Raw genomic sequence first — 121,896 nt, 5'->3', positions numbered from 1 at the left:
TCTCTGCCATCAGGTATTTAGTTATACAATTGACCCTTGAACAAGGAAGGAGTTAGGGACAACCAACTCCTGCACAATTGAAAATCCGTGTGTAACTTCACTTGGCCCTCCTTGTCCAAGGTTCTGCAGCCTTGGATTCAACCAACCTTGTGTTGTGTAATACTGGAGTATGCATATATATATATATATATATAATATTTGGCTGCATTGGGTCTCCATTGCTGCACGCAGGCTTTCTCTAGTTGTGGCGAGTGGGGGATACTCTTCGTTGTGGTGCGTGGACTTCTCATTGTGGTGGCTTCTCTTGTTGTGGAGCATGGGCTCTAGGCGTGTGGGCTTCAGTAGTCGTGGCTCACAGGCTTCAGTAGTTGTGGCTCGCGGGCTCTAGAGCACAGGCTCAGTAGTTGTGGTGCATGGGCTTAGTTGCTCTGTGGCATTTGGGATCTTCCCAGACCAGGGCTCGAACCCATGTCCCCTGCTTTGGGAGGTGGATTCTTAACCACTGCGCCACCAGGGAAGCCCTGTGGTACATATATATTTTTAAAAAATCCGCATGGACCCATGCAGCTCAAACCCATGTTATTCAAGGGTCAACTGTAATCATTTGTGTAAACTCATAACCCAACCAGACCTTAAACATTCTGAGGGTAGGGTGGCTGTTGCATCCAAATCCCCTTGCAGTCTGAATTTTGCCTGAGATTCTCCTGGCCCAGAAAATGGATCAAGGTTTCTGTAAACCAATCACAATAATCTCATTCTTTTGCCAGTGATTGGGCAAGGGGTGAGCATGTGACCCTGATCTAGCCGAGGAGATAGGAGGATGTGTGCTGGGTGCTTATGGGAAATTTTTCCTTCCCTGATAATATAGAGACACAGGATGTCAAAACAGCCTTTTTTGCTCTTTTTCTGTTGGGTTAAGGACATGGTACCTGGAGGTGTGGCAGCCATTTTGCAATTGTGAGTCAATAAGCCCAAGTATGAAAAGCCAACATGCTGAATCAGGCCAGAGAGGAAAGATGAAATCGATGTGCTTGTGCCCCTGAATCAACCCTACAACTGCTGACTTCTGGACTTCTTAGTTATAAACAAGATATGCTGTAAGGTCAGGCCACTCAAGATGGCTGTTCTCTTGCTCTCTGTACATCCCCTGGCGGACCAGGGCCTGCTGCACCTATACCCTACTCACATGACTGACCTTCCTCCGTACTTGTCCTAGGCCCCAGCTAATCATGGCTTATCAAAGGGGTGGTGAGGGGCATGCCCCTCTGCTGGTTTCCCCAGTAACTAATGAGCCCACCTGACATCAATTCCCCTATAACTGGTAATTCCCCCCCCCACCCCCCAGCAAAGACTGCCACTATGTCCTGCCTGCCGTGAACTGCACACGGGTGGGGTGTCACTCCAGGACCTTGCTTCAGGCATGTAAGCTCCCCCATCCATCAAACTATTGATGTCTCTGTTGCTGATTCCAGGTTCTTTCTTCGGTCTTGAAGCTGGGCAAGCACAGGCCTTGTAGGCCTGTGGGGTGCAGCCCAACAAATGCCACTGTGCCTTAAACCACCATTTAGATTGTTCTTTTTCAGTTGCTTGAGGCTGAATATATTCTAAGTGGTATACCAGACAAGTACACCTGAGGCAAGTTGTATTTTCCCTAAATGGCTGAAACAGTATTTCCAGTTCTCCATGCTCCTCCAAAACCTTGCCACTCCCCTATCAAGAGATGGAATCATATGTCCACTCTCCTTGAAACTGGGTGGGTCTTTGGGGGCCCCTTCAACAGGGGAAATGACATTATGTACCTTCCAAAGCTATGCCATTGAAAGGCATTACAGCTTCCTCCTGGCTCTTTCCAGAAATATACTTTAGAAGCCAGCCTTTATTCTGTGAGGAGGCTCAAGAAAAATGGAGTTGGACCCCCCATCCCTGATCACCAAGTGGGCTTCCAGCCAACACTAACACCAATTTGTCAGCCATGTGAGTGAGCCATTTTGGACAGGGATTCATCCAAATTCTGACTGCCGCTGACTGACACAATGGAGCAGAGGAATTATGGGTATAATTCTTACTTCATAGGGTTTTTTGAGGCTTAAGTGGTAGCTTAGAATTGTGCCTGGCACATAGTAGATTCTCAGTAAATGTTTTCCTCCTGTCAGGAGAAAGGCTCCATTACTCCGCTTTTAACATATGGGGTCCCATACCTGGGTGACCCTGAAAGGTGGGTGATCAGGTGTTAGGTTTTGTAGATGGCATATCTTTGAGAAAAGCAGGACAATTAAAACCAGTGAGAGGCTGCTCTGGGTAACTTTCTCTGTGAGTAAATTAGATGGAATCTTCCACTTTCTTAAACACTTGCTGATGGTGGTGGCAACTGAGGATTTATGAACTTCCACAGCTGTAACTGGATCTCTGAGTGGAGAGGAAGCTCTGTCTCTCATGCCCAACCAGAGGGTCCAAGTGGTTGTCCAGTTTGGTGGTGCAGGCTCTGGAATCAGATCCATCTGGATTTAAATCCCCAAACCTATACTTTTAGCTATGGGAGCTTCACCTCTCTGGCCTTACGAGAATAATATTACCTAACTTACAGTGTTTAAGAATATTAAATGAGTTAATAGTAGTGGAGTACCGCAAACGTGATAAGCAGTGTCAAATAATTAATAGATAAGATTGGAGATAACGTTACAGGCTTGATATAAGGATTAAATGAGATAATATATGAAAGCAAGTACATGGTAAGAGCTTAATAAACATTAGCTATTTTTATGTCCTCAAACTGACTGAAAGGTAAGGCTCTTAAAAGGATGCGACAATTTGCAAGCTGATGCTATGTGACATCCAATGAGAGGTCATGCACGTTCCAGCCTCCACCTGGAACAAGAATTCAACCAGAAAGGAACGGTAGGAAACCACAAATACCTCCCGCGTAGAATTTGGCTTGTTAAGAATCCACAGTTCTTATCAAGGCGGTGCTTCGCAAGAAGCCTCAGTATCTCCGTCTGAGAAATGAGCGGCCGGGCCGGAGGCACAGATGGGTTCTTGGTTTCGAGACCGAGTGTGTTGGGCGAACAATGTCGCAAGAGACAAGGACGCCGTCCCGAGCTTGATTGAGGAGGCCTCCCCCGGGAAGAGGCTCCAGTGCTCCGCAGTTCCGGGTCCGCGCCTCGGCGCTCCACGTGACTCGGGTCCACACCACGTGGTCCAGGCCCGGACCCCGTGGCCCCGCCCCGCTCCCGCCCCGCGCGCCGCTTCCGGTAGGGGCGGAAAGCGGAAGTGTGGGAGGGTCTGCGGGGCGGGATCCAGGAGGTCCCGGGGGAGGATGGATCTGTGAGCGGGTCTGGGCGGCTGCCGGCAGCGCCATGGAGACGGTGCAGCTCAGGAACCCGCCGCGCCGGTGAGGGGCTGCTGGCCAAGAGGAAGGGGGTGGGGGGAGAGGGAAAGGCGGGAACTGGCAGAGGGGAGACACTGGCGTGCGAGACCCCGGAGGGGACGGACCTGCGGGGTGATCCGGCTGATGGGGCACCTGCTGAATCAGGGACCTCTGGCTGGTGGGGGTCCGGCCGAGGGGGATAAATGTGGGGCTGGTTAGAGAGATCGCTTGCTGGGGTAACATACTGGCGGAAGTGGGGGACAGGTGGGGGGAGCAGCTGCTGAGGAACGTGGGGACAAGTTAAGGAGAGCACCTGCTGAGGGCGGGGGCCACTGGGTGGGTACTGTCCTAGAAGGGACTCACTGAGGTAGGGAGCATGCTGAAGCCAGATGAGAACCTACGAGGGGTCTGGCTAAGGGATGGGTCGGGAACTAGCAGAGAGGAGAGCTGGGCAGACTTTCTAAGGGAGGGAGTCCCACCCGAGGGGTGCAGTGGAGAGGATCTGCTGAGGGGAAAAGCTTTGCGCCTGAGGCTGAAGATGTGCCAAGGCAGGTGGACGGTCTGGCAAGGGAGGCTTCGTGGAGGAGAGCATGTAAGAAGATGGTTTTGGTCCCTACTCTAGATGATGGCGCCTTTCATCCCTGATATGCAGGGTCCTCCAAATTTTCCTCATATCCAGCACTGGGAGGTAGAGAGGGAAATAAGAGACCATTTTCTGGACGGGCAAATTGAGGCTCAGAAGAGTTGAGACACAGTCCTGTATGTTGACTTCTTTGCTCTAGGTCTGGGTCACTGGACGTGGCCAGACTGTGCCCTTTTCAGGTCTGTATTGTTTTATATCAGCTCCAAATCCTCTTGCTCCCTGGAAATTGTTTTAAGTCAAGATCTGGGGGGTGGCTGATCCTGAAAAGTCTAATCCCCTGAGTTGGTTGCAGTTGTATCAGTGATTTGCTCTGTGGACACCAGGGTCTTCTCTCACTCTGCCACATCTGGAGAAAAATCGAGAGTAGAGACTGAGGTGCCAGTGCAGTTCGCTTCAGTTTCACAGAGACCTCTGACTTCCTGCAGCAGAATGAACTCTAAAGTAGGAAGTGTTCAGTGTGTGGGAATTCGGGGCAGTGGAGAGGTGAAGGGAAGGGATCGACAGCCTGGGCTGCGCCCTTGGCTTTGTTTGAAGGGCACAAACACTTGCAGAAGGCAAATAGCTGGTTGGGATGGACTCAGCTCACCCTACTGTAGTGCGCTGAGTCTGAAATAAAATCATCATTGCACTCATCTAGCGCTTACTGGGCGCCAGACACTATTCTCAGTGCTTTCCATGTCTCTTATTGAACCATATGAATTTGCTGATATTTGACCATTTTTGATCTATAAAAATAGAAGTTTCATATGGTTCAACTTATCGTTGACTCATTTGACCCTCACATCAATCCCATCACCTGTATCTCTATTTTACAGGTGAGGAAACTGAGGCCCAGAGAGGTTAGTGATCAGCCAAAAGTCCCACAGTTACTAAGTGACAGAGCTGAGATTTCTTTTAAAATTAATTAATTAATTAATTTTTGGCTGAGTTGGGTCTTTGTTGCTGCGCACTGGCTTTCTCTAGTTGCGGCGAGCGGGGGCTACTCTTTGTTGCGGTGCGTGGGCTTCTCGTTGCGGTAGCTTCTCTTGTTGTGGAGCATGGGCTCTAGGCGCGCGGGCTTCAGTAGTTGTGGCACACAGGCTCTAGAGCGCAGGCTCAGTAGTTGTGGCGCACGGGCTTAGTTGCTCCGCGGCATGTGGGATCTTCCTGGACCAGGGCTCGAACCCGTGTCCCCTGCATTGGCAGGTTGATTCTTAACCACTGCACCACCAGGGAAGCCCCAGAGCTGGGATTTTTTTTTTTTTTTTTTTTTTTTTTTTGTGGTATGCGGGCCTCTCACTGTTGTGGCCTCTCCCATTGCAGAGCACAGGCTCCGGACACGCAGGCTCAGCGGCCATGGCTCACAGGCCCAGCCGCTCTGTGGCATGTGGGATCTTCCCGGACAGGGGCACGAACCCGTGTCCCCTGCACCGGCAGGCGGACTCTCAACCACTGCGCCACCAGGGAAGCCCCAGAGCTGGGATTTTAATCCAAGCAGTCTGGTCCAGAGTCCATGCTCTTGGCTGCCTCAGTCTGATGCCTTTCTGGAAGTATCCCTGTTTCACAGGACCTTGTGTATGTTAGCAGATATATGCTATAGCACCATAGATCCAATTATAAATGGACACTGGTTATAAATCCTTCTGAAACGTGTTCGTTCTCTCCCTGAGGCCCTGGTTTAATTGAAAAGAGAATTAGGAACCTGCGTTTTGTTTCTGCTTTTGCCTTGTGCTGTATAATCTTGGGCAAAAGAGTAAACCTTTTTGGTTTTGACACACTCATTTCCTGGGCCTTTTGGATTTTAAAAATTTTATTGACTGTGCAAGAGAAAAGCATTGCAGGGCTGAATTCTTTTTTTTTGTTTGTTTTCAAATTATGTATAATTTTTGATCAACGTACAGGAGTACAACTCCTCTCATGAAGAGGGCAAGTACTCTGTAACACCTATAAGGTTGCTCCAAGCTTTTCTAACCTTACAGTGTGATTCTCAACCATCTTCAAGATCACTGAGATTAAATAAGTGGAGTATTAGTAAACTCTTGCTGGTCAGTATTTCAAAAAAAATTGTCCAGGAGGGCTGAATACTTAAATGACTGGTGCTTTCCTGCTCACCATAGCTGGTGAACTGCCGGGACTTGCAGCCAGTTAACTTTATTATCATTTGTATCAGTTTGTTAGGCCTGCTGTGTCAGTTTCACAGACTGGGCGACTTAACAGAAATTTATTTCCTCACAGTTCTGGAGGCTAGAAGTCTGAGATCAAGCCATCAGCAGGGTTGTTTTCTGTTGAGGCCTCTCTTCACATGGTCTTCCCTCTGTAACTGTCTGTGTCCTTATCTTATGAGGACACCAGTCATGTTGGATTAGGGCCCACCCATTGACCTCATTTTTACCTTAATTACCTCTTTAAAGGCCCTGTCTCTAAATACAGTCACATTCTGAGGTACTGGGGGTTAGGACTTTAACATGAATTTGAGGGGGTTGGGAGAGGGAAACACATTAATTTTATTTTCATTAAAAAATTTCATCCATTTATCTTATATATGAGTTGTAACCCACAAGAACTTCTGTGTGGAAAGAGGAATAGGTATATATAAACAAAATGGACCTGACAAGAGTTCTAAGGTGGGAGAAAGAAATTTGGGAATTAGCAAACCGGTGAGTAACTACTTCATAAACACCCTTATTGTGTTTGGAAGATACAGGTGTCTTTTCAGAGATTCAGATGGCATGTGTTTCCAACAAGGGAAAGCAGTCCCAATGCAGGAAGTGTTCTTTGTGTCCTTGAGTTTGACATTTGTGTGTGACTAAGTGAATGATGATAGATTAAAGTTGACGGTTTATGTAGGAGTTTATGATTTTAAAAAGTGAGTTGCCATTAGATACAAATAGTGTGGTGGAATGTGTAAGTACATTTCTGGGATGCTGGCCGTCCATGTGGCCACCTGACTTAGGAGCGGAGCATCCCCCTGTGTTGGATCCATGGAGGCTGTGTTGGCCAGGCCTGTTAAGTTATGAGCAAGCAGTGAAACTACCTAGGACCCGGGGAAGTACAGCTGAGAGGGCTGAATCATCAGAGTTGGGCTGTTTGGTTATAGTGCTTCTTCCATGAAGACTCATGTAAAAAATAGCATTGAGTCCCTTATCAAAAGATTTTCCATAGAGATCTTATTTGTCGATAACACAGTAATACTTTTTCAGGGTGATATTCTTTTAGTTTTGAAACCTCACAAGGATTGCTGAGAAAGGTTTATGATTCTCATCATTGCATTCATTAATCCATTTAACAAATGTTCTTATTGACCACCTCTGGATTCAGGCACCAGAGATAAAAAGATCCCTTAAGACCAGACCAAAACCAAACAAAAACCCCACTTAGATTGTTTTAAAGAAGTATCTAGCACTCATATAAAGTTTGTCTGTCACAGTATTATCAGAGGCCTGCAGCTGTCTCTCATGGCAGTGGCCGTTTCCTTTGTTATGCTGTGTTCTCTGTAATAGTTGAAATAGTGAGTTTTGCTTTTTGTAAACCACGAAGTCACCACTTCAAAGGAACACATTTGATCTTCCTTTATATGAACTGTTTATAAAACTGTAATTATACTTGAGAAATGAGGTATTGTCCATTGTTTAAACAGTTATAAATTCAATGCTTCACCCCCCCTCCCCCGGGTTATGGGATGTTCATTCTAATTTCTGAGTTCATAGAAATTTCACTTCTGACATTGAAGAGGAATTTCACTTCAGTCCTTCTTGTTTTGAAACTGGGAGTTTTTGTGATGTCATTGGAATTTAATTCTTAGAACCTTTTGATTTTCAAAGGTCGGTGTGGTCGTGTTTGTTAATTTTCAAGTTATGGAAGTTACTGACTTGGAGCAGTTCTCCATTTCTCTAGTCTTTGACATTTATAAAATCCTGTTAAGATTGTCTTTTTGAGATCAGCGTTTATTGGTGGATACACTTGATGTGTTGAGGTGTGTGGGTTTTTTTTTTTTTCTTTTGTCTCTTTTTTGGCTTCTTTCATGGTTTTGCCACTTTATCTAGGAAGGTACACATTTATGTGTATGTGTATTTTTTGTTGTTCAAGTCTTTTCTTGTAAAAATTGGTATTGTCCAGCTAGTTTAAACATTTTTCTTTTCAAAGAAATTTTCAGTGGACTACTTCCATATTTCACCATTTCCTGAGCTCTCCTTTCTTTGTTGTCCTTTGTAGTTTCAGGAAACCATTGTGTAGAACCCACACACGCAAATAGTCATTAGCAAACTCCTCCTTTAAGCCTGTTAATAATTTTCAGAGGTCTCAGAGTTTTTTTTTTAAAAAACCCTACTCTTAATTTATAACCTCCCATGTTTGTCATAGTCAGAAAAATCCCAATTATCTGGAAGTTGTGAGCAGCACCTATCTGATTTCGGGAAATAGTCAGGTATACAACTGCCCATCAGAGAGTCTTGGTGAGACTATTTGAAACTCCCAGCTGCCTGGTTAGTTTTTACTTTTGGTCACGTCTGAGTGTATACTCTCCACTTTCTGTTTCTGTGATACCTACAGAATCCACGTATTTCGACAGAAGTACCAAAGTCTTGCTAATGGAGGGCAAGACTCTTCTATGTCTTCCTTGGCCTCTAGTCTAAGACCATGTTTCAGTTCATAGCTAAGCTTGCATTAAACATCTTTTCTGAACAGAGAGTTATGCCATCTTAATTCATGGAATCTCAAGATTTAAATGGATTCTGAAGGTTATAGCTAATGCTTAAATCCACTCTATAACATTTCAGCCACACGAGGACTCATTTTCTGTTTAGATGCTCCAGTGATGGGAATCTAGGGACTTCTTAAGGCAGTCTAAACCATTTCATAACAACTTTTATTGTTAGAAAATTCTTGCTCCTGTGGAACTGAAGTCAGCCTCTTGGTAGCTCTTCACCCTCTGGTCCTGATTCTGCTGATCAGGGTGACCAAGGACATGTGTAACATGTCCATAGACCAGCCCTTCAGCTTCCCTTAAAGTTCTCTTAGCTTGCCTTTATGGTCATTTACCAGTGAAGACTGTGTAAAGAAATCCCTAAGATGCTAATTGTAAAATAAATAATGCATTTTGTATTCTAGTTGCTAGCAAGTAAAATGTATTTTATGTTTAAATTCTTCGTCCACAGGCAGCTGAAAAAGTTAGATGAAGATAGTTTAACTAAACAACCAGAAGAAGTGTTTGATGTCTTAGAGAAACTTGGAGAAGGGTGAGTACACAGAAAATGTAGGTGGACTAAGTAGGTCCCAGTCTTTTTCCTGCCCCAACACCAGAAGGATGTGAACCTTTCTCGTGGCAATAATTTGGAAAACTAAGGAAAAGAAAGGGGAATGTTGCATATCACCACTGCTCTGGGTAGTGTAGGAGGTAAATTTAATACTTGAAATGCCCTTTCCCTCTTCCCCCAATTAGTTCTATAGACAGATTTAGTGATTCCTGATCTTTTCAACACCATGGACATCTATTGTTTTCTCTCTTGTAAAATCTGTGGTTTGCATGATTTTATCTGTTTAAGAGATAACACTAATTAGTTTTTACTTCATTTAAATTTTTTTTATTAATCAGACATATTTTAATTTTCTGTTCATAGCTTCTGAGAGATATGCAATAACTTGTTTCATGAAAAAAACACTGGAGGGACTTCCCTGGCGGTCCAGTGGTTAAGGCTCCACACTTCCACTGAAGGGGGCACGAGTTCCACCCCTGGTCAGGGAACTAAGATCCTGCATGCCACACAGAGCAGCGAAAAAAAAAAGGAATTCAGCATTTTATCAATAGTTAATGTAGCGTTGGGAAATACAGTAAATAAGTCAAGGACTGTCACTACCTTTACATCTTTCCTAAGAGATCCAGAATTACAGATTGGGAACCAGAGGACTTCTTGAAACACAGATTGTGAATGAGTTTATAAAATACTGGTGAAATGATATTTGGTAGTAGATAGTGGCCATCATTGGCTTTCCTGATACAATAAACGTTATATCATAAGTTTTTATACTTTTACATATATTGATACTTTTAATCTTCGTATGTGTATTTCTTTATCTTAAGGACCAAGACATTAAAATATTAGAGACACCCTTTCTTAAGTTTTTGTTGTTCATTTTTGAATAGGTAATCAAGTCACATGATCCAGAATTTTAAAAGTGTAAAAGTGTTAAAATGAAAAAAATTTGCCTCCTGCCTCTCTCTCTCAGCCACCCAGAAGCAACCAGTATAGCAGTTTTTTGTGTGTTCTTCAGAGGTAGTTTATGCATATATAAGCAAATAAACATGTGGGTGTGTGTTTGTGTAATTTTGTAAAATCTCTTGGGAGTACTTCTGGTTCAAGAGAAGACCTGAAATGTTAACTTATAAAAATGTCAAATTAATGTCTGTTCTTTAAAATCAGCTTTTTTACGTCATTAGATTATTTTGGAGTTTAGTGTTATTTATGCCTAATATAGATATGCAATGTTAAACCCAATCCTGGATTACATGGAAAAGGTTTCCATGGATTACCTCCTTGTGAAAAACATTAGTCATCATCTTTTTGTAAGTTGGAAAAATACTCTTTGGAATCAAGCAAGAAGTCAAGCAGAGAAGGGAAGTAAAAGATGACACCACCTGAGCTGCTAAAAGACAAGTACACGATGAATCTGAAACCACAAGTTGACTTGGCATTGTTAAAGGTATGCGGGGGGGAAAAAACCCAGTCCTTCTATGTCTCTTGCTTGCCATTTTCAGCTCTAACTTGATATCCTTGGTATTTCCTCAAGGCAGTGAGTCAAAGGCCCTTAATCTAACCATGCTCACAGGTTATACTTAGAATAAGATCAAGAGTGGTAGGCATAGTTGACTATGTATATAACTAACTTGTTTCTTTCATTTTTAATGAAGGTATATTACAGTTGTAAGAACATAGACTCTGAAGTCAGACATATCTGGGTTAAAACTTGCTCTACTGTTTATTAGTCATAATAAACAAGTGAGCTCGAGCAAATTGCTGAATATTTTGAAGCTTTGCAAACCTCAACTATAAAGTGGGGATATTTGCATCTCCCTCATAGGGTTATGTTGAGTGTTTCATGAGATGGGACTAAAGTACTTAGTACAGTGCTTATCACCTAATAAGACCTCGTTAAATGGCAACTATTATTATTTTATTTTTAAATATATCAATTGAAGCATTTTTTCAGACCTTATCATGACAAATCAAAGTTAAGTCTTAAAGTATGTTTAGGTGTTTTTGAAGGGAGCTCTGTTTGGGTTGTTTGGTTTTGAGGAATGTCAAAAGAATACTGTAGACAGAGAGTGATCAGGAATGTAAAATAAGGAGAAACTAAGCTAATTATGATTATTTTAAATTATGTTTTAGATCTATGGATGTCTTCATTAAGGACCTTGGAAATTTCCCTGTAAAGACATCACCAGAGAGAAAACAATTAAAACTTCAGATCTTCCCATGTTATCCTCATATTGTCTTTTTAAATGATACCACAAGTGCTTGGATTTCTGTCATCCCGACTGAATGAGCCTGAACCAGCTTCATTTAGTGAGCAAAATCCCAAAGGAAAACCCAAACTGTGCTTCCTTCCTAAACACAAATGGCCATGCCATCCCTAAGTAGTTCTGGAAAGTGAATGGATTGTGAACTCTCACTGACATGGGCCTTGTGAAATGAGCTCTGGCTAAAAGATTGGATCGGATTCCCAAGGCTGCAGCTATTCTGCATTTTGAGGAAATCATGTGGATCTGTGGCAGAGCAGAGCCAAAGCTCCAGACCAGGATGGATGGACAGCACTTGGAAAGTGTTTTGAATTAGAGCCTAGTGCCTTTTTTTTTCCTCTTATACTTAAAGTTTTACACATTGACTCATTTAAGTTTTTAATCCTAGGATAATAACAAAAACATCTTGCCCATGGTTTCATAGCTAGTGAGTGGTATTAAGACTTATGCCTGGTTAATTTGGCCTCAAATACTGTATAATTTCTATGTTTCTGCATTGACCTTTGCCTTGCATAACTTGTGGGAAGCACTTCCATCCCCACCATCTTTGTTCTCTGCCAGTTAAAATTCATTGAATCACTGTAGTTTTTGTTGTAGGGAATTAGGTCTTAAGGGACTTGCCTATAAGGAAGCATGACTGCTAAAGCCTTCTAAATCCTCTGTACTGTAAGTGTGATCTGTGGAATCATGAATCTTAATCGTACCTATGAGCTCTTGGAGTTTTCTTGGCTGTCCAGATAGCATAGTGAGGCGTGGAGGGTGTTCTGGTCAAGACTGCTGAGTAAGTGCACGTAGGAACCTCTCCATTTCAAATATATAAGAATAATAAATGAAAAAAATTTTTTTAATATAAGGATACATAGCCAGCTATAGACCAGGGGTAGAAAAGATAGCTGTCATCGTAAGAGGAGAGTAAAGCATGCCTTGTCCTTGTCGGGAGATTGTGGATGGGCTTCCTGTATGGAGTTGTGGTATCATTTGCCTGTGGCCTGGGGGAAAAGCAGAGGGACTGGCCTGACTATAGGAACTGGGCCTGGACTGTATTCAGGTATGGTGTCTTGAGGGGCAAAACCCCTAAATCCTAGTGCAAGACCTGGTTTAAATTGTACAGCCTAGATGACTGAGCTAGGGGAACCATGAAACCATCCTGACATCATTGAAACACTCATGACAGTGAGCACTGTGTAGAGAAGAATCATTCAAAATAAAAGGAAACCCATACAAGGAAATCCAGTGCCGTGAGATAATCAACAGACCTAACAAGTGGGAGAACTCCCACCCGAGGAAATAGAAATAATGGAGCCATCTGAAACAGGATTTAACGTTTGTTTACGATTTTCAAAAAGGTAAAAGGAGGGAATAACATCCTTAAAAGGAGAACACGAAATTATTAACATGAACAACCCCATGAAAAAGAAAAAGTTGGGAATCTTGACAATGAAAACTACAATAATTGAAGTTCTAGAGCCCAATAAATTGGATAAACAGTCAACTAGACAAGCTGAAGAGAGAATTTGTGAATTGAAAGCTAGAAGTGAGACTGATCACCAAATGCAGGACAAAAATATAGTGTTGGAAACTAGGAAGACAGCATGGATTGAGGAGGTCCAATATAGGTCCAATAGGAGCTCTAGAAGGAGATTAGAAGTAATAGAGAGGAAATAAAGAGATAATACTAAGAATTTTCCAGACTTGAATAAAGCCTTCAGATTGAAGAAGCTTATGGAGTGCCAAATAAATCAACTTCTAGTTATAGTAAAATTACAGAATGTTAAGGATAAAGAGAAATCTGAAAAGCTACAGAAAGAGAGATTACCCATGAAAAATGATAACCTGATGACAACTGACTTCTTTACAGCAATAGAAGATGAAAAACTACAGTAAACGAGCTGAGGGAAAGCTATTGTCAAAGAATTCTATATCCAGAAAAACTCGTTCCAGAATGAGGGTGAAATAAAGACCTTTTCACATGTATGGGACCTAGGGTATCAAGAATAACTTTGGATGAAGTTACAGAATACCCAACTAACAGTGGCTAACCAATAAGAGCATTTAATAACTAAGTAGCAAAAAATCGGGGTGAAAGATTCCAGAATGGCTAACTGGCTTGATAATGGTTTAGCATTTGTGTAATTCTCATAGTCTCAAGATGGCCATGTTAGTTTCAAGCATCATGCCTCACATGACAGTAACCAAAGCAGGAAAGGAAGTGGCAGGTGAAAATGGGCCACCTTGTTTGCTTCTCTCTTACCAGGGAGGAAAGTTTTTCCTAGAGACCCTTCAGAAGAATTCCCCTTAAATTTCATTGGCTGGAACTAGGTCATATGCTTACTACTAGTTCAGTCACTGGCCAAAGGGGATAGAAATCCTGCAACTGTCTTGTACCACCATGCTTTAGCCCCAGGGACCAAGCATTTGCCACCCTCACAAGTCAGGGCGTTATCGTATCAAGGAAGAAGGGTCAGTGGTTGGATCTTCCACACATGGTCAGCAGTTGCCTTTCCCTGGCAAAAAAAAATGTTTTAGGTAACACTTAAGTATCATTATACTAGCTTTGCCAATATAAGGGATTCTGATGGAATGGAAATTTTTTGTGTGTGCTCTACATAGATTTTTTTAAAAAGTTTTCTGTGACTTTCACATTGAAACAATCCTTGAACGTCATTTTGTTAGCTAGAGCACTCAGCTACTTTGATGTATTAGGTGGCACTGTTATGATCTTTTTTTTCACGAAGACAGTATGAAGAAACAGGTGTGTTTGGGAAATATGAAAGACAATTTACTCATTATTTCCCTGACAGCCATCCAGAATTGCAGTGAAAATGTAATCTATGCAAGATGATATCTCATTTAACCATCACAATTGTCTCGTAGTAGTATTGTCATTTTATAGATGAGAAAATTGAGGCACAAGGTTAATAATATGTCTGTAAATGAGAGCTGATATCTAGTGGAGGTAGGACTCCAATCCTGGGTCTTTAGATTCTAAATCTACTGTTCTTTTAGCCCCCAAATTGAATAGCTACATAACCTTTTATTTATCTTGATAATAAACTAGTAAGGGAAGATAGAGCAAAAGGCAAAAAGAATTTGTATGTGCTCTGTTCACCTGATACTAGCATTTAAGAGGCTTACATTTTTAGTTTCCTTAATGTTTTAAGTATTATTGCAAATAGGAGGAGAAAGGACTAAAAGACCTCATGGTACTAGAATGAGCGCAAGAAAACCAAGACCCCCATTTTTGTACCCCAGTACAGATGTGGAAAGAATCTAGGCTTTGTATTCTGACAGACCTGGATTCATATCCTGGAATGACCACCTATTTATCACTTATGTGACCTTGGGCAAGTCACGTAACCTCTCTGAGCCTTTTCACATTTGCCTGTAAAATAGGGATGATGACCCCTTCATGACCCCCTTTTTTGTAAGGATGAACCTCAGATGATGCAATTTCTAGCAGACATCAGACATGGTAGCTACTCTATCACTGTTATTTCCTACTAATACATTCAGTAAAATTTAAATGTGAAGTTTCTAAGATGCCATTTTGTGGTAAGTTCTCTTAAGGACAGTTTTTCCCTGAAGTACTTTAGCTGTCTCAATTTTGCAGGTGTAGCTAAGTATATATGTCTTGGGCATGTAGGGATATAAATCAGAATGGGGAGTTGCTTGTGTTTTACCACTTTTTATCTCTTGGCTTGCTTTGACTTTGTAAATGTTCTCCTTCCCCCAATTATAGGTCCTATGGCAGCGTGTACAAAGCTATTCATAAAGAGACAGGTCAGATTGTTGCTATTAAGCAAGTTCCTGTGGAGTCAGACCTGCAGGAGATAATCAAAGAAATCTCTATAATGCAGCAATGTGACAGGTAAAGGCATCTGGTGTTATTTTGGAGATAACATGGTTTCGAATATACTGTGATTATATTTAGAGTTTGACGCCTAGAATTGCATTTACTTAGATATTTTGCAAACGGAAGAGTTTAGTGGAATCACTACGAATGTTCTTTTCAGAAAAAAAAATGATGAAAAAGTTTCTGTGTTTCAGCAGCTAAACTTTCAGAGTTTCTGTTTTTGCATTGTTTTGTTTTGTTTCAGTTTAGCCCTTTTCAAAACTAGGAAGAAGAGGCAAAGAGGCAGAAGGTGGTGGTGGCTAGCCTTTTTTTTTTTTTGATAATGATCTCTCTTACTTCCTATTGAGAAAACATTTCTACAGAGACAGCTAAGAAGAGAGAATTCAAATGGTTTTCGCTCCAGAAACCTTAGAATAGCAAATGGACCTATAAAAAGAGAATACTTATTTATGTATTACTGTTCTGTTCCTTCCTTCACAATTTTAAGAAATGGTTCCAGCTGAGAGTAGTTAAGTATTTTATTTTTGAGGAACTAAGATTTGTCAAATGCTGCAAGCAGGAAGTTGGGCCAGCAGGTGACCGCAGAAAAGCACATGGTTTGCCCTGAAGCTCCATGACAACATGGGAGGTCACTGTGGTGGAGCAGGCTTCCTCAGTTTCGATTGGCGAGAAACACAAACTGAAGGGCAGTGGCAGCTCTAGGGAGTTGAAAGGAGAATGAGAAAGTCTTGCAGCTCGAGGCTGCCTTCATCTTTCCGAAGCTCTTTTGGTCCGCAGATCAACTCAGTACCTCCTGTTTGTAAAGCTTGTACCTTAAGGCAGGTGGGGCTACCTGCTAGGCATTTTGCCCAGGAGCCCTTAAGTCTTGTAGACTTGTGAATGCAATCACTTCTCTTCTCCCTCCCTCCCTTTCTTTTTTTCTTTATACTTTTGTGGTTACTTTGTACTGGCTAAAACCCTCCTATTTCTTGATTGGAGGGACCAGAGTAAGGTAGCAGTTTTTCTTTGCCTCTTGCATAAGATATATTACAGGAGCTCTTTCCAGTGGGCAAATTGGAACTTTGCCACTTTTGATAGATTGTGTAAGAGCTGTGTTCCAAACAGGGTGTGCAAATGTGTCTAATTAAAGATGAGGGATTTCAAAGAGCCTACTCTGTGCTAAGAAATACAAAGAGATACAGGGCAGAGTGCTGACCCTCTTAGAGTTTATAGACTTTAATTGGACAGGACAGGCTTATAGATGAACAGGAGAATCTAGTCGACAATACAAGATTGTATAGGACATACTCCAGCAGTGTACCTGACAGTAATTGCCTTGTAGAGGCATTAACTACTATAGAAATTCAGGGAAGGGAGAGCAGGTGTAGTGATCTGTATCTTAAGAGGTTTATTCATCCATTTCTTCATTAATATTCATTTTGTGTATGTGTATATTTTTTTCCCTGCTGTCCTTGTCATTGGCATGTTTCCCAAGGATGAAGGGGCGTTTGAAATTTTGAGAGTTAATGCAGCTGAGTTGGTTTTAGCATCTTCCGTTACTATGTTATGCAATATTATTTAGCCCTGATAATGATCTAGCTAAAGCTGGTAGCTTCAGAGGACAGATTATTTCATTTTAAAGGGATTTTGACATTTTTCTGAAATCTGTCTTCAAGACCCAAACTTTCAAGTCTGATTCTGAATATTTTTCCTTTACAATAGATTGTAGTATGATTTTATTTTTTTCCTTGTTACAAAGTATATGTGACTTCTTGGAAAAATGCAAATAAAAAAAGAAAGGAAACCACTTTTCTCTTTGGAGAGAGAATTGTTGTTAAATACTACTTGGTATACATATCCTTCCATATCTCTTTTTGGAGTTTCACCGTGCTTGCTATTATGTAACCTGCGTTTTTGTTTGTTTGTTTTTTGGTAAACAGAGTGTCGTCTCGTATTATCAAGTATTCTTCTATAACGTTTTCCATGGATTCATGGTTGTTGCATTAAACGGATATATCATTATTTCTTAGAGAAACTCCCTAATGTCAGACATTTAGATGGTATCTGAATTTTCACTTTTATAGCCAGTACTGTGATGTTACCTATTTCTTTTTGAACATCTGTAATTTTCTTAGGATGAATTGCAGACTTACAACTGCTGGGTTGAGACCCACACAATTTTTGCACTATTATTGCCCTCCAGAAATCTGTACTGTTTTACATTCTCATCAAGAAGGTGCGTGTTTTAACCTTAAATATGAATAATTGACCTCTTGAGCTGAGAAATTAATTTTCATGTATTTAACATCATGAATTCATAGTGATGTTTGAAGGCTGCTCCACTAACTCATTGTCTCTCTCTAGCCCTCACGTAGTCAAATACTATGGCAGTTACTTTAAGAACACAGACTTGTGGATTGTGATGGAGTACTGTGGGGCTGGTTCTGTGTCTGATATCATTCGATTACGAAATAAAACGGTAAGTTCACCTTCTGGAATAGTAGGTATTTCCCCCTTTCCATGGTTCTTTCCCCCTCTGCTTTTTTTTTTGTTTGTTTTTGTTTTTGTTTTTGTTTTGCGGTACGCGGGCCTCTCACTGTTGTGGCCTCTCCCGTTGCGGAGCGCAGGCTCAGCGGCCATGGCTCACGGGCCCAGCCGCTCCGCGGCATGTGGGATCTTCCCGGACCGGGGCACAAACCCGTGTCCCCTACATCGGCAGGCGGACTCTCAACCACTGTGCCACCAGGGAAGCCCCCGCCTCTGCTTTTTGATGTCGCTTAAATGTGGCAATTTTGATACCAACCAACCCAGTCCAGTGAAGTGCTTTGCTTATTTCTAACTGGGGACAAAAATGACAATCAAATCTTGGTTAAGCAATGAGTTCTGAGTGTTTAAATTTGGTTGGGTTTTCTCCTTCTACCCAGCGTGTTCACAGATTAGCTTCCTAATCAGAGAAAACTCTCTGTGAAAGATGATTTGCTGTTACTGTGATTGCTGAGAGAAAAGCTAGGAGCCATGGGTTCTAGTTTGGGTTCAGTTGCTTAAACTCTTTGTTTATTCGTTCAGTAAGTATTTCTAGAACACTGGTCTAGGCCTTCGGGATCCAGTAGTAAATAAGACAAGGACCGTGCTCTCGTGGTAGTGCATTTTCTAGTAAGGCAACAAAAAGCAAATTAGTGGTAACCAGAGAATAAATACCAGATAGAGAGAACTGCTGTGAAGACAGGGAGTGACAATAAAGTGATAGTGGGTGCTTGGTGGGCTACTTGCGAGGAGATGGTTGAGAAACGTTTAATTGTCACTCAGGGAGGCGACATTTGAAGTAAAACGTGAATGACAAGAAGGAGCCATGAATTCTAAAAGAACATTCTAGGTAGAATGAATTTGGCACGTTTGAGTGCTGGAGAGAAGGCCACTACATGACTAGAGAGGAATAGGTAAGGGGGAAGCTGTGGGAGGTGAGGTGAGGCCGGGGGGCAGGGCTAGATTATGTTGGGTATTATTGGCGGTGATAATGAGTTTGATTTTTTTTCCATGTACAATAGGAAACAGTTGCTGGGTTCTAAGCAAGTGAGTGAGCCATCTGATATAAAAGATAACTTCTGTAAACAACAAGGTCCTACTGGGTTGGCCAAAAAGTTAGGTTGGGTGTTTTTGTTTTTTTAATTTAATTTAATTTATTTTTTATACAGCAGGTTCTTATTAGTTATCTATTTTATACATATTAGTGTGTACATGTCAATCCCAATCTCCCCATTCATCACACCACCACCACTTTCCCCCCTTGGTGTCCATACGTTTGTTCTCTACATCTGAGTATCTATTTCTGCCCTGCAGACTGGTTTATCTGTACCATTTTTCTAGGTTCCACATATATGCCTTGGTATACGACTCACGTTATATTTCTGTTGGGCAGTGCTACCTCAACTGATTAACTCAGTTGGTTAGAATAAAGAGTTAGTAAGTCATGAACTTTGTTCTTTGGCCACAGAAAGTACCCCAAACTCTTGCTTGCCACTGTGCCAATAGTGTTTGCTTGGATTGTAATGAAACCTCTGTCATTTATGAGCTCTGTGACCTTTGGCACAAATTACTTGTCTGTGCTTCACCTTCCTTATCTGTGAAACGGTGATGATAATAATAGTACCTACCTCATTCGATTTTTTTTTTTAATTTGTATTTATTTATTTATTTTTGGCTGTGTTGGGTCTTCATTGCTGCACGTGGGCTTTCTCTAGTTGCGGCGAGCGGGGGCTACTCTTCGTTGCGGTGCACAGGCTTCTCATTGCAGTGGCTTCTCTCATTGTGGAGCACGGACTCTAGGTGCGTGGGCTTCAGTAGTTGCAGCACACGGGCTCAGTAGTTGTGGCTCACGGGCTGTAGAGCACAGGCTCAGTAGTTGTGGCATACGAGCTTAGTTGCTCCGCGGCATGTGGGATCTTCCCGGACCAGGGATCGAACCCGTGTCCCCTGCATTGGCAGGCGGATTCTCAACCACTGCACCACCGGGGAAGCCCCTCATTCGATTTTTATAAGGATTAAGTGAGATTATAAAAGTAGTGCGTAGCATAGATGAAATGCTTAATATTTTTTAGTTATTTTTAATATTATTAGCATAGTGCCTGGCTCATAATAGATGCTTATTAAATATTTGGTGATTGTCTGATTGATTCTGTAATAGTTAATAAACAACATGGTTTCTTACATGCCTTACTATATCATTTGATTTTCATGACGATCTTGAAGAAAGGTGATTCGCCTGTTTTATAGGTGGAGCAACTGAGACTAAGAGACATTAGATAACTTGCTGAAGTCACACAACTAGAAAGTAGAGCCAAGAGTAAAAACTAGGTCTTTCTAATCCCAAATTGCATACTTTTTGCACCACAGCATATTCCCTTCTAAATATGAGTTGTTCATCAGAAGGGGACTGATTGAGAGTCTGTTGATTGAGTTTGTTTAGGACTGGGGTTGGATCAGCACAAAGTCAGCATTGCACTGATCAGATATTCTGTTAGTCTCCCGCATTCTTGCTTACGTTTACTCATCATCATTCAGCAAATATTTTTTCAGGACCTACGGTGTGCTAGGTGGCTTTCTTGGTGCTAGGGATTCAATAGTAAGCAAATCAAAGACATTTTAAAATGGAGCTTATGTTTCTAATAGGGAGGAAAGATGTCACATAAATAGGTATACAGATAATGTATAGTATGTCAGGTGGTGATAATGCTGCAACGACCAATAAGTAGGATAAGGGGATAGAGAACGGTCTAGGAATGGACAGAGCTAGCAAAGGCCTCTCTGATTTTCTGATGAGGTGACATTTGGGCAGAGACAGTGAAGTAAGGGACCAACTCATCCAGAAATCTAGTTGAAGGGCACTGAAGGCAGAGAGAACAGATAAAAAGGCCCAGAAGTGGTAGTGTATTTAGAGTGTTCAAGGAATAGCAGGGTAGCCTATGTGGCTGAAACAGGATGAGCAAGGTAGAAGGTGATAGAAGATGAAGGTAGCTGGGAGCCAGATAAGGTAAGACCTTGGTGAGGACTGGCTTTAATTCTGAGTGACTTAGAAAGGCACTGGACGATTTTGAGCAGATATGGCTTATTTTAAACGGTTCATCATGGCTGCTGTGTGGAAAATACAATGTAAAGGGTCAAGGGCAGAAGCAACGAGACCAGTTAGGAGATTATTAGAATAGTTCTGGCAGGGCATTATGGTGGCTTGGATCTGGGTGATTACAGAGGATATAGTTGCATATATTTTGAAGATAGAGAAGAGCCAAGGATGACCTCAAGGTTTTTGGCCAGAGCAACTGGAAGAATGAAATTGCCTTTTACTGAGAGAGAGATGACCATGGGAAGAGTAGAGTAGGTGAGTGGGTGGTAAAGAAAGGGATAGGGTGGTGGTAAAAATAAAGAATTTGATTTTGACATGTTATGCTTGTGATGCTTGTTAGGTATTCATTTGGAGGTGTAGTGTGGGCAAATATATGAATCTGATATTTGGGGAGAGATTTGGGCTGGAAATAAAACTTTGGGAGTGGTCAGCATAGCGATGGTATTATAAGCTATCAAATGCTGTTCACACGTTGAATAAGATTGTATATTCTAGGAAAGGAGTTTGGGTCTTATTTATTTTTTTCCTTTTTCAAATGTGCTGATGTAAACTAATAGCATTTTAACTTCTCATTCTTTTTTCAGTTAACAGAAGATGAAATAGCTACAATATTACAGTCAACACTTAAGGGACTGGAATACCTTCATTTTATGAGAAAAATACACCGAGATATCAAGGCAGGAAATATTTTGCTAAATACAGAAGGTCATGCCAAACTTGCAGATTTTGGGGTAGCAGGTCAGCTTACAGTAAGTAAAAATGTTACTTGTGTAGGTAACTTCCAGGTTTTTCTTGAGAAGCAGTTCCTTTTATTTATTTATTTAAAAATATAATATTTGATGTAATTGAATTGTAAAAAATTTTAAAATGTACCAGTAGGTTACAAAGGAGCTGGTAGGTTATTTTAGATCCTTTCCTGGACTTCAGGTCCGTAGTTTAACTTTGTTTAGCTTTGATAAAGATAAAAACAAAAACAGGAAATAATGGAGTAGAAGTTTAAATTCTACTGGGCTACATCATCATATTTATAAAAGGAAGAAGAATTAAATCTAAATGGCTTTCCTTGAATAAGACAGAATGTCATCTCATTCAGCCTCCAGGTAGCAGTTGGCTTTACTGAAAACACTCTCCTCATTTGGTTCCAAAATACAGACTCTTGATTTTCCTCCTACCTCAGTAGTGCATGGCAATGAAATAAACCTTGCTTTAAAACAGGAAGTCTAAAATTATCTGATTTTAGATAATATATTAAAATCAGATAATATATGTAAAATATGTGTAGAAAAATAGAAGGAGTTCTGGACAGATATATACTAAAATTTGCAACAATGTTATCTGTCATTTTTCTTGGGTAGTAGAAAAATATATACATATATAGTTCATTTGTTTATAGCTGGTACTATATACAGGTTTTATTTTTAAAAATTTTAAATCTGCCTGGAACATGTTAGGGACTTTCATAGGTATTGCAACAGCACAAAAATTGCTTTGATATTTAAAAAAAACTCAGGAACTTATTCTATACTGTGATTTGTGGGCCCTTCCAAAGATTTTGTTGTTAGTACATAAGTAAACAGTACTAAACAGTATTATCTAAATTACAATCTTAATAAGGAAACCAAATTGAAAAAAAAATCTCCTGGTGCTGTGTAAAAGATACTACAATTTAAAATATCAATTGCATTTAGTAACTGAGACTTTTTCCACAGAAATAGAAAATAACAATTTAAAATTCATATGGAACCACAAAAGGCCCCAAATAGCCAAAGCAGTCCTGAGAAAGGAGAACAAAGCTGGAGGTTTCACACTTTTTGATTGCAAACTCTATTACAAAGCTAAAGTAATCAAAACAGTATGGTATTGGAATAAAAATAGACACATAGACCAATGAAAGAGAATCGAGAGCCCAGAAATAAACTCATGTTTATACGGTCAACTAATATTTGACAACGGAGCCAAGAATGCTCAGTGGGAAAAGACGGTCTCTCCAATAAATGATCTTGGGAAAACTAGATATTCATATGCAAAAGAATGAAACTGGACCCCTTTCTTACACCACTCACAAAAATTAACTCAAAATGGATTAAAAACCCGAAATATGAGGCCTGAAACCCAAAAACTCCTAGAAGAAAGCATAAGGAAAATGCTCCTCGGCATTGGTCTTGGCAGTGATTTTTTGGATATGAGAGTAAAAGCACAAACAGTGGGACGTCATTGAGATTTTGGTTGGGATTGAATTGAATTGTGTTGAGGTTGTGTTGAATCGTAAATCAATTTGGAAAATATTGCCATCTTCATGATGTTATGCTTTAAAAGTCCTTTTCTGCTTCAACATTGTATAGCTATTCATCTATACTTTCCTTTAGTACTTTTTGGATTTTGTTCTTTGTATTTAAATTTTCATCCTATTTGAACTTACTTTGGTGAAAGCATAAGGTAGGAATTTAAGTGTAGAATCTTACAAATGAATAGACAGTTGCCCAGTGCTTTTTTCCCCCCATAATCTATCCTTTGCTTGCTGATTTAAAAATGACGTTTTAATCATATCTTCAAATTATACATTTATATACATATAGGGGTGTGTGTGTGTTTCTATACCATAATCTGTTTCTGGACTTAATATTTTCCATTGCTATGCTGCTATACTAATATAACTTTGTAATACAGATCTAGTTAGGTTAGTATCTACTTATTACTCTTAATGTTCAAAAAACGTTTAGTTATCCAGATATCCATTTCTAACTGGAAATAAACCTTGACAACAACATTGACTGTCACCACTTGAATGGTGCAAATTTGAAGTTTCAGAGCAAAGGAAATGACTTAAGCAGTAAGTTAGTTCCTCTGTTAAATTTTTACATAGGACTGACAAAGTGAGATCAATTTAAAAATATTACCTGTTGTTTGCTCCTGACTGGCATGACCTAACTTAAGTGATAGACATTTTAGAAGGAACATGGGTGATGATGATGGGAAGTCCTGTTGTCTATTTAGTTCTGTTTAAAATCCTTCTCTTCCTAAAACACAGGAATTCTAGAAAGGTTCTCTTTCATTAGGGCCATGCTATTCTGGGAAAGTATGCAAGTAGTTATTTGCCCATGTGTACTATATTCATATATTATTTAAGCCCCAAAGTAAGACTATATATATATACAGTATAATATTATATAAAATATATATATATTATAAAAAAGAAAATCATATTTGTACTATATGTACACACATATTTTCTCTTTTTTAAATTTTCTCTTTTTAAAATTTCCTGATTGCACATGTAATATACACTCACATAATCCAGCTGAGTGTTACAAAAGTATACGGGATGGAAAGTAAAAGTCTTTTGTAATTCTGTCTCCTAGATATGACTCTTGTTAATAGTTTGGTGTATATTACTTGGAGATTTTTTTTTCTATCCATATAACAGCAATGTTTATTATTATTGGTTGTTGTTTTATTGTTGTTTTGATCATTGTTTTTCTTTTACAAAGACAAGGCTGTATTATATATAATTTTGAACATAAGTTTTTTGCTTCACAATGTGTCTTGTACATTTTTTCCATGTCAGAAAAGTGTATCTGGGTCCTTTTTTTCCATTGTATGGATATGTATTATATTTAACTTACTTCCTTTAGTTGGAAGTAAGTTGTGTTGTTTCCTTTTCTTTTTTCTCCCCCTTCTATTACAAATATTTCTACAGTACTTGTGCATGTATCTTACATATAGGATACATTTCTAGAAATAGATTTGAATCAAAGGATATGGACATATAAAGTTAATAAATATTGCCAAGTTGCATACTAAAACATTGTATCAGTTTATGCTCCTATAACATTGTATTTTAGTGCCTGTATTTTAATCTATGCTATTATCAGCAATAGTTAATAGTAATCAATCTCATTTTAGTGTTTCATTAATTGATTGATTATTATTTTTTTAATTAATTAATTAATTTTTGGCTGTGTTGGGTCTTCGTTTCTGTGCAAGGGCTTTCTCTAGTTGTGGCAAGTAGGGGCCACTCTTCATCGCGGCGTGCGGGCCTCTCACTATCGCGGCCTCTCTTGTTGCGGAGCACAGGCTCCAGACACGCAGGCTCAGTAGTTGTGGCTCACGGGCCTAGTTGCTCTGCGGCATGTGGGATCTTCCCAGACCAGGGCTCAAACCTGTGTCCCCTGCATTAGCAGGCAGATTCTCAACCACTGCACCACCAGGGAAGCTCGACTGATTATTTTTTGTGTTTTAATAATTGATTGAGAATCTTTTATGTTTCTATGTCATTTGAATTTCTTTTGTGACTTGATCAATCATGCTTGAGTATGGTTTGTGTATGTATTTCAAGTCTAAGACATTTCTTATTGCTGGAAGGGACTCTTTTTCTCAACAGTTTTATTGCTTAGTGTTGATCTCTCTCCTTTCTATTTTAGGATACCATGGCCAAGCGAAATACAGTGATAGGAACACCATTTTGGATGGCTCCAGAAGTGATTCAGGAAATTGGGTACAACTGTGTGGCAGACATCTGGTCGTTGGGAATAACAGCCATAGAAATGGCTGAAGGAAAGCCCCCATATGCCGATATCCATCCTATGAGGGTAAGGAAATGGACAGAAAACCAGTGGGGTGGTTAGTTACCGGTGATCATTAGAAACTTAGTTAAATGACTTACTTGGTTGGGTACCAAACAATAAATGAATTAATTGTAAATAATTGATAAGTGTCAGTCTAGACTCCAGGTGATGATACAATTCCACTAGTTGTAGTCACTAATGAAGTCAAGTGTAATCCACCCCTCTCCATTCTAGAGGTTGTGTATTAGTAGCCCTCTGGTAGGACGTGGGCCAGGAAATGCGTGGTTGACTTGTGCAGTGTATATGTTTTTAATAGTTCAGGTGCTCACAGTTTAACATAACAACACTAACTGGAGCTGAGCAGCAGTCCTCTCCTTTATACGGGGCATGGTCTTTCCACTTTATCAGTCTCCACGATTCCCTATTCACCAAGTATCACTTACTGCAGTGTTTTCTCTAATGTTTTTTATAGTAGTATTAAGAGGAAAGTGGACTATTTTTTTAAACTTATGTCCCTGACACCCAGTCTGATTCATTTGTTGTCTTTTTCCTGCCTGGCCCTTATAGGTATTTACATGTGTAAGTTCTGGAGGCTCTGTACTCTCCAACTTCCATCCACTTGTACAGTATGAAGGGCCCGTAGGTTCAGTCTCCACTGAAACTCCTTCAGTGTAGCTACGCTAAGCAGTTTCCAGGCTTTCCCCACCCCTAGAACCCCTCATGATAGCACTGTTACAATACTTTGACCCTACCTTCTTCAGCGGCTCCGTAGTTTTCTCCATACCGTCCAACTCAGCCCCTCCTCTCTTCTGATTAAATAGTCCTTCTATTAATAGACTTAACAGTTATTTATTTATTAAAATTTATTTTATTTATTTATTTATTTTTGGCTGCGTTGGGTCTTTGTTGCTGCGCACGGGCTTTCTCTAGTTGCAGCGAGTGGGGGCTACTCTTTGTTGTGGTGCGCGGGCTTCTCATTGCAGTGGCTTCTCTTGTTGTGGAGCACAGGCTCTAGGCACGTGGGCTTCAGTAGTTGTGGCACGTGTGCTCATTAGTTGTGGCTCGCGGGCTGTAGAGCACAGGCTCAGTAGTTGTGGCACGTGGGCTTAGTTGCTCCATGGCATGTGGGCTCTTCCTGGACCAGGGCTCGAACCCGTGTCCCCTGCATTGGCAGGTGGATTCTTAACCACGGCACTACCAGGGAAGCCCCCAGTTTTTAAAAAAGTATTCATGTGCCCAAAGATAAGCTCCTGTCTTTTTGGGGGGGCAGAAGTGGAGAAGGGTGGGAAGATTTACTCGTTATATTTTTAGATTTAAAGAATATAATTTAAGCTGATTATTGCAAAGAGTTTTATGGGTTTTTGTTTGTTTTTAATTAATTAATTTATTTATTTTTGGCTGTGTTGGGTCTTCGTTTCTGTGCGAGGGCTTTCTCTAATTGCGGCGAGCGGGAGCCACTCTTCATCGCGGTGTGCGGGCCTCTCACTATCGTGGCCTCTCTTGTTGCGGAGCACAGGCCCCTAGAGCGCAGGCTCAGTAGTTGTGGCGCATGGGCTTAGTTGCTCTGTGGTATGTGGGATCCTCCCAGACCAGGGCTCGAACCCGTGTCCCCTGCATTGGCAGGCAAACTCTCAACCACTGCGCCGCCAGGGAAGCCCCAAGAGTTTTATGTTTTTAAAAAACTGTACCTCTTTTATTGGAAACTCAATAAATAATACAGACATACCTCATTTAATTGTGCTTCACTGTATTGAGTTTTTGACAAATTGAAGGTTTGTGGCAACCCTGTTTTAAGAAAGTCTATCAGTGCCATTTTTCTTTTTCTTTTTTTTTAAAGACTGTTTTTAAAAATTAATTAATTTGTTTGGCTGAGTTGGGTCTTAGTTGCGGCATGTGAGCCCTTTGTTGCAGCGTGCGGGCTTCTCTCTAGTTGTGACACGCAGCCCTAGAGCATACGGGCTCAGTAGTTGCGGCGTGTGGGCTTAGTTGCCCCACAGCATGTGGGATCTTAATTCCCTGACGAGGGACCGAATCCACGTCCCCTGCATTGGAAGGCGGATCCTTAACCACCGGACCACCAGGGAAGTCCCTATCAGCGCCATTTTTCCAACAGCATTTGCTCACTTTGTGTCTCTGTGTCACATTTTGGTAATTCTCACAATATTTCAAACATTTTCACTATTATTATATTTGTTATAGTGATCTACTTTGAGATACCTGGATTTTTGTTGTAATTTGGATGTGCTTTAGTGGAGAAGAGAAAAATATTTTATCAAACTCCAAATGTATTTCCAGTCATATTTTTATTGGAGCATCACTTTTATTTTGCCAATTTTTTTTTTTTTTAAACTAGGCAATCTTCATGATTCCTACCAACCCACCTCCCACATTCCGAAAGCCAGAATTGTGGTCAGATAGCTTCATGGATTTTGTGAAGCAGTGTCTCATAAAGAGCCCTGAGCAGAGAGCCACGGCCACTCAACTCCTACAGGTATGAATCACCCTGGGGTGCTGCCTCTTCCTGTTTCATTCACAGGCTGACCAAAAGATGCTGTTAACCCACCTACATGGAGATGGTAAAGAGGTATAAAATATTCCCTTTGAATGTAACTGCTTAACCCACCTACATGGAGATGGTAAAGAGGTATAAAATATTCCCTTTGAATGTAACTGCTTAGAAAAGACATAGAGGATAAAGTTAAATCATTGAACAAGATAATAAGAAAATACAGGGCTCTATGGGATTAGAGAACAGGAACTGACATTTATTGAGCACCTACTGTGTGCTAGATACTTTGCATGTTGTGCCATTTAATCATCACATACACCCTGTGAGAGAGGGGTATTAATTTACTTTTATAGGTGAGAAAATGAAGATTTAGAGAGTTAACTCATTTAGAGCCACTTAGCTGGTAAACAGCGAAGCCAGGATTAGAACCTAAGTCTTTTTGATCCCAAAGCAGGAGTTCCATTAAAGATACCCAGTTCTGACAGAGAACTGGGATCAATGGTAGGTGCTGTTGTAGCTCAGCGTGGAAAGAGGCCACTTTGGACTAAAGATACCAGGACTGCTTTCCTGGAGGAGGTAACCTGTGTGCTTGGGCCTTGAAGGATGGGTGGGGTTTGGCAGGCAGTGTGCTTAATAGTTAGGAGCTTGGATTCTGGAGCCTGTCCTGGGGTTTGAATCATAGCTCCCTGTTTGCCAGCTCTATGACCTTGGGCAAGCAACATAACCTCTCTGTTACTTTAGTTTTCTTATCTATACAGTGGAGATCAAGTACCTGCCCCATAGTTGGTTCTGAGGATTAAGTGATATAATGTGTATGACTTTGAACAATGCTTTACACATATTAAAGGTAGTATATAATGGATTTGACAAATACCTGCTATTATTACTGAGCTAGGCCAATGGTTTTCAGTCATGTCAGATCCAATGCCCCCTTTTTATAACCAATGCATATTTTTTTTAACATTTATATAACATTTATAATCCTTTTGGAATGAAACTCATGGATGCTAAAGTCTGTTTATGCCCAAAGTTTAAAAAGAATCAGGGTAATGTTGGTGCTATGATGGAGAAATATGAGAATAATAATTTATAATAATACAAATGTCAATATAGAAATGCTCCAGCTTTTCAAGTTATAGACATAATGAAGTAATGAGACAACTGTATCTAGCATCATGAATGAGTTTAGATTTAAGAGCAGTAAGAAGAACAGAAACCATTCCATTCAAGAAACACAGGAAAATGAGTGTATGGACACTAACAGAAATCTAATGTTAAGTAATAACAGGGCAGACTCATTTATATATAAGAGGAGGGAAATGATCTTATAGACTTGCCCAGTGGAGAGAACAAGGAAATACGATATTCTTGCAAATAAGCTGGGTCTTATTTCCAAGAGCAGTGGCAAATTCTTTTCCTGCCTGGATGGGGTACTGATGCAGTTTTATGGACAAGATATCTTCTGTATTTCGATCGTACCACACGTTGAGGTATACTGTCTGCTTCTAGGGTCCTTGCAAAGACCTTGGAGCCCATATCCTCTGGTGGGTGCTGGGGAACAGAGAATGGATTACAGATAAACACTGAGGGCAATGTCAGAATAAGTTTGGAAAACAATAGGCAATGCTCCCCCCCGCAAAAAGAAAGAATTTCCACATGTAACTTTCACAGTATAGATTTCTTACTGTGTTACAAAGGCAGACAACAAAAATATAAGATGGTATTAACATTAAAAACTTTAAACTATTTCTATGAAGGAAAGTCAGCAATATCCCTGTGTTTCAAGTATCTTTGCAGATTGAATAATATTGGGGCCTACATCTGTTACATATTAGTGACCAGTTTTAGTATTTCTGTAGTAACTACACTTCGGCACTAGTTGGAAATGCTATAGGACATTGAATAGAAAGAACAAGCAGGAGGAGTAAACTATTCAGTGATTTCTGAACAATGTCTTTATTCCGCTTAAGCCCCCTGTCCAGAATCACCTCCCAAATTACTAGACTTTTCGCTTCTCTCTTAAAGAAGTTCGTAGGCATTATTTATCAAAGTGTATATGTACTCTGAGACATTTTAAAGATATGGAGAATTTGCTGTGGTTCGTTGTTGTATAAGACTGTTCCACATGTTACGGGATTACTTGTGTCTCTGCCCCCTTTCCTATGTCCCATGTAGTTTGTGTTCTCCAAACATTGTAGCAACAAGCTCCCAAGATGTTTACAGAACTTCCTCTAGGGGGCAATGCCAGCCTGTTGAGAATCTCCAGAGTTGGTAGAGAGAAATGGAGGAAACATTCCAGCCAAGCCAGAAAAGGTGGGCCAAGCCTGCATGCACCTGCTCACCGTTATAAAGCAAGTGTGGGTTAGCTGTAGTCCAAAGCATAAAGAGAAAGATTAGATTCACTGATTGATTCAACAAAGATTGTCAAGTGCCTACTGTGTGCCAGGCAGTGTTTTGGCACTGGTGCCATATAAACCGTCTTCAACTTTCTTGCTAAGCACCCATTTGTCAAGAGTGCCAAAGGAGTGTCCATACTGCGGGATTTAATTAATGAAGCCATGGACGTGAAGCTGAAACGCCAGGAAGCCCAGCAGCGGGAGGTGGACCAGGACGATGAAGAAAACTCAGTGAGTGGCAGTGGCAGGCGTTGTGGTGGGCCTCGGGCGTCAGTGCTTGTTATTTCATGATTGCCAGCCAGGTAAGATGAGTTGGAGATGTGGGTTCCACCTGGAACTGGAGGCTCTTCTTGCTGACCGTGTCCTGCCTGGGACCAGGGCTTGCTAGAGGCTTGCTGGGTCTGTGTCTGTTCGTCTCCCAGTGCTTCCTCAGACACTTCCACATTTTATTCTCTTGCCTCCTTATCTTTTCTTCAGTTTAACTTTTTATTCGGGAAAGAGAATGCTCAGGTCTGAGACTGGATTTTCCCAGGCCCTTTTGGGGAGTCTAGGATCCATACTAAATATGTAGACTTTACATGTGTGTGATCTTCTTTGGTTGAATAAGAGCACTGTCAATGGAGTATAACCTTTAAAAATCGTGACCCAATGTCTTTTACACCTGTAACATATATAATATTGTACATCAATTATAGTTCAATTAAAAAAGAGTGCTCTTGGTTCTAGAGAGTTGGGTTTAGAACCCAGGTAAGCATCAAATCCAGAAATATTTGCACCAAGATAGTAAGAGTAATTCAGAAAACTCAATCTTTTTTTTTTTTTTATTGGAGTATGATTGCTTCAAACGGTGTGTCAGCTTCCACTCCACAACAAAGTGAATCAGCTATGCATACAGAAAACTCAATCTTTTGATCAAATTCGCCCTCATTTGAGATTTCGTCCTTTTCCAGGAGGAGGATGAAATGGATTCTGGCACGATGGTCCGAGCAGCGGGGGACGAGATGGGCACCGTCCGAGTAGCCAGCACCATGAGTGACGGGGCCAATACTATGATCGAACATGATGACACGTTGCCATCTCAGCTGGGCACCATGGTGATCAACTCAGAGGAGGAGGAAGAGGAAGGCACTATGAAAAGTAAGGCTCTGATTAAACAGACTAACTTTGCAGGCAGACCACGCACATTTCCAGAGAGAGCAGATTCTCATGGTCCACGTGGACTCAGTCTTGAAGCTCCCGTCTGTTGTCACAGTCAAAGGAGTAAGAGTGTTGGAGGGTTGGGGCAGCAGTGGAGGGTTCGGGGAGGGAGGAAGCTGGCATGTGGAATCAGAGGCAGGAAAGCATAAACAACAAGAAGGGATTGACTTTCAAACCTGAACGGCCATTCTCTCGTTGAATGTTGTCACTTTTTCCTTCTTTTCCTTGATCTGTGGAGGTGAGCACATACATTTGTTTTTTGTTTCTTTTTTCCAAAGTGATTGTTTATTTTATTTTTGTTTAATTTATACTGATTGTTACTGATTTAGGTGATTACGTGACTGTTTAATTTATATTGCCCAGATCAATGTATGATGGTTCCAATGGTTCTACATCTGGGCCAGCACTTGGTATGGGCAGGCTTTGTAAATGTAGACGACCTAGTAGGTGTGTAGTGGTATTTCATAGTGGTTTTAACTTACATTTTCCTAATGACTAATGCTTTTGAGCATATTTTCATGTATTTCTTGGTCATTTGCATATCTTCTTTTGCTTCTCCCTCCTCTCCTTTGTGCTTTCATTATTATACATTTTACTTCTACGTAGCACATACGTTGTTTTAATGCATAATTCAAAGTGTAGTGAAATTCTGAGCTATTTATCATACATATTATCTTCAGTCTGTTTTCACGGTACTCTGTGTGTCTAAACCAGACTTACCAATTCTCAGTTAGTCTGTTAAGGATGAATGTACAAATTGAAGAGTCCTATCCAGTCCCTTCTAGTGTAAGCCCATCTCTGCTGCTTTTCTTATGCTGCTGATCATTTTTACTTGGCCTATGACTGAGGCCTAACACCTGTGCTCAGTTCCTGTTGAAGAGGGCCATCCTTTCCTCTCCCTTCAGTTGTTTCCTTTCCCTTTACTCTGTGCATTACAGACCAAGCCATGGAGAAAAGGAATTTGGGAGTACAAAGTGGTAATAATAATTGAGTTCTAAACGTACAATTTAGCCTGAGCTTTGCGTAGGTTTAAAGCATTAAGTCTCTATGATCTTCTCATCATCTTTTTTTTCTTTCCTTTTTTCTTTTACTTTATTTTAAATTAATTTTTATTGGCATATAGTTGATTTACAATGTTGTGTTAATTTCTGCTGTGAATCAGTTATACATATACTATAACCACGCTTTTTTAGATTCTTTTCCTGTATAGGTCATTACAGAGTATTGAGAAGAGTTCCCTGGGCTATACAGTAGATCCTTATTAGTTATCTATTTTACATATTGTAGTATGTATATGTCAATCCCAATCTCCCAATTTATCCCTCCCCTCTCCTTTCCCCCTTGGTAACCAGAAGTTTGTTTTCTATATCTGTGACTATTTCTGTTTGGTAAATAAGTTCATTTGTACCACTTTTTTAGATTCCACATATAAGCAACATTTTCCTTCCTTTTTTTTAAAATTTAGAGTTTCTTCCTCGAAACCAGGGACTGATTGGCAAACTACGGTCCACAGGCCAAATCTGGCCTGACACCTGGTTTTAGCAATAAAGTTTTATTGGAACACAGCCATGTCCATTCATTTGCTATTGTCTATGACTGCTTTTGCACTACAAAGGCAGAGCTGAGCAGTCGTGACTGAGACCATGTGGCCCCCAAAGCCTGAAAAGTTTACTGTCTGATCCTTTACAGACAGAAAAAGTTCTCTAACCACTGCCTTAGACCAACTGCTTTGTGACTGATTAATTCAGTCAATAAATTTCTCTTCAGTATCCCAGGTACTTTGCTAGAGGCTGAGGATACAGCAGGGAATGAAGAAACAGTCCTTGCCCTGAAGGAAGTCACTGTCTAGTCTGTGGGACAGACCATTTAATTACACTTCAGCATATGAAATGGGCTTTAAAACAGAGGTAATCTGAGGGTGTTGGCGAAGCAGAGTGGAAGAGTATTTAATTTAGGCTGGGGATTACTGACAAATTTCTGGAGGAAAAAGGCAGGAAGGTTGGCAGTGAGTAGGGTGGGTGGAGATGTTCCAGCAGAGGGAGCCGTGTCCACAAAGTCCAAGTGGCAGTGAGTTCAGGGCAACTGCAGCTGGTTTATTGCGGCTAGAACACACGGTTCCAGGGCTTTAGATCTCAGGCAGCCCTCTTGAATTTTCACCTTCCAGGTCTGTGTATTTATAACCAACCCTTTGTTTTTGAAGGGAAAAGGTTTTCTTGTTTTCTTTTTTCTATTTTGGGGCCAAGGCTCATCATCTGTGTTTGGCTTCAGGTCAGAATTATACAAATGGTGAAAGAGTAGTAATACTGCTGATGGATGTGTAAATAGATCTAACTTTTCCAGAAGGTAGTGCATATCAAGAATTTAAAAAATTCAAGCCTTTCACTCAGTAAATTCCACTTCTAGGAATTTGGCCCAAGAAAATAATTGAAGATATAGAGAAATTATATTCTAGCTTTACAAAAGTAAAAAGATACATTAACATGTTAATATGTACATAGAAAAAAGACTGAAAAAACCAATCAAAAGGCCAGAGGAAAATAAACCAAATATTAAAAGTAGATAATGGGATTATAGGTATTTTAAATTTTATTTATTTTCCAAATTATTTTCTAGAGTTATTATCAGAAAAAAATCCCACCAGAAATACTGCCGATATCATAGTGTATTCTGTAAATTAGGACTTTGAATTCTGCATTGCCTTAAGAATCCTTTTTTTCTCCCTTCTTCCTCCTTGCACTGTTTTTTATGGCCTTAAAAATGGATATTTACAAAGAGTTTATTAAAACATTGTCACTGCCTGTTAGTGTCTCTTTAAATCCTTATCGAAAATGTGTTCTTACAGTATGTTTCAGTCCCTGGACTCAAGATTTGGTGTTACGTAAATTATCGAGTGAATGATACGTACTAAATTTATTTTTTCTTTTGCTCTTTTAAGTAGCTAGCCCGTGTGATTTGTTAGGAAGGTTTGTTTTGCAGCAGTGAGCTGCTGACTTCTTTTTGTTGACTCGGAATGCTATATCTTCTGCTTGTTTTAAGGGCTTTAATTATGCAGATGATTATAATCCCTGTGTAACATAACTAGACTGACCCATTAACATGTGTTGTGCATGTACGTGTTATGGGAAATCCACCTTTTTAAATTTAAAGAATTAATTTTGTTCCAAATGTAATTTTCGTATTTTAAGTGCTCATTAATTCAGTGGGTTGTTTGTTCAGTTTCTGAGCTTGGATAGTTTTAGCATGTCTAATGAGAAACATGAATCTTTTATTATAGTCATGAGGGAAAAACCCATTTAAAAACCTCAACAGTCACAGCTAAGTGACGTTAAGTAAACTTAGTTCACAATCTGTTTCAGGTCTTGTAATTCAGTTTTGAGTCACAAGTTAGATAGATTCGCCACTTAATTCTGAGATCTTTACTCATTATTTTAGGAGCTATTGAAGCTTTTCATTATGGAAAATGAAAATATATACAGTTACACAGAATAATATCATGACCCCTATTGACATGTAACCAGTTTCAAAAATAACTCACTGCCCATCATATTTCAGCTCTCCACCAAAGAGAATAACAAACTGAATTAATTTAAAGCAGATCTCAGACATTAGACCACTTCTTCATATCGATTTCTAAACATTTAAAGGAGACTATCTGACCAAGCTTGGCTTAGATAATAACTATCTGTGTTACATTGGACAATTCTCTTTCCTTATATGGGCCTCAGTGCCTTAATCAATAAAAATAAAGAGTTATTAATCTTCTCTATTTTCCTTGTCCCTTGTAGCTCTAATTGTTTATAAAAATGATATAACTCATGACTAATATAGAACTGAAGTTTCTACAGGTTAAAATTTGTGAAAATGAATAGAGTTTCACCTAGTACCTTAGAAAAGTTAGATATTTCAAATGCCTCTGTTCTCATTTACTGTATTAAAAATTATTTATACCAACAGTATTACAACAGTATTAATGCACTGTTACAAAAGAAAGTAGTTCACCCCTAAGTCCTCTCACTCCAGCAAAGAACTCCTTTTCTTGACCATATGCCTGTATAGTTCCTATATGGTAATAATTTGCTTAGATATTCTAATTTCTGATTAATTTCTCCTGAATAAGCATATACATTTTTCATGTTGTTGCATAGTCCTTTTTATATTTATCACACTTAACAGTGTTTTTTGATCATTTACCCATTGCTGGGCATTTTGGTTGTTTCCAGTTTTTCACTAGTACAAATAACTCTGCAGGGAACATCCTACATACAAATTTTGCCTTCCTTTTAATGTTTCCTAGGAAAAATTTCCAGAAGTGTTTGAACAATTTAACGTGCAGGTATTGCTATATTGTCCTCCAGAAGGTTTGTACCAGTTTACCTTCCACAAGGATTAGTAGCAGCTATCAGTATCCTTAGTTTCTTCCCTTTACAGCCATTTCTCCATTATATTTTCCATTTTTTAAAATCTCTCTGTGCCATTTTCTGGGTGTTAGCCCTGGATTCATCTTCTAATTCCATAATTCCTTTTTGAGCCATGTCTAATCAGCTGTTTGACCCAGACATGGCGATTTTTCCGGTGGCTAACATTTGCTATGGTCACATGGCTAGTAAACGCGGGAGCTGGGAATTCGAAGAACTCCGAAGTCTATGGTCTTTTCATTCTACTGAACTTCTGATTTGTTCTGGAAGCCTACCCTTATGTTAATGGGCATTAGATCCATAATATAAAACCCATGAAAATTCATGGTAAGACTGGTGCTGGCTTTTGAGGGGATTCTAAAGATACCTTTTTTTTCTTTTTAAGAAACAGTTGTTTTTTTTTCTTTTTTTTTAACGTATATATATATCTATTCTTTTTCGAATTCTCTTCCCATTTAGGTTGTTACATAATATTGAGTGGAGTTCCCTGTGCTATACAGTAGGTCCTTGTTGGTTATCCATTTTAAATATAGCAGTGTGTACATGTCAAACAATTGTTTTTTATATATAAATTATTTATTATACCCAAGAAGATAGACATTATAACTGTTAATAATAATCATTAATGATTAGGCACTTAATATCTACCAGGTACAGTGCTTAATCCTTTATAAGCATTTCATATATTTTAATCATTACAACCGTGATGTGTGGTGTTTTCATAGCCCGCCCCTGGCCTTTTACAGAAGCAGAAACTGAATTGCAAAGAGACTAAGTAACTTGCTCATGATTACATAGTGAGTAACAGAAGAGCCAAGACCTGAAGCCAAATACGTTTGATTTCAAAGCTCATGCTCTTAACCATTATATTATCCTGCTCCTCAGCAGAGCCCCTTTATTAAGTTGTTAAGGGACAGGACCAAGGCTCATGTTACAAGGGCATCTGATGGCAAGTCTCAGCTTGCAGTGTCCCTTGCTGGTTGTTTGAATAGCTAGCCTCGCTCTGTGTCTGCCCAGGATTTCCAGACACAAAGGGCACAAGGTTTTCAAAGGGAACCTGCCTCTGATGATTTTGTTACATCTGAGGGAGTATGTTTTGGTTGTGTGTATCTGAATCTACCATAAAGAATCAGATTGCGGTTGGAGGGAGGGTTAGAGTGGGGTGTGATTTGATTGCTTTATGAGAGACCCCAAGAATACCTGTCAGAACCATAGAGGTAAACCATTGTCCACACTACTTTGAAAACCCGTGCCTGGATAAGCTATCAGTTTGGGGATTTTGGAAGGCTTCTCCTGTTTGTCTGTGTCACTAGGTTTTTTTGCATTAGGACCATAGAAGAACTTTGCCCTCACTATTTGAAGGGCACATTCCTGAGGTGACTTGAGAGGTTCTGTGTCAGTGTCAGGGTCCTTGTACTTTCTCTGGGCCGGCAGAGGGAGCTCTGTCATAGGTTATGAGTTTAAATGGTGTTCCCACTTGTGTCCACAAATCCCCTTTCTATGGAAGGCTTCATTCTAGATCAAGACTGTTATTTATTTATATTTTAACATCTATTTTAAGTAACCACAGCAGCACTAGAGCAATGTCTTTATTTTAGGTAGGAGATTGGATACCTCATACTTGGCAAAGTTCAGATAAGACTGAAGTCAGTTAGAACGTTTCAAAATAGTTTAAACTTTTCCTTTCTCTTCCCACATTTCTCAGTAGACCTTAACCAGAACTGATGTTTTCTTTCTGCAGCGTGGTACCACGCATATAGTTTTGAACCTGTCATCAGCTAAAATGGCCCTAACAAAGTAATTGAATACATTAAAAAAAATAAAACTTAAAATTCTTGTGCAGAACTGACTTGGGAAAAGTTATTATTTTGTTGTTGTTGTTTTTGTTTTTTTGCGGTACGCAGGCCTCTCACTGTTGCGGCCTCTCCCGTTGCGGAGCACAGGCTCCGGTCGCGCAGGCTCAGCAGCCATGGCTCACGGGCCCAGCCGCTCCGCGGCATGTGGGGTCTTCCCGGACCGGGGCACGAACCCGTGTCCCCTGCATCGGCAGGTGGACTCTCAACCACTGCGCCACCAGGGAAGCCCGGGAAAAGTTATTTTATGTATCAAAATAAACATTAACGATGACAGTTTATAGCTTTTCTTGTGTAGCCTCTTTAGTTTTCGTTTAATTTATTTCCATGTTGACTATACAAGTCTGATGCTTACTTTGCGAGTAGCCTTTGCCCTTTTTCTTTTCTTTTTCTTTCTTTTTTTGTTATTGGTTTGCAGTGGTTCTTTATATGTTGGATACTAATTTTTTTATTAGTTATGTGCATTGTAAATATTTTCTCCCAGCTTGTGACTTGTGCTTTTAATTTTTCAGGATATTTTCTTAGAAAGCAACTTTTGTTTTCATGAAATCACATTGGTCTGAATTTTCTTATACTGTATTTTTTTTGTGCCTTCTTTAAGAATTCTTAATAATATATTTAAAGAATTTTTGTTTTATATTGGAGTATAGTTGACTTACAATGTTGTGTTAGTTTCAGGTGTACAGCAAAGTGATTCAGTTATACATATAAATATATCTCTTCTTTTTCAGATTCTTTTCCCATATAGATTATTACAGAATATTGAGTAGAGTTCCCTGTGCTATACAGTAGGTCCTTGTTGATTATTTTATATATAGTAGTGTGTATATGTTAATCCCAAACTCCTAATTTATCCCTGCTCCCTACCTTTTCCCTTTGGTAACCAAAAAATTCTTAATAATATCGTAATAACTTTATATGGTGATAGATGTTTACTAGACTTATTGTGGTGATCATTTCATAATGTATGCAAATGTCAAATCATTATGTAATACACCTGAAGCTAACATAATATTGTATGTTGACAATATTTCAATTAAAAAAAGAAATTCTTTCCTACCCAAATGTCTTAGAAACAGTCTCCAATTTTTTTTTCTAAAGGTTATAAAGTTTTACTGTTCACATTTAGGACTTTATTTAATATATCAGGATTTGTTTTTTAGTTTACAGTATGAACTGTAGTCATCTTATTTTATTTCTTCCATCTGAAAGACTCACTTTCTCCCTCCATTCAGATCTTTGGTCCTGTTACCTTCTCAGGCCTTCCTTGACCATCTATCAAAATAAATTCCCCTTCCCCTTTTTATTTTTCTTTCAATACAGATTACTCTTGAAATTTATATCATTATTCTTCCATGTAAATTTTAGCATTGGGGGCTTCCCTGGTGGCTCAGTGGTTAAGAATCTGCCTGCCAATGCAGGGGACACGGGTTCGAGCCCTGGTCTGGGAAGGTCCCACATGCCGCGGAGCAACTAAGCCCGCGAGCCACAACTACTGAGCCCGTGTGCCACAACACAACACTGAAGCCCGCATGCCTAGAGCCCATGCTCCACAACAAGAGAAGCCACTGCAATGAGAAGCCAGCTCACCACAACCAAGAGTAACCCCCACTCGCTGAAACTAGGGAAAGCCTGCGTGCAGCAATGAAGACCCAACGCAGCCAAAAATAAATAAATTTATAAATCTTAGCATCGGTGTATCAAATTTTGTAAAATACCACTGGGATTTTGACTGAATACACAGATTAATTAGGCAGAATTGCCATCTTTATGATGTTAATTCTTTCTGTTCATGAACATGGTTTATCTTTCCATCTGTTTGGCTTATATCTTCTTTTCGTAGATAACTTTATAATTATATCTATAAAGATGTTTTAGACCTTTTGTTAAATTAATTTTTATGGATTTTTTTTGTTCTAATAGGTTTTCTGGAGTTTTTTTTTTTTTATGAAGACAGTCTGTGAATTAGTTTTTCCTTTTGATCTTTATACTTATATATTTTTCTATCTTACTAAGACCTGCAATAATAGAGGTGGTAATGGGCATTCTTGTCTTATTCCTTATCTTAAAGAAAATTCTTCTAATAATTTACCATCAAGTTTGATTTTGTAGTAGGTTTGGTGTAGGTACCCATTATCAGGTCTATTTCTAGTTTAAGAGATGTCTTTTCTAATCAAAATTGTTGTTAAATTTTATTCTTTGATTTTTGAGTTGAACACTTAGCTGTTTAATTTTCTTGCTTACTAATGTATTCAGGTAACGTAATTTTTTCTCTAAGTTCAGTTTTCACTGCATCCCATAAGTTTCATATGTGGCACGTTGTAAATACTTTTTCCCAGCTTGTGATGCTTTGTGCTTATTACATATTTCTTTTTTAACCCATGAATTATTCAGAAGTGCTTTTTAAAAACCAAATTGTATGAATTTTTTTAACTGCTTATTTTTAATTTTCAATTTCAGAGAATTGTGGCTAAAGAACACAGTCTGTGTGATACCAGTTTTTTTTTTTTAAGATTTTTTGATGTGGACCATTTTAAAAGTCTTTATTGAATTTGTTACAATATTGCTTCTGTTTTATGTTTTGGTTTTTTGGCTGCTAGACATGTGGGATCTTAGCTCCCCAACCAGGGATCAAACCCACACTCCCTGCATTGGAAGGTGAAGTCTTAACCACTGGGCCGCCAGGGAAGTCCCCGATACCAGTTTTTTGATATTTTCTTGCGACATTTGTGGCCTAATATGTCAGTAATTTTTAAGTGTTGTTTGTGTGCCTTAGAATGTGTGTTTTCTAATTGTTTGTAGGAATCTATATATATACAGTAGATTTAGCTTGTTAATTGTCTTCAAATATAGCTATTCCCCACTAATTTTTGATACTTGATCTTTTGGTTTCTGAGGGAGATATGTTAAAATTGTTACTCTGTGGTTGTGATTTGTCAATTTTTGTTAATTCTGAGACATATTTGGGGGGAGGACTTTTGTATTTTGAGGTTGCATTGTCTGATGCATATAGATTTAGAATTGTTAACTCTTCCTGGGAATTGTTCCTTTTATATTTGACTTTCACACCTTCCCTGAGATATGGGTCCACTAGTTATGAGCTTCCTGCCATACAGAATGAGGAAGTTCAAGTTAAAAGTTCAACGTCTTGTCTAAAGTCACCCTAGATGACAAACCTTTGACTTCTAGTCCTCATTGCTACTGTGGTGGAGGGCTTCTTGTTAAATATTGTGAAAAGCCTGCCTTTCTTGTCTTTTGACACCTGTTTCTAGGATCTTCAAACTTAAAGCTTTTGTGATGTTGGTGTTTGGATTATCAAGACTCATAGCTGTGATAACAGACAAGGTTTTATAGCTAGGTAGATGGACTGAAGTGTGATAATGCAAATGTGATAAAGTGTTAACATTTGAGGAATCTGGGTGAAGGTTATCTGGATAGTCTTTGTAACATTGGAAGGTTTTGTATATCTGATATGTCAGCATAAAACATTACATGATTTTTAATTCATGATTTTCAGTTTTTCGAAATAAACCTCAAGAGGCTAACTTGGGATAGTTCATAAATTTGAAAGAGTTTTACTTAAGAGTTGCCTAATAAAATAGTATCTTGAGGTTGTTCGTTTTTACTGATTCAGCTATTACATGTCATTAATATTGACAGAAATTTGTGCTTTAGAAAACCAAGCATATCACACAGGTTTAGGAAAATGTTAATTTTTTTAATTAGTAATCCTTTTATTGAAAAAATTATATTGTGTCCATTTTTAAAATTGAGGTATAGGTATTTTATAATGTGTTTCAAGTATACAGCAAAGTGATTCAGTGATATTAATTATTAATAATGTCATTCAAAGTAGTATGTCGGACACTGAATATCATTAGTAGTGCTATGAAAAGAATGAAATTTTGTGCATATTGCCATCTGTGTATTTTATATTAAATTATATGTGGGGTTTTTGTTGGTGTGTCTTAATATGCAGAAAAATTACTTCACCATTTCATTATCAAGCGAACATTTTTTTTTGAAAGGAAGAGAATTTCTCCTGTTTTAGTTGATCATTATCAAATAAGATATTTAGCAGCAAAAGTGAGAACTTCTATAAGTAGAGAAAGAATCCAAGCTTTCAAAACATATTAAAAATAGGTTGTCAAATAAACTACATTATTATACTTTAATAATACTTTAAATATCAAGTGTCTTTGAAAACCACAAAAAAACTTCTTTTTTCAGAGGCAGAGATAACAAAAAAATCCTGGCGCAACTGATCCCGAATTGCATAAATTTGTAGTTTAGCAGTTAAATGCTTTTGCCCCAAATGAGGAAATGACAAGTCAAAGGATGGCCACTTAAAATATGTACCTCATCTACTAAAGATTTGACAGGCAACAGGTCTCCCTTCCAAGACTCATTGGCTATGATATGGTTTTCTTGTCCTCACTGCCTTCCCAAGAGATACATGGCAGCCGGTTCCCCCTCCTTATCTCATGGCTTATTAGGCCACCGGGATGCAGAACTTGGACCACTGAATTGAAAGATTGTTTCCACTGACTCAAGCCTTTTAAATTAGATTCAGTGAACTAAAGGGAGTGAGTGGATGATTTCTATTTCAAACTTAAATTTCTAATTGTATTCTAGTGAATCTCTTTGAAATAGAATCTTAAAGCATCGTGGCGTAATTAAGTTAGAGCAACTCAGAACCATGTTTTGGGTAAACTGCTGTGATAGTATTATGTGTTAAAAACGTTATGTATTTATAGTTTCCCAGAAAGTCCTAGGTCTCACGAAGGCACCTATTGTTCCTGTGAGTTTCCTCATGTTAAAACCAAAGTCCAGGATCTTGTTAAAATGATTTTATTTCAACACCATCGGTCAGATGCTAATTTCAGAGCTGTGTAAGATGGAAATTCTTGACTCACAGCCTATCTTCTTTCCACCTGCAGTTTTTTGAAGGGGATTGTTATAACAGTGACTCCCTTGTGTGTTCTCTATCTCATTCTCTCTAACTCAGATTATAACATTTGCAAGGACAGTTACTAGGACATAAAGTACTACAGGTATTTTAATGCTTCTTTTACTATAATAACCTTACTGTCTGATTTCAGATCCCCTCAGGATGTTTAAAACTATCATCAGAGAATATTAAGTGTCCATGTATCTTTGCCACTCACTGTCAGCATCATATGAGAATTTCAGATAGCATTAGTGTGCTTATACGTACCAAAGCTAAAACTTAAAACGTAGTTTGGTTAGAAACATATCTCTCAATAAGGGTAGGAGAAAGAAAAAGGAGTAGCGGAAAGAACATTAATTTTTGGAATCAGAGTCTTTGATTTGAAACTTGGCTCAGAATTTTATAAACTTTGTCAGCTTTGACAAGCTATTTCCTTTTTTTGCGGTACGCGGGCCTCTCACTGCTGCGGCCCCTCCCACTGCGGAGCACAGGCTCCAGACGCGCAGGCCCAGCGGCCATGGCTCACGGGCCCAGCCGCTCCGCGGCATGTGGGATCCTCCCGGACCGGGGCACGAACCCGTGTCCCCCGCATCGGCAGGCGGACTCTCAACCACTGCGCCACCAGGGAAACCCCAGCTATTTCCTTTTTTGAGCCTCAGTTTCCTACCGTGAAAAAGTGAAGCATAAAAGTTCCTATTTTGTCAGGTTGTTAAGATGATAGGAGATAGACATGGAAAACGCTTAGCATAGAAATGCTTAAAAATGGTAAGTAGTATAGTAAGTATATAGTAAATAATGGGTCTTTTAGTGTATGACAGTGGTTTTTTTTCATTGGACCTAAAAATTCCTTCAACCTGAGCTACATTTCTACATCCTAACTCCTTTTCTCTTGCTGGTCATGTTTTTTACTTTTTTTTAGTTTGTACCCTTGGTATTAACTGGTGTTTTGTAAGTTCCACTTCTGTGTCTAAGCACTGGCGTGAAGATGGTTGATCTAAAGGAAGGTCACTTGTCAGTTTCAGTAATATTTTTAAAATGTGCTGAGGAGAGAGAGAGAGATTGATTCACATTCCTTGGTAACAGGATAACACGTTTTGAGAATCTGTTAAGCAGTAGCTCAGAATATAAGATGGTAGATTATAAAGAAGGCTAGACTTTGAATCTATGTGAGCCTTCCTTTGTGAAGTTTCAAACTATTATCTTAAAACTGTGAAATTTATTACTGACTGGATTTTTTTTTCCATCCCTGAAAGATAATCAGTGGGGTTCACTGTGCATTTATCAGAATCTCCCTCTAGGGTGGGATTTACAGCAGAAGAGCAGAGATCTTGGTCCTCAGACTTTTCTCACAGTTACACAGATAATTCAAGGTCATCCTGCCAGAGTGGAGGCTAAATCCTAATTGTTTGTGCAGTTTTTCTAATTATGTCCAGATGCTGGGCTCACTTTTATCTTTGGAAACCGTTAACATTCTTGATTCTTTTGGGATAAGCCAAAAAGCACAGACATGTGGTGCCTGAAAATTCATTCAAACCACCTGCCAGACCACATGTTAGGATATGAAAGTACCAGATCTCAGTGTGACATGGCTGAAAGGCTCAAGGCCTGTCTTTTGAGGAAGATAAGGTGCTGCTCCATTAGAGTTAAATTGGTAAAAGGAGAGCCAAGAATAGCCATGGGGGAAATCTATTTTCCAAAAGAGAGCAGTAGCGGGGTAGTGATGAAGAATAAAGGAAAAAGTCCAAAAGATATACTTTGGCTCTTATACCTAAGAAGCAGATAAATCGGTTTTGATCAGTTAGGGGAATATATTTTTCTGGTGCTCTCAGCTGTTCTGACCTGCTGACTCTTGCTCAGCAAGAAAATGGAGATACATTTTGATGAATTTAAATGAGTCCCAAAGAAAAAGTAGATGATTCTCTTAAGTGTTTATGCTCTAAAAAAAATATCAGCTTGGAACGAGTATTTGTTAAAAATAAATATTTAATACCCACCAAAAAGTATTTATTAGGTAGTCACTATGTGTCGTTACTGTGTAGTGTACAGAAACCAAATGACGTGTTTACTGCTGACCAGGAATTTGTAGATTAAAAGGGGAAGATGACATTTGTCATCATCTAATATGTATGGAGTGCCTACTGTACTATTACCGTTCTTTCTAATTCCTTACATGCCTGGAACATTACTCCGGGTGCCTCAGATAGTGGTATTTGATGTTGACATAACTTAGTTGAGGAGCTAGGACCTCTACATATAAAGGTGGTAATATAATAATAAGACAAATGCTGGGTAAGTGGTTCAGAAAAATGGTGAAGGATTTGTGAGAACTTAGATATACAGAAAAGCTGGGGACGATATTCCAGGCAGGTACAGAGTCAGAAAGGAGGGGATATATGTTGAACATTCAGTTTGGCTGAAGTGGGTGTTGACCAGATACTGGAGGACCTTGAATGCCAAAGTAAGAAGTTTGAACTTGACTTTGTTGGTAATAGGGTAATAGAAAGACATTTTGATCAGAAAAGTGATGTAACAAAGTGGTTTTTTAGGACAGTCAGTTGGATGATATGGAGTTTGAAAAGACTGGAAACGGTGAGGCCAATTAGGAAATCGTTGCAATAACCAAGGTATGGATCGTTCTCACCGGTAAACCTTTTGTATGTATCTTTTTAGGTGTGCTGCCTCTATTGCTCTAGTTAGTAACCCCTTGAAATCTGGATTTAGATCCCTTCGAATAGACATATGGTAGCACACTAGACTTAAAGATCCAGAGCTTCATTGCCCAGAAGTCAAGTCAGTTTACACAGAGGCAGAGTTACCAAAACTGGTTCCTGGAAGAGTTATTCAAAAGTTAGACTCTGGGGAACCTTATAACTCATGGTTCTGGCAATTCTTAGTGGTTTCAAAGAACATTCAAAGGAATATTTATGGCCACATACAGAAACTTGGATAGTAACTTGTGTAATTAAATGAATTAATACATGTAAAGCACTTAGATGCCCAGTCACAAAACCAAAACCAAAAACCACACACATAATAAATGTTAGATTAAAAAACAAAACAAACAACCTTATGATAAGGCATATTATTCCAAGCCAGAAGAAAACATGTGAGGGATTATTTGAGTTGTTTTCTTGCAAGTATTCATGCTTGAAACAGAGAAGAAAATGTAGGCTTTTCCGAGTTCTCTACTTTGAACAGGTAGAAAAGAGTTATTGTAGAAATTAAGGAAAGAGTAGGTTGACCATTGTGGTTTACTTGGTGACAGTCTTGAAAATGAACATTTAAAATGGAAGGGCATAAAGTTTAATGTCTAGTGGTTGGTCATTCCAAAGGAAAAGATGGACCTCAGTCTTTGGTCAAGCTCCTGGCCAATTATGACTACCTTGGCATTGTGTTATAGTTCATGTGAATCCAGAAATAAAAGTAAACAGTAGAGAAAAGGGATCTTTCTGTTTTTTAAAAAAGAATTATTGAAATATAATTCACTCGTTTAAAGCATACAATTCAGTGTTTTTTAGTATATTTATAGAGTTATGCAACCATCACCACAGTCTAATTTTTTTAATTTATTATTTTTAATTGAGATATAATTCACATATAAAATTCACCATTCTAAGGTACAGTTCTGTGGTTTTTAAAAATACATTAGCAGGGTTGTGCAATCATAACCACTGTCAAATTCCAGACATTTTCATCATCCCCCAAATAAACCACAATCCTGTTAGCAGTCACTTCTCATTACCCTTTCCTCCATCCCCAGGCAGCCATTAACATGCTTTCTGTCTCTAAGGATTTGCCTATTCTGAATATTTTATATAAATGGAATCATATAAAATGTGGTCTTTGTATTTGGCTTCTTTCACTTAGTTTAATGTTTTCAAGGTTTATCAGTGTTACAGCATATATCAGTACTTCATTTCTTTTTATGGCTGAATAATATTCCATTGTAAGGATATACCCGATTTGTTTACAATCTAGTTTTAGAACTTTAAAAACAATTATTTATTTGGCTGCGCCAGGTCTTAGTCGCGGCACACGGGATCTTCGTTTGCGGTGCATGGGCTTCTCTCTAGTTGTGGCATGTGGGCTCAGTAGTTGTGGCATGCGGGCTCTCTAGTTGTGGCATACGGGCTCTAGAGTGCACGGGCTCAGCAATTGTTGCGTGTGGGCTTAGTTGCCCCACGGCATGTGGGATCTTAGTTCCCCGACCAGGGATTGAACCCATGTCCCCTGCATTGGGAGCCGGATTCTTAACCACTGGACCACCAGGGAAGTCCCACATAGCATTCTTCAAAGAAAAATAAATATAAGATACAGTTGCTTATGAATTTGCCCCTTTGTGGACTTTGACAGATTGTCCATTTAGCTTGCCAGTGCTGCTTACAAAGAAGAACGGGCCAGTCATAGTACAGGAATTCATGCATTCCCTGCATCAGATAAAAGAATCAGAGCAAGACATGGTGTTTTCAAAGTTCGACTTTTCTGCTGAGTTCATTCTCCCAACGGCTTCAGGTTTCTGGTATTATCATTCAGTGGAACGTCTTCATTTCCTGGGATATGTCTGAAAAAAAATACCCTGGCTCACATTGAAACAGAAAGCCCACCAGCCAGCAGAAGCCCTGGGGACAGCATTGCCTTTAGTCAGCTGGGAATGATTCTCTCACACTTTTCAGCACCGCTTGATGGTCTCGCTCAGGAGTGCCGAAAGAAGAGTCCAGGGATAAGGTTACTGGGAAAATTTCATTCCCCTAGTCTTTCTATGCTCAACCTAACGGCAGTTTGGATATGTCAAGAATTCTCATTTTGATTTTAGACAATTTGCAGTATGAAAGGCAGCTCACCAGCCTTAAAGCCTGATGATCAGGGTTCAGATCCTATCCTTGTATAACCGTAAGCAAATTTCTCATCTAGAAAGTGGAAATAATAGTACATACCTCAAAAGATGGGAGGATGAAATGAAATGAAACATTGTTGTAGCACTTGGTAGGTGCCAACAAGCACAGATCCTCCTCCCTCCTACTTTATTTACATGGTGTTCATGAAGTGTGGATGGCAACATCCTGTGGAAGCATCTGGTGGAAAACCTGAAACTTAGAAAGTATTCAATCAATGTTAGTTGAATTTGAAACCTGAGTTCCTAAAGACTGGAACTCTTTTTGTAGATATAGGTTGGTGTGTGTGGGTGTGATGGAGAGAGATTGAGACAGATCTCAGATACTGTATCAGTTAGTTTTTTCTGTGTAGCAAACCACCTCAAAACCTAGTGGTCAGGGACTTCCTTGGTGGTGCAGTGGTTAGGAATCCGCCTGCCAATGCAGGGGACACGGGTTCGAGCCCTGCTCCAGGAAGTGGAGCAACTAAACCTGTGCGCCACAGCTGCTGAGCCTGCGCTCTAGAGCCCGTGAGCCACAGCTACTGAGCCTGCATGCCACAACTGCTGAAGCCTGCGTGCCTAGAGCCCATGCTCTGCAACAAGAGAAGCCACTGCAATGAGAAGCCTATGCACAGCAACGAAGACCCAAAACAGCCAAAAATAAATAAGTAAATTAAAAAAAAAAAAAACTAGTGGTCAGCTGGAGCTGGCTGACTCCTGAAGGCTTCAGCTAAGACCACCTGGTCAAAGTCTCTCTCCACATAGTATTCTGCCATCTAGCATGCCCACTAGGTTTATTTACATGGTAATAGGATGTGCAAGCACTTTTCAAGTCCCTGCTTGCAATAAATTTGCTATTGCAGTGGCCATAGCAAGTCACACGGCCAGGCCTAGAGTCACTGTGGGAGGGCACTAGTAAAGGGCGAGGATACCAAGGCTACTTGGAATTATAGAGGCCGTTTTTGCAAATATGCTATTGTAGATACTAATTGTGATAGTAATGCAGATCTGTTTACTGAAAATTATTATCAGTCTATAAAGTCAAACTGTGAACAGGTGCTCTAATTAATTACAGTGTTATTAAGAAAATGTAGGTCACAATAGAAGTGCTATTTCCTCCAATAAACTAAGTACAGTGGTGAAGCGCCCTCCCATATAAGGAATCATTGTGGTGTAAACAGTTAACTTCTGGAATCACTAAATACAGGGATCAAAAATACACCTGTTTTTGAATGCATGTTGTTTCTTGCCAGTTGAGGTGTCTTCCCCTCTCAGTTGATTCATTCATTTCTTCAGCTTTAGTTATATAAAACATTTTAATAATCTATATCTATTGATGATATTTTTATTACAGTTTTGGGCCAAGGAGAATTTAGTCACCTCTTCCATCTATTTTTAAAAAGCCCCCCAAACACCACTAACAACAACAAAAAGAAACTCAAAGAATCAGAGACAGTCTTGTCACAAATATTTGTTGAGTAGGTCTGGTCTTTGGTTTATGTCCACGCACATCTAATTTGTGGCATATTTTAGATTAGAGACGATCAAGTGTCATCATCCCTCCAGAGTAAGAATTCCTTTTGAATGTTTATCAGTACCTAGGCAGAAATATGTTGTCATAAGCCACTGTCAAGTGATAGTATCATGGAACTTTCACAGCTGCAATGGGACACTAGAAATAATATGGTTCATGGCTTCTTTTGTAGATTGGAACCTATGGTTTAATCAAGATCATATAGTCAGGACCAGAATCTAGATCGTTGAACCCCAGGTTAGGGATTTTTGTAGTGTATTGTGCTGCCTCCAAAATCAGTTTTAGCTGTTCTGAAATCCTGTGCACGTAACGGTTTAACTAATCATTTCACTATAATTAAGTTTCTTGTATGTGTGTCCATTTTACTCCTGGGTTATACCTGAATGTGTGATTAGATTAAAAACTTCTCTTATTACAAAATTCACCATAGTTTTGGGAACATTGATTTCTAATAAATATTAGGTATAATCAGGTCCCTGATACTGATATCAAAAGGTGAAACGAAAGGCATTTTAGATAGAGTTTCTTATTTGTGACCCTTAGTTGTTGAGAGGGACAAAGAATACTAGGTATTTTAACTCCAAAAATATTAGAGATCTTTAAGTGAGTTGCAAAGGGCTATTGTTATCAAATATAGAGGAATTCAAATATGTAGAAAGCAGATGTTCTCATTTTCTCATCTAAACAGTGATAGAAATTAGACAAACAATTCTACTCTAGCTTAAGAGATGTTTCTTTGATCTTTATGACATAGTTTAGATTTAGACCATAGAGATGTTATTGTTAGTGTTTCATCTCCAGTTTAAAGACTTGAATTTCTAAAATCCACCTGTATTGCAACTGAAGGGAATTACTGAGGCATCATAGAAGTATATTGTACCAATTATACAATTTTTATTGTTGGATATGATGTTTTTTTTTAAATTATGTCTTTATGGTTTTTGTAACAGTTCCACAAAAGAACCTATTTTAAATTATCTGTTATTTCTCTCCAGAAGTTACCATTTTTATTGATGAACACATTTCAGTCATTTCTTTGTGCATTTATAGAGAAGGCTGTGTAAACAGACATGAAATGACAGAAGTAATGAGGAGAGATTGATGCATGATATATACAACTTACCCTCAAATATTGTGTGTATCTTCAAAAAAAGGAGATATTCTGTTTTGTGTGTATTTCCTAAGAAAGAGGATAAAGTGCTTCCTTGGTATAGGTGGGGGATTGTTTCCAGGACCCACCACGGGTACCAGAATCCACAGATGCTTGCAGATGCTCAAGTCCCTTATATGAAGCAGCATAGTATTTGCATATAACTTTCCCATATCTTCCTGTATACTTTAAATCATCTCTAGATTACTTATAATACCTAATACAATGTAAATGTTATGTAAATAGTTGTAAATATAATATAACTGACATGTAAATAGTTGCTGGCTTGGAGCAAATTCTAGTTTTGCTTTTTGGAACTTTCTGGATTTTTTTTTTTTCTTTTAATATTTTCGAGTCCTGGTTGGTTGAATCCACAGATGCGGAACCTGCAGATACAGAGTCAACTGTACCCTCTTTTATTACCACAATACAGTTGTCAGGTGGTGATTTTTCTAAAGAAGAGCTTTTCCCTTCTCTCCTAACCCTCTTCACTTTTAGATTATTACTCTGAGCTCATGGACTCTTTTTATTCAGTGTTTTTTGTTTTGTTTTGTTTTGTTTTTGATGCTCAGTGTCCCAGAATTTACCGGTGGGAGCCTCTCAAGGTGGCTTCTGTGTCCTATTGATATGTCCGTGTCAGTTTGTGAGTACTTGTTTTTTTTGGCACAAAAAGATATTCCAGGCTCGCTTTGTACTTTTCCTGCCCTAGACCTGGAATCAGCTATTTCTCTTAAGAAGGCTTAGCTCCTTGTGGTGGGGAATGGTATTTGGAAACCAAAATCTGAGTGCTCATTGCTAATGGGGTAGCCATCGCTTCAAGACCTTTTAATAAAAAAAGCTCAGCAAAAATTTTTTTAATAAATCATGAGTTCATGTTGATACCTCGGTTTAAATTCAACACACCAGCATTTTTTGTACCTTCTTCAGTTTCATATTTTGATAATTAAATATTGCCAGATCCCCTTCATAGGGCTTGTACTACTTTGCATCCAAATTCAGCAACGTATGAGAGTGCCTGTGTTGCCACGTCCTTACCAGCAGATGGGGTGTTATCAAGCTTTTGACTTTTGCCAAATTGAAATGTAAGAAATCGCATCTCCAAGTAATTTTGATTTGAATTTCTCTCATGAGTGAACCTACACGTTTTTTTCATGTTTAAGGACTAATTGGGTATCTTTGTGTGTATACTATCTTTAGCCCATGTTTCTACCTTTTTTTGGGTCTTCTTTTCCTTAATTTTTGGAATTCTTTATATATTTGGGAGCTTATCTTCCTAAGATATAAAGAACTCTAAAATTTATTTTTAAAAGAAAATTTTTTTAAAACCTTTATGGTTACTTGTTGCCAATATTCGAGTTCGTCATTTGTCTTTCATCTTGGCTTATAGTGAATGTGTGCTTAATTTTTATTTTTTAATTTATTTTATTTTTGGCCGTGCGTCAGATCTTAGTTGCAGCAGATGGGATCTTCGCTGAGGCATGCATGATCTTCCGTTGCGGGGTGCGGGCTCTTCCTTGTGGTGCGTGGGCTTCTCTCTAATTGTGGCACACAGGCTTAGTTGCCCTGCGGCATGTGGGATCTTAGTTCCCCGACCACGGTTCGAACCCGTGTCCCCTGCATTGGAAGGTGGATTCTTAACCACTGGACCACCAGGGAAGTCCCTATTTGTGCTTATTAATTTTTAAAAATCTGTGATATTTCCTTCACACAAAGAAAACATCCTTTTTGTTTTTTTAATTGCATCTGGGTTTTTGTCATGGCATGTTAAAAAGCCTTTTTCCTCATTCAGGTTTTAAACACATTGCATTCACGCATGTTTTCTTCTAGTACTTACGGTTTCCATTTTTACAGTTAGAGCTCTTATCCATTTGGAGTTTTCCTGGTTGAAGATATGAGGTGTGGATACAATTTAATCTTTTTTCAAACAGCTATCCAGTTGTTTGGATATCCATTTGGGCTTTCTGCTTTGTTTCTAGCCTTTCTATTCTCTTCAGCTGGTCTGAACCTAGTATCTGGTCCGGATTTGTTTTATGGCTGCACCGTGTGGCATCTTAGTTCCCCAACCAGGGATTGAATCCACACCCCCTGCATTGGGAGCGTGAAGTCTTAACCACTGGACTGCCAGGGAAGTCGCAGAATATTTTGTATAAAAGTACACTGCATACTGCGTATTTCAGCCATCTATAGCACTGTCACAGCTGCTCGGCTCAGGAGGCCCTCTAAACGCCCCTTCTGATGTGTAGGATTATGGGTAGGTTTGCTACAGAGTTGTCTCCAAGCCAGCCTTCTCCTCTGGTGGTCCCAGAGGAAGGCACTGATCAAAAGGACTTTCCATCCGAACTTGTCAGGAAATTCAAAACACCCCCATTTTTACAAGTTTTGTTGCATTTCCTTCAGAACTGTATTATGAAATAATACCTTAAATTTAATTTAAAAAGTAAACAAAATAAGCGTGAAAAGCACTTAACATCGTACCTAGAACAGACAAAACAAAACAGACATTCAGCACATAATTGTTGACTGGTCCTAGCACATATTGTGTTTGATCCCTAATAAATGAGGGGGCAACAGTGAAGTAAGCTATTGGCAGCATCTGGAAGTGGGCAAATCTGAGATTGGCTGCTGTTGAACTTGGCAGTGGTGATGGTGAGTAAGATGACAAATATCTGAGAGGCAGTCAGGGCGCTGGCTCGAAACTGGGACTAGGCAGATGTCAAGAGATAAGACTGCCTGGAACAAGGGTTCTTGGAGAGGAAATACTTGCTGTTCTTTATCTCCTGGACCATTACCCATTCACTTCTTAAGGCTCTGAACCTTCTGGTCCTTTATTCTGGTTCCTGGGGGAAAAGGCAGTATAAATCCACATGTTCATGCAAAGTACTGAAAAAAAAACTTCTGTACTTCCCAGTATAAGACTGCCGTGAAGTAGGTGCATTCAGCTAACTAGGTTTTTAAGTCATGCCAGGTAAAGTTATTCTTTCGGTGATTGTTACTAGTTCTAACTAGTAACTGCTGTATTCTGCTCTCATATGGTAACTGCTGTTACATAACTACTGATTCTGCTCTGCTATATAGCTACCCTGCTATGTGACTGCTAACCTAAGCCCTTCTACCAGTCTTCCCTGACCACCCATCTTGCAAGATTTCTTCATCTCCTGGGCACATGTAACTCTTACAGTCAGTTCTATCTATTTAATATTTATCCTATACTGTCTTCTTTTAAAAAATATTTAAAAGAATTAAATAAAATCACCTATAATCCTACTATCAGAGACAAATCCTGTTAACATTTTGGTATATTTTTTTCTAGTCTTTTTTTTTTCTCTTATGTGTATGGTTTTACAGAGTTGAGATTGTACTGTATATATAATATCTTATTTTTTTCTCCTTTATCATATTTAAAAGTTATATAGGGCTTCCCTGGTGGCGCAGTGGTTGAGAGTCCGCCTGCCGATGCAGGGGATGCAGGTTCGTGCCCCGGTCCGGGAAGATCCCACATGCCGCAGAGCGGCTGGGCCTGTGAGCCATGGCCGCTGAGCCTGCGCCTCTGGAGCCTGTGCTCCGCAACGGGAGAGGCCACAACAGTGAAAGGCCCGCACACCGCCAAAAAAAAAAAAAAAAAAAGTTATATAATATTTCATGGAGTGGGTTGTGATTTACTTAGATTTTCTTTTTCATGCCTATTTTTCTCATTATTCAAATTAGATTATGATTTTGCCAAGGGAAATCAATCACTATGATATCATCCCCCCTTCCTGACTCTAATTCCTGTAGAACATATTATATATGTAAATGATTAATAAATATTTTGGCTTGCTTCTCAGTTTTCGGTCTAAATGTTATAGGAACTCTTTGCTATAGGGGATCCAAAAAGTATTACTTGTAGCTGATGTAGAGTTATTGCATCACTAAGTCTTCCCATTTAGAAAAAGGGACCCTGGGGGGGGCTATAATCCTCTGAAATTCTATGAAAAGTATTTTGAGTGAGCATTTGTGCTTTTTCCTATAGTTTTCACTAGAATCTTGAAGGACTCTTTATCTAACAAAAAGCCACTGATTCCATGACCTTAGCCCATCTGGAGACAGATCCATTTACTAAACTTATCTGAAATCTGAGATACTGTATTTCATCTTTTGTTTTTCTTGGTTTTCAGGAAGAGATGAGACCATGCAGCCTGCAAGACCATCTTTCCTTGAATACTTTGAACAAAAAGAAAAGGAAAATCAAATCAACAGCTTTGGCAAGAGTGTCCCTGGCCCACTGAAGAACTCTTCAGATTGGAAAGTTCCACAGGATGGAGACTATGAGTTCGTAAGTAGACTTGGAAGCAGATGGTCATGTCTGCGGGGGAAAGTTGTTTGAAATATCACACATCCAATTCTGTCATTTCACTGAAAGTGCAAAGTGCTTGAGCATTTTATTGTGCAGCTCACAGCTCCTCTAAACGCGCCTGGCGGCAGCTCCTGGACTAAGAGCCTCAGGAGTCTGAGACAACATTTTGACTGACATTTGAGCTGTTCCGAGGGCCCCCAGTTAATTAGTGGCATCTTTTTTGGTTTAGTAATTATTTATTCACTTGCCATTTTTCCTTTTATTGAGTTTGAATTTGTTAATGGTAAAAGAAATATTTAGTCATCCAGTGAAGATGCACTGTCTTTACTAGTTTATCTGGGATTGTGATTTTATATTTAAGAATTAGACTGGAGGGCAGTTAGCGCTATTTTGTAGTGTCTTTGTTGTTTGGCTAACCATTATCCTAATTTCAGTCTCTCTGAGAGGATTATTCTGGATTTTGTCCGAGGCTGGATATTACATAATTCCAAAGTTTCATAGGAAAAACAGGGTGTGTATTTCCTCTTTCTGCTGTGGAACATTTCTCCCTCAACCACGGACACTTGTTAATGTTCACAGAGATTTAATGTGTAGAGGCAGTAAAAAAAAAAAAATGTGCAAAAAAAAAAAAGCTAAGGAGTCTGCATTCCTTTTCTAGAAAAGGATTTTCTCTTTAGGAGTATTTAATTTTTACACTCTTAAATTCTGTCATAATTCTGTTGTTTATAAGAACTTAGTTTGCACATAGATTTGGATTTGGGGAGGCTCTCTAGTCCTGGCTTTCTCCTATCCTACTGACCGGTCTAGAGGAAATGATGTCATTCTTCCATAACATAGTTTCTGCTTTTGTTGAGTAACAGGAATGTCATAGTTTATACAACTAAACTGGTCCTTTTGAGGACCAGAATAATTCACCTGAGGTTATTTAACCGATTGGTCCCTGAACCCATGTTAGGACCCAGGTTCATTCGTTTTATCATCTGTTTGTTCACTCACTTATTTATTAGCTCTTTGAGTGCAGTATGTGCTTGACACTCTTCTAGGGATATAGTGGTGAACAGAACAGTCAAAAACTTATCCCTCTTGGAGGTTTCATTTTAGAAGAAGGAAAATAAGGAAGTAAAATGTTTAGTGTGTCAGATAGTGGTAAGTGTTGTAGCAAGTTTGAAGCAGGAAAAGGAGATTGGTGGGGAAGGGAAGGAGAGGGAGAGGGAGGGAGTGTGTGTGTGTGTGTAAATTTGTAGCAATTTAAAATAATGAGTTAAGGAAGTTCTCATTGGTAAGAAGATGAGAGAATGAACTTCGTGACTACCCAGAGAAGGAGCTTTCCAGGCAGCTGGAATAGCAAATGTAAAGGTCCTGAGGCAGGAACCTGCTTAGTGTGTTTGCAGAACAGTGAAGTGAATAGTATGTTTGGAATGGCATCAAGGGGATGTGTTGTAGCAGGAAATGAGATCAGAGATGTTATGGGGAGTCAGACAACGTTAGGGCTTTTGTGTAATAATAAGGACTTTAGCTTTTAGTCTGAGTGAAATGGAAAGCTACTGGCAAGATGTGACTTGATCCTACTTATGTTTTGAAAACACTGTATTGGTTGCTATATTAATGCACTACAGGAAGACTAGATTTTGTGAACACAGGTGTAGTGTTGTTACCTACTATATAGAAGAGGCCAAATATGGGGCACGTCTGCTGCCATTCCTCTCTTCTAGGTCTTTGGCATTCATATTTTCCACTGAGTCAGGATTCACCTTCAGAATCCTTCTTAACACAGTGTTCCAGGCCGACACTGTTAATCAGAGTAGACTCAGAGATTTGAATCTTCATGTTTGCGATTCCATGTTGCCTCTGTAGTTGTCGTGGACATCTTTGTAAGGGCTGATTTTCTCAGTTTAGTGAGTCTTTAGGTAAAGATGAAACAACTTCTGGGTACCAAATCACATCACCATTGTGATAGAATGCTTAAGAATCCTCAAATCTGTATTCCCAGGTCTAGTTAATGATCCTGAGATTCCAGTCACTTTAAGCTAATCATTAATTTGGGATCAGCAGTTCCAGTGTTTGAAGAATTCACTTCTCTCTGCCACAGCCTTCCCATACTAAGATCATTGCCAGAGAACTTATTTTGATAGGCAGGCTACTTATGCAAAGGGGCTTTAGTAGGTCTTTAGAGAGAGAGCTTTTTATCTGGGAAGGAGATGACTGTTGGAGGGAGCGGGCCCATGAGCACAGTGACTAGGTTAGCACATTGCCCAACCTGTATTATTCCTGGCTGGTGCAGGAGAAAGGTCCTGAGACTTATCAGAGGTTATAAACTGGCATCATCCAGCCCACACACCGTTTTTGTGTGTCCTCCACAGTATTTAAAAGTTTTAAATTAGTTGCCTATGTTTAAAAATTGAGAGCTTCTACATGAAATGTCGGAACTCCAGCTTCTTTTGAAAGCTTGGAAGAGCTGACCGTAAAAGACCTGCATTTTTGGTTGATGGCTGTCCGGAGCTGAGTAGCAGCTGCCTCTTCGGGTCTGACCTCTCTAGTTCTCCTCAAGATCTGATCGACTTCACTCACTTGTATTAAGTATCTAACCTGTCTGGCATTTTTAGGACATTTGATCTGGGGACTTGTGCTCTAAATCATTTGGATTTGTATATGTCCACAGTGTGTCTGAGCCAACCCATCCTGACATATAAAATTTTATTCTAATTTTACCTTGAAAATTTCAGGAGAATTTATTTTAAAATTCTCTTTTAAGAGAATTTCAAGATAAACAATGAAAGACAGTTGAGGTGGAGTATATATGAGCTACTACACCAAAAAGTTCCAAAGAGCAGATGAAAACTATTTTTAATGCCTTGATATTCTTGCTGTATCACCTTCATCCCAAATCAAGCATTTAAAATAATAGTCTCAAAGAGTGTTTCCCAAAGTGTGATTCCCAGGCCAGCAGTGTCAGCATCACCTGGAAACCTGTTGGAAATGGTTTCTCAGGCCACACCCGAGACACACTAAATCAGAATCTCTGGAGACAGCGCCCAGTAATCTGTGTTTTAACCTACCTTATGCATGATCCTAACCTGCTAAATTCACATAAATTTCTTCTTTCTTTCCTGTTAGGTACTATAGAAATTCTAAAATCACATGTATTCGTATTTTATTAACATTGCATGACTTTAAAATTTCCTTTTTACTCCCCTTTTGAGTCTCCTGTACTCTTATTGGAGGTACCAAAGCAGTACCGAAAATCAGGAAAATGTACATTTGAAAGTGACATCTGGCATAGAAGGAACCAGTTTGTTGAGTGAACAAAGTGTTCTGAGTAACCTCACTAAGCTTGAAGAAGGATGTGTGTCAGACTAGCCGTCCTGTTCCCCCCAGCCATCTCTTACAGACTTTCTGATTTCCCAGCGGGCAGTATTTAGTTATAAAGAAGATATTCTCTTTCTTCCTGTGAAGGCAATTGCTATTTTGAAATGAAACTTTTTGCCCAAAATGGCAAATGGGAAGTAACTAAATCATCAACAGTGGCAGAACTTGATACTGACAAAAAACTTCATATTTTCATCTGAAACTGAATTCTTGTTGCATTTCTAAAATTGAATTGCCTTATTTGCCAAATTGAAAAAGCAACAAAGATTTCCTTTAATTTTTGAGGCATATTAAAGTGTAAATAAAAAGTGCTTGCAAATGCAATATTCTCTCCAATTAGTATTTCATAGTCTATAAACAGATGCATTTTTGGAAATGAATGTTGCTTTTATGAGAATTCAAACCCTCCCATTTTGCCATCGTAAAGCCACGAAAAGCTGTCAGCTTAAACCCACTTTGGCTCATAGATCTTCCAAAAACACACTGTAATATTTTTGTCTGAGAAGGCTTAGTACCAAGAGGGTGAACAAAACAGACAAGACCCAGGCTCTCCTGGAGTTGACTGTGGTGAGGGAAACAGACCTTAAGTCAGGTAATATACCAGTTCAGGTAATAGTGGCTATTTAAAAAAAAAAAGCACAGTAAGAGAGTGATGAACAATGATATTCAGCAAGACCTGAATAAAGAGGGGAAGCCAGGCATGGGAAGGGGGAGGGAAGAAGTACAAAGTCTGAAGCAGGACACGGTGAGTGTATGTAAGGAGCAGAATGACACACAGGGTAGCAGTCCATCATAAACACATCAGTAATCCCAATACACACGAGTGCATTAAAATCACTGCACTCGTGAATGTGGAGACTCTGGATAAAATAATAGTCTGGATAAAATAACTCTGGATAAAAATAACAGTCAAAATTCAGCAAAATACTGTTTATAAGAGATATAGCTAAAAGAAAATATCACCAAAAAGTTTAAAACAGAGGAATGGAAAAAGATACGGTAGGCAAATATTCCTAAAAGAAAGTCGGTGAAACAATATTAATATCAGATAAGATAGAATCCAAGACAAAGGAACATTACCTGGGAAAGGGGCATATTTTAAGTTGCTAAAAGGTGTGCTTGATCCAGAGGACAAAAGTCATGAACCTATACAAAGCATATATATTTATCCCAAACCAATAGAAGTACAAGGAGCAATGAGAAAACTGCAGTCATAGTTGATGGCTTACATATTCTTCTCTCAAAATTTGATACTTCTGTTAGATAAAAAACCAAAACTAACACAATGAACACGGTTGATAAAACAGAAAATAGGAACACTTTTCAAATATTCGTGAAAATTTTAAAACATATATGGAATATTCACAAAATTTGACTATATTTTAAAGTGCTTGAAAAAAATCTCAGTACAGAAGTCATCCAGGCCACATTCACCAACTATAATAAATAAAATTGGAAATTAACAAGAATAAAGTAGCCAAAGCCACTTTATTACACTTGGAAATGTAAAAGTATATTTCTGAATAATTCTTGTTTTAAAGATAAAATCAAAACAGAAATTGTAAAATGTTGAGAAATGAATTATAAGAACCGCACAAAATCCAGATCACTGTCATTTAAACCTGTGGGATGAAGCAAAAACGGTATTCATAGGAAGATTCATAGCCTTAATTGTATTTTCTTTTTAGAATACAAGAAAGATTGTAAATAAGACAAAAATAAAGGTAAAAGCAGAATTTAATGAAATAGAAAACAAACAAAATTTGGGTCAGTAAAACCAAAAGTTGGTTCTTTGAAAGGAACCGACATTTGGCAGAATTGATCAAATTAAAAAGGAAGAAGATACCCTAAACTATAGTAGAGGAAAGGGGAGAGAATGTTACTAGAGATAGAACAATGTAAGAATGGGGAGAGAATATTATTGTTTAAAATTTTATATCATTATATTTGAGAACCTAGATAACCAGATGTTTAAACATTATACCATAGTTAGTTCCTATATGGAAGTGTAATTGCATAAAAATATCCAAGATACTTTTGAAAAAGAAGACAATGAGGTTGGATTTATGTGTACAACACCACAATAACAAAAGCATTGCGATATTGCCAGAAGAAAACACAGATCAATGGTAAGAGGATAGAGCTGAGAAATATACCTGTGTAGGGCTTCCCTGGTGGCGCAGTGGTTGGGAGTCCGCCTGCCGATGCAGGGGACACGGGTTCGTGCCCCGCTCCGGGAAGATCCCACATGCCGCGGAGCGGCTGGGCCCGTGAGCCATGGCCGCTGAGCCTGCACATCCGGAGCCTGTGCTCCGCAACGGGAGAGGCCACAACAGTGAGAGGCCCGCGTACCGCAAAAAAAAAAAAAAAAATTAAAAAAAAAGAAATATACCTGTGTATATTATAGGAATTTATTATATAATAATGATAAAATGCAGAATAATGCAAGCTGTGTGATACCATTTGTGTAAATTTTTAAAAAACTGCAAACCATGCTACATATTTCTGTTACGTACATATGCAACTGTATAGATAAAAAAGATAGGATATAAAACTACTTGATAAGAGTCACTGCCTTTGAGGAGAAGAACTTCAGTTTTAACTTTTTAAAGTGGGAATATATTACAATATTAACATATTACTCGCTTAAATTAAAAAAAAATAGAGTGAGATATGTTTTTTTTAATTCTATCAATACTTAGATTTCCCTGGTTTTAGTCTAAATGGAATTAGCCAGAGCTTCTGCAGACCTAGATGAACCACAGTACTTTTCAATCTTACTAACTTTGCAAGGATTGCTGATTATCAGCTCTTGGTATATTAGGTTTTGGAGCAAGTTCCCTATTTATTCAAATAAAGTTGTCTCCAGATTTCTTATGACTTATTCTTTAAAAAGAGTTGGTAATAGCTGGCCCCCACTTACTAATTCACCCTCTGGACACTGAAGTCCTCTTTGTGTGAACAGCCAAGACTGTAAGATCCTTGACGGCTGGGATTTTTACTCATCTCTGTATTCCTAACACCTTGCAATTGCCTAGCTTATTGTTAGTACATACTTTTCAGTTAAACTCAGAGGCAGTCTCTGGATTAATTCAACATATTTAGTCACTACCCTGAGAAAGTACATAGCGTAGCAGAAAAGACAATCAATTAATTTTGATACCTTGTGCTAATAATAGCTTACATTTATTGAGAACTTACTTTGTGCCAGGCATTGGTGTAAGATTCTTTAAGTATATTAGCTCAGTCCTTATAACCATCGCAGGAGGTAGGCACTATTATTGCCATTTTATGGGTGAGAACACTGAGTCTTAAAGGGAGTAAGTACTTGAATAAAGTTATACAGATAGCAAATGGCACAGCAGGGATTTGGCTCTAGAGCCTAGACTCTGAACCACCTACACTTTATGGCCTCTCTCTAGATATTCTGGTAAATTCTGTCCATAAAGTACATATAAAAACGTGTAGTAGGAGCCCAGAAGAGAGAGCAAGAACTTCAGTACAAAGAACCCCAGGGGAGGCATCAAGAAGTCTCATTTGAAGTGTATTTTGGGTTTTTTTGTTCGTTTTTTGTTTTTTAAAATTTAATTAATTAATTTTTGGCTGCGTTGGGTCTTCGTTGCTGCGTGGGGGCTACTCTTGGTTAAAGTGCAGGGGCTTCTCGTTGCGGTGGCTTCTTTTGTCGTGGAGCATGGGCTTTAGGCGTGCAGGCTACAGTAGTTGTGGCTCACGGGCTCTAGAGCGCAGGTTCAGTAGTTGTGGCGCATGGGCTTAGTTGCTCCGCAGCATGTGGGATCTTCCTGGACCAGGGCTCAAACCCGTGTTCTCAACCACTGCGCCACCAGGGAAGCCCTTGAAGTGTGTTTTGAAAGATGAATAGGAATTCTCGAGCTAGAGAAGGTGGGAAAGGACATTGTAAGCACAGAGACAGAGAGAGGGAAGTGTGTGTGTGGAGGCATTAAGGGATGTGGAATGGCCAGGAAGTCCTAAGTAATGGTGTTTGGAATCTAGGGGCGTGGGTGTGTGAGGAAGGGGGGAGGGGGCGATGGTGAGCCCTTCAGGTGAAGTAAATTAGTGCCCAGTGTGCCCTTATTTTGGGGGGGGATATATTTAGTACACTTTTAGATTTTTCCTTGATGTATCAGAGAAATTAAAAATAGAATCCTAATGCAGCACAAAGAGCTAAGCTAACATCCCCCTGAAGTTGTGTGATAATGGGTCCATCAGGATATAAAACCACCAAACTGTTAACTCAAAATTAATTTGATAAAAGTAACAGAACCTGAACAAGATTGATTGTTTGGGTTGCGTGGATAGTTACAAGCCATTCAGATGGCTTTTTGTGGTAGGGAAGGATAAACTTTAGCACTGAGTTTTTCCCTGGAGGGAAAAAGCCTATGATTTTATGAGACTTTATCGTAACCATTCTTTCCTAGATCAGGGCTCCAAACAAGATTTATTTGGGGGCTTCCCTGGTGGCGCGGTGGTTGAGAGTCCGCCTGCCGTTGCATGGGACATGGGTTCGTGCCCCCGTCCAGGAAGATCCCACATGCAGCGGAGCGTCTGGGCCCGTGAGCCATGGCCGCTGAGCCTGCGCGTCCGGAGCCTGTGCTCCGCAACGGGAGAGGCCACAGCAGTGAGAGGCCCGCGTACCGCAAAAAAAAAAAAGGATTTATTTGGGTTTTTATTATGAAGCTTTACTGAATTGTCAGGGCATAATCAAGTACTCATTTTTTATTAGATGACACTTTTTGCTTTTGGCTGTACACTTTAGAAAGTAGACATTTGGTGGGAGATGAGAATTATTGCTACCTTATTTATAATTTAAACTTACGATTGATATGGTGGCAGAAACGTTTTATTTACTCATGTTTACATTACTACTCTTAAGGGTGCATCTTATGCTTTCAGGGAACCCAAGTATCTACAACTTGAAACTTTATCTGCCGTTTTGTAGAAACAAAAGAAACACTCCCCAAACGTCTGTCTTTTATTGTCCATTTATTTTAAGATGAGTTTTAAAAACGCACATCCTTAAATATCCCAGCCTCCATTAGTAAGATAGAATGTAATGAATTCCCATCACTCGGCTATAACAATCATCAACTCGTGGCTATTTTTATTTTATCTAATCCTCCTCTGCCGCTGTTCACCACTCCTACCACATGGTTATTCTGAAGCAAATCCCAGGCATATTTCGTTTTAAATATTTCCACACATACCTATAAAAGAGTAAAGATCCCTTTACAAAAACATAACCACAATACCATCATCATACCTTTAAAAATTAAGAATAATAATTCTTTAATCCCATAAAATACCTTGTCGATGTTCGGTTTTCCCCAGTCATCTCATGCTATTTTCTCATTTGCTTTCTGATTTTAGATACTGCTTTTTATTGTTTCTCTTTATAATTATACAAACTAATTCGTTCCAAAGGCAAGCTACAAAACAAAGTTATTCAGATTTGGCTTCTGTCCCTATTCCCTCTGCTTTGTTTCCTCCTTTTTTGTTGTTTCATTTTGGTTATATGTATACAGTCATCCCTCAGCATCCGTGGGGCATTGGTTCCAGGAGCTGCAACACATGGCAAAATCGGAGGATGCTGAAGTCCCATAGTTGGCCCTCTATGCCTGTGAGTTCTGCATCTGTGGATTCAGCCAACTGTGGATGATCCGTGGAGGGCCAACTGTATACAAATACATGTATGTTTGTACTCCCATTCATAGGTAAGAAGTGTGCTGTACACACTTTAATCTGCCTTTCTGTTTTCACTTAACTGTATGTCCTAGGAATCACTCCACAGAAGTATATAGGGATATTCATTACTTTTTTCCCTGATGCTTAGTATTCTGTTGTGAAGATGTACAGTAGTTTATTCAGCCAGTCCTCTGTTGATAGACAAGCGGGTTGTTTGTAGTGGTTTTCAGGTTGATCACTTCATAAACCTATTCATAAACAGAGATTGAAACTTTTTATAATTGCTACCTTTGTTTTTTAACGTAGCTGTAGCCTTTCAGTTTTGAGAAGCGAGTTACATACTTTAAGTCTCTGTAGCTTTTTTTTTTTCTTTTTTGTAGTTATGTTGTCTTTTGTTTCACTAGCAATGAGTAGATTGATTCAGTGGTATCCCTCTGCTACAATCTGGTGCTGGTTATATAAACTAACTAGGCTCTGCTTGAGTCATAAACCCTGTGTCACAGGAGTGTGCGTAATCATATCCCCGCAAACATTGTTAGATGCTCCAGGTATCCAAATGTTGCCAGGTTGGTATTAAGAACCAAAAGAATCCCTGGAGGCCTGGGATTCCTAATTGCTGTAATCAGAACCTGAAATTTCTTAAGTTTGAATCTCATTACAACTGAAGCCAGATTTGGGTCAGTTACTTTAATTTTGCTAAATTTGAAGTCAGAAAAGAAAAAGAAAAACAACTCTACGTTTAGTATTATTTACTCATCATCAATCAGAAGCTTCCAAACATTTTGAAATGTAAATTAGTTATTAATCTAGAAAGCAGAGCTTTCCATTTTCAGTTGAGGTGAGTGTAAATTATTTTTCTTACTGCCGAATCCACAGCCATGACATTGAATTGTGGTCTCATTTACCTAGACCTATCTTTTTTCACTCTTCTTCCTTTGAGCTGTCAGATTCTTTCTTCAGTCTTTCTTCTTCGCTTCCCCTCCCTTTTTTTTTCTCACACGGACTCTCGGCAGGTCAGTAATCTATATTCCTGGGACATGAAATGTTGAGAAGATAGGGAAAAGGTTTATGCCAGTTTTCTCACCCCCATCCAAAGGCAGGATCTCTATTAGAGTTTTGAAAGTAGTATTTGCTTTTGTAGCCTAGTACCTCTGAAAGAAAAATGATGATGTAGGACTCTTTTCATTCCTCGAGATATAGTACTTACATCATTTCCCTCCCCAAATGTCACCATATTTACTTAAAAATCCCGATGCTTCATCACTCAAGCGAAATACAGCAGAATTGAGCATCTTTTGTCTTTGATGACATGTTCACTCCAAGCACCAATAATTCTGAATGGAAGGCGTGTCTCTTTTTCTTTCTTCATCTCACTATTGGAGTTCGATGCTGATGTTACTGAGATTTTGAGCTGCCAGTGTAAGGAAGAAGAGGTATTGAGAAGATGATTCAGTGAGGAGAAGGCTGATTGATGGTAATTTACTGTATTGTAAAGGCACAACTCATTGGGTGTATTGATTGTTCTCTACGTCCAAGTTTTTGTAAAGGAAAATATGAGATTTCACATTTATTTAGAGGGTCTTATAAGGTTGTAGTCGGGTCTATTTCTAAGGAAATATATTATGCCTGTGTGTACTAAGTGACTACTGTTTTGGTTGAGGTGGTGTGTATGCCTGGGTAGTTTAGATCGCTACAGTCAGACTGTTAGGTTTCTTATCCTGACTTTACCATTTATTGAGTACTTTAGGGCCAGTTTCTTCTCCCTGTGCCTCAGTTTCCTCACTGTAAAATGGAGATAATACTGCTACCTATAGGATAGATTTTGTGTGTGAGTGAGAATTAAGTGTGGTAATGCATATAAAGTGCCTTCAACATAATAGGCATTTCATAAACGTTAACTTCCCCTCCTTCTCCCTTCCTTTCCTGAAGCACCGTCGATGAAGTAAATTTCAGTAACCTAAACCCCTTTCCCCACTGATTTGCCGTTGACTTTCATTATAAAACCAGAGGTACATTCCCAAAGAAAACTTGCTCCCAAAGAGGCTGATTTAAAACTGCTCTAAAAGAGAGGAATCAGAACTATTACAGCTGGAAATTGATTACCCAAAGTGGTCATGGGTATCATTTTTAGAACTTCTCAATGCTTTCTTTTTTTTATTATTTTATTTATTTATTTATTTTACATCTTTATTGGAGTATAATTGCTTTACAGTGTTGTGTTAGTTTCTGCTGTATAACAAAGTGAATCAGCTATACGTATACATATATCCCCACATCCCCTCCCTCTTGCATCTCCCTCCTACCCTCCCTATCCCACCCCTCTAGGCGGTCACACAGCACCGAGCTGATCTCAGTGCTTTCTTGCTTTCCCTTACTTCTCTGTTCCATATGGCTTTCCTTTGTACCCACCCCCCATTTCATAAACTATTAACATTACTGATATTTTTCAAATCACACTGACTACTTCCACTGCAGCACACACTTTTCACCAATAGATGCCACCCTCTCACTTCTTGTGTGCCCAGCTTCCTGGGTAGAATGATTTCCTTGTGATACAGAGAGGTTGCCAGCTGTGTAAAATTAATGATAACATTCCTTCATCAACCTGAGAGTTGGACGTTGCTTGAAAATAGGTGTACCTTGTAACTTAGACTAGTAGAATGAACATCAGATTATGTCAGAAGAGGGTTGAACGGCCCTGGCTTTAGCTGGGAGCTGGGATGAGTGACTTTTCTCTTTCAGGTTTGTGTTTCAGGTTTGCGGTATGTAAAAATCAAGCATAATTCCGACTGTCCTGCTTTTCCTCCATGGTTAGAGGAAGGATCAAATGAAACGTCAGTTGGGGTTATTTGAACCAAGTTTATTTTTAGAACGATGATAGAATTCTATTAGCTGAGGATTGTAAAGCTGTTTATGTTTGCTTTTGGTTCATTGTGTATTAGTATTGTTGCTTATTTTATTATTATTTTACTTTTTATTTTACCTTTGTAAAAAAAAGAATTAGATCTTTGAACAAGAACCGATAATCCAGAGACAAAGCCAAAGGAGCCGTTAAGCCCGTTAAGCCCAGACTCCTGGAATGCGTCTGTTTGCTGATGACAGTAATGCCATCACATTAGGTTAATACAGCATTTAATAGAGTTAAAGGTGCATTCGTATTTTCCTCTTTAACTTGGTGATTCTTACAGTGTACCTGTGAGAGGGGCAAGAGGAGGGTCTTATCCCATTTATAGTTTGAGGATCTGAAATCCAGACATAAAAAGGCAACTTTCCTACTTTAATGCCAGAATCAGGTCTAGAACCCAAATCCCCAGGTTGCTTCCTGTCTCTGTTAACTCTTGGCTATTTTCTCACAGGAAAAACAAAACGAACTGTGCGCTCCAGTGACATACTAGATACTTATTTAACTTTACAAAGCAGATGAAAGAATCTTCTTTCAGAAAATACGTGATGGGGGTTCTAGTGACCAGGAAGAATGGTTTCAGGTTTATCGAGTCTTAGTGGGAATTTTGTAATAGTAAGAGAGTACTTATTATTGACCCGAATGATTTTTTTCATGCTTATTCAGAACACAATGTAGATTGACAGGCTTTGCATTTCATCAATTATTTACATAAGTAATTCCCCTTGTCGGAACAATGTAATTTTTACCTTCTTTTGATGTTCTTTATTATTTACTTTGTAACCGTGGGTTTTACAGTAGTTGTGATGTTGTTCAGGAAAAGTCATGCTCACTATAAAAAGGCATTATTATTTTAAGAACACTTTGAGTTTTGACCAACTATAACCTCTGTGAAAACAAAGGTATCAATTGTAGAGGAGTCTTAATGGCTACAGCAAACACTTGATATGCCCTCTGGTGATATCTCTGTCACAAAGTGCCTATCGGTCTCATTCAGGCACTTATTCCCGAAATTTTCCCCCCTCATACCCTGTTATCTATTCAATATTAGTTTTTCTGTAAATTTACTCTTCTTACCTTAGTGGTAGACATTGAATATTTTTAGTAATTTTTTAATTAATTTTTTTTAAAAAATTTATACAATTTTTAAAGGTTCTACTTCATTTACAGTTATTAAAATATTGGCTGTATTCCCTGTGTTTTACAATGCATCCTTGTAGCCTGTCTTACACCCAGATAGTTTGTACCTCCCACTCCAGTAATCTTCATATTGCTTGCTCGTTATCTTGTCTTCTTTTCCCTCCCACCTTCTGTATTTATTTTATTATTATTATTTGTGTGTGTGTGATAAGAACTCTTTATTAACATAAGAGCGACCCTACTGGCAAATTTTTACGTATATACAATACAGGATCGTTTGCTGTAAGCACCGTGCAGCATGGTGGATCTCTAAGACTTATTCATCTTGTATCCCTGAACTTGGTACCCTCTGACTAATACCTCCCCATTTCGCCATTTGTCTTATTTTAAATTTTACTGGCAGGGACACTTGCTCTTTTCAAGTTGTAGAATTTGAGAAGAACTGATGAAAATAGCAGTTACTGGGTGCTAACCGTGTGTTGGGTTCCTGCAGAAGTCTTGTCCCGTTTGCCTCTCACAGCATCCTGGCGCAGAAGCTCCCACTCGTTGACAGAGAGGCTCAGAGACTCTGACTTACGGGTACCCGCCTGCCCATCCCCCCACGGCACGTGATTCATGGGTGACGAAGCTAGGCTTTCGATTTAAGTTTTCTGATGGTCAAGACCATAGTTTTTCTAAGAATAACACGCTTCTGTGGTGAGAAGTGTCACACACGTGCTGATGGTGAGTGATCATCTGATTCAGGGGCTGAATTGTCTTTCCCTGAGGGGCCCAGCACTTGGCAAATCGCCGTGGTACACAGGTACTCAGAATGTGTCATCTGATTACGTTGTTCGAACCCGTTGTGCCTTCTCTGACAACCTTTCCAAATCTCTTCACATTTTCTTCCTGTGATACCCATTCATCCGTGTGTATAGGAGCATGTTAATCACCTTGCAAAATTGTTAGATGTGAAATTTAAGTTTTGTTCCCCTTCTGTAGTACGTGTTAGTAGAAAACATTGATTGGAACAGCAGTGTGGGGAATCCCCTAGATCAGAGTTGGATGAGGAATGCAAAGCATCTAGCAAAGTGCCTGGCATTCCTGCTCTACAATTAATATGTTGGTTCCTTTCAGAGCGAGAGCTTGGATATCATTAAAGAGAGCAGTGGGCTGGTAATCAGATCTCGGTTCTGATAGTAACTAGCTTTGTGTCCTTACGCAAGCCACCTAATCTTTCTGGGGCTCTCGGTTTTTCATCTACTAAGTAAAAGTGAGATGAAAAAGTCTTCAAGAGCCCTCAAGTTCTCTCAGCCTTTGTTCACTAATCTTTAAGATGGAAACAATGCATACCTGTCAGAGGGTTTATTTGAGCTGGAAAGAGATAGCCTGTGTAAAGCACATAAAAGATGCTCAGTATATGGAATTTTTTTTTTTCCTCTGTCCTTTTACAATGTGGGGAGGTGCTCTGGACACCCTGGAGACCAAAATGAGCACAGGAGGCAGGATAACATGCTGACCGAGAGCCAGACACACCTGGATTCAGTCCTGGCTTCACTGTTGAGGGGATCTTTAACTCTAGGCCAGTCCCTTAACCTAGAATGAAGATACTAATCATACTTACCTCGGGCTTATTGAGAAGATTAAATTAGAAAAGGCTTTTAAAGTGTTTAACAGAGTGCCTGACCCATAGTAGGCATTTGGTAAATTTTGTATTCGTGTGTAAGACAGGTGGGAGAGATGAACTACCAGGGCAAAAGAGTTAAAAATGACGAGGTAGGTCGCCCCAGACAAGAGAGGCAGGAGGCAAGCCCAAAGCTCATTTCACAGCTCTGTCGAGGGCCCTGCTGCTGTGGCTCCCCCCTCCTAGTTAAGTGGTGTTTGCTTCAAAGTATTTATTTAACACCTGAAATGAGCTTAATTCTGTTGAGGCTTTCTTGTTCATGGGGTTTAAATATCAAACTTACTGATTCCTACAGACGTTGTGTGTTTTCTCTGGTGAGATTTCTCCCCTTCTGTGCCTACCTGGGAGCTGTAGGACCTGGAAAGTCCTCACATCGGCGTTCTTTTTCAAAACAGTTTTGATCCGGATGGGTGTGCTTGTTGGTATAAAATAGCTCGTGTGTGTGTGTGTGTGTGTGTGTGTGTGTGTGTGTGTGTGAAAGAGAGAGAGAGAAAGAGAAAATGAGATGAGAAAGACGCAAGACAGACCAATAGAGAGCCGTATCTGGGAGCCATCACCTGTCGAGTGTTCCTGCCTGTATAGCTGAATTTGCATTGCACACATCGGATTAAAGGGTGGCCGGCTGCTGGAAGAAGAGCAAACTCGTATCTACTTTTTTTTTTTTTTTGCGGTACGCGGGCCTCTCACCATTGTGGCCTCTCCCGTTGCGGAGCACAGGCTCCGGACGCGCAGGCTCAGTGGCCATGGCTCATGGGCCCAGCCGCTCTGCGGCATGTGGGATCCTCCCAGACCGGGGCACGAACCCGTGTCCCCTGCATCAGCAGGCAAATATGGATGTATCCCTTTTAAAAATCTTATCTTTATTCCTTTTTTTAAAACTAGACTTTTTATTTTGAGATAACTATAGATTCACATGTAGTTGTAAGAAATAATACAGAGAGATCCTGTGTACTCTATACCCAGTTGCCCCATTGGTAACATCTTGCAAAATCATAGCATAGTTTCACAACCAGGATATTGACATTCATCCGTCAAGAGTGAAAGAACAGTTCCATCACCACAAGGATTCCTCCTGTTGGCTTTTATAGGTACACCCTCCCACCCCATTTCCTAACACGTGGCAACGACAAATCTGTTCTCCGTTTGGTGTATCTGAGAGTTTAAAAAATCTTGGGGGAGCAGTGTCTAAAATGAAGTAAATCGAGGAATTGGTTGTCTTCTCCCAAGTGTTAATATTCCCAGATACGGCAGGACCAAGCATAAAGTTGTTTTCACTGGGAAGAAATGTTCCATTCCAGATTCAGATGGACATTTTCTACTTTTGACATGCTGCTGAGACTGTAATTATAAACTACAACCATTCTAGAATGGATTTAAACCAGTTCCTGGGATGAATTAAGACCTTGTGATAAAATACCATATATCATCTGTCACATTATCTGTGGCAACCCTTCTCTGTGCCAGATTGGTTAATGAGGGCAACAGCTGCCCAGAAGTTTATTGCTGAAGGAATGCTTAACAGTGGTACTGTGAGCTCAGCACTTTATGCGAGAATTTTCAGAAATCGCGCTTGAGTTCCCGGAATTTGATCAGTTTTACGTACAGTTATATAGAAGGTATGTGATTTGGAGGAGTTTGCCTTCTTTCATTCGCACGACCTCTCCTCCCATCTCAGTTTTTTTCTTGTGGAAAATGAAAATCCCACGGGATAAGCCTTATTCCCTGACTACTGGCCTTCCACCCATCCGTGCCTTCCCCTTCTCCTGGCTACCTTCTGTTCCTGGGCCTGTTCAACGAGGCAGAATGACCGTAGCCTCAAGGAAACGTGTAGACTAGATGACCTTTAAGGTTCTGTCTTATCCTGGGAGCCAGTGATGCTGCATCAATGAACTCTTCTGTAGCTCCTCCAGTGTGACGGGTAGGTGAGCATCCCACATTCACAGTGAGGGGAGAGACCAGGCTGTAGGATGTACCCCGTGGCCGTGGATTACACATCTAACCCTGAGGGGCCATGGGGACTGGGGAAAGGAGAGCCAGTTTGGCTGTGGCACACATAATTTTTACAATTTGAATTACCGAAAAGGGTCTGAGCTCTCCAGTTCACCACGGACTGCACCACTTCCTGTTTCCCTGTATCAAAACTGGCCCATTGAGCTCATTTACCTTGCCTGTGCCGGCCCCTAAAAACAGCTGCGTTTATGACCTCTGATTTAAGCAATCCCCAAATCGTGGACCTTTAGGTGGCTTCCGGCTTTTTAATATTAAACATTGTTTTAATGAACCACCTTTGCACAATACATATGTCCTTAGAGTTAATCCCTGCAAGAACACTTGGGTCAAACTTTGGGTCAAATTTAAGACTGTGATACCGATGGTCAAATCCCCCTGTCGTTTTGGTGTCTGAATTGTCAGTTTGTGTTATTTATCTAATTATCCTTGGAATTCTTATTTTCCTATTGATTTCAAAGAGTTCTTCATATATCAAGTGAGATTATGAACCTTTAAAGATATTTTCCCAGTTTTTAAAAACTTTATATAACGTGTCTAACTGTCCAGGTAGTTTTAGTTTTATGTGTTTTGATTTAGCAGCTTTTCCTCTATGGTTTCTGGAACTTAATGCCATGTTTAGAAGTTTTTCAGATCCCAACATTATAAAAACATTAACCCTTACTTTCTTTTAGAATGTTTCTTTTTTTTTCATTTTCATTATTTATCCTCTCTGGAATGTGTCTTGGTGTAAAGAGTAAGGTTGCAATCCAGCTTCATCTTTTTCTAAACAGTTAGCCAATTTTACCTCCAACCAGTGATTTTTAATATACCTGGTGAATTTGGAATCACCAAATCTCGAAGGCTTCTAATATTTAAAAGTGGCTTGTTTTTACAGGTAGCAAGTTTCCACTTCAAACTTTGAGTTTAAATATTTTTCTGCTTTTACAACCTCTGGAAAGGAGCTGTGAACAGAACACCAGATTGGTTTTGGCATTAACTTTAAAGCATCTCAAATAGGCTGATTCTACAGAATTTGATCCAAAGCATTTCTATGCCTTGATGCTTTTTTTGCCAAGCAAAAATGATTATTTCTGACCAAAAGGCCTTCAGTGCTGGACTGAAAAAGGAGTCAGGGGTCCTCTTAGGCTGGTTGCAGGTTATATAATTTGGCATCAAGTACAGTGCTTTTTCTTTTTCTCCTAAGTTTCTTTCTATAGCCTCCAATGGTCAGTGATCCTTGTTGCCGGGGACTTTATATCTGGGGGGCAAATTCAGACCCTCTCTAAGTCCTAGTAATTATAACTTTAAAATGCTTTTATTTTTTTCTTGGAAGTTTGATGAATAGGTATCTGAGGTCTTTCTTTGACAGTGATTCCCAGCTTTCTCTTGTATTGTAGAATTTAGCTGTGGGTTGAATTTGTTGTGATGGTATATTTTCACCTGCAATGATGATTCACTCTTTCACATCGGTTCTCTTTATAGCTTTAATTAGAAATGCTTTTAGTTCTTGTAGTTTGAAACTTACTTGAGTATCTTAGTGTCTTGGCAGGTTCCTCCTTTGTAGTCATAGTCTCCTAAATTATGATAGTGTCTTTCAAAGATTTTATCATCGATGCTTGTTTTTAGGTTCACCTTGCAGGCAAAAAGGCAGATTCTGCTGCTGTGGTCGAAAGACAGTGTAGGTCTGGGTTAAAACCACCAGTCTTAGAGAAGAAAATTTCTTCTACTGTTCCTCCACCCCCAGCAATAATCACAGTTCACATTTTAAAGTATTTGTTTCCATATTTCTTATACTTAAATTGTACACAGCTGAGATCATTCTGTATATATAATATGGCATCTTGATTTTTTTTTTCACTTAACATATCAGACATTTTCTCATATCATTAGAAACACCTATAAAATTATCATTCTGATGGTTACGTAATAGTCCATCACATCATGTTATTATTATTTTTTTTGCTGCATTGGGTTTTTGTTGCTGCGTGCGGGCTTTCTCTAGTTGTGGTGAGCAGGGGCTACTCTTCGTTGCGGTGCGCGGGCTTCTCAACTGCTGTGGCTTCTCTTGTTGCGGAGCAAGGGCTCTAGGCACATGGGCTTCAGTAGTTGTGGCATGTGGGCTCAGTAGTTGTGGCTCGCAGGCTCTAGAGCACAGGCTCAGTAGTTGTGGCGCGTGGGCTTAGTTGCTCTGCAGCATGTGGGATCTTCCTGGACCAGGGCTGGAACGTGTGTCCCCTGCATTGGCAGGCAGATTCTTAACCACTGTGCCACCAGGGAAGCCCCACATCATGTTATTTTGATTGACTTCCTCATTCTCCTTTTATTTGGTGTTTGGTATTGGGAGCTTTTTTGGTTGGAGCGAGGTTGCTCTGAGATCATTCACACTTACTAAGCCAGGCTTTCTCTTCTTGTCAGTGAGAGGTTTAGGAGTTGAGGCTTTGTGTTTGCTTTTTTTGTTTTGTTTTTTCATTAACTTTATTTTTTTTTACTCTTTTTATGTATAATTTTATTTATTTTTAATTTTAAAATTTTTTTAACATCCTTATTGGAGTATAATTGCTTTACAATGGTGTGTTAGTTTCTGCTTTATAACAAATTGAATCAGCTATACATATACATATATCCCCATATCTCCTGCCTCTTGCGTCTCCCTCCCACACCCCCTATCCCACCCCTCTAGGTGGACACAAAGCACCAAGCTGATCTCCTATGTGCTATGTGGCTGCTTCCCACTAGCTAGCTGGGACATATATACAGTACCAAATGTGTTTGCTTTGTTGTTGGTATTTCATCTGTGGAGTGTGTGAATGAAGCCAGGATTTTAAACCTCAGATGCTACTCTCTCTGTCTCTGGCCACCATCTTTCCATCCTGGACTAACTCCATGCTTGTTTACTTGTTAACCTTTCTTTGATGAGTTTCTTTTCATAATCCTGTGCTGGAAGAAAGGTGAATGGAGACCATGATTAGTACTCTGGTCTCCGATGCTGCAGTGCCTTGTGAGTACCCAGGAGCCAGCCAGGATAAACACCAGTTGCACATTAATGGTCTTTACTAGGGTAACCACGCCGAGTGGTTCCTGGTGAGAAGACTGTCCTAAATTGTTCCTGACAAGGTATACTGTTTTTGTTTCAGATTTCTTATTTTTCCTGTAAAGCCGGGCTTTGAGGCTGAATTAATTTGTACTTGGGAATATAATGAGATCTTGTACTTTTACTGTCAGAAAACCAGCCAAGAATATCAGTCAGAAAAAGAAATATGTATCCAGAATTGCCAGGGCAACCTGCTGTTTAGATATGCTTTCTGAGAAACCACATGGCAGATGAATGTCGTCTTTGTCCCGAGCCACAGCAGCCTTGTTCTGCTGGGGAATCGAGCAGCCAAGGGAGGCTTGGATTTTAACTCAGTTATTGAAATGACACCAAGAACAAGGCTTTAGTGCCGCAGCGCGTGACCCCAGAGGGTTGTTTAGAGCGATATCAGCCTGTGTGAGCTTGACACTGGTTTTCATTGCCTTTGTTTGGTTCTGAGGCAACCTGATCTGTGGCTGCTTGGCTCCTTCTTTCAAGTACATTCTTCATGGCCGGTTACTCTCTGTTTTTACAGTGTAGGATGGTTTTTAGCTCAACCACATGGTGAGCCAGAGAACAGAGTCCATACCATGGGTTTTGTGAATTTGGGTAGCAGCAGTGTGAATAGGAGTAAGAAATAATTTAGATCTGGATGGCTTAGAACAGAAGAGCAGAGGGACTTCCTTGGTGGTCCAGTGGTTAAGACTCCACACTCCCAATGCAGGGGGCCTGGGTTTGATCCCTGGTCAGGGAACTAGATCCCACATGCCGCGACTAGAGAGCCCGTGTGCCACAACTAAGACCCGGTGCAGCCAAATAAATAAATAAACATTAAAAAAAAAAAGAACAGATGAGCAGAAACGGATCCTAAGACCTGCAAGCAGTATCTTGACAACTCAGGTCCTAGGAAGGGCTGTCCCGAGGTCACTTCCACCTGGCTTCACTGAAAGCACAGGTAACAAAGGGCCTATGTCTTGAATTCCTAGAAGCCATCGCCTCTCTCAATAAGCTCTCGTGGCATTGTGTCAGTCAGAGTGCTGGGCTTTCAGAATGGACAGGGGCCTTAAAGGGCGTGTGTTCTAGTCCTGCTGCGTCTCCAACAAGAGACATCGTCCAGCGTTTTCTTGACCACTTCTGGTCATCTCTGAGAAGGGGGGATTCCACAGCTGGGAAATAGTACATACCGCTGCTTTCGAAGGTCTGCCTGAAGATACTTTGTTTTCTGATTTCAGCCAAAATTTGTCCTTAGGGATCTTCTACCCTCATGTTTATTTTGATTATTCCTCACAGAAACTTTCCAGAAGGTTAGTTGGGATTATCTAGCTTTTCCATTTCACAGACGGAGACAGAGTACATTATCCTGCAGACCTCAAATTCTCCATCTAAAGAATCAGGTTAACAATTAGAGCTGTAAGAGTTAATGAAGATCAAATGAGATAATACACAAAAAGTACTCGATGTAGTGACCTGCTAATAGTGAGTAATAAATGTTGGGTTGGTTTTTTTTGCGGTACGCGGGCCTCTCACTGCTGTGGCCTCTCCCGTTGCGGAGCACAGGCTCCGGACGCGCAGGCTCAGTGGCCATGGCTCACGGGCCCAGCTGCTCCGCGGCATGTGGGATCTTCCTGGACCGGGGCACAAACCTGTGTCCCCTGCATCAGCAGGCGGACTCTCAACCACTGAGCCACCAAGGAAGCCCAATACATGTTTTTAAAATGCTGGCTTATATTATCGTAATTGTAACTATAATCATTATACAACAAGTTCCTTAAATCCTACCCTCTCACCAAGGCAACCCCAGGGGGGGCTTCTGCTTATCCTTCTGTCCTACCTTTCTGTATGCTTTCTTGATTTACCAGGAATAGCATTGTTAGTATTATAAGAAGGTGGGATTAGTATTATAACAATGGTTCTGGCCCCCGGAGATTTCCCTTCTTCTACAGGAGGAAGCTTCAGGAGTTGTATCAGTAGTCTGCCTTGTTGGGAGAACTGGAAATTGAGTTAACTTTTCTTTTTCCTGCTTATGGGGAAGCAACTTTGCTCAGGAATATCATGGTTATCTCTGTGTTCAAAGATTGCTTCATCCTCTGTGTCTCTATTAGTTAAGTATACATTTTTTCCTTTATCCTTGTGGTCCAGATTTCTTAGTCCATCGTCTTTTTGGTTTTCTTCCACGTAAATCTAGGGCTTTTCCCCCCGTAGAAATCTTGATTGCATATAAGTTTTTAAATTTTTTGGCATCAAGTTTTGGATTTTAAAATTTGTAGAATATGTAGTTCCAGCTTGGTTTCATTCCTAGTGTTTGTTTCTTGTTTTTTTTTTCTTTATCAAATTTATCAGAAGTTTTCTGGGCTTTTTTGTTTTGTTTTGTTTAGTCATTTGAAAGATTCAGCTTTTGGTTTTATTGATCCTTGCCATTGAGCATTAGCTTTTGAATTCATAAATGTATATTACCTTTATCTACTTTCTTTGGGTTTATTCTGGGTTTTTTCCTTCTCTAATTGGATAATTAAGCTTAATAATTTTAAATCGTCTCTCTTTTCTAATCTATGCATGTAAGGCTCTAAAATTCCCTTTAAGTATTACTTGAACTACCTTCCACAATTTTTTATATGTAGTTTTTGCTTTATAAAGTCAAGTTTATTGAGGTTAAATTTATATACCGTAAAATTGGCTTATTAAATTAGTGTACAGTTTGCTGAGTTGTGACGGATGTGTACAGTTGTGTAAACGCAACCATAATGAGGATATAGAACATTTCCATCACCCCCAAGAGTTCCCTCATGCTGTTTTTTGTTCTGCTGGTTTTTTCTTTTCTATGATGTCTGTGCATGGAGTCAGTCGTTCAGGGCATACTCTTCTGTGGAGGGTTCTTTCATTTAGTGTGCTGTTTTGCAGTTCATCGGTGTTGTCGCATGTACCTGGAGTTGTTCCTTTGACTGCTGAGTAGTTTCGATTGTTTGGCTAAACCACAATTTGTTTATCTAGTCACCATTAGTACAGGTTTCAGTGGGAGGAAATAAGAGTATTTTAATCCTACACTTGGGCTGTAAATAAACATTCTCGACTATTCTGCATTTGAAATTGCCTGGGCATTTTTCAAATTGAAATTTTTCTTCGGGGTTTGGCATTTTGGACGTTTTTCCATTAGTGGGCAAGCACGTGCTCGTGTGTGTCCTCACCGGCACCCTGTCTCCCTGTAGCAGTCTGGGTCCAGTCAGGAGATACAAACCACATTGTAGGTTAAACGGGGGAGGTTTACTACAAGGAGTTATTAATCTAAAAAAAGACAGAAATAGAACAGAGTCACAGATACAGAAAACACACATGGTTACCGGGGGAAAGCGGGGGGGAGGGATAAACTGGGAGATTGGGATTGACACATACACACTACTATATGTAAAATAGATAACTAATAAGGACCTACTGTATAGCACAGGGAACTCTACTCAGTACTCTATAATGGCCTAAAAAAGAGTGGATATATGTATACATATAACTGAGTCACTTGTCTGTACACCTGAAACTAACACAACATTGTAAATCAACTATCCTCCAATAAAAATTAAAAAAAAAAATACAAGGAGTTATTACCTATGATACAAGAGGAGCTGTAAGGTATAGGGAAACTCTCTATGGTTCCCTAGGGCTGACGGAGTGTCCCCAAGGAAGGACAAACTACCAGGGGTTCAGACTTCAATAGAGGAGGTGGGGTTCAGCCCGTGGCCTAGCAGAGGAGTTTGCCGGTTTGGCCAGACCTGAGCTGGCCCAAAGGCTCTGGGCAGACCATGGGTATCCATGGCCCTCTGGAGTGCAGGCAAGGAGCAGGCAAGGAGCGGCCAGTTCCATGGACGTGCATGGAGGGTCTGGGTACCGGTGGGGCCAGGAGACCTTCAGAGCCTGCAAACCTCGTGGGAGCTCTGGTGTCCACGTCGACAGGACTGCTGAAACGTTATTACCAGGCTGAGGCTGCAAAGTCACACAGGAACCAGGTTCTGGGCCGTGGCTGGGCCACACGCCACCAACTGTCCTCACATCCACACTGCTGGCCCCAGTGCTGGACGCTCAGGGGAGCTGCCTCCTCCCTGCACTGTCCCCCCAGCCTGTCCTGAGAAAAACATCACGTACACTTCAAAGGAGAAGCACTCAACATGCATGTTTATCACAGAGCATTACACAGAGAAGGGTGCACTTAGAGCTGAGAGGTAATAAATTGGTAACTGATACACTCTCCCTGTTCTTTTTAAAAGAAATACTATCAAGTCAAAAGCAGTACTAACTATATACTTGTGCTATTAACAGTCAGATATACTTGTGCTATGAACAGTCAGACATTTCACAAGGGGAAAGGTTTTAAGAAAATTAGAACTTATAAAGACTATGTTTATAGACAGATATAAACATCATCTTAATCATGAAATATACCTTCCCATGGTATATTACCGTATACATCGTCTTATTATCACCATTCTCCCCTCTCCCTGTCATTATAGTTTCCAAATTTTATGCCAGACCCCAGGTCGAAGACAGTTTCTTTCTTCATGATGCTTGCTCACTATAGAAAACATATAGGATACAAATTGTAAAGAACAGTTTCATACCAGAGAAGCTCAGTGTTTTTAACTCTGAGCTCGGATGAGCTTACTACTGCTAGGAATGTGGTGATCATTGTTCCTGAGCCAAAAAACTAGGACACATGGTCTTTACAAAGAATGTTTTCTGGTTTGTGAATTGATACACATTTGAAAAGTATTACCATGGCATAAATTAAATCACATTTGATTATCCATACTGATTAAACATTGGTTGAAAAGAATAAAGAACTATCTCAAAGTATCTAGGACACATACATATTAATGCTTTTATTTTTCTAAGTTTCTTTAAAATAGATGACTTTATACAGAAGTCTTAAATCAGAAAAAGAAAAGGAAAATGGTAAAAATCCATATTTAGCAGTTTTGTGGTTTGGGCAGAGTAAGTCTGACACACCCCTCTATCTAGACCTAATTTTTTCTTTTTGACACTGTAAGGAATTTAGGTCCCAAAACTTGATGGCCATTGCAGAAAGATGCTGACATGCCTTGCAGATAGAACTTACCTGCTTTTGCTGCAGATTTTTTTTTTTCCTCAAAGGCTATTGTGAGAATACTTCTCTTGGGGTACTTAGGTTGTAAATCTCTGAGCCTTCATTACATGGGAGTGGCCAGCAGTAAGGCTTATAGAGGTTTTATATGCTTTCCAGAAATCGAGTGCTGTTCATTACTCAGAGAGTTTGTACTTTCCTTCTTGACTAGTTTTCTGTAAACGTTTTGTTCTTTTAGTGTATTTAGACTGGATCCTATTTATGTTTGAAGATACCTTTTAATACTACCTTTATTAAATAAAGTGAGATTCATTTGTATTTCAGCCTTCCGATTTTGCTTGGGATTCTTTGGGCTTCTTCTTATTTGGTAAGATAAGGGAGAAAATAGCCTGGACTTTTTGTTACCTTGGAAATTTCCAGCCCAAGAAAGTGTACAAAGGCACAACTTATAGGGATTCTTGTGTGATTAGCTAGCCCTTTTCCCGAATTATTCAGCTACATTAAAACTGCAGCTTGGTGCAGTTGGTGTTTTAGGTTTTCATATCCTCTGAAAGATTAATATCCCGCAAGAACGATGATACTGTTGATGTCTCCCTTTAGTGCTTTCACATATCGGGAGCATCATATTCAGCTCTATTCCTCTACTTTGCCTCCTTTAGACATTGACAGTTATTTTAGGACGTTTAATTATTCTAGGAGGCTATGTGTTTGCTAACTTCCTGAAAATTTTCCTCTCATAGTTTGGCTTCCTTAAGTGTGAGATCTATAAACCAATTTAGAGCTACTCTTAAAATAGAATTTTTCTTACAGAGCAATCAGCAGCAGTCAAGACCAGCGTGGATTTTCCTGTCCCTTCTCCCTTGTAACTTTATTGCAGTCATTACACTGGTCGAGCCGTTCATTTGACTTTGGCACGCATGAGTCAGTTTGGAATAACTGACATAACCTTATTTAACACACTTATATTATGCTTATTTATTGATTACATATTTTCAAAGCTTCCGAAAAGCCCGGTGTCTTACTAGTCATTGAGGGAAGCCAATAAAAAGTCAGTATCATTTTCAAGCAAAGGCTTCAAGATTGAAGGATCTATTTCTTTATTAAATATTCATTGAGAACTGTTTTCTGCTGTCCTGACTCTCTGAAAATATATTAAAGGTAGTTCCTACTCTTAAATAGCTCCCACTTTAGTAAAAGGAAAAGGGAGCTGGGGAGAGAGAGGAGTGGGAGCTTGAGCGGGGCTGCAGGGTCGAATGGGCATCTCCTAATCCGAAGACAGGGAGGATTCTGTTCTGCAGAAGCATGGAGGCATGAAAAACCATGGAATTGGAAACCCAATGGAAAAATGACATTGGAAAACCATGGAAAAAACCCAAAGGAATTTTGAGTAGCTATTAGTGATATTGATAAGTGAACTTGTAAATCCTTTCATTTACTTAACCTAATTTTATTAGCTCCCTGTACCTCATATGTGATAGTTACTTAAAATAACAAGATTTGCATTTCATTTTTGAAAATTCTACAATTCAGACTTTCCCTGAATTAGAGTGAGTACCCCTTCTTTGCACTATAAATATATAAAAAGGCAAGCTCTTTCTCTCAGAGACTCTGACCACAGAGATACTTCCTTCTCTCAACTGTAGTACATGTTGCCTTGACACAGAGTTGGCTTGGCTTTGCACTCAGACATGCAAGAGCTCATATCCTAACCCAGCCACTTACATTTGCTGGCTCTAGGGTCAGGGGAACAATTCCTGTATCTCTCTAAGTCTCAGTTTCCATCTCTGTAAAATGGGTACCACTACTTATTTCGTGGACTCTTCTGAGGATTACATGAGATGATGCATGTAAAGTGCTGAGCACAATGCCTATCTCGCACATAGCACTCAGTTCAGAGTAGCTCTAATTAGCAGTCATTGGGCACTTAGTAATGCCTCATACTGTAGCTTGGTTTCATGACTTATCTACCTCGTTTATTTCTACTTCTAGTGTGAAAGGACCCTGCCATACCCTTTCTGTCCCATACACACCCTTACTTGGCCCACACGCCTCAATCATCCCTACTCCTGCCCAGTTCAGGCCAAGCACAGGTGTCTGACAGAGCCAGTACTCGCTAAAGATGTAATGTTAAATATTAGCAGTGCAATGCCTCTTGAGGTCCATTATTCTTTTATAGTTGGGGTATGAAATTTCTTTTTGGGTTCTTGCTGTGGAAAGCCAGAATCATGATTGCAGTGAAAAATCTGGGTTTCGTCAAAACTTGACTATCTTTGGCCAACGGCTATTATAAAACTCACAGACAAAACCAAACTGAAACAACAACAAAAAGCAGGTGCCTTGTGATTTTCAGAGTAAGTTGTAAAGGTTCACGCCAGAACAGAGTTGGAGTAAATTCTAAGCATGTGAAAGTACTTCTTCAAAAATTCATTTTGTCACGGAAGTTTAAGGATGACTTTCAGTAAATCACAAATAACCAAGAGAATGCAAGTACTATTCTTTCTTTCCCCCTTCCTTCCTTCCCTTCTTTTTTTTATTATGTTTTATCTCCATAGAGTTTGCTTTGTTTTATTTATTTATTTGTGGCTGCGTTGGGTCTTCGTTGCTGCGTGCGGGCTTTCTCTAGTTGCAGTGAGCGGGGTCTACTCTTCGTTGTGGTGCACGGGCTTCTCATGGCGGTGGCTTCTCTTGTTGCAGAGCATGGACTGTAGGTACGTGGGCTTCAGCAGTTGTGGCGCGTGAGCTCAGTAGTTGTGGCTCACGGGCTCTAGAGCACAGGCTCAGTAGCTGTGGCGCATGGACCTAGTTGCTCCGAGGCATGTGGGATCTTCCCAGATCAGGGTTCGAACCCGTGTCCCCTGCATTGGCAGGCGGATTCTTAACCACTGCGCCACCAGGGGAGTCCCCTTCCTTTCCTTCTTCCTCCCTTCCTTCCTTCCTTCCTCCCTTCCTCCCTCCCTCCCTTCCTTCCTTCCGTTCTCCCTCCCTCCCTCCCTCCCATCCTTCCTTTCTTTCTTTTTCTTTCTTTCTTTTCTCTCCTTCCCTCCTTCTCTCTTTCTCTCTCTCTCTTTCTCTATCTCTCTCCTTCTCTCTCTCTTTCCCTCTCGCTCTCTTTTGCTGCACCACTTGTGGGATCTTAGCTCCCCAACCAGGGATTGAATCCACACCCTCGGTAGTGAAAGCTCAGAGTCCTAACCATTGGACCGCCAAGGAATTCCCTATTCTTCATATTATAGTAAAACCCCATTATTTAAAGAAAAAAACCCTTTTGCTTTTTGTCTTTTTGTTTATACCATTTATCAAATTACATCTTTCATACGCACACAGACACACACACATACACACACGATTCATACTGAACCCTCTGGGTAGGGGGCTCTCTGGATGCAGTCTTCAGGTTGTCTGAGGCCAATCTTCTGACCCCTGTTGGAGCTCTTGTCATTATATCACTGTGCCTGCTTGAAGCCAGATGTCTTTGTTTTACCTATGCTTAAAGTCTACATTTCATTCCAGTCATCTTGATAAATATTTTATACACGTGCAGTCATGTTTGCTTTGACTGGAATTCTGGTAACCGTTCCATGTATTGATTTGAAGTTATCATAAGCTCAGAATGGGATTGAAGTAATAATTCACTGATAACAGTTTTGCCACTTTTCTTCCTTATTGGAGAAGCATGAGGAAGAGTTTATAAGGGACTGATGGAAACATGATTTGGCATGACCACAATTTGAATCAGAGGAAATCTCTCATTAAAATTCTCACAAGGCTTATTTAAGGAGCAAGATCTTTTGAAATCGAGTAATCTAGTGCTTACTTTTCCACACCAGCTGTGATTTGGGTGTCAGCGTCCTTGCTTTTCTGCTTGGCTATCCTCTCACTCATCTGCTAAGAGGTGACTGCATCACTGGAGAGTCTTATCTTACTGGAGTCACCTCTCCCCAGTCTTGAATCCACCCCTAGATAAAGATAAGGTCACATCAAGAAAGGGAACGTATCTTTGTTTTTTTTTTTTTTTGCGGGTACGCGGGCCTCTCACTGTTGTGGCCTCTTCCGTTGCGGAGCACAGGCTCTGGATGTGCAGGCTCAGCGGCCATGGCTCACGGGCCCAGCCACTCTGCGGCATGTGGGATCTTCCCGGACCGGGGCACGAACCCATGTACCCTGCATCGGCAGGCAGACTCTCAACCACTGCGCCACCAGGGAAGCCCAGGAACATTTCTTTGGTGGAACTAAATCCATGTCTTAGATGCCTTTTGCCTGACCTTTATATGTTTTCTCTGTTGCGCTTTTGCTAACCTTCTAGTGGCGGGTGGTAAAGGAATGGGGTGGCCTGCTGGTAGTTTCGCCTCTATCAAGCTTCCTTGTCATCTTGCTAAATTCCAAAGGTGTGTTCGTTCTTGGCTGCAATAAAACATCACCTGTGACAGGGTATCAGCCTGACTTACCTGTCCCGAAGGGATGACGTGTTTGAATTTTTTTAATTAATTAATTAATTTATTTATTTATTTATTTGCGGTACGCGGGCCTCTCACTGTTGTGGCCTCTCCCGTTGCGGAGCACAGGCTCCGGACGCGCAGGCTCAGCGGCCATGGCTCACGGGCCCAGCCGCTCCGCGGCATGTGGGATCTTCCCGGACCGGGGCACGAACCCGCGTCCCCTGCACCGGCAGGCAGACTCTCAACCACTGCGCCACCAGGGAAGCCCTGAATTTTTTTTAGGTACGTATCATGACACCATTCTCATGGTAGACTTCTGAGGTAAGAGTTTCTGGCATCAGCGGAGCAGGACTTTGAAATAGGTCTAAATCCTATACCTTGGATTGTTTGTCCACCATGGGCCTCGTTGCCAAGGCAGGATGAAACTCTCCTGTATGTTCTGATGTGTTCAGTTTAGCTTGACCCTGCTGATTCAAGATGGGCTCACTGTCAGTGTAATTCCTGTGACTTGTTGCTTGTGATGAAACACCAGCCAGATCTTCTCAGTTGTTCTCTAGGCCACTTGTGCAACTGACATGGACACGCCATCATTCAGAATCTCAGGGTTGCTAAGGCCATTTGAGAAGAAATCACTTCCCATCAGCCTTCTGGCTCCGTCCTAATGCCGGCAATCTGAGGACCTTGCTGTCGTCTGGCCCAGAAGAAACAAGCCAGGTCCATCTGATTCGGGGTTTCTCACACAGAGTTCGCTAGAGACGCCTCTGTGAGTGGGCGTGTGTCCTGCACCACACTGTGAGCTCGTCACATTCAGCTCTTACAGCAGCAGCAGATGCTATATTACTCACCTAGTTCCTCCATTTGCCAAGAAAGGACTTAAGGTGACAGCTTCCATTTATCTACTTTCTTTCTGCGCACCAGGCGCTCTGTTTTATACTTTACCAACACCTCTAAGCCTCACAACTTCCCTTGTAGGTGAAATACTTTTGTCCTCCATTGAAGAAGCAGGCAGGTGTGGCACACATTAAAGACTTGCCCAGGGCCATCCAGCTCCCAAAGGCAGGGCACCCGTGGAACCAGGGCCATCTGACTCAAAGCCACTGCTCTCCCCCAAACCCAGCTGCTCCTCCAGCAGCCTTTCTAGATAAGACGGGCTTGCTTGCTTGCGGGAGAGGGCTTGCTTGAGTTCTCTGAGGAGTTCACATCTGAGCTAAGGCCAAAAGGATAAGGAAGAACTGGCGACAAGCCATCCAGGCAGGAGGATCATTAACTGCATAGCTGTTGAGGCCAGAAAAGTGTGGCCTGTCTGACGATCTGAAATAAAGCATAGCTAGAGGGTCCTGAGCAGCAGCAGTCATGAAGTTGGAGGGGATGACAGGCCGGAGACGTAGGGCCATTGTAGCCCCTGGTGAGTTGTTGAATTTTATTCTAAATGCAGTAGGCAACATACGGGCGGCTCATTTCTGTATTTTTAATTGTTTGTTGCTGGGAGATGATGGTGGCCTGAATTGAGGGCTCGGAGGCAGAGATGAGAAAAGTGGTTGGATTTGAGTTATACCAGTATTTCAGAGACTAGATCGAAGGACTGTATGTGGTCAACGGGGTGGTGACAGAAAGGGGAAAATCGGGGATGATTTTGAGCACCTGGGAGGATGGGGGTACCATTCCTGAGATGGGGAAGACCAGGGGGTAAGGAGAAGAGGTTTGGGGATGAAGGAGGATGGGACTCAAGAGTTTTAGTTTGGATGTGTTAAGGGATGGAGGTAGCCAGTAGGATCTGATCAGGGTGTGTGAGTCTGGAGTTCAGAGGAGAACTCTGGTCTAGAGATGGAATTGTGGGAATCACAGTGTAGAGAGGAAGTTTCCGTCCTAGGGTTTAGATGAGACACCAAATGGTGATATTCCCTTTAGCTAGTGAAAGCCGCTCAAACTACCTGTGTGGCTGGTATGAGCATTTACTCCATCAGGATGCTGGCTGCAGCGAACTGTAGGACCACAGCTGTTCTACTGCAGGATATACATTTGAAATTTATTTATGCCACCAAGGACCAGGAAGGTGAAACGCTACACTTGGCGCCAGAAAACCATTCTCTGAGCTTGTTTTCAGAAAAATCCATATCTGGATGGTGTGACTGGCTGGCTGTGTTCTAATAGGTCAGTTGTAACTTAAGCCCCAAGGGCCTTAGGGCAAGTAAATTCGCCTGAAGGTAGCTGAGATAAAGCCAGGGTGCTTGTTGTTGCCCCCAGATTAGAATCAAGGGCAAAAGAGCTGCAGAGAAATTGGAAACCTAGAAGAAGCCTTGACCAGAGACAGGCAGCGATTACTTTGTGAGAATTTCACTGCCAGGAAAAGGAGAAGGAAGGTGTAGGATCACGCTTATCCAATTGAGGGCTTATAAGAAATGCCTGAATAGCTTCTTTAGCACCTGAAGTCCTGCGCCTCCCCTCCCAGGGGGCCTGATCCAGTAGCTCTGGCTGGGGGCTCAGGAGTCGGTATTTTCAACAAGTGGTTCTGATGCAGGTGATCCACGGATCGTACTTTGAGAACCACTGAGTTTCAGGAGACCTTTGAGATCATCTAGGCAGCCCTCTCTTACAAGTGGGGAAACTGAGGCCTAGGGAGGAGGTGGTGCTTGCCTGAAGTGGCAGGACAAGTTGGCAAGCTAGTGCAGTTCCACCGACTTCCGTTTCTTCATCTTGCAGTTAAGTCTTTATCCAAATGGACGGGTCAGAAGCGAGCCTCCCGTCCCAACTCCCAGCTCGCCTTCCTTCACTGTATTTTCTTTCTTTTCTTTTCTGTAACACCTTCTAATCTAAGAGTCATTTACTAATTTACCGTGTTAATTGTCATATGTCTGTCTCACCTCACTAAGATGTAAGCTTCGTAAGGGCAACGATTTGGGGAGCTTTTCGTTTCTCTTCCCACTGAAGGATCCTATGTGCCTTCAGTACATAGTGCCTGGCCTAGAGTAGGTATTCAGTGAATATTTGATGAATGGTTGGATGAAAACTATTTTGTTAAACTATACAGACGTTAACGGGCATTGTGGGAAAGTGCCAGCCCTTAGGCATTGTTAACCCAAAATAGAGTAGAATGTTCTCTTTTCCACTCCTTTTTTTTTTTTTGTGGTACGCGGGCCTCTCACTGTTGTGGCCTCTCCCGTTTCGGAGCACAGGCTCCGTACGTGCAGGCTCAGCGGCCATGGCTCACGGGCCCAGCCGCTCCGCGGCATGTGGGATCCTCCTGGACCGGGGCACGAACCCGCATCCCCTGCATCGGCAGGCGGACTCTCAACCACTGCGCCACCAGGGAAACCCTACAATAACGGTTATTAATAACAACAGGGATAGCTATCATTTATGGCATGTTTACTGTCCACCAAATACATACGACATGAAGTCCTACACTAAGAGCGCCACACCTATTATGAACTCGTCCAATTCTCTTTTCACCCCAAGGGTGGAGGAACTGAGATTGTCTGTTTTCCAGAGGAGAAAAGTGAGGCTCAAAAAGGGCAAGTTATTTGTCCAAGGTTACACAGCCAGTGCAGTTAGGATCCGTCCTTAACCACCAGTTGCATTCAGTATTAGGTTTAGGGTGTCCTCTATTTGGAGAAGGAATCGAAAAAGCTAAAGACGAGGCAGGCATCACCCTCCGGGGTGTCCCTGCACCAAGGACACCAGCCTCCAGGATGGTGTCAAACCACACAGGCTGGAAGGCGAGATGGATATTTTCAGCCCGACTTTCCAGCACTTCCACACCCTCTCAAGTCTTTCCATTCTCACATTACAAAGAACCTTCCGTCTTGAACTGTGAGGCTTTTCTCACTTCTGAGACCACCTCCCTGAAGCGGACCAAGGGACATTCCTGTGGTGACAGGTCACTAAGCCATTTCTAGGGAGGCCACTGCAGTGCTTCCCTCTAAAGGGAAGAGAGGGACAGAAAGAGGCTCCTTCACCCACCTTTCGATACCCTTTCCCTGGTGAGGCTTCAGGAAGGGGCTGAGGGAGCCAGTGATTCTATAAATCTCCTGTGATACTTGAGTGAGCCTTCTGAGCTCCTGAAACACTGTGCCTGTTACACTGGCTGTGAGCTCACAGAATTTCTCACCACCTGCTGTGGAGAATGTCGGCATTCATTCCCGCCCCTGCCAGCCTGGCCTGGCCTCGCTCGGATGCAGTGAACACTCCACACATACGGCAATGGCCACAAGGCCACTTGCCCGACAGCTGCAGACACAGGTGGAAGATGGGCCCCCCTGGGCTGTAGCCAAGATTGTGTGTTGTCACACTCACTGCCGTCTTTAAGCACACAGGGCACCAGGCGCTGTGCCGACCACCCGACAGCCACGGTCTTATTTGATTCTTATAATAAACACGATGAGGCCCTGTGGCCCTACTTCTGTAGAGGAGGAAGCCCTGGAACAATCGGTCCCTGGCGTGAGTCTCACAGCATCTGCAGAGGCAGAGCCACGTTTCCAACACAGGCTGAGTTGGTTCTCAAACCCGTGCTTTTGTGAGTCTGCCTGCCCCCAACGCTGGTTAAGAGCAGGGCCTCTGGGTTTGAATCTTGACTCTGCCACGTCTCGGCCGTGAGGCACTGGGCAAATCACTGAGCCACCCTCTTCCTTGGCTTGTTCTTCTGTGACATAGGGATAATAATATACTGAAATCACAGGATTGTCATGAGGATTAAATTAATTGACGTGTAATGTATGTCAAGCACTTGGTGTCTGGCGCATGGAGAGCGTTGTGTAGGTGCTTGCCTTTAGTATTAACTTAGATATCAGGGCCTCTTTTTCCTTTCTGCAGGACGGAAACTTCATCTCAGAAGTTTCAGGGCTTCTCCAGCTAGCCCCCCGTCCCACCACCCCCACAAAGGGCTTGTGTCTGTATTCCCAAGACACTTAGGTAGATCATCCGTGTAAAGTGCTCACTTAGAGTGGTGCTCCCAGTAAATGCTAGCGGTGACAAGGATGACAGTGCCGAGACTCGGGGGTGTGGGGAGACGGGGGCCGGGGGAGAGCATCTGATCCTCCGCGAGCATCTGTCCTCCCTGGTGTAGGGTCCCGAAGGAGACATGGCCACCGTGCAGATGCCCACGTCACGGGTAGGACGAGAGCCAGGAGGCAATCGTTATGCTGCATATACCAAGTTACTCTTACTTTAGTGCCCTAACAACGAATCCAATGTAATTAATTTACAAGAGAGGGGAGATGAAAGTCTCATTCATTAAGTTCCTGGTCAAGGAACAGTAAATCAAAGAGATTAACACTTAGAGCTCTTCCCAGGGGAATTCCTCGGCGGTCTAACGGTCAGGACTCTGCACTTTCACCGTTGAGGGCGCGAGTTCAATCCCTGATCAGGGAAGTAAGATCCCACAAGCCGCATGGCACGGCCAAAAAAAAAGAACTCTTCCTGGGATAAGTTGTCTCAAAAAGCCACTGACCTGGATCTTGTCATGACTATACTTTCTACCTCCCTTGTAGCTGAAGAGTTGGACAGTAGAGGACCTTCAGAAGAGGCTCTTGGCCCTGGACCCCATGATGGAGCAGGAGATTGAAGAGATCCGGCAGAAGTACCAGTCGAAGCGGCAGCCCATCCTGGATGCCATTGAGGCCAAGAAGCGGCGGCAGCAAAACTTCTGAGGGAGGCCAGGCCGGCAGGGCCCCAGGCCGACGGCGAGCTCTGGCTCGCTCGCCCCTCCAGCTGCCTCCATCATCTCTCCAGCCCCTCTGTGAACTCAGGAACGTGCGCCAGTGGCCAGGGCTGCCGTGCCGGTCAGCGCGCCGCCCTGATGTGTGCATTTAAACTGGGCAGTTATATCATTTCAGAGGATTCATGTGGGCGCTTTGAAACTCAGAGTTTTCAACCCCAGAAACAGAGACTCCTAGTTGAGTGAGAGCTGGGAAAGTGTCCCATTGTCTTTTGTTTTTCTTCTCCCAGTAGCTTTCAGTGGTTCTTTCTGGAAGACTTTAAAAAATATATATAAATATGCATATATATATAAATTATAACTAGATTCCCCACATGGCGTGGTGGCATCTCTGTATAGGTACAGTTTTAAACAGTTGCCTCTTTTCTGTAAGATTATGGTACTATGGGACATGAGGGCAGAGGACACCAGGAGACTGCTGGGGGCACTCCACCCCCTGGAGCCAACCCCACCCTTTTGCAGGGCTGCACTGACAGATTAGGTTAGGGCCTGTTCCTTTACCACGCTTTCAGCCTTGTGCAGGCCATCCTGCTTCTGGAGCTATCAGTGATGCCCAAGGGAAAGTCTTGAGCGCTGGTGTTTACTTTCTGAGTCCCAGGAGAAGCCTGGCACGCTCCTTACAAGACTGGCCTTTGCAGTTTCAACGCCTTTCATCCATCTCCACTCTCCCAACTGCCTAGAGTCACAGCAAAGACACTGCCCAGTGCCTTAAGAGGAGACGTGATCCAGCAAGGGGACAGGCCTGCCAGGAACTCCTAGCAAAGTGGAGCTGTGTTCAGTCTGCAAAAGGGAAAAGGTTTTTGAAGTTCTCATCATCCATGTGGAGATGACACACGTGGCATTTTGCTCCACGTTCCTTACAGACAGGGGTAGAGGGCATTGCTTTTGAGACCCACATTCCAACATGTGACTGTTTTCTTTTCCATTTTACTGCTACGGGGTCTGGAAAGGGTAAATGAATATCAGACTAAGATTTGTTCTCCAGGAGACTCAACCCAGACCCGTAAAATGCCAGAGCTGGAAGGGACCATAGACATCATCTGGTCTAACAGAGGCTTAGAGAGGAGAAGTGACATGGCCCAAATCACAAAGCAAATTAAAGTAAGAGCTGGAATTGGACTTTGGGGCTCCTCACTCCTGCTTCACTGAACCAAGCAGCCCCTTCTTGGAGGGAAGACACTTGTGTCAGTTTTGGTGAAATTGTTTCAGGGAATCCTGCTAATGGAAACTTGCTCTTGCTTTGTCTCTTCAGTAGGGGACTAGCTGTGAAGAGATTCCCAAGGGGAGCCAGATCGTTCAGTTTCAGCCATTCCATGAGCTCCACAGCATCTGCCGGACAGCAGACAGGCATCACGCGGGCAGATGTAGGGCCTAAGGCAGATCAGAGGGCTTTGCAACAGACAGCACTGAGCCATCCGTCTGGAGCCTTGGTTCAAGGCCACATGTCACTTAGTCACACAGCCAAGAGCAGACAGTTGGGAAAGACAACTGTCTTTTTGTTTTCTAGTACCTCTTCCCCTCAGATAGGGGAGCTGTGACTAGGTCGCACCTAAGGATACTGTAATTTGATTCCATTATTGCTTTTGCTACCCAAACCTGGGGATCAGTGGAGAGTCAGGGAATGTTCCTCTTCTGTGGCTGGATTCTGTTCTTTACAATTACAGCAAGTTTTTTTAAAATGCAAGAGGTTGTTGTCGGTCTGCAGGGCTTGGCCAGCTAAGCAGCCTTGTGGCAGGTACAGACAACAGAGGACAATTCGAGGATCCCGCTACAATAATAAATGGCAGCTAGCGACCATGACCACTTATTATACGCCAGGCACTGCGCTAGGTAGGTAGGCTCTTTGTGGCAGCTCCAAACTTCCCAATAACTCTGTGAATTAAGTGCTTTATCTCCATTTCATAGATGAAGAAGCAGCTTCAGAGAGAAAAAAGTTCTTTCCCAAAGTGGTACAGGTGGTAAGTGGTAGAATCAGGGTTCATAGCATCACCATGTGGGACCAGTATTTACAGGGAAAAGGAAAGTCACAAGTCGTCTTTTTTTTTTTTTTAATTTTATTCAAGTATAGTTGATTTACGATGTGTTAATTTCTGCCGTACAGCAAAGTGATTCAGTTATACATATATATACATTTTTTTTCACATTCTCTTCCATTATGGTTTATCACAGGATATTGAATATAGTTCCCTGTTTATCCAACAAGTCTTTGCAAAAATGAAATGACCACTTTTCTTGCACAGACTAAAAAACTCTAGCTGGCATTCTCAGGTTGGGAAACCACTGAATTAGTAGTCAAGCCTGACAGCCAAGTGAGTTTTAAAACCCAAAGTATGGAGCATGAATTTTCCTACACCATCTGCTGCGCTAATTAACACTCCTGCCTCAGTCTCTCTCTCTTTCTCTCTCTTTTTTTTAAAGGATTTTGCACTTGGCCAGACAAGAGGGGAATGCCCATTATTCTCCCTTCCTAAGCTAGAGCCAAGTAAAAGAAGGTTCAGTTTTCCCCCATAAATATTCTTGGGAGATGAATCTCTATCTGAGGTTTATTTTGTTTCAAGCATGTGTGCATCCAGAATGCTGGTCCAACAAAGTACATTGCTTTCCAGTCTAGCTAGGCAGAGCCCTTTGGCCAAAAGTCAGTTTAATTTGGATGAGATGGATTTCCTGACAAGGTGTGTTTGTTTTCTTGTGACAGGAAGGCAGAGAAGCAAATCCTAGTCATTTTTTTCCTTGAATACTAAATTCAGGATAGGTCAGCTGGCTTCCATTGAGCCCTGAGTGTCAGTCATTGCTTGAGCATTTGCGACTCAAGCTTCCAGGGGACTCTGGGCCTCTCACTTGTTCTCTCCTAGGAAACAATGACCCAGACCGAACTGTGTCTTTTAAAAATCTCAGATTCTCCAGGAATATCTTTATTGCTTCCTCACCAGTAATTTTGAAGCAAATTTCCATTTTTCTTTTTCCTTGTCCCTTCTCCCAACCACCAATTGGATGGACGGATGGATTGGTGGACGAGTGTTTGGCTTGACGGATACATGGTTAAATAGATAGATAGACGGACACACAGACAGACCCAATACTCCAAAGCAACTTAAGAACTATAGCCTTGACTCCTCCAGACTGTAGGTTCTGATCCAGGAAACATTTATTTAGCACCTGCTGCCAGAGATGTATTATTTATACCATTTAAAATTCAGTTGTGCTTACCAATATCAGGAATGAGAGAGGTGACATCATTACAGATCCTACAGATATTAAAAGGCTAATAACAACTTTATGAATAACTTTGTGCTAATAAATTCAACAACTTAAATAAAATGGACAAATTCCTTGAAAGATACAAAGTACGTACCATACCTCACTCAAGAAGAAGAAGATGATCTGAATAACCCTTTATCTATGAAAACTTAATGGCTCTGGGTGATACACGTATTACTGTCCTCGTTTGACAGATAAGGAAACCGAGGCTTAAGAGAGGTAGAGTCTGTTGCTCAAGGTCAGGTAGCTAGAATACGGCAGAGCCAGAATTCAAATCCAGGTCTTCTGATCCTCATTCCAGTGCCCTTTCTAGCATACCACGTTGCCTCTAAAGATTGCAGCTCCTTTTTTACCGGAAAATTGTTCCTGCCCAGTCCACATCCTCTCACCCCATCCTTTCTTAAGCACTATGTCTGTATTTTCACCAGGATTACAGTCATTGTATTTGGAATCCATGTTCTTTTTTGTGTTTGGAAAAAGAAAATCTCTTCTACCAGCTTGCACTCAGACCAACTTGGAAAAAAAAAAAAGCTTAAATGCTGTTGCAGACGTACAACTTAAAAATGTGAAGTTTGTAGCTTTAACTTTTTGTAACAAAAACTAATAACACCGGCTTAAGAGCCGACTTGAAATGCTATTTTATAAAGTTTGGATGTAAATAACCAATCGAGGTCAGCAGTTTGTATATGTTTGAGACATAGCTTCCTCCACTGCCTTTTTTTAAAAAAATTGAGATGCTTCCTATGTGCTTTTATGTTAGAATTGTTGTTCTCCCTCCTTCCTCCTTCCTCCACCTTGTCACCTTTGTTTTAAATAAACTGTCATTTGGACCAGAGTCTATCCTCTTTTTAGAAATGAGAGCCTCCATCTATAGCCTGGATGGTGGTATTGTGAAACTTTGTGACATCGGCTCTGTGGTGTGTTTATTCTGGAATCCAAAGCCAGGGGAGAGGTAGGTGGCGTAGGAAGTAAACTTTTGTTGGACACCTACTGTGTGCCAGGCACTGAGCTGGTTGTCAGGGAGTTAAAGATGAACCAGGCACAGCTCTTGCAGGCCACCTGGGGAGTCGGTTCAGCCCACAAGCATATAACATTGGAAACACTATGGTAGAAGAAAGTACACAACCTGTGGACACAGGAGGGAGCAACAATCGGTTCTGCTAGGATGTCCAAGGAAGCTTTTCTGGAGGAGGTAATACATCCTGAACTTTAAAAGTGAGGAAGAGACGGCCAGGTGGAGAAGGAGTGAGAAGTGAGGGAGATGAGGCATCCTGGGCAGAGGGACCAGCCTATAGAAAGGGTCTGGTGTGAGAGTCTGGACATAGGATCACCTTGGCATCCTTCATCTCTGTCTGTCATTGATGAAGCCAGGCCATGCACTGCCCAGCATTCAGAGGGGATCGGCTGGGTCCTGCCCATCCTTATCCAGAAACAATTCCCTAGCCTGAGCCTGGGTTCTCTTAGTCTTAAAAATTTACTCCAGGGCTTCCCTGGTGGCGCAGTGGTTGAGAGTCCGCCTGCCGATGCAGGGGACACGGGTTCGTTCCCCGATCCGGGAAGATCCCACATGCCGCGGGGCGGCTGGGCCCGTGAGCCATGGCTGCTGAGCCTGCGCGTCCGGAGCCTGTGCTCCGCAACAGGAGAGGCCACGACAGTGAGAGGCCCGCGTACCGCAAAAAAAAAAAGAAAGAAAGAAAGAGGCCCTGGGAGATGTGACACACACAGAGGAGAAGGCAACGTGATGACAGAGGCAGAGACTGGAGGGAGGAAGCCACGTGCCAGGAAATGCTAGCAGCTGACAGAAGCTAGAAGAGGCAAGGAGAGGACTCAACCCTGGAGCTTGTGGAGGGAATGTGGCCCTGCTCACACTTTGATTTTGGAATCTGGCCCCCAGAACTGTGAGAGAAATAAATTTCTCTTGTTTCAAGTTTGTTTCATCGTTTGTGGCAATCGGTTACAGCAGCCACGGGAAACGATACACCTTCCAATGAATTAATTTTTTTTCTTAAGGAAGTCAGTTTCTGTTGCTTGCAAACAAAGAACTCTAACTGTAACCGTTGTTCATCATTTCACTTATTTATTCTAATGAATTACCCTTTTTGATTAACTTAGTGACCTGCTGGATTCCTATCACTTACAACCTGTGCCTAATCCAAGACTGGAACCCGAGAATGTGGATTCTGAGTCACTCCACGTATCACCCACCATCCCCAGTCACCCAGAAAGCACGCCAGGCAGCCAGCTTCACACAGGCAGAAACAGGCCCCTGGGCCCAGTCTATTTGCAGAATGGTTTTCACTGATACACGGGAGTGGGAGTGAGTCGTTGCCTTTCTACCAGGGCCACACACAGCCTCATGATGGATGCAGGTCAGATGATTTTTCCCTGAGCTTTCCTCACGCCAGCTCTAGGGACTCAAAGTCTGGAAGCTATCTGGCTCCTTGGTGTATGTCCAGCAAGACCACAAGGGTGGTGCATGCAGCCCTTCTGGTCTCTGTGCTCCGACCTGAGCAGAGCTGGGCCTAGAAGTTAGGAGGTGAGTGTGCAGGAGGGCTGGGGTGTGTGTGTGGTGAATTCATAGGCGACCCTTTGGCTTAGCTCCAGTCTCTGCTCCAATCTGGAGACTCAATCCACCCACATGTAGGGGCCTCCTATGTACCAGGCCCTGTGTATGCCACAAGGCCTTTGCACATGCTGTTCCCTCTGCTTGAAACGCTTCCAGGCACCCTCATTGCCTAATTAGGTATTTATCCCTAGGATGAGATAGTCACTTGCTCAGGAAAGTCTACTCTGACCTCGGTTAACGGTCCCTGCTCCATTACGCGCTTATAGTTCCCTTTACTTCATAAAGCTATTACATACTTATGGGGTTATTGAATTAAAATCCATCTCCCCCACTAGTCTGACGCTTCACGAGTATAGGAATATATATTTTGTTCCCCACTGTATCTCTGAAACCTAGTAAGCAGCTGATAAATAGGAGGCCAGGTGGGTAAAGTAAACCTGAGAAGTGGCGGGGCTCACACCGTGGGGTCTGTGTGTATGAGGAGGTGGGTGGGAGGGGGACGCTGTGGGGAACTGGAGAGCCTGCGCTTCGCCCAAAGGCATTTGAATTTTAAAAAATACACTAAAAATACCGTTCAGCCAAACAAAACACGTCTGCAGGCCACACGTGAAGACCCAGCTTATGCCTCTTCTCAAAGATATTTGTTGAATGAATGAGTAAAGAATTTACAAGGAAGTCATTTTTATTTTTTTATTTTATTTTTTTAAATATTTTTTTGATGGGGACCATTTTTAAACTCTTTATTGAATTTGTTACAATGTTGCTTCTGTTTTCTGTTTTGGTTTTTTGGCCACGAGGCATGTGGGATCCTAGCTCCCCGGTCAAACCCGCACCCCCTGCATTGGAAGGCAAAGTCTTAACCACTGGACTGCCAGGGAAGTCCCAGGAAGTCATTTTTAAATCCTCAAAGAGCAAGGAGGAGGAGAGAGGCAAACTGAAAGGGTCTCCTTTGCGGTCTTGTCTCTGTCCTCTTAAGGACAAGGTCTCTCTATTTCCTCTTTCTCCTCAGTGCTCCACACGTAGTAGGCTGTACAAATTGGTTGATCTATTCAACGTTTACTAAATACCTGCTCCACGCAAAGCCAGGTTCAACCAGACAGTGTCTTCCATCTTGGAGCTCAGTGTGGTGGGACAGAGCTACAGTCCGGCACGATAGCGATGGCTGTCCCAGCCACAGTATGTGGAAAGGGCTGCAGGACTTTCTCAGCAAATAGAGAGAGGATTCAGCAGGCGAGTATAAAACATGTGGCCCCAGCAAGGATGAGAGGGCTGGACCTGGCCACGAGGGACAGGAGGCTCAAGCGTTTGCCCGGATGGTGACCCAAGGTAGGGCTGGAAGTCTGCGTCATGGGCAGAAGGGAACTGCCAAGATCAGCCTGGGGGGATCTAGGGAAGGGGCGACAGGTGTCGATGCATGGCAGCTCCTTGCCACCAACACTTCAGAGCTGAGCTGGCTTTAAATCAGTGCTCCATTTGGCTTTCATCTCCCTCTGGGGCACAGATTGTGACCATCTAATAGATGGGCTGAACTGTGGAAATGGAGTAGGTCCTAGCATAGCTGGTCTAGACCTCAGGCCTCAGGCCAGGGCCCCTTCAGATTTTCTGTATCTTAAGCCAGCCCTGGGAGGAAGCTTCAGGACTATTGTTTAGCAAGTCTTGCCCATCCACTAAGGGGGCAGCCTCCTACCTAGTCCTTCCTTTAAGACCTCATCTTTGAAAGCTGACTCCTGTTGGAAGCTCCTGGAAAAGAACCACAGCTGAGGTCCAGGAGCCTACATCTGAATCCCCTGCCTGGTCCTTTCCCTAGCTCTAAAAGAAGGTTATAACTCTATGAACCAACTCTGGGGGTTCCATGAACCCCCTACAACCACATGCAAATTTTGTGAGGGCAGAAGAAAGACCAGTGGAAGGAACATTGCCTTGGCAGAGACTCACGAGCTGGGATTCCAACCCTGGCTCCACCACTTCTAGTGGTGCGGCATCTGGGCAAGTCATTGTGCGTCTCTGAGCCTGTTTCCTCATCTGTGAAATGGGGACGATTCCCATCCTCCAACAGAGGGCCAATGTGACATGGCAACAGACAGAAGGCGCTCAGGAATTGTTAGCGTCCTTTTGACTTTCCCTCTTTGGCTCATGCCTGCATTGTGGGTGGCTTGGAGGTTCGTCTAGAAAGGTCTCTGGGGTGCTCCCCAGGCTCACAGAATCTAGGGTAACACTATGCTGCTCTGCGCCTTTGGAGGAAAGGACCCGGCCTCCAGGTGTCATTTCTGAAGCCAGAGTGAGTGATACTGAGAGGCCATGCCACCAGGAAGAACTTAAGCAGGGGAGGGATCTCTGCTCTGTTTCAGCTCACTGCAGGGGTGTGGGAAGGGGGGCGCGGAGCCCTGGTTTTAATAAACCTGAGAGTTTGGAGGCCCACTAGTGGCCTGAGCCTCCAGGTCTTCAGATCTTCCCTCCTGGGAGGTCTCTCGGGAGGTCTCCAGAGACGCCTCCGACACTCCGTCAACGCTGCTCAGCAAGTCCTCAAACTCCCAGTGGTCACTGTTGCGCACGGCAGCCTCCAGGGCCTTCTGGCGTCGGTAGAAGTGGGAGAACTTGTTGAAGATGATGGTGATGGGGAGCGCCACCACCAGGATGCCCCCGAGGATGCAGCCCGACGCTGCCAGCTTGCCGGCCACTGTCACCGGCACCACATCCCCATAGCCCACGGTGGTCATGCTCACCGTGCCCCACCACCAGCAGGCCGGGATGGTGTCAAAGCCCACATCCTCCTCCTTCTCGGCTGTGTAGGCCACGCAGGAGAACACAGACACACCCACGGCCAGGTACAGCAGCAAGATGCCCACCTCACGGTAGCTGTGCTGGAAGAGAATGCGGGAAGTCAGAGTTGGTGAAATTACAGACCCGGTATTGGGCACATGGGGAAACTGAGGCCCAGAGAGTAGAAGGGGCAGGTCCAAAGTCACAAAGTGGAGCTGGTGCCAACACCCAGGTGCCCTGCCTGCACACTAAGGTCGTTCAACTACAGTAGCCAGCAAATCGCCCTGAGACTGAACACAGGCCTGATTTCTGTTGTCCAAAGTGCCTGCCTGCTAAACCATGGCTGTTTCTTCTAATGCAGGGGCCACTGGTGGGGCCAGCCAGTTGATGGAAAGCTGGTGATTTTTACACTGTTGCAGAACCAAGAGAGAACCGCAGTTTCTATGCCACAGTGTAAAGAGCTGGTTTCATGTCCTTTTGACTGGTCTCTCCCATTTCTGTTAAGTACAAAACTATTTTCTGCCTCTCGAGGAAGCTAAGAGGATATATGAGTTCCCTGGACCACCCACTGGATGCACTTGCCTGTGGGTGTGTATACTTGTTCTGCCCCCAACGCCTTATGGCACTGATGCTCGAATAGGGCAGTTCTGTCCCTCAAGGGACACGTGGCAACGTCTAGAGACATTCTTGGTCGTCACAGCTGGGAGAGGTGTGCTACTGGCATCTAGTGGGTAGAGGCCAGAGACGCAGCTAATCACCCTACAATGCACAGGACAGCACCCGCAACCCAACAAAGAATTATCTGGCCCCAAATGTCAGTGCTGAGGCTGAGAACCCCTAGTCTGGAACAGGGCCTCCCAAACTATAAGGTGCAGAGAAATCATGTAGGGGGAACTAACTGAGTAGGTCTGGGGTAGGGCCACAGGTTTTGCAAACTCCCAGGTAATCAGGAAGCTGCTGCTGGCCAGGGGCCTGGCTTTGAGTAGCAAGGCTCTCATCCAAAGTCTTACACCCGTGCCCTGGACGCTGCAGCTTTGATCAGCACTCTTCTCCTTCCCTGCAGAAAAAGCTAGCAGCATCAGGCCCTGGCTTCCTGCATGGTGGAGGCAAGGCAGAGTTCTGGGGTGGACTGTCCCTGGAGAAATGCTCAGTTCAGGGGTCTGGCTAATGGAATTCCCTCTACCTGCCCTAGCAGTCTGCCCAGGTCGCCCTGCCTGCACCCAGCATCCCGGCTGTCCTGCCGTGAGAGCATGCAAACGGCTTTCCTAAGCCACGGGTGGAAGGGGTCTTCCAGCACCTTTTAGGGATTCTTAACAGAGTTGCATGGAGCTTTGGGAGAAAGCGGTGCTAGGGTCAGGACCAGGTGGATGCTTCTCTGGGCTGCACCACTTATTTGCTGAGGAACCTCTGACAAGTCCTGCCACCTCTTGGAGCCTCAGTTTCCACATCTGCAAAGTAGTCACAAAAATACTTGACCCTGTTTAAACCTCTCACAGGATCCCCTATTCCCACGGGGAAAAGACCAAAATTGCGGGCCAAGAGTTGACGACCCTTCAGTGCCCTGTGCCCCACTCACCTCTCCAACCTCCTCAGTGGGCACACCCTTCCCTCCATGTCCCCCTCCCAGCATCATCCTTTTCCCTCTCCAGGTCTTCTTCCAAGCTGTTCACGTTGCCTCCCTCCCAAAACCAGGCTAATTTCACCCCCTTGAGGGTAAGCTTGCCAGGGCAGTGATTCACCCCCAGTGCAGGTCCTGACACGGGGCGGGTGCTCCACAAATTGCAACCAGGCTTTAAAAAGGCAACCCTCCAACCTCAGCTTCTTCATCTACGGGAAGGGAATAAATAATAGCATGTTCCTGAGGAAGCTGTCCTGAGGATGAAATCGATGATGGGTGTGAAATTGGCACAGAGTTAGCAGTCAGTAAGTGTTAGCTCTGGGGCTATTGCTAGACTTAGCCTATGAAGGGTGACCTATGGTACCCGTGCTCCCTGATAATGCCAGCACGAAGGCTCAGCTTGGCATATTTTTGTGATGTTTGACAGATAGATCCAAAGTAACCTTTGTCTTGTTTTTGTTATTGTTGTTTGTTTTTGTCTTTTGGTTTGGTTTTGGAAAGAAAGACAAGCAAAGCTCTGCCTCGGTTTTCCGTTTCTCTCCTGGGAAACAGGTTAACAGAAAGACCCTTCTTACAGGGCTATTGGGAAGGTAGGACTGGATGTGAAATGCACACCTGGTGCCTAGCCCCGTGTGTCTGGACACCACAGGCTTGGAAGTTCCCCTGCTAACCTGCCCCATGGTTACACCCGCCTCCCCGAAACCCCTAACCCTACCTTGAGCGTTGCACCCAGCGAGCGCAGCCCAGTGGAGTGGCGCGCCAACTTGAGCACGCGGAAGATGCGCATGAGACGGAACACCTGCACCACCTTGCCCAGGTCGCCCAGCTCCTCGCCACCCGCTCCGCCCCGGTCTCGGAGTGCCACGCCAGCCAGCAGCGTGAGATAGAAGGGCAGCACGGACACGATATCGATGAGGTTGAGCGGGTGGCAGAAGAAGTTGCGCGTGCTGGGCGCTAGCAGGAGGCGCGACGACACCTCGAAGCTGAACCAGGCGATGCAGAAGTACTCGAGGTGCCGCAGCACCGGGTCGTCGCGCAAGCCTTCCGCCCTGCGGCCCGCGGCCACCGCGGCCACGGCGGCCGCTGCCTCGCGGGCCTGGTACTCGGGCAGGCTGTGAATGCACATGGCGGCGATGGAGGCGAGCACCACGCCGATGGAGACGCAGCTGAAGAGCTTGCTGGGCAGCGAGTAGCCCGGGTTCTCCATGGTGAGCCAGAGGCGGCGGCGCAGGCGGCCGCAGCGCACCGCCCGGTAGTGCGCTAGCTCTCGCTGCACGTCAGAGATCTCTTCGGGGCACGGGCCCACGCTGCTCAGCGTGTCGCTGTCCTCGTCCCAGACGCGCGGTCGTGCCACGCGCCGCTCCAGGTAGCGCGCACGGCAGCACGTGGCCAGCGCGCTCTCGCCCAGGCCCCAGTAGTCGGCCTCCTGGCCGAAGGCGAAGACGCACTGCTCGTCGAGCACGTGCAGGCGGCCGGTGCGGTAGAAGTGCAGCAGGCTCAGGAAGAAGCCCGGGTGCCGATCGAAGTAGAACTCGCGCGCCGCCGCATCGTAGTCGTCGCACAGGCGTCGCGCCTGCTCCTCCGACGCCGCGGCCTGCAGGCGGCCCAGCCGCGTGCCCGGGAACCGCGCCAGGGCGCGGGCGCTCAGCCGCCGCCGCACGCCGCCCACGTTCACGCGCAGCGCCTCGTCGCTTCGCCGCCAGGGCACCCGGGCTCCGGGCCCCGGGCACTCGCTCACCATGGCTGCCGCGCGCTGGCCTGCGGACAGGGGATGGGCACGCTGAAGGGGGCGTTCCCGGACGGCCTCCCTTCCACGAAGACCAGGTCTAAATCCCCTCCCTGCTCCATCCCCAGCCAGGGGCGTTGGAGGCGCTATGTGAAGCGTCTGGTACGCCATAGGCACACAGTGTCAAGTGCCCTCCGGACTCAAGAGTCAAGCTTGGGTTTGAATATCCCTCACTCCCCACTCCCCCACTGGGGTCCTTGGCCAAATCACTGAGAACTCCCCCCACCCCTTCATTTTCATAAAGTGGATGCTGAGATGTCCCTTGGAGGACTATGAAAGCTGTAGGACGGCAGGATGTCCTGACCCCCGCTGGCCGCTCATTCAGGACGTCTCCTTGCCCAGACTGGGATTTTCGCATTCCAGAGGCTTCCTATGGGACCGTGCGCAAGCTGGCACTCTGAAGCTGGGTTTCCTCCTCTACACAGCGGGATAGTGAGCATTACTATCTAGGGTCGTTGAGAGAATCCGTCTAGACCAGAAGTTCTTAAGGTGTGTTCCCTGGACGAGCAGCTTCACCGTCACCTGGGAGTTTGTCACAGATGCAGCGTACTCTCAGCCTGCTCTGGACTTGCTGAATCAGAAACTCAGGGGATGCGGTCCAGCAGTCTGTGTTCCAACGAGCTTGGAGGGTGATTCTGATGCCTGGTCAAGGTTGAGAGCCATTCGCTTAGCCTATTTAAAGCATCTGTAGCGTCAGCCTGATTGAAGTTTGGCACTCTTGTGTGACCATAAGCAAGTCATGTCACCTCTCTGAGCTTCTGTCAAGTGGAGCTAAACATATCCCCCTCCAAGTGTGGTTAGAAAGATGAAATGACCTTGAATGCCTGGCTCCCAGAAGGGGTGTCGTAAGTCATGCAGCTGTTTGTCTCCTGGCGTCAGGCAAACCCGGGTTTAGAGCCACCCTTGATGCACCTGGAGCCTTGAGGAAGATGCTTTTCTCTAGGTCTCAATTTCTGGCACGATGCACAGTTCACAATGCGGACAGTAGCACCTGCTCCCGAGGAAGGCGGGAGGATTAAGGTAGGCTATGGAAGTGCTCGGCCTTAGTGGATGCTCAGGAAATGTCAGATCCTTCCGCTGCTTACTGTCTCCAATTTCTGCTGGAATTGAGGGCTAGTGACTCACCTCCTGTGCCTCAGAAATCTCATCTGTGCTGTGGGTTCGGTAATGCCTGCTTCCCTTGGGCGGACGGGGGACTGAGTGTGTATCAAGCAGCCGGCCCAGTGCCTGGCAGGGAGCGGGCAGGGTGCCCTTCACTTATCCTGGGCTTGGTGTTTAAGGCGGTCAGGGTTTCGTCCTTAGCTCTGTCACCTGTGTGACCTCTGGCCAGTCTCCTCCAGCTCTCGGTTTTAGCTCCCTTATCTCCAGAATGGGGATAGCAGCACTTCTGGTGAAGGGTTATTGTGAGTGTGTGTGCAAAGCCCCCGGAACACAATGGGTGCTCAATAAATGTCAACCCCTTGCACTTCCCTCATCAGACGTAGGCTCAGATTCTGAGTCTGCCACTTACTAACTGTTGACCTTGAGCAGAATCACGCCCCTCTCTGAACTTCGGTTTCCTCATCTGTAAACTGGGGAACATCATACTTCCCATAAGAAGTTTTGAGGATTAAATGAGGTAGACTGTTTATCGGCAGCACAGTCCCTGGCACATAATTTGTGCACAATAAATACATGCGTGAGGCAGCTCCACGCCTTCCCCCCCTGCTTGGACTTCGTGTCGAAAGATGGAGTTTCTAATCTCGTTCCATCAACCATTAGGTGCAGGACTGTGGGCAAATCGCTGTCTCTTTTTTTCTGGAACTCACCTCCCTGCTCTATGAAATGGGATGATTAATTTAACAAACCTTCCCTGCCTAGAAGCTGAGGATCAGTAAGAAAGATTAAGTGATTTGCTCAAATTACCCCGCTAGCCCATGGCACAGCTGAGGTTGGAAACTAGGCTTTTGGAGTCAAGACTCCCTCCACACATTTATTTTGAGCACCTACTATGTGCTGGTGATTTCGCTGGGCTCCAGATACACTTCGCGGGGTTAATCCCTCCACCAACCCTGCCAGGGAGGTTTTCGAATCCCATTGTGATGATGAGCAGACAGGACAGCCCAAGCCCGGCCAGCCCCACGTTGCTCCCTCCTGGGTCGGGGTTGGTGGGGGGGTGTCTCATAGCGGGGACACGGGCACCGGGACCCAGGGCAACCTGGCCTCCCATTCTCGCAGCCCCCGCCCCTTCCCCGGACCTTGCCTCCCCCCCACCCCCAGGGAGGTCCCTTACCTGTCGCGGCCCCTGTAGGGGGTCCGCCGGCCGCGTGGTCCCGGAAGGTGCCGAGGCTGGGGAGCTGCTGGCCGCGCCCGATGTCTCTGCCCGGAGGCCCCGCTGACTCCTCCTTCCCCGTTTTCCTCCGTCTGTCCCGGTGGCTGAGGCCGCATCGATCGCTGCCCGGGGAAGGAGGGAGGCCGCGGGCTGTCGGAGGCGGGGGTTTCTATTCCTGACTCAGTTGGGGAGAGGGGGGATGTCTGGAGACGGGACCCAGCCAGGGCATCCCCCCACAAGTCAGGGGCCAGGGGATGAGGGGTAATTTAAGGGGCGGGGGTCCCTCTAGAGAGGGATTTTGGCCGGAGCTTCTGTGACAAAGGAACAACAACAACGGCAGCAGCAGTAATAATAGCTTCCTTAACTGAGTCCTTAGTATGGGCCAGGCACCAGGCTTCAGGTGACTTATCTAAGTTATTCCTGACACAAACGACATGCACAGCGTCTTCTGTTACCCATTTCAGAGACAAGCCCCAGTCATTTGCTCAGGGTACTTAGCTAGGAGTTGTGGACCTGGGATTGGAACTCACATCTTCCAAGATTTCTGCAGGGAAATCTTGAAACAGATCAAGCCTGAAACAGATCATTTTGCCCCTGAAGTTCAGTGTCATCACCTGCCCATAGATTCCTGATTCGTGGTGCCGAGGGTAAGAGAGAACTGTGCCAAAGAGTTTTGTCAAGGTTGTGTAAACCACAAGCATTTATTAAGCACCTACTGTGTGCCTGGTTGGGGAGAGGGTCCTGAAGATTAGGACCTGGGTACAGGAAAGGATCCCTACTTTACAAATATGGTTAATAATAATGATTTATCTATTGAGCTCTTACCTTGGGCTCAGTATTCTACAAACCTCATCTCTTAAACTGCAAATATATCTGCGGTGTAGGTGCTATTATTGATATTATTCCAATCTCACAGATAAGAAATGTAAGGTTTTGAGAGGTGAGGTGACTTGCTCAAGGTCATACGGTTGACTTCTGAGTCCTCTAGGCCATCACTGTCCAGTAGATGTAATGTAAGCCACATATAGAATTTAAAATTTTCTTATAGCAACATTTAAAAGCAGTAAAAAGAAACGGGTGAAGTTAGTCTTAATAATGTATTTTATTTAACCAAAATATTATAATTTCAACATGGAATCAATAAAGAAATTATTAACGAGACATTTTACATTTTCATTTTTGTGCTAAGTCTTCAAAACCCAGGGTATTCGTTTGTTTGTTTGTTTTTTAAATAAATTTATTTTACTTATTTATTTATTTTTGGCTGCGTTGGGTCCTCGCCACCGCGCGTGGGCCCCCCTCCATCTGCGGCAAGCGGGATCCACTCTCTGTTAAGGTACACAAGCCTCTCACTGTGGTGCACCCCCCCGTTGCGGAGCACGGGCCCTAGGCGCACAGGGTTCAGTAGTTGCAGCACATGGGCTCAGTAGTTGTGGCTCATGGGCTCTAGAACGCAGGCTCAGTAGCCGCGGTGCACGGGCCCAGCCGCTCCACGGCATGTGGGACCCTCCCGGACCACAGCTTGAACCCGTGTCCCCTGCATTGACAGGTGGACCCTCAACCACTGCGCCGCCAGGGAAGCCCCAGGGTATTAGTTTTTTATTGCTGTGTTACAAATTACCACCAACTTAGCAACTTAAGGCAATACAAAATTTATCATCTCATAGTTTCTGGGGGTCAAAAGTCTGGGTGTGGCATGGCTAGATTCTCTACTCAGGGTCTTACTAGGTTGCAGTTAAGGTGTCAGCCAGGGTGGTGGTTCTCATCTGGGTTTGGGCTTCTCTTCCAGCTCACAGATTGTTGGCGGAATTTGTTTCCCTGTGGTTGTAGAACTGACCTCCCTCTTTCCCTGCTTGCTGTCTGCTGGGGATACTCTCAGCTCCTAAAGGCTGCCTGCGGTTCCTGGCCACGTGGGCCCACAGGCAGTTGCAACATGGATGTTTAAATCCTCCCAGGCAAACCGGAGTGCTGTGTGAGCAGCCAGAGAAGATGTTCTGCTTTTAAAGGACTCCACTGCTTAGGCCAGGCCCATCCAGGACAGTCTCCCTTTTACCTACTCTCAAAGAGGAGGAGAGTATACAGGGGTAAGGGTCACTGGGAATCATCTTAGAATTCTGCCTACTACATTCACCTACAGTAAATCCCAGTTTGGGTTAATCACATTTCACGGGCACAGTAGCCACTTGTGGCTAGTGACTACCATATTGGACAGTGCATCTCTGGGCTGTGCCACTTCAGTTCTTCCCTGAAAATAAGAGATTATGCCTACAGCCCGTGCTCTGCAACAAGAGAAACCACCGCAATGAGAAGCCCATGCACCGCAACGAAGAGTAGCCCCTGCTCTCCGCAACTAGAGAAAGCCCGTGTGTAGCAACAAAGGTCCAACACAGCCAAAAATAAATAAAAATTTTAAAAAAAAGAGGTTAGAGTAGGAAGATGCTCTTGTCTGATTCCCTCATTTTACCAATGAATAAACAGAGGCCTCCTAGGGAGGAAACAAATTTTTAAAATTTTAATTTACTTTAATAAATTGAAGTATAATGTTCTTATAGTAAAGTGCGTAAATCTTAAGTTACAGCTGAATGATTCTTTTTTACATATCTATGCATCTGTGTGGCAGTCACCCAGGTCAAATATAGAATGCCACCAGCACCCCAGTAACCTGGGGGTGGGCAAATATATCTAACTGGGGACATTACTGTTGGTGTCATACTTGGTGAATTCTTACTAAAACTCAACGTCTTGGCTTGACTCCCCCTCCTTCAGGAAGTCTTCGCTGGTCTCCAGGCTGAGTTAGGTCCCTCCTGGCCTCCCGTGGTCCCCTGGATTCCTCCAGTCTGATGCATAACATAAACTCTGTAGCTAGGGCTCTGTCTCAGCCTCCAGTGCGGGAGCTCTGTGAAGGCACAGCCTAGAGCCTGTACTAAGTGCTCAGCAAATATTTCGTGGATGAGGGAGGGAAGAAAGCGAGATTGGAGTTTGAAGGCCCAGGCTCCTGGACACAGGTGTCCAGCCTCCCACCGGATTTTCCAGAAGGGCAGTGGAGACAAGCAGTGGAGATGCAGCTGGATGGGCTGGAATTTGGTAGCTGAGGACAGAACTGACACTGCAGAGACCAAAGCACAGACCTTATGGAACAGTAGTAAGTTAGGCAGGAAGCTAAGCAGGTGACTCTAGAACGGTCTGTATAGTTGCTGCCACCTGTAGCCAGAGAAGCCGTGACCTGTGATCTGCTGCCTGCAGCTGTTCCAGGCAACTAGCTCAGAACTCAAAGCCTCAGGACATGGGGCCCTTGGCAGCCAAATCCTAACTGGCTCGTGTGGGAGTCTCTTCCTCCTGATGCCTTTCAGGAAAGGAACCCAGGGCAATGAGTGGCACACCATCAGACTCAGGCTCTGAGCACCTAGAATTAAAGCTGGTCACTCGTGCTTCTTGGGTCTTGTAATCCCCATTTTTCAGATGTGGAAACTGAGTCTTTAGCGCCAGAAGGAATTTTCAAATTCCTTCTTTTCAATAATTACAGAATGTAATTATTGTGGTCAATAAGGTTGTAAGCTTTGGTGTCAGACTCCTCGGGGTTGAATCCCGGCTCTACTAGTTATAAGCTGTACAACCTTGGCCAGATTAACCTCTTTGTGCCTCAGTTTCCTCGTACATGGCATGGGCAAAAATGATAAAGCCTACATAGTAAAGCTGTGAGGACTTAATGAGATTATACAGGTAAAGTAATGAAAATGCCACCTGGTCCAGGGTAAGTGCACCGTGATTTTAACTGTGGCTGATTTTATCAGTATCTGAGGAGGAACATGATACGGTTCAGTTCTGGCTGTTTCATATCTTAGCTCAAAGCTCCGCCCCTTCATTGTCAAATGGGAATAACGATACCCACCTTTCTTGGGCTTATCGGGTGGATGAAATGATCTTTTAAAGTGTGAAGCATACAGTGGGCGTTCACTAAAGGATAATAATCATTATCTGAATTAGACAAGCTCTTAGTGTGATAAATCTGTAAGAAACAACGCCCAAATCTCACTGATTTCCTATCACAAACATTTATTTCCCTCTCGCAAGTTTGAAGATTGGCTGGAACACCTCAAGTTCAGGCCTGCCCCTCCCCACCAGGTATCTTTCATCTGAGACCAGTGGCTTCTAGGCAAGTTCTTCTCATGGCAGAGGGTGGAAGCCCCAAGAAGCCTGGTGCCTTGCCTCGAAACTGGCACACTGTCACCTGCACCCCTGTCCCATTAGCCAAAGCAAGTTCCAGGGCCAAGCCCCAGATCACTAGGCAGGGGATGTGTACTTTCCTCCACAAAAGCCAGGGTCAGGTTGGGGAGGGAAGGGGAGACTATGGGCAAAGAATACAATGTACCGTATTCTCTGTGTTAACCACATGAGTTTATAGATGGGCAAACTGAGGCCCAGAAAGAGGAAGGGAAATACCCAAGCTCTTGGCAGTCAGTGACTCCCTGATTGTTCTCCATCTTCTCCCCTCCCAGGTCTCACCTTGTATCCATATAATTAGCATTTGCTACTTTTGAGTCAACAGTTCAGCCATTTGAATCCCGTGAGAAGGATGTGGCAGTGAGGAAGTAGAATCCTTGCATCTTCCAACAGGGCCAACAGAAGCCCAGAGCAGTGACTCACCTGTGATGACACCGCAAGGTCAAAGGAACAAGGGGAGAAGACCCAGGATCCCCCACTTCATCCCCAGATTCTATCAGGACACAAATGGAGACCCAGCAGATAAAGCAGGGAGGAATCTGCTCGCCTCCTTTCCCACCCCAAAGTGAGTCCTGGGGAAGAGGGAGAGTCAGAAATCCAGCTCTCTGGGTCCAGGAATGTCCCTTGGGGTGGCTCTCATTCCCTCATGGACACCCCCACTCATTAAGTCCTGACTATGACCAGGCCCCCAAGAAATAGAGGCCAATGATGTATCGTCCAGTGATGGAGACTGACCCACCCATAAATAATGTGTATACACTTATATGTCTCTCTGTTCACAACACGTATGCTATACACTTAGGCATATATGACTGTGTATGTATAATTATGTGTGTTTATACTTATGTGTGTAGGCATGTGTTTATAACTTATTTGACTATGTGTATATGTCCCAGGTCATACATCCCAGTTCATTATACATGTATGTGTATGTCATTTACACACAACCACACACCCAGAGCAACACAGACACAGATCTATTCACATAACCATTGAAAACATTGGTCAGTCACTTACTGTTTACCAGGGACTGTGCAGGCTTTTTACATCCGAGATGCCCAGATGTTTGAGGGGTGGGAGTAAGGGGGGCGGGGGGAGGTGTCTTTTAAACAGAGGTGTTTGGGCTTTCACAGACAACACTGTGTCTGTCTCCACTGTCTGAAATCCTACTGAGTCCCGGGCCGATGTCTCATGGGAGAGAATCAGGGGAGAAAGGGACGTGTGAATTAGGGGGAAACCAGCGTGTCCCATTGAGCCGTGACACAGGTCCGACGTGGGCTCAGGTTCTGCGGGCGACAGCTCTCATCTCTGTGCAGCTGGGCTGGGTTTTGGGGTGTCCTCTCCCAGTGCCCCCAGAAGCTCTCCTGAAGTGCCCACTTAGGCGGCACTTACTGGATGCCAGCACCTTATTCCTCAAGACTTTGTTTACTCTTAGGAGAGTCATGCGACCTCATTTTCCAAGGAGTAAGCTGGGAGGGTGAGTTTGCCTGATTCCAAAGACCTGCATCCAAATGCCACCTGTGACACTAACTCAGAGTCCTGTCCTTGGCCTTGCGCAAGTGGTTTCCCGCTGAGCCTCAGTTTCCTTATCTCTAAAATGGGGCTAAAGATAGTCCTGACCTCACAACATGGCCATGAGAGGAACGTGGTGATGGTGCCTGAATCACAGGAGCGCGGCCCTGGCCTTGGAACTCGCCAGCATCCTTCCCTCGTCAGCCTGGGGGCCTCTGGGCACTCTCCTTCCCAAAGCCGCTCACAGCTCTGAGGAAGGCTCGAGGGGCAGAGAGGATGCAGAGAACTGCTCCCCAGGGCCCTGTGGAGGAGGGAACCTGCCCCCACGACTGTCTCTTTCCCCCAAAGCAGGGCCAGGGCTGCCCGGGTGTAGGTAGGTCAGAGTGTTACAGCCCCGGAAGGGATGCAGGTGGAGGCATCGCCCGAGCTGGGAGGCACCTGTGTGGCTACCCCAGCAGCCCCAGCCTCCCGCGCCTGTTGACAGGTCAGACCCAGCCTTTTGGAGGAGGCGGAGGAGAAGACAGGTAGGGGTAAAGCTTCCTCCAGACAGATCCCAGATCCCAGAAACCACACCCCCTAGTCAACTCTGGAGGCCCTTACACAGATTGGGCTGGGAGACAGAGAAGGCTGGAGAATGACAGAAACGAGATGGACAGGGAGCCAGATCAGGCCTAGCTGGCCACAGAAGGTGACAGAAAGAGTCGTCTCCCTGCCATGCGAACCCACAGATCCAGACACCTCCATGGAGACAACCAGAGAGCGGGGACCTCCGGTCCATCTCCTCCCCTCCCCAGAGGCACAGGGAGACGCGTGTTCTCACATGGACAGGCACACAGGCTCAGGCACACATGTATGCGGTCGTTCCTAAGGATACATGTGCAGATGCAAACCACGCAGACAAGCAGGCACAAAGATACACGTGTACATAGAGACAGACACAGGTGTGTAAACACCATCTTACACTCAAATGTGTAGACAGGCACAGACAAGCACAAGGAAACTGGCAGGAGGACATTTACAGCCACACACGCAGGCAGGCTTACAGGCACAAAGCTAAACAGACAAAAGGCAAGCTGCTGGAAGCACTAAGAAACAGGCACACTACACACACACACACACACACACACACACACACACACACGCACGCACTGCACTGCTTGCTTTCCCCCAAACCCTTATTCTCCCCTACGAGGTAGAAACCACCTCTATGCCTGGAGCAGAGGAACCTACCCATACTCACCTCCCTTCCTCCTGCCCAAGGTAGCAGGCAGCTGGCTCTCCAAAGCCAGGAGGGCCACCAGGAGAAGGAGGCTGTGGGCCCTCATGTTTCTGTTGCCAACACCTAATGAGGTGGAACCCAGAGGCCCCTAAATTAACATCTGCAGCCTCAGGGAGGCTAGAGCAACTGAGTCAGGGGAGGAAGGAGAGGGGCTGGATGGAGCGGCATGTGTCTGCCTCATCCTGGCCTCACCACCTGCTCAAGAGCCTCTGTGCAAGGGTGCTTGTGCAAGAACTGATGGTGGGTGGGACAGGCCCTGGGCGCCTGGGGCTAGGATCCAGTCTTGCCTGTATCACCGACTTGGGCTGTGATTTGGAGAAACCTTGTTCCTCTTCGGACCTCAGTTTTTCTCATCTGTATAAAGAGCGAGGATTGTTGAGTCAGATACTCCCTTTCCTGGTTCTCTAAGACTTTGAAGCCCCAGCAATGGCCTAGGCAGAGGATAAAAGTCAGCTCTGAATGGCCAGGAGGGGTTTGCAGAGTTCTGGGTGCTTAGCAAGCATTCGAGTTAGGGTCAGAGCTCTCTGCTGGAGAAGGCTGGCCCAGGCTGGCACGGTGACTGAGGTCAGCCCTGGCCTCCCCTCTTGGGCTCCCGTGGATGGGAGAGTGAGACCTCCCCACCTTCGGTAAGGTCACCTTCAGTGGCATCTGGTAGAACTGCCCTCCGCCTGGGGCTGACGGAGCTGTCGGGGCTGGATGGAGCAAGGGTCTAGGTTTGGCTGCGGTCGCTGGTCACAGCAGTTGGAGGTGGCCTCTGGGACCCCTTCTCTGGCCCTAAGGGATCCTGAGCAAAAAATCGTCGCAGCCAAGGCCCCCACCGTACATTTCGCATCATCTCGCTCCTGCGTTTGGTGGAAGAGAGACAACTAGGGCTCAGGGTCCTAAGGGGCCCCAAGTAGAAACCCCACTGAACCTTAGTAACTTACCAGGACCGGATGAGATCAAGACCATCCTCCCCACCCTCCCATTGGAAAGATAAGGAAACTGTAGGCTGTCAATGGGAGGGGACTGGCTCAAGGACACAAAGTTAATTTCTAACTAGGCTGGGACATCTGTCATCACCTCTCCATGAACCTCATCCAGGTCCTTGGAAGTGAGGCAGTACCTCATGTGACCCTGAGAAAGGAAGAGCATGTTCCAGTCCAGGACAGCTCCCACATTCAGGAAGTTCTTTCTTGGGTTTAACTTGAATCCCTCATGCTATCTTCTAAGCTCTCAGGAAAAGAGGAGCCCTGTCGTCTACGATCTGATGTGACTTTTGGAATTCTAGCATCCCCTTGGCAACTTTATTTAGAAGGAGAATTTTATGAGGCTAATTTTTCTTCCTGATTACAAACTACATGTACATTGAAGAAATGCTTTTCCGATTAAGATGATTTTGTAGACATTTTCCGGTGTCGTGAAGTGTCCTCCAATATCATCATTTCTAATGGTTATATGGTATTTTGTAAGACTGATATGCCAAAACATATATAATTAGTTCCTTATTGTGAAACACGTAAGTTTCCATTTTTTAGCTTTCATACATAAAGCTGTGAAACAATCTCTATACATACATTTTGAGTCACATCTCTATTTTCTTAGGGTAAATTTGTCAAAGTGGAAATGTACAAGTACAAACTTCCAGTTATAAAATATGTAAGTCCTGGGGATGTAATGTACAGCATGGTGACTATAGTTAATAATACCGTATTAGATATTTGAAAGTTGCTAAGACAGTAGATTTTGAAAGTTCTCATCACAAGAAAAAATTTTGTAACTATGTATGGCAACAGATGTTAAGTTTTATCCTGGTGGTCAATTTCACAATCTATACAAATAGCAAATCATTATGTGGTACACCTAAAAGTAATATAATGTTATATGTCAATTATACCTCAATATAAAACAACCGGTAGAAATGTAAATTGATACAGCCACTATGGAGAACAGTATGGAGGTTCCTTAAAAAACTACAAATAGAAATACCGTACGACCCAGCAATCCCACTACTGGGCATATACCCTGAGAAAACCATAATTCAAAAAGAGTCATGTACCAAAATGTTCATTGCAGCTCTATTTACAATAGCCAGGACATGGAACTAACCTAAGTGTCCATCAACAGATGAATGGATAAAGAAGATGTGGTACATATATACAATGGAATATTACTCAGCCATAAAAAGAAACGAAATTGAGCTATTTGTAATGAGGTGGATAGACCTAGAGTCTGTCATATAGAGTGAAGTAAGTCAGAAAGAGAAAAACAAATACTGTATGCTAACACATATATATGGAATCTAAGAAGAAGAAGAAAAAAAAGGTCATGAAGTACCTAGGGGTAAGATGGGAATAAAGACACAGACCTACTAAAGCATGGACTTGAGGATATGGGGAGGGGGAAGGGTGAGCTGTGACAAAATGAGAGAGTGGCATGGACATATATACACTACCAAATGTAAAATAGATAGCTAGTGGGAAGCAGCCACATAGCACAGGGAGATGAGCTAGGTGGTTTGTGAATGCCTGGAGGGGGTGGGATAGGGAGGGTGGGAGGGAGGGAGACGCAAGAAGGAAGAGATATGGGAACATATGTATAACTGATTCACTTTGTTATAAAGCAGAAACTAACACACCATTGTAAAGCAATTATACTCTAATAAAGATGTTAAAAAAAAAAGCAAAGGAAATTTGTAAATCTGTCACTACAGCTACTCTATCAGGCATGAATACCTTGCACATTTTGCAAAATACCTTTTAATCTTTCATCAAAAATGCAGTTTTTATGTGGATGTAGGATTGCTGTAAGAAAGGTATACCTGTAGATTGTCCTAGTATCATTTAGTGAATGATTCATACTTTTGTCATTGATTGGAAATCAGAACTTCATAAAAACTCAAGTTTTATATGTAACAGGGTCTGTGTTTGGGGTTTCTGTTCTTCTTCATTGACTGTTTATTCTTGTGCCATCATTGCTTTGGTAATTGTAGCTTCACAATACATTTTAGTGACTGGTGGTGCCCATTACCCTTCATTAATCTTCATTAATCTAATTGTCTATGTCACAAGTGTTTCATTCTTTCATGTGGACCTAACAATCATTTTTTTAAATTTCAAAACTAAATTCATTGTTTTTTGTTAAACATTTTATCATAAAAATTTTCACACACGCACAAAAAAAACAGCAAATACTTTTCTGAGGCCGTGCATACGTATCAGCCAGATTCAATAATCAACATTTCTCCCAGCTTTGTTGATATATTAATTGACATATAACATTGTGTAAGTTTAAGGTGCACAATGTGATGATTTGGTACACATATATATTACATATCACCATAATAAGGTTAGTTAACACATTCTTTTTTAAAAAATTTATTTTATTGATTTAACAGTTGATTTACAATGTTGTGTTAGTTTCTGCTGTACAGAAAAGTGATTCAGTTATACATATATCTACATTCTTTTTCATATTCTTTTCCATTATGGTTTATCACAGGATATTGAATATAGTTTCCTGTGCTATATAGTAGGACCTTGTTGTTTATCCATTCTATATATAATATTTTGCATCTGCTAATCCCAAACTCCCAGTCCATCCCTCCACTGCTTTCCCCCCCAGCAACCACAAGTCTGTTCTCTATGTCTGTGAGTCTGTTTCTGTTTTGTAGGTAGGTTCATTTGGGTCATTTTATATTCCAAATAGAAGTGATAGCTTACGGTATTTGTCTTTCTCTTTCTGACTTACTTCACTTAGTATGATAATCTCTAGGCCCATCTATGTTGCTGCAAATGGCATTATTTCACTCTTTCTTATGGCTGAGTAATATTCCATTATATATATATATATCTCACATCTTCTTTATCCATTCTTCTGTCAATAGACATTTAGGTTGTTTCCATATCTTGGCTATTGTGAATAGTGCTGCTGTGAACATAGAGGTGCATGTATCTTTTTGAATTAGAATTTTGTCCAGATATATGCCCAGGACTGGGATTGCTGGATCATCTGGTAACTCTTGTTTCATTTTTTAAGGACCCTCCTTACTGCTTTCCATAGTGGCTGCACCAATTTACATTCCCACCAACAGTGAACACATTCTTTAACTCACACAATTACCATTCTGTGGTAGTTGTTATGGTGAGAACATTGTTTTTTTCTTTTGTATCTGGGGTGATGAATGTTAACTAAACTTATTGTGGCAATCATTTCATGATATATGTAAGTCAAATCATTACACTGTACACCTTAAACTTACAGAGAGTGCTGTGTGTCAGTGATCTCAGTAGAACTGAGAGGGAAAAGAGTGAGCAAACTCCAGCAAGAACAACAAAAAAAGCTCTAGTCTTAGCAACCGTCAAGTGGACAATACAGTATTGACAGCTAAAGTCATCATGCTGTACATTACACCTCTGGAACTTATAAGTCTCAGCAATTAACATTTGACAACACTTCCTTCTCGTATAGCCCACCCCTTTTCTGGCTGAAGTATTTTAAAGTAAATCCACTGCATCTTTCATTTTTATCCTTCAATACTTCAGTTTGCATCTCAAAGAAATAAGGACATGTTCTCATGTAATCACAATACCGTTGTCATACCTAACACAATTAACAGTATTTCCTTAACATCATCTAATAGTCTATCTTTCTCACCATCTCAGAAAGGACTTGGTACACTTCGTTTGTTTGAATGGAATCCAAACAAGTCACACACATCGAGTTGGTTGTATGTCTCTTAAGTTTCTTTTAATCTCAAACATTTCTTCAACTCGTACTTCTCTTCCTTCCCGTCCTCCTCTTCCTGCTTCATGTTATTTATTTGTTGAACGAAACAGAGGAATTTTTCTTTAGAGTATCCCATGTTACTTCCCTGTGATATCTTTCAACTTACTCCTCTATCCTTCGTATTTCCTGTAGATGAGTTTTGTTGAGGTTCAAGTTCGGTATTTTGACAAGAACACATCACAGCCATGCCGTGTGTTTGTATTGCAACATCTCAGGAGGAAGACTGTTAGTGCAGTGAAGATAGATGAATGCTTTTTAGGTGAAATCCCCTCATACTCTCTTTGTAAAGTGGTGCTTTCCTACTTACAAACTGAAGATAAACTGTGAGGTGAAGACTTGGCCCCCCTGTAAATATCCAGTCCCAGTCAAACTTTTACCAAATGATTTTAGAAGCCATGGATAATCATCACCTGAATCAATTACTTTATTAGAGGTTGGAAAACCCACTGGGTTTTGATTTTGATTATATTTAAGGTATAAATGATGTTGGCCAAGAAGGACATCTTGACCTTGTAGAGGCTTCCTGTTTGGGGAAGAGCATATCTTTTTAGAATCTTTTTTTTCCTCATTATGGAAAATTTCAAAATCAATGTATTCATATCTTTTTAAATGTCATTTAGTAAAATTTTGTAGGTTTTTTTCAGAAAATTTCTGTACATTTCTAGATGCATTTATTCGTAGGTATTTTATGTATTTTGATAATGCTCAATAGTAACTTTTTTTACTCATATTTTTTATCTAGTTTTTGCTAGTATTTAATAATATGAATTATCCCTACTTAATTACCAAGAGAAATTTGAGAGGTTTTTTTTTTGAATTTTTGAATTTTATTCTATTTTTTTTTAGAGCAGGTTCTTATTAGTTATCCATTTTATACATATTAGTGTATATATGTCAATCCCAATCTCCCAATTCATCCCACCATGAGCACCACCACCACCACCCACCCCGTCGCTTTCCCCCCTTGGTGTCCATACGTTTGTTCTCTACATCTGTGTCTCAGTTTCTGCCCTGCACACTGGTTCAGCTGTAACATTTTTCTAGGTTCCACATATATGCGTTAATATACAATATTTGTTTTTCTCTTTCTGACTTACTTCACTCTGTATGACAGTCTTTAGATTCATCCACGTCTCTACAAATGACTCAGTTTTGTTCCTTTTTATGGCTGAGTAATATTCGATTGTGTATATGTGCCACATCTTCTTTATCCATTCGTCTGTTAATGGGCTTCCATGACCTTGCTATTGTAAATAGTGCTGCAGTGAACATTGGGGTGCATGTGTCTGTCTTTTTGAATTATGGTTTTCTCTGGGTATATGCCCAGTAGTGGGATTGCTGGGTCATATGGTAATTTTACTTTTAGTTTTTTAAGGAACCTCCGTACTGTTCTCCATAGTGGCTGTATCAATTTACATTCCCACCAACACTGCAAGAGGGTTCCCTTTTCTCCACACCCTCTCCAGCATTTGTTGTTTGTAGATTTTCTGATGATGCCCATTCTAACTGGTGTGAGGTGATACCTCATTGTAGTTTTGACTTGCCTTTCTCTAATAATTAGTGATGTTGAGCAGCTTTTCATGTGCTTCTCGGCCATCTGTATGTCTTCTTTGGAGAAATGTCTATTTAGGTCTTCTGCCCATTTTTGGATTGGGTTGGTTTTTTTTTTAATATTGAACTGCATGAACTATTTATATATTTTGGAGATTAATCCTTTGTCCATTGATTCATTTGCAAATATTTTCTCCCATTCTGAGGGTTCCCTTTTCGTCTTGTTTGTAGTTTCCATTGCTTTGCAAAAGCTTTTAAGTTTTATTAGGTCCCATTTGTTTATTTTTGTTTTTATTTCCATTACTCTAGGATGTGGAGCAAAAAAGATCTTGCTGTGATTTATGTCGGAGAGTGTTCTTCCTGTGTTTTCCTCTAAGAGTTTTATAGTGTCCAGTCTTACATGTAGGTCTCTAATCCATTTTGAGTTTATTTTTCTGTATGGTATTAAGGAGTGTTCTAATTTCATTCTTTTACACGTAACTGTCCAGTTGTCCCAGCACCACTTATTGAAGAGACTCTCTTTTCTCCATTGTATATCCTTGCCTCCTTGGTCATAGATTAGTTGACCATAGGTGTGTGGGTTTATCTCTGGGCTTTCTATCCTGTTCCATTGATCTATATTTCTGTTTTTGTGCCAGTACCATATTGTCTTGATTACTGTAGCTTTGTAGTGTAGTCTGAAGTCAGGGAGTCTGATTCCTCCAGATCCATGTTTTTCCCTCAAGACTGATTTGGCTGTTCAGGGTCTTTTGTGTCTCCATACAAATTTTAAGATTTTTTTGTTCTAGTTCTATAAAAAATGCCATTGGTAATTTGATAGGGATTGCATTGAATCTGTAGATTGCCTTTGGTAGTATAGTCATTTTCACAATATTGATTCTTCCAATCCAAGAACATGGTATATCTCTCCATCTGTTTGGATCATCTTTAATTTCTTTCATCAGTGTCTTATAGTTTTCTGCATACAGGTCTTTTGTCTCCCTAGGTAGGTTTATTCCTAGGTATTTCATTCTTTTTGTTGCAATGGTAAATGGGAGTGATTCCTTAATTTCTCTTTCAGACTTTTCATCATTAGTGTATAGGAATGCAAGAGATTTCTGTGCATTAATTTTGTATACTGCAACTTTACCAAATTCATTGATTAGCTCTAGTAGTTTTCTGGTGGCATTTTTAGGATTCTCTATGTATAGTATCATGTCATCTACAAACAGTGACAGTTTTCCTCCTTCTTTTTCAATTTGTATTCCTTCTATTTCTTTTTCTTCTCTGATTGCTGTGGCTAGGACTTCCAAAATTATGTTGAGTAATGGTGGTAAGAGTGGACATCCTTGTCTTGTTCCTGATCTTAGAGGAAATGCTTTCAGTTTTTCACCACTGAGAATGATGTTTGCTGTGGGTTTGTAATATATGGCCTTTATTATTTTGAGGTAGGTTCCCTCTATGCCCACTTTCTGGAGAGTTTTTATCATAAATGGGTGTTGAATTTTGTCAAAAGCTTTTTCTGCATCTATTGAAATGATCATATGGTTTTTCTTCTTCAGTTTGTTAATATGGTGTATCACATTGATTGATTTGCATATATTGAAGTATGCTTGCATCCCTGGGATAAATACCCCTTGATCATGGTGTATGATCCTTTTAATGTGCTGCTGGATTCTGTTTGCTAGTATTTTGTTGAGGATTTTTGCATCTATATTCATCAGTGATATTGATCTGTAATTTTCTTTTTTTGTAGTAACTTTGTCTGGTTTTGGTATCAGGGTGATGGTGGCCTCATAGAATGAGTTTGGGAATGTTCCTTCCTCTGCAATTTTTTGGAAGAGTTTGAGAAGGATGGGTGTTAGCTCTTCTCTAAATTTGCAAATTTTACTTGCATTCACAATGTGAGCTTTTAATATGTAGACTCAAATCTATTATTTCAGAGATATTTTCCTCAATTATAGTTTTAAATAATTCTTCTATTTTGTTGTTTTGATTTTCTTCTTTGTGGGACTTGATTTATGTGTCTGGTGAATCTCCATTGACTTTTTAATATTTAAGACTCTCTCTGTATTTTTAAGCTACTTCTTTATTTTTATTTCATGTTCTTTGCTTTTCTTATGTTTTCCATTTTCTTCCTTACTTTACTTAGTCCTTATTTATGAAATGTTTTTGTCCTTTTCTTCAATTTCTCTACTGTCTTTCAGATTCCATTTCACATCTCCCTGCTATTTTGCTATCTCTTCTTTGAGTTTCTGTATTTCTGCTTTATGATGGTTCCTCATACCTTTAATTTGCTTTACTAATTTTAAACATTTATTTTAGAATATCAGTTTTTCTCAGCTTTGTGGTGACATTGTACTGGGGATTTTAAAAATCCTGTTTTAAATGCTTTTAAGCTTTGCTACTCATTTCTGTTTTTTAAAAAGGAGTATTTTTGTATGGTCTATGATTTCTAAATTTCTTTCTTATTTTAAAATCAGTAGATTTTCATGGACCAGTTATTGAAAGGAATATCTTACTGGAGTGGGATGGGTTGGAGGTTAGAATAGTTTCCTTAGTTTCTTAGCTCAAGGGCTCCCTCCTCTGTTGCTACAATAACGGACAGTTTTCTTAATACACGTGTGGACTTCTTTGATTGTTAAGTACTCATCTGAAATAGGAGGGCTTCCGCCATCAGCCATGGCCACTAAGAGATATTACTCCAACATTTCAAGGTAATAACCTCTCTCAATACTCCATATTCTTTTTCCCCGATGCATTTTCTTTTATCTTTCTTTCTTTCTTTTTTTTTTTTTTAACTCCCAGCACTTGTGTCCGACCTTTCTTGTTCTCAGACCCGTTCACTTCAACTCCCACGCAAAGTGGGTGCTTTGCCTTCTGAGAGGTGAATATTTACTGATGTTTGGAAGTGTAAGTGTGGGAGGGTGCAGGGGTATGGCAGGTACCTGCAGTGTCTTCATCAACAAGCATTTCAACTGATCCCAGAATGCCTTCCTGCAGGGGTTGTAAAGCAAATGCCTATCTTTTCCCAGACTCTTTCACATCCAGGATTTCACGTGTGATTTGGGTTCTTACAGTGAAATGTGCTCGTACAATAGCTGAAGTTCTTTTTCTGCTTGAACTACCTAGAGTGATATCTTTTGACTGCATCAGAATAACGCATTATTATATTTTTACATTATGACACATAATTTAAGCATCTCTTCTTAACACTTGCATTAATGATTACATGTATATAGGGACTTCCCTGGTGGTCCAGTGGGTAAGACTCGGTGCTCCCAATGCAAGGGACCTGAGTTCGATCCCTGGTCTGGGAAATAGGTCCCACATGCGTGCCACAACTAAGAATCTACATGCCGCAACTAAGAAGCTCACAAGCCGCAGCTATAAGACCCCACATGTCGCAACAAAGACCCCGTGCAGCCAAAATACATAAATAAATTAAATAAATATTTTTTAAAAGTGATTACATGTATATAATCACTTCTTTAGATACAACTCTCAATTAGCCTTTCTCCACTCACATGGTTGCTTAAGTTCTTTATTCTTTATGAATTTTAATTTTCTTTATTTGATATGTTCAGATCACTTTTGCTGTGATGAAATAAAATTCATATTTTCAGGCAGGACAAAAAAAAATTAAACATAAAATTCTCTCTCTGCATTCGTTTGGGTCTCTTCCCTCCCTCCCTGATAAGCAGTGTGCATCTGCATTACACATTAACCAAACCTCCTCAAAGATAAGAGTGTCTGTTTGACCATAAAGATAATTTTTCCCCTTTCTTTTGACACTAGCAGTGCAACTTCTTAAAAGAATAGCATTCTTTCCCAACTCTGTAGTGGTCATGGACTTGCTGCTCTCTTTGTATGTGCTTACCCGGACTATGTATCGTTGGTGAACTTTGTGTAAAGTATCAGTATGTCATTTTGATGTATGATTCTTTGTCTCGAAAATGTATATGACTGTGCCTTCAACTTCCACCCGGTGGAACAGTTTCTCAGAGCTTCCTGAGAGTCTGTATTCCGGATTATAATTCTCAGTTTGGCTCAAATAAAATTCCCTCTTTTCTTCTTTTTTTTTTTTTTTTTTCCAGTACTTGGGCCTCTCACTGTTGTGGCCTCTTCCGTTGCGGAGCACAGGCTCTGGACGCGCAGGCTCAGCGGCCATGGCTCACGGGCCCAGCCGCTCCGAGGCATGTGGGATCCTCCCAGACCGGGGCACGAACCAGTGTCCCCTGCATCGGCAGGCGGACTCTCAACCACTTCACGGGCCCAGCCGCTCCGAGGCATGTGGGATCCTCCCAGACCGGGGCACGAACCAGTGTCCCCTGCATCGGCAGGCGGACTCTCAACCACTGCGCCACCAGGGAGCCCCCCTCTTTTCTTCTTAACTTGACTGTTAACTGAAGTTTCGTCGACAGTTGTGACAAGCAAAATAATTAGAAACTAATACATATAAAGGAAAAACTACTCATACTTGTCCCCTCCCATCATCATCA

The 121,896-nt window shown here is 42.1% G+C and overlaps 2 protein-coding genes across 3 annotated transcripts; one reads left to right on the top strand and one right to left on the bottom strand.

Annotated features, from left to right (window-relative positions):
- Window positions 1-1,277: 1,277 nt before the first annotated feature.
- Window positions 1,278-93,870, top strand: STK4 (serine/threonine kinase 4). Of its 2 annotated transcripts, none has more exons than XM_079946493.1 (11): window positions 1,278-3,388; window positions 9,140-9,220; window positions 15,239-15,367; window positions 17,696-17,810; window positions 21,533-21,697; window positions 25,370-25,537; window positions 27,867-28,004; window positions 30,521-30,649; window positions 31,369-31,555; window positions 54,546-54,703; window positions 89,560-93,870. In XM_079946493.1, the coding sequence occupies exons 1-11, from the start codon at window positions 3,354-3,356 to the stop codon at window positions 89,716-89,718; spliced, it is 1,464 nt and encodes a 487-aa protein (XP_079802619.1). In that variant the 5' UTR covers window positions 1,278-3,353; the 3' UTR covers window positions 89,719-93,870. The 2 variants fall into 2 exon arrangements, with proteins under 2 accessions (XP_079802619.1, XP_079802620.1); XM_079946494.1 differs by having other exon boundaries at window positions 3,350-3,388; window positions 9,140-10,682.
- A 2,183-nt stretch (window positions 93,871-96,053) lies between these two features.
- On the bottom strand, window positions 96,054-104,097 carry KCNS1 (potassium voltage-gated channel modifier subfamily S member 1). Its single transcript, XM_079946307.1, has 3 exons — window positions 104,047-104,097; window positions 100,704-101,746; window positions 96,054-98,471 (listed from the first exon to the last, which is right to left on the bottom strand). Exons 2-3 carry the CDS (start codon window positions 101,727-101,729, stop codon window positions 98,001-98,003), a joined length of 1,497 nt encoding a protein of 498 aa, XP_079802433.1. The 5' UTR covers window positions 101,730-101,746; window positions 104,047-104,097; the 3' UTR covers window positions 96,054-98,000.
- Window positions 104,098-121,896: the final 17,799 nt, after the last annotated feature.

Source organism: Stenella coeruleoalba (genome assembly GCF_951394435.1).
Source record: "Stenella coeruleoalba genome assembly, chromosome: 15".
NCBI lineage: Eukaryota > Metazoa > Chordata > Mammalia > Artiodactyla > Delphinidae > Stenella > Stenella coeruleoalba.
This window is presented reverse-complemented; position numbering and strand designations above follow the sequence as displayed.

Bases quoted from the DNA above. Each gene is read 5' to 3' on its own strand.
- STK4 (XM_079946493.1), top strand. From the start codon at position 3,354: ATGGAGACGGTGCAGCTCAGGAACCCGCCGCGCCG. The intron at 15,368-17,695 runs GTAAAGGCATCT...GTCTCTCTCTAG, and splicing joins ATAATGCAGCAATGTGACAG to CCCTCACGTAGTCAAATACT. The intron at 21,698-25,369 runs GTAAGTAAAAAT...TTTCTATTTTAG, and splicing joins GGGTAGCAGGTCAGCTTACA to GATACCATGGCCAAGCGAAA.
- KCNS1 (XM_079946307.1), bottom strand. From the start codon at position 101,729: ATGGTGAGCGAGTGCCCGGGGCCCGGAGCCCGGGTGCCCTGGCGGCGA. The intron at 98,472-100,703 runs GTAGGGTTAGGG...ATTCTCTTCCAG, and splicing joins CGCTGGGTGCAACGCTCAAG to CACAGCTACCGTGAGGTGGG.